The 130,204-nt window shown below is 54.2% G+C and overlaps 41 protein-coding genes and 1 non-coding gene across 42 annotated transcripts in view; 17 read left to right on the forward strand and 25 right to left on the reverse strand.

The window, feature by feature from the left end:
• Positions 1 to 106: 106 nt before the first annotated feature.
• On the forward strand, positions 107 to 494 carry N656DRAFT_801315 (uncharacterized protein; the record flags this gene model as incomplete). The annotated part of the gene is made up of 2 exons (XM_064818108.1): positions 107 to 236; positions 412 to 494. The coding sequence occupies 2 exons, from the start codon at positions 107 to 109 to the stop codon at positions 492 to 494; spliced, it is 213 nt and encodes a 70-aa protein (XP_064666447.1).
• Positions 495 to 1,651: 1,157 nt separating this feature from the next.
• Positions 1,652 to 2,932, reverse strand: N656DRAFT_814695 (Mur ligase). Its single transcript, XM_064818385.1, has 2 exons — positions 2,820 to 2,932; positions 1,652 to 2,745 (listed from the first exon to the last, which is right to left on the reverse strand). The coding sequence occupies exon 2, from the start codon at positions 2,489 to 2,491 to the stop codon at positions 1,835 to 1,837; it is 657 nt and encodes a 218-aa protein (XP_064666448.1). The 5' UTR covers positions 2,492 to 2,745; positions 2,820 to 2,932; the 3' UTR covers positions 1,652 to 1,834.
• On the reverse strand, positions 2,639 to 3,690 carry N656DRAFT_361881 (uncharacterized protein). The gene is made up of 2 exons (XM_064809386.1): positions 2,807 to 3,690; positions 2,639 to 2,750 (listed from the first exon to the last, which is right to left on the reverse strand). Exon 1 carries the CDS (start codon positions 3,355 to 3,357, stop codon positions 2,842 to 2,844), a length of 516 nt encoding a protein of 171 aa, XP_064666449.1. The 5' UTR covers positions 3,358 to 3,690; the 3' UTR covers positions 2,639 to 2,750; positions 2,807 to 2,841.
• Positions 3,691 to 3,702: 12 nt separating this feature from the next.
• On the reverse strand, positions 3,703 to 5,458 carry N656DRAFT_783517 (uncharacterized protein). Its single transcript, XM_064815973.1, has one exon. The coding sequence runs from the start codon at positions 5,384 to 5,386 to the stop codon at positions 4,025 to 4,027; it is 1,362 nt and encodes a 453-aa protein (XP_064666450.1). The 5' UTR covers positions 5,387 to 5,458; the 3' UTR covers positions 3,703 to 4,024.
• A 369-nt stretch (positions 5,459 to 5,827) lies between these two features.
• On the forward strand, positions 5,828 to 6,332 carry N656DRAFT_361897 (uncharacterized protein). Its single transcript, XM_064809387.1, has 2 exons — positions 5,828 to 5,869; positions 5,948 to 6,332. Exon 2 carries the CDS (start codon positions 5,972 to 5,974, stop codon positions 6,224 to 6,226), a length of 255 nt encoding a protein of 84 aa, XP_064666451.1. The 5' UTR covers positions 5,828 to 5,869; positions 5,948 to 5,971; the 3' UTR covers positions 6,227 to 6,332.
• An 85-nt stretch (positions 6,333 to 6,417) lies between these two features.
• N656DRAFT_792137 (uncharacterized protein) lies at positions 6,418 to 9,730 on the reverse strand (the record flags this gene model as incomplete). Its single annotated transcript, XM_064817044.1, has 8 exons — positions 6,418 to 7,049; positions 7,398 to 7,819; positions 7,877 to 8,307; positions 8,423 to 8,465; positions 8,523 to 8,616; positions 8,716 to 8,968; positions 9,275 to 9,336; positions 9,463 to 9,730. 8 exons carry the CDS (start codon positions 9,728 to 9,730, stop codon positions 6,418 to 6,420), a joined length of 2,205 nt encoding a protein of 734 aa, XP_064666452.1.
• N656DRAFT_361908 (uncharacterized protein) lies at positions 9,562 to 10,883 on the reverse strand. Its single transcript, XM_064809388.1, has 2 exons — positions 10,324 to 10,883; positions 9,562 to 10,245 (listed from the first exon to the last, which is right to left on the reverse strand). Exons 1-2 carry the CDS (start codon positions 10,588 to 10,590, stop codon positions 9,865 to 9,867), a joined length of 648 nt encoding a protein of 215 aa, XP_064666453.1. The 5' UTR covers positions 10,591 to 10,883; the 3' UTR covers positions 9,562 to 9,864.
• Positions 10,884 to 11,955: 1,072 nt separating this feature from the next.
• Positions 11,956 to 14,542, forward strand: N656DRAFT_792138 (GMC oxidoreductase; the record flags this gene model as incomplete). Its single annotated transcript, XM_064817045.1, has 2 exons — positions 11,956 to 12,250; positions 12,774 to 14,542. The coding sequence occupies 2 exons, from the start codon at positions 11,956 to 11,958 to the stop codon at positions 14,540 to 14,542; spliced, it is 2,064 nt and encodes a 687-aa protein (XP_064666454.1).
• A 266-nt stretch (positions 14,543 to 14,808) lies between these two features.
• N656DRAFT_362006 (uncharacterized protein) lies at positions 14,809 to 17,186 on the forward strand. The gene is made up of 5 exons (XM_064809389.1): positions 14,809 to 14,967; positions 15,174 to 15,402; positions 15,500 to 15,850; positions 15,942 to 16,536; positions 16,620 to 17,186. The coding sequence occupies exons 1-5, from the start codon at positions 14,900 to 14,902 to the stop codon at positions 17,123 to 17,125; spliced, it is 1,749 nt and encodes a 582-aa protein (XP_064666455.1). The 5' UTR covers positions 14,809 to 14,899; the 3' UTR covers positions 17,126 to 17,186.
• Positions 17,187 to 20,758: 3,572 nt separating this feature from the next.
• On the forward strand, positions 20,759 to 23,354 carry N656DRAFT_716949 (amine oxidase catalytic domain-containing protein; the record flags this gene model as incomplete). The annotated part of the gene is made up of 3 exons (XM_064812173.1): positions 20,759 to 21,108; positions 21,177 to 22,039; positions 22,099 to 23,354. 3 exons carry the CDS (start codon positions 20,759 to 20,761, stop codon positions 23,352 to 23,354), a joined length of 2,469 nt encoding a protein of 822 aa, XP_064666456.1.
• A 1,642-nt stretch (positions 23,355 to 24,996) lies between these two features.
• N656DRAFT_783527 (amidase) lies at positions 24,997 to 27,516 on the forward strand. Its single transcript, XM_064815974.1, has 7 exons — positions 24,997 to 25,418; positions 25,477 to 26,240; positions 26,313 to 26,397; positions 26,459 to 26,506; positions 26,571 to 26,859; positions 26,932 to 27,069; positions 27,163 to 27,516. The coding sequence occupies exons 1-7, from the start codon at positions 25,140 to 25,142 to the stop codon at positions 27,309 to 27,311; spliced, it is 1,752 nt and encodes a 583-aa protein (XP_064666457.1). The 5' UTR covers positions 24,997 to 25,139; the 3' UTR covers positions 27,312 to 27,516.
• A 68-nt stretch (positions 27,517 to 27,584) lies between these two features.
• N656DRAFT_716888 (uncharacterized protein) lies at positions 27,585 to 28,037 on the reverse strand (the record flags this gene model as incomplete). The annotated part of the gene is made up of 1 exon (XM_064812166.1): positions 27,585 to 28,037. The coding sequence occupies one exon, from the start codon at positions 28,035 to 28,037 to the stop codon at positions 27,585 to 27,587; it is 453 nt and encodes a 150-aa protein (XP_064666458.1).
• A 2,406-nt stretch (positions 28,038 to 30,443) lies between these two features.
• Positions 30,444 to 35,596, reverse strand: N656DRAFT_738742 (ABC transporter). Its single transcript, XM_064812771.1, has 11 exons — positions 34,977 to 35,596; positions 34,717 to 34,904; positions 33,940 to 34,596; positions 33,599 to 33,878; positions 33,393 to 33,539; positions 32,564 to 33,332; positions 32,318 to 32,493; positions 31,720 to 32,249; positions 31,546 to 31,661; positions 31,303 to 31,490; positions 30,444 to 31,242 (listed from the first exon to the last, which is right to left on the reverse strand). The coding sequence occupies exons 1-11, from the start codon at positions 35,115 to 35,117 to the stop codon at positions 30,523 to 30,525; spliced, it is 3,912 nt and encodes a 1,303-aa protein (XP_064666459.1). The 5' UTR covers positions 35,118 to 35,596; the 3' UTR covers positions 30,444 to 30,522.
• A 156-nt stretch (positions 35,597 to 35,752) lies between these two features.
• Positions 35,753 to 38,638, forward strand: N656DRAFT_783532 (uncharacterized protein). The gene is made up of 8 exons (XM_064815975.1): positions 35,753 to 35,944; positions 36,008 to 36,031; positions 36,108 to 36,223; positions 36,287 to 36,735; positions 36,813 to 37,114; positions 37,178 to 37,615; positions 37,680 to 37,930; positions 37,985 to 38,638. Exons 1-8 carry the CDS (start codon positions 35,867 to 35,869, stop codon positions 38,535 to 38,537), a joined length of 2,211 nt encoding a protein of 736 aa, XP_064666460.1. The 5' UTR covers positions 35,753 to 35,866; the 3' UTR covers positions 38,538 to 38,638.
• An 810-nt stretch (positions 38,639 to 39,448) lies between these two features.
• N656DRAFT_801326 (bifunctional catalase/peroxidase) lies at positions 39,449 to 41,719 on the reverse strand (the record flags this gene model as incomplete). The annotated part of the gene is made up of 1 exon (XM_064818109.1): positions 39,449 to 41,719. One exon carries the CDS (start codon positions 41,717 to 41,719, stop codon positions 39,449 to 39,451), a length of 2,271 nt encoding a protein of 756 aa, XP_064666461.1.
• A 1,564-nt stretch (positions 41,720 to 43,283) lies between these two features.
• N656DRAFT_792146 (ketoacyl-synt-domain-containing protein) lies at positions 43,284 to 52,365 on the reverse strand (the record flags this gene model as incomplete). The annotated part of the gene is made up of 11 exons (XM_064817046.1): positions 43,284 to 43,800; positions 43,861 to 44,132; positions 44,334 to 44,440; positions 44,510 to 45,726; positions 45,805 to 48,221; positions 48,397 to 48,663; positions 48,760 to 49,064; positions 49,188 to 49,563; positions 49,638 to 50,255; positions 50,307 to 51,367; positions 52,347 to 52,365. The coding sequence occupies 11 exons, from the start codon at positions 52,363 to 52,365 to the stop codon at positions 43,284 to 43,286; spliced, it is 7,176 nt and encodes a 2,391-aa protein (XP_064666462.1).
• Positions 52,366 to 54,843: 2,478 nt separating this feature from the next.
• Positions 54,844 to 55,920, reverse strand: N656DRAFT_783536 (lytic polysaccharide monooxygenase). Its single transcript, XM_064815976.1, has one exon. The coding sequence runs from the start codon at positions 55,734 to 55,736 to the stop codon at positions 55,191 to 55,193; it is 546 nt and encodes a 181-aa protein (XP_064666463.1). The 5' UTR covers positions 55,737 to 55,920; the 3' UTR covers positions 54,844 to 55,190.
• A 1,989-nt stretch (positions 55,921 to 57,909) lies between these two features.
• Positions 57,910 to 60,056, reverse strand: N656DRAFT_760347 (Metallo-dependent phosphatase). Its single transcript, XM_064813214.1, has 2 exons — positions 58,664 to 60,056; positions 57,910 to 58,604 (listed from the first exon to the last, which is right to left on the reverse strand). Exons 1-2 carry the CDS (start codon positions 59,782 to 59,784, stop codon positions 58,010 to 58,012), a joined length of 1,716 nt encoding a protein of 571 aa, XP_064666464.1. The 5' UTR covers positions 59,785 to 60,056; the 3' UTR covers positions 57,910 to 58,009.
• Positions 60,057 to 60,408: 352 nt separating this feature from the next.
• Positions 60,409 to 61,953, reverse strand: N656DRAFT_771368 (Zn-dependent exopeptidase; the record flags this gene model as incomplete). The annotated part of the gene is made up of 4 exons (XM_064813854.1): positions 60,409 to 60,588; positions 60,650 to 61,128; positions 61,193 to 61,244; positions 61,297 to 61,953. 4 exons carry the CDS (start codon positions 61,951 to 61,953, stop codon positions 60,409 to 60,411), a joined length of 1,368 nt encoding a protein of 455 aa, XP_064666465.1.
• Positions 61,954 to 62,981: 1,028 nt separating this feature from the next.
• On the reverse strand, positions 62,982 to 64,391 carry N656DRAFT_760353 (uncharacterized protein; the record flags this gene model as incomplete). Its single annotated transcript, XM_064813215.1, has 4 exons — positions 62,982 to 63,347; positions 63,446 to 63,544; positions 63,639 to 64,123; positions 64,206 to 64,391. 4 exons carry the CDS (start codon positions 64,389 to 64,391, stop codon positions 62,993 to 62,995), a joined length of 1,125 nt encoding a protein of 374 aa, XP_064666466.1. The 3' UTR covers positions 62,982 to 62,992.
• A 2,078-nt stretch (positions 64,392 to 66,469) lies between these two features.
• On the forward strand, positions 66,470 to 69,087 carry N656DRAFT_362473 (phosphate-repressible phosphate permease). Its single transcript, XM_064809390.1, has 6 exons — positions 66,470 to 66,912; positions 67,026 to 67,402; positions 67,551 to 68,377; positions 68,440 to 68,529; positions 68,584 to 68,738; positions 68,810 to 69,087. Exons 1-6 carry the CDS (start codon positions 66,840 to 66,842, stop codon positions 69,007 to 69,009), a joined length of 1,722 nt encoding a protein of 573 aa, XP_064666467.1. The 5' UTR covers positions 66,470 to 66,839; the 3' UTR covers positions 69,010 to 69,087.
• A 629-nt stretch (positions 69,088 to 69,716) lies between these two features.
• On the forward strand, positions 69,717 to 70,491 carry N656DRAFT_792152 (Ctr copper transporter; the record flags this gene model as incomplete). Its single annotated transcript, XM_064817047.1, has 4 exons — positions 69,717 to 69,776; positions 69,884 to 70,242; positions 70,300 to 70,392; positions 70,443 to 70,491. The coding sequence occupies 4 exons, from the start codon at positions 69,717 to 69,719 to the stop codon at positions 70,489 to 70,491; spliced, it is 561 nt and encodes a 186-aa protein (XP_064666468.1).
• Positions 70,492 to 70,763: 272 nt separating this feature from the next.
• On the reverse strand, positions 70,764 to 73,524 carry N656DRAFT_839412 (uncharacterized protein; the record flags this gene model as incomplete). The annotated part of the gene is made up of 6 exons (XM_064818899.1): positions 73,262 to 73,524; positions 72,469 to 73,185; positions 72,075 to 72,412; positions 71,647 to 71,994; positions 70,941 to 71,567; positions 70,764 to 70,782 (listed from the first exon to the last, which is right to left on the reverse strand). The coding sequence occupies exons 1-6, from the start codon at positions 73,469 to 73,471 to the stop codon at positions 70,764 to 70,766; spliced, it is 2,259 nt and encodes a 752-aa protein (XP_064666469.1). The 5' UTR covers positions 73,472 to 73,524.
• A 702-nt stretch (positions 73,525 to 74,226) lies between these two features.
• Positions 74,227 to 75,185, reverse strand: N656DRAFT_716938 (survival protein sure-likephosphatase/nucleotidase-like protein; the record flags this gene model as incomplete). The annotated part of the gene is made up of 2 exons (XM_064812172.1): positions 74,227 to 74,945; positions 75,008 to 75,185. 2 exons carry the CDS (start codon positions 75,183 to 75,185, stop codon positions 74,227 to 74,229), a joined length of 897 nt encoding a protein of 298 aa, XP_064666470.1.
• A 1,519-nt stretch (positions 75,186 to 76,704) lies between these two features.
• On the reverse strand, positions 76,705 to 77,691 carry N656DRAFT_771374 (uncharacterized protein; the record flags this gene model as incomplete). Its single annotated transcript, XM_064813855.1, has 1 exon — positions 76,705 to 77,691. The coding sequence occupies one exon, from the start codon at positions 77,689 to 77,691 to the stop codon at positions 76,705 to 76,707; it is 987 nt and encodes a 328-aa protein (XP_064666471.1).
• Positions 77,692 to 83,247: 5,556 nt separating this feature from the next.
• N656DRAFT_783545 (uncharacterized protein) lies at positions 83,248 to 84,630 on the forward strand. Its single transcript, XM_064815977.1, has 2 exons — positions 83,248 to 84,168; positions 84,238 to 84,630. Exons 1-2 carry the CDS (start codon positions 83,463 to 83,465, stop codon positions 84,519 to 84,521), a joined length of 990 nt encoding a protein of 329 aa, XP_064666472.1. The 5' UTR covers positions 83,248 to 83,462; the 3' UTR covers positions 84,522 to 84,630.
• Positions 84,629 to 86,348, reverse strand: N656DRAFT_801338 (MFS general substrate transporter; the record flags this gene model as incomplete). The annotated part of the gene is made up of 3 exons (XM_064818110.1): positions 84,629 to 85,208; positions 85,265 to 86,094; positions 86,172 to 86,348. The coding sequence occupies 3 exons, from the start codon at positions 86,346 to 86,348 to the stop codon at positions 84,629 to 84,631; spliced, it is 1,587 nt and encodes a 528-aa protein (XP_064666473.1).
• Positions 86,349 to 87,008: 660 nt separating this feature from the next.
• Positions 87,009 to 88,613, forward strand: N656DRAFT_716973 (uncharacterized protein; the record flags this gene model as incomplete). The annotated part of the gene is made up of 2 exons (XM_064812174.1): positions 87,009 to 87,378; positions 87,454 to 88,613. 2 exons carry the CDS (start codon positions 87,009 to 87,011, stop codon positions 88,611 to 88,613), a joined length of 1,530 nt encoding a protein of 509 aa, XP_064666474.1.
• Positions 88,614 to 89,703: 1,090 nt separating this feature from the next.
• Positions 89,704 to 90,694, forward strand: N656DRAFT_362775 (uncharacterized protein). The gene is made up of 2 exons (XM_064809391.1): positions 89,704 to 89,923; positions 90,167 to 90,694. The coding sequence occupies exons 1-2, from the start codon at positions 89,879 to 89,881 to the stop codon at positions 90,539 to 90,541; spliced, it is 420 nt and encodes a 139-aa protein (XP_064666475.1). The 5' UTR covers positions 89,704 to 89,878; the 3' UTR covers positions 90,542 to 90,694.
• N656DRAFT_801341 (uncharacterized protein) lies at positions 90,611 to 92,453 on the reverse strand (the record flags this gene model as incomplete). The annotated part of the gene is made up of 2 exons (XM_064818111.1): positions 90,611 to 90,658; positions 91,644 to 92,453. The coding sequence occupies 2 exons, from the start codon at positions 92,451 to 92,453 to the stop codon at positions 90,611 to 90,613; spliced, it is 858 nt and encodes a 285-aa protein (XP_064666476.1).
• Positions 91,067 to 91,151, reverse strand: N656DRAFT_t126. Its single transcript has one exon. It is a non-coding gene; the product is annotated as a tRNA-Thr (tRNA).
• A 536-nt stretch (positions 92,454 to 92,989) lies between the features above and the next one.
• On the reverse strand, positions 92,990 to 93,385 carry N656DRAFT_801342 (uncharacterized protein; the record flags this gene model as incomplete). The annotated part of the gene is made up of 2 exons (XM_064818112.1): positions 92,990 to 93,032; positions 93,093 to 93,385. 2 exons carry the CDS (start codon positions 93,383 to 93,385, stop codon positions 92,990 to 92,992), a joined length of 336 nt encoding a protein of 111 aa, XP_064666477.1.
• A 552-nt stretch (positions 93,386 to 93,937) lies between these two features.
• N656DRAFT_716857 (thioredoxin-like protein) lies at positions 93,938 to 94,333 on the reverse strand (the record flags this gene model as incomplete). The annotated part of the gene is made up of 1 exon (XM_064812162.1): positions 93,938 to 94,333. One exon carries the CDS (start codon positions 94,331 to 94,333, stop codon positions 93,938 to 93,940), a length of 396 nt encoding a protein of 131 aa, XP_064666478.1.
• Positions 94,334 to 95,625: 1,292 nt separating this feature from the next.
• On the forward strand, positions 95,626 to 97,223 carry N656DRAFT_362869 (uncharacterized protein). Its single transcript, XM_064809392.1, has 3 exons — positions 95,626 to 95,763; positions 95,837 to 96,178; positions 96,248 to 97,223. Exons 2-3 carry the CDS (start codon positions 96,001 to 96,003, stop codon positions 96,853 to 96,855), a joined length of 786 nt encoding a protein of 261 aa, XP_064666479.1. The 5' UTR covers positions 95,626 to 95,763; positions 95,837 to 96,000; the 3' UTR covers positions 96,856 to 97,223.
• A 2,596-nt stretch (positions 97,224 to 99,819) lies between these two features.
• On the reverse strand, positions 99,820 to 102,678 carry N656DRAFT_792161 (uncharacterized protein; the record flags this gene model as incomplete). Its single annotated transcript, XM_064817048.1, has 6 exons — positions 99,820 to 100,760; positions 100,803 to 101,006; positions 101,043 to 101,118; positions 101,149 to 101,702; positions 101,736 to 102,001; positions 102,032 to 102,678. 6 exons carry the CDS (start codon positions 102,676 to 102,678, stop codon positions 99,820 to 99,822), a joined length of 2,688 nt encoding a protein of 895 aa, XP_064666480.1.
• Positions 102,679 to 116,945: 14,267 nt separating this feature from the next.
• Positions 116,946 to 118,814, forward strand: N656DRAFT_674154 (uncharacterized protein; the record flags this gene model as incomplete). The annotated part of the gene is made up of 1 exon (XM_064810467.1): positions 116,946 to 118,814. A coding segment is annotated over one exon (1,869 nt), but the record flags the coding sequence as incomplete, so codon positions are not given.
• A 248-nt stretch (positions 118,815 to 119,062) lies between these two features.
• N656DRAFT_363090 (uncharacterized protein) lies at positions 119,063 to 119,932 on the reverse strand. The gene has a single exon (XM_064809393.1). It carries the CDS (start codon positions 119,626 to 119,628, stop codon positions 119,176 to 119,178), a length of 453 nt encoding a protein of 150 aa, XP_064666482.1. The 5' UTR covers positions 119,629 to 119,932; the 3' UTR covers positions 119,063 to 119,175.
• Positions 119,933 to 120,739: 807 nt separating this feature from the next.
• N656DRAFT_716875 (uncharacterized protein) lies at positions 120,740 to 123,907 on the reverse strand (the record flags this gene model as incomplete). Its single annotated transcript, XM_064812165.1, has 2 exons — positions 120,740 to 121,777; positions 121,841 to 123,907. The coding sequence occupies 2 exons, from the start codon at positions 123,905 to 123,907 to the stop codon at positions 120,740 to 120,742; spliced, it is 3,105 nt and encodes a 1,034-aa protein (XP_064666483.1).
• Positions 123,773 to 124,341, reverse strand: N656DRAFT_783560 (uncharacterized protein). The gene has a single exon (XM_064815978.1). The coding sequence runs from the start codon at positions 124,245 to 124,247 to the stop codon at positions 123,948 to 123,950; it is 300 nt and encodes a 99-aa protein (XP_064666484.1). The 5' UTR covers positions 124,248 to 124,341; the 3' UTR covers positions 123,773 to 123,947.
• A 1,308-nt stretch (positions 124,342 to 125,649) lies between these two features.
• Positions 125,650 to 127,413, forward strand: N656DRAFT_783561 (uncharacterized protein). Its single transcript, XM_064815979.1, has one exon. It carries the CDS (start codon positions 125,908 to 125,910, stop codon positions 126,970 to 126,972), a length of 1,065 nt encoding a protein of 354 aa, XP_064666485.1. The 5' UTR covers positions 125,650 to 125,907; the 3' UTR covers positions 126,973 to 127,413.
• A 1,008-nt stretch (positions 127,414 to 128,421) lies between these two features.
• Positions 128,422 to 129,762, forward strand: N656DRAFT_792165 (Aldo/keto reductase; the record flags this gene model as incomplete). Its single annotated transcript, XM_064817049.1, has 5 exons — positions 128,422 to 128,494; positions 128,554 to 128,708; positions 128,788 to 128,927; positions 129,025 to 129,087; positions 129,174 to 129,762. The coding sequence occupies 5 exons, from the start codon at positions 128,422 to 128,424 to the stop codon at positions 129,760 to 129,762; spliced, it is 1,020 nt and encodes a 339-aa protein (XP_064666486.1).
• Positions 129,763 to 130,117: 355 nt separating this feature from the next.
• N656DRAFT_801351 (uncharacterized protein) overlaps positions 130,118 to 130,204 on the forward strand; it is a gene marked incomplete at both ends in the record, with an annotated part of 2,782 nt that continues 2,695 nt past the window's right edge. Inside the window, one exon of the mRNA XM_064818113.1 lies at positions 130,118 to 130,204. This exon is cut by the window's right edge and continues 128 nt beyond it. Within this exon, the coding sequence (XP_064666487.1) occupies positions 130,118 to 130,204 (87 nt within the window).

Here is a 130,204-nt window from a genome sequence, read left to right on the forward strand (position 1 = left end):
TAACCCTAACCCTAACCCTAACCCTAACCCTAACCCTAACCCTAACCCTAACCCTAACCCTAACCCTATTATCCTCGGGTGCCTGTACCACGTTGTGAACGGTTATATGCGGGATGGCACGGGCACGCCGGCGACGCTGATTGTGTTCGAGCGGATGCTGCGGACGGGTGGCGTGGGGAAGCGCTTCCGCAAGGTTGACATTGACATCTCCTTCCAGGCGCACGGGCTGCGCCGCGGTATGCGACGCGGCGACGACGTTTCTGGGCAGCTCACTGCTGTCCGCTCCAATCTATGTTCTATGTGATTACCGTGAGACGTGGCTGTTGCTCAATACATACCTTGGTCAATCGTCAATGCAAATGAATCTGGGTGTAGCGAGGGATTGACCAGGACTATCTTTACTTTCCGCAGAGGGAAGCCCAGCCATGTCTTGCGCATACGCAATGCAGAGCGACCTACCGAGAGCGTGCGACGACGAGCCGGTGGACAGCTAAGCTGAATGGCAGCAAACATCACGTGACATTTGTTTACTTACCCCTGAGCTCAACCTCCGACTCGAAAGGGCTCAAGGGAATCATACGCCTTGTGCAGGAAATTCGACGAGAAGCTGGCGGGGTCAATCGGTAGCTTCCCTGAAGATTGTTGACAGCCTGCAATGTGGAAGGAGCTTGGCCACTTAGGTAGCAGAGAGACAACGCACCTTGACTTGGCCCGCCTCCTCGTACATTGCAATCTGGGTGTCCGCAGCTTCATCACTTTTACCATCGTAATTCCGCACGCGCATTTACCGAAGCCACCAACTCTTCGCAGAGGCACACCGAATCCTGTCAGCCACGAATCCACGGTATCACATTAATTTAGGCGTTTCGACAGATGGGTGGCCGAAGTGGTATTAACCTCTGGGCCGAGATATTCCTCCACCGGGTCACAAACCGCACAAACCAGGGTGTGTACCAGGGTTGATAACACCATATGGAGGTAGCATGCTATAGAAATTGCAAGAACGGTGACCTTCCCTCAGCCGCCAGCCTGCATCCTGCACGGCTCTGTTCGCAACTTCGCCACCGCTCCAGTCAGTGGCAGTCACATTGTTACAGAACATGTTCTGTGACCTGATCAGGCAACCCAGTTCGGGCGGTTGAGCAGCAGGGTTATCGTCATTCTCGCCACCATCCCTATCAGCGATGCAGCGCGTACGATCCGGCCGTCTGCCAGTCTTCGGAGAAGCGCATGTCCATGCATCTCTCGGCAGCACTACTGTGTTTTCTAACCGAGGTTGATGAATCGAAAGACCAATTAAGTCTGCGAAATTTGCTCACCCCCGATGGTATGAGAGAGGTGCTCCGTCCGAGCTCGCAAATGTACTGACTACTTACCTACCTACCTATCTATGTACAAACTTTTCACGGCCTGACCATCTAAGGCGATCTTCCTACCCCCTACCTTGCCTACCTGGCTACGTGTGCTGATCGTAGACGTGGACGACGACTCAATTGTGACGGTTGAGGGCGTGGGGAACTGCTCGCTCTCAATACAAGGGTGAGTCTCGTACGACGCGAGTAGCGAGTTTAGCACTCGCGCTGTTGAGTTCCAGGGGACTTCTGGACTCGCTTGCCCTCTTCTCTCATCTGTGCCTCTCTGTCCTTGCGTTGAAGACTGGTACGAACCCCTAGAAGAGCCCGGCTCTGGCCGCACGCTTTACCGGAGAGTATGCTATTCAATCCGGTAAAGCGTGCGAGCCTGGCGATCTGAGACTTGTCCCCAGCCATCTCTCCAACATCTCCAATGGAAAGCTTGGTTGATTGGCTGGATTCTCAGCACCCGTCAGCCATGATCAACTCCGTTCATACGCGCGCTGGGCCAGCCCTTGACAATAGCTGTCTCGATTCACGCCCTTGACAAGCCCTGCAGACGGAACTGCCAATGCGACAGGAAGGCTGAGATGATTGTGCGCCACATCTAAAGCCCAATGATGAGGTCCTTTCAGTATAGTTTGGAACCGTCCAGGCCAGTTACACCGACTCGTGCCGGTTATGATATCATCTAAACTAAGCTCGTCATTGTAACTGCCAAGATATGCATTGGCTAACCGGATAGCCAGTGATGCATTCCGCTTCTGCGCCGGCACGCGCAATCTGGGGTGGTCAGGTAAATGTGCGTATGTGTCCACAAACTCGAGTGGACAGTCCAGTTTGGCGGCCTCCTTCTCAAGCACTTCCTCTGCCACAGGTTTTTCTTGAATGACCGAATATGCCGGCTGCCCGCGCTTCATGATGCCGCTCTTGTGCCACGTTATACTTCGAATTGTATCCCCAAGGAGGTCGGCATGGTCCATACCAATTGTGGTGAGGCCGCATGCTACAGGTCGCTCGAAAATATTTGTGGCATCTCTCCGTCCACCAGCGTGAACTTCGTATATTGCCACGTCGACAGCTTCCTCCCTGAACGCATGCACAGACGTCAAAGCTAATAGTTGCAGGTACCCGGGCATGTCCCCGTCATCGCTGGCATTCTTGCGTAATGTGTTCCATACAACGAAGAAGTAGCGTGCGAACGTATCTTTCGAGAGCGGCTCAAAGTTGATCCTTATCCTCTCCCGCTCAGTGATAAGGTGTGGGCGAAGTGTATAGGCCGACTTTAATAGGACGGGACAGACGGTGGAAATGGGCACGTATGAGCGAGTCTGTAAAGGCAGCTGTACTGCCTTTGCCTTTCGTGCCGGTTATGTGTATGACATTGAGGCCGCTAGTCTGCTGAATAAGTTAGAAAGATCATCACTAAGCAGGGTCCGGGCGCATCATCGAACCTCCTAGCCTAACTCTGAAAGCCACTCTCGCATATTTAGATTGTTCGGTCGATTCTTGCGCGGTCGCCCTGGATCCTGCTTCGCAAGCCACAGCCTAGAGCGAGAACGAAGAAGTCCAACTGCGTCCTATCCGAAGTGTTAGACACGGGGAACATTAGAATACAAGGCACAATCAGAATGTCCATCATATCAAGGGGGCATTTGACCGTCCATTCCCGTGCCCCGAGTGCAACCGTTTGGGCAGAGGGAGGCACATGGTGGAAGGGGTTGAGCAATGGAGCAATCACGTGGAGCGGTGCCACGGCATCATGTTCACGCCATGCCTGCCAAACGAAAGCCGCCGGAAGCAGGGACCAGGCAGAAAGCTTGCGAAAACAAGATCTGCTCGTTGCCTGGTCTGTGAAAACATGTTCTATCCAGGCAGCAGCTTTTCGCGACATTTTAACAAGGAGCACAAGGATCTTTTTCAGGGATCTTTTGCATGCTTCGAGTGCCAGAGGCGAGACGGTAATGTGATCATGATCGAAAGTCGGGCAGCCTGGATGGACCATGTTGCGGAGGTTCACAAGTTCGATGGACAGACGATGGCCGAGCTCTCGGAGGAGCGAAAAGTGTTAGGCAAGAGGAAGAGGGGGAAAGATGTCGACTATCAACCTAATTGTTGACTTTCTGATAGGTAATGTGTTTGTTCAGTCCCATTCGCTAAGGAGCGATCCGAATTCTTGGTTCTCTTTTTTTATTTTTTATTTTTTTATTTTTTTTAACGTTATACTTAACTCCTATTTTACCTCAGAAGCACCTTATCTTAGCACTGGGACGTATATACAACATCTATAGGAGGAAAACTGAACACAACTGTTGAAACAGTCCTTGTTGATGATATCTTTTGGTTTCTCTTCTATTGAAGATACGGAGCACCCAACAGAGTCTGCAGTACCTCACTACTAAATCGTCTATCCATCGTGACTTATTCCGCTCTTCAGAGTTTAGCGACGACGCAACACGATTCGATCTCGGAAACCTCCGAGTCGCACCAGAGCGAGCTGTCTTCTCTGCTTATCTGACTGGGGAGGACGGCCAACGGAGGTTGTAGGTAAAACATTATGCCCTTCACAAAGGCAATAGTGCCGCTGGCAATAGTGCCGCTGGCAATAGTGCCGCTGGCAATAGTGCCGCTGGCAATAGACTCTGAAACTTTAAATAGTCAGACGATGCAATCTATCTTGTTTCTATCGCCTGGATTGCTGCCGTCCAGGCTTCGTGACTGCCCCCCACATCAAAACAATCTTCAAATTCCTCTCCATTTTCGTCTTCCATTCGGCACAATAGGGCAAGCCCCCCTGCAGTGCATCGTTGTATGGATAACCCGAGCCTTGGGAGATGATCACGCATTAGAGCGAACAAAGACCTCCAGTGGCCAATTCCATCCGAAACTCCTACTCGGACCAAAGTAACGCTTTGGAGTGTTGCTTTGTGCCTCATGATAAAACCTCCAAGATCCTGTATGCTACAATATGCCCTATAGAGCCCTAGGCCTTCTAGATTCGGTAGTTGAAGCTTTGGTACGAGCTGTTTCAACCGGTCAACCTGCGGGCCGTAGTCGACGGGCTTGATGACCAGATCCAGTTGTGTGACTTGTCGAAACACACCGATAAATGCTGATACGTCGTCCGCCCATCGGTCCCCGGCGCCCCTCCTTGCCTCGGCGGATACATTCAGTGTGAGCTCCGTGAGGCTTGGAGGGAGGCTCTTGTAGTATTGCAAATGCGACTCCGGGAGTCTGAGAATGTCGGGTACAATCGCCTCCCGAGGGAGGCCAGCTGTGATGGTAAGGCTGCTAAGAGCGGCACCACTCGTCGCGATAGCTGTAAGGGTGATGCGAAGGAGTCGGCCCAGAAAGGGAACCTCCTCGTAGTCGTCTACGGCGTTTGTTGGCGGTAGACCTGTTTGTCGGCCAAGCGCTAGCGCACCCCAGGGCCGGTGCCTGTTGCTAATGACGACCGCCTCGATGTTGGTAAGAGAAATCAGCGCCTGCGTGATGTAGGCCTGCGCAAGGCCAGACATGATCATGTGTTCCTGCTCTTCCCACAGTGACGTATAAGCCGCCTTATCCAAAGGCGCCTCATACGAGTCCTGAGACGCAAGACTCCCTTCATCGGCCCCCCCACCTTCCTCTCCAGGGCTTTGGTCCTCGTCGTCGCCGGATGAGTGTACATCATCTGTGCTGCCCACTACAACTGCGGGAGGATATGGACCTTCTTGTATAGCCAGTAACATGTCGCCTTCATGCCGTGCAATATGAAAGAATGAATCTGGGAACTCCACGAAATGATCCGTACAGAGCTCTAGTTTTCTCACAGCAGGGCCAAAGTCTGGATGTCGCGCAATCTCCGCAAGGTTTTCGAGGCCGGGCCTTGAGAGCATTACGTATCGGGTTCGGAAGTACCGGCTGGTGAAAGCTGGCAACGTAGCTAATTTTGCATATTTGGACGTCAACCGGAGGGCGGAGAAGCTTTGGGCGTCTAGCCCGTCAAATATGAAAGCCAGCACCTCGTTAGGAAGCTGAAAAAGTCCAACCATTGTATCTGAGAGAATCCTTAAAGTATGTTCGAGTAGAATGGAGCTTATTGTGGAAGGTTGAATGGTGCTTCGACTGTGCTTTGGGCGGGGTCAGGCAGTGTTGTCTGCCTAACCTTTCTACCGGCTTAACTTCGGATAAAGACGAGCCCAGTAGGGTTAGGGTTGGCTTCCAAATATTGTATAGCAAACCCACACAAGGTGCAGCACAGTTCCTCCAGGCTTCCTTTTGCGTGCCGCTTGCCGGCACGGTCACTCCTGTTAACCCTCAGTTGGTCCGTGCAGTTCTGCCGCAGAGGCTTCATTGTGCACGAGCCAACTGCGGATTGGAAAATTCCAACTCTCAGTTGGTCCGTGCCTTTCCACCCTGTGGGGCCAGACCTACTTAAGCTGGGTCCCTTGCAGAAGGCTTCGATTGGCCCGGAAGAGAGCAAGACAGGACGGGCTTTACTCGAGCTGCGTGAAGCGACAAGACAATACGACAAGGCAATACGACAAGACAATACGACAAGGCAATACGACAAGACAATACGACAAGACAATACGGCAAGACAATACAACAAGACAATATGACAAGACAATACGACAATGCGACCGGCCGTCTGGTTGCAGACTTGTCTGGTTGCAGACTTGTCTTGTCGCATTGTCTTGTCGCATTGTCTTGTCGTATTGCCTTGTCGTATTGCCTTGTCTGGTTGTGCCGCCTGGTATGGTCGTGCCACCTTGAGGGAAAATAGAAACAACTCGGATTCGGAGTGCCCGCCTAGTGTCGTCCGTCTGGTCGTGCCATCTGGTGCGCCACAGGTGCCACAGGTGCCACAAAGCGGCAGAGATATGGTATAGTGCGCACTGTAGGGCAGTCATCTGACTGTGGTATTTGGCTGTAGCAGGCTAATGCCCTCCTTACCGGTCAGCCAAAAAAGAATCGTTGCACCCTCCACCATCACGTTAAGGCATCCTGAGAAAGCCAAGTCGTTTGCACTCTCTAGAAATATAGAATAACTAGCCTTTATAATAGTGTTAACTAAATACACTCACGGCCGTAATGGAACGCCGTGGACCCTCTCTACATGGTTCTTAAAATGGTTCAAGTGCTTGAACTTCAGCGCGCACCCTACGCACTTAGGGTGGTTGCACGGGTTAAGGTCTTGTGCGTGCTTCCTATCGAAATGGTCGTACATCACCGCTGGCCGACAGTACTCGAATGTTCTTTCCTCATAGGACAGGGTTTTATCCCCAATGCACCGTGGACATTGCTTCTTGCTCATTAGGAGTGGAAAAGGGTCGGGCCCGGGAGACTCCTCCTTCACTGCACCATCGGCCCGCACCCTCCGCCGGATACGGTCCCTCTTTCTGGTTTCTCGCTTGTCGCACAACGCGACCATAAGCTCAGCAGCCTGGATACGGAGTTCGAGCAGCTCTGCGGAGCTTAAGTTGTCCGGCTGGTTGCAGAGGATTTCGGCGAGCTTGGCGCGCTTAGTTATCTGCAGCTCGACAGCCGGCTCAACATACTCCTCTTCGTCGCTCTTGTCGGCCTCGATGTCCCAGGTCGGACGGTTGTAGAAGTAATCTTCTCGGTAAGCTCGCCGGATTTTTTTCCTCCGCTGTGCCTCCATACTCGCGATCAACTTGGTAAGTTCTCGAATCCGGTCCTCGTTTTCCGTGCCTTTGATCCGGTACTAGCTGCCTTTGAGCTGTGCCCTCTCTGCCTTCAGTGCCTCAATCTCTGGATCGGGCGGCATCGTCTCCCAAACCGGATCGGGAACCATATCCTTCCTTGCGCGAGGGTCGCGTATGTGGCCGATATGCGAGAGCATCTTGAGCAAGCTGTCCTCGGTCGGCTCGTCCAGGAACGCGTTCTGGAGGTGGAACCCCACCTTTTTGTTGATATATATACTGTTGAACGTAGCCTACCTAGGGTTGTAGTGCATTATCTAATTATAGATAGCATTAGAGCTATTGCCTGGGCGCTATTAAATTAGACAAGGCTACTATAGGGATAGAAAGAACATACCATTCGCTACGTTAGCCGCTCCCCTACGCCAGGCCTTTGGTTCAATCGGGTTTTCTTCTCCAGCATCGAGCGACTGCCGCTTCATGTCATCTAACAGCTTCTGGTATGGTAGAAGTTGGTACTCTGAGCCGTCTGATTTGTCTGAGCTGTCCGATTCGTCCGATTCATCCGATTCGTCTTCGGAAATGGAGTTGTCCTTAGCGATAGAGTCGTCAAGTCGGCGGAAAACAGGCCGCTTGAGCCATTTCTTCTTCCATCGCAAAGGCGTACACTTGACCGGTCCCCGGTTCTTCGCCTGGAAAACTGCTCTGACGCTGCTGAACTTCGATGCGGCAAACGCACGGTCGTGGACTGCCAGGCTAACGATAATGCTTATAAAACAGAAGATCAACCTCCTGGTAGGGGTAAAGAAGAAGATAGTCCTAGAAGGCAGGTCGTGTTAGCTACAAGACGCTAAAGAGAAGTAGGCGATCACTTACGGCTGTGGCTTATTGTCTGCGCCTTTGTAGTGCGCCAGCTTGATGGACATAGCCAGGACGTCCTCGCCAGTTTCCGGGTGGCGTACGACCATCAGCAAAATGTCCTCATAACAGAGCGCCTTTGGGCGTCCACAGCCCTCGTACTCCTGCGAGATCATCCGTTCCAGCAGCCTAGAAAGCTCATCGGGCGCCTTGTCCTCGTCGCTAGGGGCACCCCCAGTAGCGTACTGCGGGAAGAGTTCCTCCAGACACCCGTCCTTGCCGCTACTTCGTTCGCCGTCCACAAACTCAGCCGGCCGAGCCCCCGTGAAGGCAAGGCCGAGGTAGCATCCCGGCAGATATATACGGTGTTTTTCCCAACTGAGGATAGCGGTATTGTACTTGATATTAGAGGTCAGTAGGCGCAGCAAGGCATCCGAGTTCGCGACGTCCTTTCCACGGGTATATGGCGCTCGCAGGCCGTATAGGGAGACCAATACGACATCGTGCCACTTGCAAGGCGAATTAGCTACTGCGTTGGGTGTATAAAAGCTTGGAAGGGTATACCTTTTCAACTTCGTTACTGTCATTTATATCCATATAGCGGCCTCTAACACGGGTATATAGCTGCTTGTACTAGCGGAAATACTCCTAGGACGAGCCCTACAACTCGATCGTATATATGTAACATAGATATTCAAGGAAATCCATCGCCGTCGCCCAGGTTGCTTTCCATAACACTTCTCGCCAGGTTCCCCATGCTTTGGTAAATTTATAGTATCTCCAGGTTCGTTTAGTGAAAAATGTAAATGCAGTAGGAGGGAGGTAACCTGTTTACCTCTTCCATTTTTGTAGTATACCGGCAATGTTGATCTTGGTCTTGTCGGTATAGTCGGGTTGAAGGAACTGGGTATCCTCAAGCTGCTTGCGGAGAGCTGCACGCTGCTCGGCTGTGAGAGCCTCTGGCCGTTTCGCATTCCACTGTTTGGCTTCTCGCCGCGTGAAGCGCAGGACGAAATTCGCATTGTAATCCCGATCCTCTACGAGGGGCCGCGGCGGGCGATGTGCCGGCATGGCGATGGCGTTGAGTGCCGAGGGGCAACGCCGCCGACTCTAACGACAACAGTCGACGAGACGGCGACGACGGGAAGCGCGAGAGGCGTCATTTTTATATCTGTCTGGCTGCGCCGGGGAGCCAAAAATGGATGCCAGGTAGAAGAAAACGGTTTCCTGGATCGCGGCGGGCAGACCGCGAGAGCGGCTGCTCTTCGCTCGAAACCAACTGCCCCAGGACCGGGACGCTCATTGGAGGATAGAGCAGGTGGGGTCGTGGATTTTGCAGCGGGAATTGATTGGAGGAGTGGTCAAGCCCTGTGCTTGAGGTACCAAGTACCTGGCTGGTGACCAAGCGCCCCTCACTGTCGAGACACCCGAAAATGGCGGCCCCGCCCTGCCAAATTCGGCAGCCACAACAGCAAGTTCTGCACTTGACCTGTAATCACAAACCGAATCCAACTGCCCTCGCACCTTTTGTCACTCGCTGTATGCCGCCCACCCCCGACTCACAGTGATGTCCTTGTTTGCGTTCATGTTCGGGTCGCTGGTACCTGAAGGAGGCCCAGAACGGATATCGATGAGTGTGACGTCGTCCTCAAGCCTCTCGAATTGTCGTGTGTACAGGCCTTTCGAGTTTTGCGATTTCCGGATATTTCTGCTGTCTGTTGAGGCGATGTTCCCGGTATTAGGGGCCCGGGTGCTTTGGTGCCCAAATATCTTGGAGACGGCCGGCTTGATGGTTGGCAAACAGGCGTTGACGACGCCGAGCGTGGGTTCCAAAACGGAGTAAATGGCGCCTGGAGTAACGGTGTAGGTCATGTCGGTCAGGTCCCAGCTGTTAAGCCAGATAACCCTCAGCATCGACAGGACGCAGATCCTTTTGTGATTTAAGCGCATACGTCAGCACATCAGGGGGAAATAGAAAAAGATGATGCAGTGACCAAAAATTGAACCTACAATCCTCCCAAGCTAAACATGCCTACCACGCCCAATCGCTTCCGCAGAGACATGCGAAGACCAAACAACATAGGCATGGGCATGACAACAACAAAGACGTCAATCACGAGATTTGTGATGCCCGCAACGAGATAAGCTGTGTTCTGCCCCTCGCAACTGCCAGCGATGGACTTGTCCCAGTTGAATTCAACCGGCTTACAGAGCAGGAAGGTCTCGAGTAGGACCGAGATGAAGTATGCCGCGGTGAACACCATGGTGGCGTAGCAGAGAAGGACGAATCGCCAGCTAGCCTCGAATAGGGAGGTGTACAGCGACAGGATCGAAATCTTGACACATGTGTTGGCGGCCGCCCAGAGGAGCTGCCCTGGTACGAATAACTGTTGATGCTGTTCTTAGCTCTTGTGAAGGAGAGAAACGAAAACTCAAAACGGACAATTGATTCAGCGTTGGCTTACCTTGAGAAAAAGTGCAAGAATAGCAGGGTCGGTCGCCATAATATAGTCGAGATGCAGTCCCAAGCCTGCAGCAAACCCTGCTGCGAGGTAGACGGACGCTGCGCCAGTCGTGAAGAGCATGGCGCCGCAAGCCATGTAGTCATGAAAGACCAGAGGACGGTGCAAGATGTGCTTTGACCATAACCGTAGCGCCAGGGCAGCCAGGGACAAAGAGATGGAAATGAACGAAACAACAGCCAGTTGGACTGCGCCCAGCGGCAGGGCCATTTTCTTCTTCTCTTGTTCTTATTCTCCGATTTTGCCCTCGTCGTCTTCTTTCCGTCGTTGTTTAGGTTTCTTGAAGGTTCCAAACATAGGAGAGGGCCGAATAACTTTCAACTCTTCGCTCGGGATGGCGCCGCTGCCGTCCTTAGATGCAAACTCGAACCGAGAGTTCACCAAGTCGAAACAACTTGTCAGGACAGCACCGTAATGGCCCCAGTATGATCAACGAGAGGTTTGCGGATGGCAACGAGATAGTCACAGATACCAAGGCGCTTGGGAAAATTGTAGGCCGCGAATCGAGGTTCAGTGCCATCCCGAGTTGTTACGGAGGCCGGGGTGTTCTTCGAGTTATGCGTCCCGGTTGCCTGATGAAGCCGTGGTACTTCAGTTGCCCTGCGGCGGCGGTCAAGTGAGCAGAAGGGAAGGATTTGATTAGGTATGCCAGATTATAGGATCGTGTGCGCTTATTAAGGGGGTGCTCTTGGGCGGTAACATGGATGAAGGGTACCTGCAGGTAATCACAAATCGGTTGATGTATCCGTAGTTGCTTGACTGATTATTTTGCGACGCGGAAAGTGACTGAGGCAGCCTATCTTGCCTTAAGTTCCAGGTTGCCAGTGGGATTGAACATAACGCCTTGATTCAACAGCGGCATTGATGAACTGTGGCGTTGGCTGTAAATGGCCGATTGCTTGACTCGTACGTACATTACTCTAGCCTTGGCAACCAATGAAGGTCGAACTACAGGAGCCCAGTGATGGTTGGTAGTTGGTAAGAGACCGTTGAGGTCTATGTATTGTAGTGTGTACATATGTCATATAAGTACAGTACCCCTAGCCCCAACCCCCTTTGCCATCCCACCTTCCCTTTCCCACTATAGGTAACATGTAGTGTCATGCTCTGTTGGGGGCCGTTTACAATACTATTATGCTCAAGCCGGAGCGTGGGGGATTTTCTGTCAAAATCCTACGCACATACCTACATAATCACCGCGAAATTGCCGACCTTGCATCCAACCATCAACTCCCTCGACCAAGTGACTAGCGGTACGCTTGGGCTCCGAGGAGTGGCAAAGCAGACAGGCTCAAAAGCCAGACAGGATACAGCTCCCATGTGAAAATATCCCCACGATGACTCCTATCGCAGATCAGACTCGCGATGAGATGCAAAGCCGCCACCCAGACCCCCACCGCGACCTTCCATGTTACAAAGCCAACACCCCAGCACCAACACGACACGGCAGACCAGAGGACGAAACGGGCAGCTGCCAGCAACCTTACGTTTGTATCATAAATCATAAGGGGCACCGTTCTGCGTCCAGCAACCTTGTCACCCGCGACGTCTCGAAAGTCTTTGGCTGCGGCCATAATGGCAGGCTACCGCGCAGCTTCGTCCTGTCCTGAAAGGACTGAACGGCCCATCACCAGCTCGAGTGGTCCGCCAAAGAAGCAGGCAAAGCCGACCCCATTTGAACAGGTTTTGATGAACGGGTTTGACGCCCCATCCAGTTCGTTGTACCACAGGCAGGAGACGGCCTCGAGTAGACAGGGCCCGAGACCGCCCGCCGTAAACGCGACCGTGAACAGCACTACGGGGTACATGCACAGCATAACTGCGGTTGTCTGCTGCCGGGTTATGCGCCCGGACGGCACAGGTCGCCAGGGTTTGTTCCGCGCATCCCCGGCGGCCGTTGCGGGGTGGCGCTGGTTGTGGAGGTTGAAGAAGGAGAAAGTGATTGCACCATGACCAGAGCACCATAAGGCCAAGGGGCGCTCTCGGCAGGATCCAACCCCATGATCGTAGTGGTTACACTAGTTAACCCGGCCACCCTCCTGCGTATAGTACTACTGTGTAATGCATGTTGGTTCATAGGTAGTATCGACGGGACGGGATCTAGACCCGGACGGCACAGCCCTCCACCCTTCAAGTACCCCTGAATTCCACACTGCAAGGAGCTCACCAACAATGTCCTAGAACGATAAACCTAACTCCCTGAACCCATTTCCTGCTCTTACGACGTGCACGACCCCCCCCCCCCCCCCCCCCCCCCCCCCCCCCCCCCCCCCCCCCCCCCCCCCCTCCCCCCCCCTGATTCCTTTCGTCGCTTACTTTTGCCATCAATCACCTCTTCAAGCCAACATCATGAATTCTACATCGTTTGACTACGTCATTCGGCGGCGGTACAGCCGGACTCGTGGTGGCAGCCCGCCTGTCGGAAAACCCACATGTTCGCGTCCTTGTACTCGAGGCGGGCGAAGACCACAGTGCCGACCCGCGTGTTCAGATTCCGGCCCTGTATAAGGCTCTGGAGCGTACGGACGCCGACTGGGGTTTCTCCACCGAGCCGCAGCCCCAACTCAATGGGCGAAAGGTTCCTGTCAACCAGGGCAAGGCTCTGGGCGGGTCGAGCAGCATCAACGCACATGTCTTTGTGCCGCCGGCCAAATGCCTGGTTGACGCATGGGATCAACTCGGTAACCCAGGCTGGAACTGGAACGCGCTACGGCCCTACTTCGCCAGAGCGTACACATCCCCGCAGGTTGACAAGAGCCTTGAGCGAGTCATGGGTATTAGCGAGTGGACGAGCCGTGATAATGAAACCGCCTCGGGTCCCATCCAGACCTCGTTTCCCGGGCCCGCTTCGCACCCCATTCGAGAAGCCTGGGCAGAGACTTTCAAGATCAGCGGCCTCGCTATGGCGCATGATCCGTTTTTTGAATCATCCGTAGGAGCTTTCAGCTGTCTGGCTAGCATCGACCCGGCCAAAAAGGAGAGGAGCTACGCAACCACAGCTTACTATCACCCAATCAAGAACCGCGACAACCTACAGGTACTCACTGGCGCTTGTGTGCTCAAGATCGACTTTGACAAGGCCTCTCCGTCCGTGCCAAAAATCCGCGCCACCTCGGTCCAGTACGTTAAGGATGGCGAGTTTAAAACGGTTGCGGCGGCGAAAGAAGTTGTCATTGCAGCAGGCGCCTTCCAGTCCCCCAAGGTGCTCGAACTGTCGGGCATAGGTGACGCACAGCTGCTCGCGAAGCACGGTATTGATGTCGTCCAGAACCTTCCCGGCGTAGGCGAGAACCTAAACGACCACCTCGTCACTAGCATCGGCTACCAGGCGCGAGACGACCTGGAGACTCTCGACGCACTCGCCCGGCAGGAGCCCGAAGCCATTGGTCAGGCTATGCAAGAGTACCAGTCAAGCCGCTCCGGGCCGCTCACCTCCGTCGGGGTATACACTTACGCCTACCTACCCCTGCCAGTGGAAGGCCAACATCGGCTGCGCGAGCTTCTCGACAGCAACCGTCCCGACGAGAGCCAGCCACTCGCACGAGCGTTGCACAACATCGCCGAGAGGATGCTGCTGGATTCCAAGGCGCCGTCGGGGGCGTACCTCAGCCTCATGGCGCAGACGGCCCCCCCTGTCGAGCCCGGCTCCGGGTCACCCACAGGACCGGTCCCAGGCAAGTTCGTCTCGATCGGCGCCATGCTGTCTCACCCACTCTCGCGTGGCAGCGTACACATCCAGTCGAGCAACCCGTTCGTCGACCCCGTGATCGACCCGCGCTATCTCTCCAACCCCATCGACGAGGAAGTCCTGGCCCACCACCTGCTGCACATCGAGACCATCGTTGCGTCGTCACCGCCGCTGGCACGTCTGCTACACCAGCCGCTGACCCGCCGGGACCCGGCTTCGCACCTGGTCGATTTGGACACGGCCAAGAAGTATTTGCGCACCACGGGCACGTCCATGTGGCACCCGGCAGGCAGCTGCGCTATGCTGCCGCGAGAGCTCGGCGGTGTAGTGGACGCTAAGCTGAGGGTGTACGGCGTCGAGAACGTGCGTGTTGTGGACTCGAGCGCTATCCCCATGGTCAGCACCGCGAATCTGCAGGCGACTGTGTATGCGTTTGCTGAGAGGGCAGCTGATCTTATCAAGGAGACGTGGTGAGAGAGTGCCTTTCGTTTCTTCTTTCCCGGTCGTGGGGAGAACGGGCTGGGGGATTCTTTCAGTTCCAGGAGAAATTCGTCAACTTGGCCTGTTCGAGGCCGCTAGTGTAGGTAGAGTCAAGGGGTGTTTGATATCGTTGTATAACAAACCAACGGTTATTATATGATCTAGTGCTATTGCTCAGGGCATAGGATAGACAACCCGAATTAACCAATTCTCTGCAATTAACATATCGATTTGTGATGAGTGCTTCAATCTCGCCCGAGCCAGCATCCTGCGTCAATGCAAGCCGCAAGGCAAAGGCACAGTTTTCATTGGCTAGATATACCATTTGGCGAAGGGGCTGAGAGCTGAGCTATGCATGATATCGGAGTCGAGAGGGCGATGCACATGTTACCCCTGAAATGTCGTGGTTTTCCCTGCCGGCAAGTTTTCTCCTACACCATTTCCGTCGCTGTTATGATCGTTGCAACGTGCTGAAAAGCGCCGAGCATGTCTTCCGAACCCGATTTGTTCCAACTATATCATCCGCCGAATGTCAGAACTGCAGATACTGTGTTGGAGTCTGTGTTATCGTCTCTCTGGTTTCTACATCTCCCACAGGGTTTGTGCGACTAACGTTCTTGTTTAGCATCATTGCGATTCACGGCCTGGGGGGCGATAAGTTTGGAAGCTGGACCAGTCCGTCAGGCAACGGTGCATTGTGGATTAGGGACTTCCTCAAGGACAGTTTCCCTCGAGCGCGAATATTCACGTACGGATATGATGCCGGGAAGGCGTGGCTCAGCAATTCGGTTGCGACCATTGAGGATGCCGCAAAGGATCTCCTCGCTCGTCTACAGATCGAACGTGATGGTCTTGTAAGTTCAAGTTTTTGTCCACGGAATATCCCTTAGTCCTGTGGTGATACCTTAATATCGTTTCGCATAAGTTCTGACATCCTTTGCTCAATCAAAGCCCTTGAACCGTCCGATAGTCTTCATCTGCCACAGCCTTGGGGGCATCGTTCTCAAGACGGCGCTCCTGGAGGCAAGCGACCGACGCCGCCACTTTGAGTTCCTCCTCGATGCCCCGAAGGGAGTAGTGTTCATGGGGACGCCGCACTTGGGTTCGCCTGTGGCCACAGCACTAAATCTCCTTGTCAGGGTTCCTGGAATCGCTAGGAACCTGAGGTTGAATGTCGCGCTGCTTGCGGACCACTCCCTTGAACTGGACAGACTCTGTGAACGGTTTGTGGAGCAGGCCGCAGACCTCAAGTTCATCCTGTCGTTCTATGAGACCCAACACCACCCAATCTTAAGGCAGCTGGTAACAATGAACCCATGTCACCTTTTCTCCTTCCTCCTCTACGAACCCACAAAAGGCTGCGGTCAATATCCCATCTGACTGTTCAATCCAGATTGTCAACAAGCGTTCCGCAACGATGCGTCTCTCTCACGAAGATCGGATACCGCTAGCAGCTGATCATCACCTGCTTTGCAAGTTCGAGTTATCGACCGACCCTAGATTCACGCTGGTTCTGGGGCAGTTGAAGATGAAGATCAACCGGATGCTCTTGGCCGCTGGGTCCGCTAGGCCCAGTATGGAGTCTGATGTGCCCATGGCATCGCCGAGTCGCTACGATGGAAGCCGCCCGACACCTTCCGATAGACCTTCTCCAGCGCTAGGCTCAGGCCCATCTCCCACACCATCTGCATCTTCAATGTCTAGACCGCCGGTTTCGCCAAATCCCAGTCTAGCTTTACAGTACCCTGTTACGCCCCCGGCTTCCAATACCCTTCCTCCGCCACAACCTCGAAACTTCACCTTTCTTGCTGCTCAACCCCAAACCGAGGCCCCAACTCTTTATCAGAACCCCCAGCTTTCCCGTTCTTCATCAAGCTTCGGATCATATCTCGCTTCACCCAGCGCCAACAATGCTGCGAGGTCATGGGATGGCCAAGTGCAAAGCACAAGTCAACCGGCACAGAGTCCAGGGCCAGGTCAAGGTCTATGTAAGTTGATGATGCCTTCGAAACACGTACACGTGTATAGGTGGATGACGTGGCCAAGCTAACCTCAAGCTGGCGATCAATAGCACACCAAATGGAACGAGCAGACAAGCATTTTCGGGATGGCAACTTCCGGGAGGCTATCGACTACTATCGCTGCGCTCGTACGTTGCTAGAACAACCGGGTGTTGCGAGCTGTCATCCTGGGCAGCTGTTTGTCGTGTATGACCAGTTAGCGCGATGCTGCTTGAATCTCTGCAATATGTCGGCAGCCTGTTCATCATGGGAAAAAGCGAGAACGTACCTCACGATAGCGCGGGACTACGCTGGGCAAAGTTTGGACCACGTTGGTAATCAACGGGTGGATTTCAAGTTCTGCAGGGCACGGATGACATACATTGCTTTGGACATCATGGAAACTGAGATGAAAAGCCCGAATTTTCGTTTAAGTAATGAATCTGTAGCGAGATTTGCCAACGAGATGAGCTTGCTGGAGGAGGAGTTGGCGAGTCTACGGGCGCAAGGATACGACGTTGAGGACCTCCTTGCTGGACTCAGAGATCTCAAGAGGGCAAAGTTGTCGTCATCTTAGTATTGTTTCTGTGCATTAGTCGCAGCAGCCATTTTAGGTGAAGTAGTCATTCAAGTTACAGGCAGTGAAATATAGGTATTTTCTAAGATGCATCCCAGATATCCCAAAGTATAAGCGGCGGTCAACGTGAAAAAAGCGGAGCTACTGGTTGAGCTGGCGGCGGCAAAGGAGACGGTATCATGTGAGACAGAGTTACCCTCGCCATTTTCTTGTCATGAGGCTGCCCGCTTCGCAGCCCTTCAGGCGAAAAGTTCTCAGTAGATGGTTCTGTGTGGACGGATGTCGACTGGGTAACGCTAGGTTGGTTTCGTACTTGGCTGATGTCCCCATGGATCGGACGCGCCTGGTCTGAAATGGGATCCCGACTTGTCCGGGCGGGAGATGCTTGTAGAACCAAGGCAGAAGTATTCTCATGGCCCGGTTCATTGGACGTCTTGCGGGAACAACCCCTGTTCCGCCTCCAGCACATCCACCAAGCGAAGCCACATATTGTAAGCAATACAACAACGCCGAGTATGGTTCCAATGATAACGTAGGTTGTTGAATTACTGTTCAGATCTCTGCCAGGTGGATCTAAGGACGGGAGTGGTGTGCCATCTACTGAGCGAGCTGGGAGGGACACCGATAGCCCACCAACATAGACGGAGGTCATGGCGTAGTGAATATTCCAAGATGGTGCACAACTCCATGATGTTGCCGAGCTCAGGTCCCAGATATACTCGACGCATTCCCCGGCGGTTACGTCAACGTTAAACGTCGTCCAGAAATAGGTAAACGTCGATTCGACGGAATCCTTGGTCGAGGTCCGCTTTGATGTTTCCACGGAGACCACGTCAGTACTGTCCAGTCTAGTTAGCGGGGAATCTTCAAAAGTACTGCCATCTGCAGGTCTTGGGAGACAACTAATGACACATACCAAGTCAGTGCACGAGGGTCCCTAGATGCCATTGCGTCGTGGACCGCGCTGGGATAACAAGTGGTGTAATGCGAGCATTTGCCATTACCGTCGCAACAACCAACAAATCTAGCATCAATAATGGCGCAAGTTGGAGAGTTGAATGGATCCCCGCATGTAATTGCTTTATCTGTGACTCTGTGAGAACGGACCCTAAGCCGAGCTGCCTGACCAGTGGCTCGAATCAATGCCAATGGAATGCTTCGAAAACATACCTATGTCTCCGAAGTCCCATCCACAGTAGTGAGGGCTTGCAAGTCCCCGAGCACGAAGAGGGGAGCCAGGAGGTGTTCGTCGGCGATCCGGCCCCGGAGTGATTGCAGGAGGTCGAGCATCCGCTGTCAGTCTGGCGCTGCCAGCGTCTCCTTGCACCTCAGTTTGCTTGGTGCCTTGCTGAACTGCGACTGAGCTCCCCGCTCTCGACAAAGATAAAAGCAGCAAGTACACAAGATAACCCGGCCGGGCGTCCCTCACCTCCATGAGGCTCCATGGCGCTTGCTGGAAAGTCATCTGCGGCAAAACAGAAACGACATGCGCAGGAGATTTTCGGGTCTGCGAGTGAAAGGAAACCAACCGGGCGTTTCCAGCAGGAGGAGGACGGGAGAAAACAGTTCAAGTGCCAAGTGTTTTCCCCTGAGGCTCAGCCGCGCGGTCTAGCGTCCGAACTGCGATGCCACTGGTTGGGTGCTGTTGGCACGCGACGCCATGGCTGAAACGCAGAGTCTCGGAGGTTGACCCTGACATCTCGGAACTTGCCAGGTACACAGCTATATGCTTGGTCGCTGAACGGGAAACTTTGGATACATTTTCTCCTGGACCTGCGGGCCCGGGTTATGATTACTCGGAAGCCAGGTGAGCGGCACTGCCTGATTCAAGAAGCTCTTGAGCCGGAAACAATGCATCTTAAACGAGTCTCAGTCAACGACCTCCCGCCTAGGCAGCCATCGGGTGGGATACCATCAAGTCAGAACTATACCTCTACGAGATCCCAGCTAACACGAACGGGAAGATGTCGACGCAAGTACTAATATCGGGACGAGATCCTAAGAAGGTTGTTGCTTCCTAGCTTGCACTGTGACGTAGAAATCACTATGTACATGTATGTTGCAGAGGAAGACGGCGACTCTGGACATGGTATGGGCAAGAAGAACACCGTCCGAGACTGCAAGCAACACCACGGTTTGAGATACTTCCTCAATACCCTCAATACCCTGAATCCCCAAACCTCTCTCCAATTGAGAATGCACGGAACGGGTGCCGTCAAGCGGTATTTACCTTAGCTAAGTTCCCGACAAACTGAAGGGGAGCTCCCGGCTCCGGAGCCTCGCAATCAAAGTGTAGGATGCGCTATCCCAAGAGTCGATTACCGGCTTGGTTAATTCAATGGTATTGTACAATTGTTAGTGGAACTCTTTGGGCCTTAGGCCTCCTTAGAGCTCCTTTGTTGTCTTCCTTGCCAGGGCGAACACCCTATGTCACCACCACACAGCCAGGCAAGCCTATATAAGGTAGGCTTGCCTTCCAGAGCCTCTCTGGCCATCTCTCTTCTTCCCTACCACCATCATCATCAGATCATCAGAGCAGTAGCAACAGAGCTTGTTTTCCCATAACAATGGATCAGGGTGTAGTTGAAGGAGAGGGTAAACTCTTACTCACCTTTCTATATACGTAGTACAAGATCGAACTGCTGTCTGTCCTGCAGGAACTGTCCACTAGCAATGTTCTTTAAGTGCCAGAGAGGCCACATACACATAAGCAACAGCTTCCCCGAGAGGGATCTCTGGTCGCACGGTGGATGCTTTTGGATTGTGTATTTGTTTTTGTTGACTCAAGGCCGAGAGCACACTGCCACGGATATGACAATAGGGCGTGAGATGTACACACCCTGGAGCAAGCTTGAGCACGATTGGTAAGCTTGTAGGTAAGTGTTTCTTGGGTTATTCGTGAGCGAGTAGTATCTCAAGCTGCAATTGCCGTTCCAGTTCCAGACCGAATAGTTGGTTATCGCGTTGCAGATAAGTATCCGTGTAAGCTCAAGGTTGCTAAAAGCAAAGGATCAAAACCCACTTGACCTATTTTGGCTAAGAAGTGCGGCCTTGTACAACCGTATCATCTGCTGTGGAAGCTTTCACTGCGTTGAAGGGCAACCCCGCCTCGGCTCTGAGATAACGAAAGTGATCATGTGTACATGTCTATCGGCATCGATATCAGTTATATCTGCCTAGCCCTGACTTCCCCTCAGCACTGCACCTATCCTTTGATCTTATCTTATCTTGACATCAATGGTTCATACATGCCCTGCTCTACAGACTACACGACGTAGTACGACCTTGGTTAGGTTCGCTCCTACAACGTATTCCGGCATGCAAGGATAGCAAGCGGGCCAATATTGACCGGGCTGACCGGGCTGACCTTGTTATGCTGGCCGATAGTGAAGCTCTGTACTCCAAAGTGAAATCCGGACAAGGCATGACAGCTATGGAATTCTTCCCGAGCAATCCTGCAAGACAGGATCCCGGCAGGAAGGTAAGAATAAGAAGCCGACCCAACCCAAGGTTGACAGTGTTGGGGACAACCTCGGCAACTGAAAAGAGCAAGCCAGCCTCTGTTTGCCAGTCTTTCGTCGTGGAGTGAACGGTACAAATACCTTAGGCCTGAACGACAGCACCTGGTTAAGCATGGGAATATCTGATTGTCTTCGCCCAAGGGCGATTGTGCTTTCACTTTTGCTTCTTAGCTTACTCGCCCATGATGTGCTGGCCCGGCCGAGTCCCAAGGCGCCCTGGGTCCGTAAAGGGCCGGGGAGGAAAAAGATGGCGAACAACATCAAGCGCGCTATCGAGGGTCATCGACGGACAACAGAGGCGTCTTGCGCCGACACCTTGACCACCAGCATCACAGCCCCAAAAAAGAATGTATGGGGCGAGCTAACTGATGTGGAAACTGCTTCTGTCGTTCAGTGGCTTTTCGGACGGCAGGATCTGAACCTGACGGTCAGCGAGAATGCCACAGAATGGGACAACACCATGTCAGTGTGCTGCCGAAGAAATCGTGATCTAACCTGGGAGCAGAACTAACTTGTTCAACTATCTGCAGACAGCTGGTTGAGGCAATGTGGCCTAACAAGACTGACGCTCTTGCTTACCTGGACGGGGATGCGACGGAACCAGCCAGATACGCTCACGTCGTTCTCAACAACCGCGCAACCGAAGCTCCATACTATGCTGACATCCTCGTGGGACCGCTGCCCATTGACAATGTCACCACAACGTGGGAGCCGCTCGAATTTCCCTACACCAAGAAGAACGGCGGTCGCGTTCGCAATCTGGATGCCGACTCGGACACGCTATACACTGAGTGGCTTTACAAGCTTGGCGAGTCCGTCGCAGACATCACCCTGGACCTGTGGAATGGCACTGCCATGGGTTTGGACAATGACACGCTCGACATCTGGGGCATCGACCCCTTGTGGCAGGATGACGGGAAGATCATACGCTGGGACACCTTTTGGAACCGCCCAACAGACGACTTTGACGCCGAGACTCTGCTGCCTCTCGGCTTGTATGTCATGTCCGATGTGACTGGCAGAGATCCGAGCAAGTGGAAGCTGGAGGGTTGGCTCTACAACAACATCTTTTATGAGACTACTGAGGCCTTCCGGGAGGCCTATTGGAGCGAGGGATTTGAGAAGCAGGGTGCAAATGTGGAAGGGGACTGGGCACGAACCGACCAGCAAGGCCCTGTCCATCCGATGGATGCTGCATATCCCCCAACAGTAATTGCTCCAGCCGGCTCGCGGTTTGCCGTTGACCCCCAGCAAAAGTACGTCGAGTGGATGAACTACACCTTCTACATTGGCTTCACCCGAGATGCCGGTCTGGCTCTGTACGACATCCGCTACAAAGGAGAGAGGGTGTTGTACGAGTTGAGCTTGCAGGAAGCTCTGGCGCACTATGCAGGTAGGCGACCCCGTCGTTACTTACCGCCGGGCCGGATGGACAAGCTAACGAGTCTCAAGGCAATGATCCCATGAACTCGGGCGTGGCTTATCTTGACACATTTTACGGATTTGGCCCCTACTCCTTCGAGCTAGTCAAGGGCTACGATTGTCCTGCTTATGCAACATACCTCAACACATCATTCTACATTGCCGAGACGACACACACTCACATCGACAGTGTGTGTCTCTTCGAGTACGTAGCAGACTACCCCATCCAGAGGCACAGCACGAGCAGCTATATCTCGGTCACCAAGAACATCTACTTTGTGGTTCGCGCGGTCGCCACGGTGGGCAACTACGACTACACATTCAGCTATTCCTTCTTCCTCGATGGATCCATTGCCGTAGAAGTCCGGGCCTCGGGATACATCCAGTCCGCTTACTTCGCACACAACCAAGATTACGGCTTCCAGATCCACGACTTCCTGAGTGGGAGCATGCACGACCACGTCCTCAATTTCAAGGCAGACTTTGACATTCTCGGCACAAACAACTCGGTACAGCTGATGAAGATGGTGTCCACATCCAAGACCTACCCCTGGTCCAAAGGCAAGGTCCGAAACACCATGTCCCTGACACGCTCGTTCGTCGAGAGCGAGGACGAAGGACGGTTCAACTGGGGACCCAACTCCGACACGCAAGTCATCGTGGTCAACGAGAACGCCACCAACAAGCACGGCGAGTACCGCGGGTACCGGGTACTCCCTTACACAGGCGCAGCCCATCTGACCGTGCTCAACAGCACCAACCTGGCCAAGGCAGCACGCTGGGCCGGGCACGACGTGCAGATCACGCGGCGCAAGGACACGGAGCCCAAGGGGGCGCACCCGTACAACAGCCAGGACGTGCACGACCCGCCCATCGACTTTGACGCCTTCTTTGACGGCGAGAGCGTGCGTGACACCGACCTGGTGCTGTGGCTCAACCTGGGCATGCACCATGTTCCCCACTCGGGCGACCTGCCCAACACGGTCATGACGACGGCCCACTCGGGCATCCAATTTATGCCGAGCAACTATTTTGATATGGATGAGAGTCGTAGGACGGTCAACCAGGTGCGTATTGGGTATGAGGATGGGAAGACGACCGAGGTGGAGATGTTTGGGCAGTTTGGTGCTGCTGGTGTAGGGGGAGAGGGGACATGTGAGAAGAAGTGTACCCCGGACTTCGTGCCTGTTGATCCGGATCTGGAGGGGTATGTGGGTGATATTGTCGTGAGGAAGTTTCCGTTTGATCCGAATAACCCCTACTTTGAGGTCGAGTCGATTGTGTGACACGGGACATCATGATGGGAGAGAGTGCGGGCTGCTGAAGCTGGGAGAAGGACATCGAGGAGATGGATTCGATGGGTAAGGGCGTGGGGGATCGTCGCACTCATCGCTGGCTAGGTAAGGTAGTTATGGATTTATAGGAGTACGAATTAGATGTCCTTATGGCTACGATATTGCGGTTGTGCCTTCCAGATATGTATGCTACGACTGTACCTCCATGTTGGCCCAAAACCTGGGCCAGCACAGATGGCAGCATACCCCCAACGTTCATGAGCACAGGCCTACAACAAAGGCAGTGGCAAGTTTAACCTGTATCATATTGAGTAACGTAGAACTCCAAACTCACTAACTTGGTACAGCTGATTTTGGCTTCTTTTAGTTCTTTATACAATACCGACGGTACCATGGTTCCTGAGCCCTCACACTGAGACTGGATCGCATGAGGAAGTCCAAAGAATGCCCGGTTTATGCCCTGATTGCCGGCGCGTTGTATACCAACGGTAGTCGTACGTAAGGTAGGTTTTCACAGTTAGCTTCTGAGTGAGCCAGAAAGAGTTCACGATGCTTAGCTTTACTACTTTCAGTATCACAATAATCTGGAACAACTTACAATATACCTATGTTGCCTGGCTTGTATGAGTCCTTAATAGACCTTCAAAGGTAGTGGCAAGTTCACCCTGTATTAAAGGAGTAACTAACAACTCCCAACTAACTGACTTGGTACAGTAGGTGATTTTAGCTTCTTTGTTCCGAGATCAACTAGACCATAGTTCAGTAACCGCCGTTGCGTCTTGAACTGTTCGCATCTCTCTGTACATGTAGTATGAATGGCTATACAGTCCACCTGTTCAGCCTCAATACTAGTAGAAACAGCACCTAACGGCAGTCGACTGACTGCAAGAACAAAACATCGAGAAGAAGCATTGTAAATTGCTTCGCAATATACAAAGTCTCATTGCTACTAGTACGTTCCTGTAACTTTCGGCTCTTTGCTCTAGACTTACTAGCTTCAGCTACCATTCGAAGGACAGCTAAGGTACCAAGGATTCTGCGCTAGATCCTGAGCAATCCTAACGCATTACAGAACTCTACAGCAGTCGATCACTAGACAACGAGCTTTAGACGGATCTGGACAAACCCTCAGCCATGTGCACATGGATATATAACCGCCATTACTACATCCAGTGTAGGCACAAGATGGATCCATACGCCACAGGGGGGACTCAAAAGAAGTGCTCGGGTGCTAGAAACAATCTGGGATGCACCGACTATTTAGTGGCATATGAGGACATTGATATGGGGGGTAAATGTCCCGATTGCCGTAGGTACCATTGAGCTTGCAGCTCAGTGAGGTGGAGAAAGTTTGCGATGTCTCGACTTTCCTACTTTCAGTAGAACAATAGGTAAGTAAGGTAATTAGTAACTTTCAGTGATTATACTAGCGTGCAATACCCTATCTTCATCTCTTGGAGTACTACTAGATAGAGTTGTGCATTTGGAATCTCGTAGACTTTTGGCAACATGAGAATTGCATTACATACCACCGGTGGCTGTGCTATATAAGCGCTTCTGTTATGAGATCATGGTTCAACTTGGATAACTCGTGATCTCGGACTTCCTACGGAAATAGTAGCCTAAAACCCGGGTTTCTTATTAGACCGACCTCTCATTTCTTACCCGCCCCAATGCAAGTTGAATACCAATAACGCAACAGCTAGTGCCCGCACCATTCCCTCCTTCCGTCCCTTATTCTCCCCAGTCCCTATAAGCATCGTTGCTTGAGTGCGAATGGAACACACCTCTTGGGAGTCGGCTGCTGCTGCGAAGCGTGCCAGCGTACTTGGCAAGATTCCAGAGGCATGGAGACTGGATGAGGGGCAGCTGGCGCAAGCTAGGGCTCAGCGCGACCTAACTGACGGATTCATCCAACAGTTCCTCAACGAGGATGAGATATCTATCATATCAAGGGACAGCGTTGATATTGTGGATCAAATCAAGCAGGGCAACCTAACTGCCCTTGAGGTTACCTCCGCGTTCTGCAAAACCGCTGCCCTTGCCCACCAGATTGTGAGCATTCCGTCAGCAATGACCTCCAACTTTCTTTACTGACAGATATTCTCGATAGAACAACTGCCTCCATGAGATCTTCTTTGATGAGGCATTAGCTCGTGCAAGAGAGCTCGATGCCCATTATGCAGCAAAGGTGGAAACGATCGGCCCTCTTCATGGCCTCCCCATCAGCCTGAAGGATCAGTTTCACGTCAAGGGCGTTGATACAACAATGGGCTACGTTGGATGGATCGGTGGCAACTTGGGCGTCGACGATCCAAGCAAGGTACACAAGGTCGAAAGTCAAATCACGGCCGAGCTCCTCTCTCTTGGAGCTGTGCTCTTCTGCAAGACCAGTCTACCTCAAACTTTGATGTTCGGGGAGACAAAGAACAACATCATCGGTCAGACACTGAACCCTCACAACCAAAACCTGTCCTGCGGTGGTTCATCCGGCGGAGAGGGAGCCCTCCAAGCCCTGCGTGGCAGCACCCTCGGGCTTGGCACAGATATCGGTGGTTCGGTGCGCATTCCAGCGGCATTCAACGGCATCTTTGCACTCAAACCAACACCAGAGAGGTTGTCATATCGTGACGTTGCAAACACCAACCCTGGTCAAAACACCTGCAGGTCAACAGTCGGCTTCCTTAGCACTTCCCTCAGCGGTTTGGAATTGGGCTTGCGGGCCGTTCTGTCGACTTGCCCCTGGGAGAGGGACCCAGCTGTTGTCCCAATCCCGTTTCGTCAGAACGTCTACGACGAGTGCCGGAGCCGTGCCCGCAGTAATGGGCTTGCATACCCTTGGCCCAAAAACAAGCCCCTGAAATTGGGCATCTTACGGTATGTACATGATGTACACAGGGCTGTACAGTCCAGATTGCTGGCACGAGAGAGACTAACCGGCCTTTCTAGGAATGATGGCCATGTACGGCCGCACCCGCCCGTTGAGAGGGGGCTTGGTGAAGTCGTAAAAGCTCTGATAATCGCACAACATCAGGCATGGAGAACCTTTTGCTCGCGCTGACTGGCGGATTTCCACTAACTTGCTTCTCTACCAGATAATTCACTGGAAGCCACCGTCGCACGTCACGGCCAGGGATATCCATGTAAGTAGTATCAGCTAGCCATGCCGCAAGGAACATGATTTACGATGTCAACTGAATACCTTAGATGTCATTCTTGACGGCGGACGGTGGCGCCGACATACACAGTCACCTCCAGCGCTCCGGGGAGCCTCTGATTCCCGATCTGCAGGAATTCTTCCAGCTGAAGGAGCCGATGCCTCTCCTAGAGTACCAAGACCTCACCGTCAAAGCTCTGGAGTACGAGGCAGCATACTCAGATTACTGGAACAAGACCGCGGGTTGGGGCGGGCTGGTCACGGGGCAAGTTGTAGATGCAGTGATTATGCCTGTAGCGCCCCACGCAGCCGTCATCCCGGGAAAGTACTTCCACGTAGGTACGTTGGAGCATTGTCATACCCTGCTAGCTTCTACAGGTATTGAGTTGATTCCACTAAACACTTTGTTAGGCTACACGGAAGCAATCAACCTGCTAAACTACAGCGCCGTGGTTATACCCGTGACGAAGGCGGATAAGGACGTCGATATTGTCAGGAACCCCTCCTACCAGCCACTGAATGAAGTTGATCAGCGCAACTGGGATGCTTGTACGTCTACATAGTCATTGTGCCGACTTGATCGCCTCCTATACAGACAGCTTGAGAGTGACCGCTAACCGTTTTCTGGTTATAATATCTCAGATGACCCTGAAACCTACCATGGCGCACCTGTAGGAGTGCAGATTGTGACACGAAAGTTTGAGGAGGAAAAAGCTCTGGCTATCGCGGACATTGTCGTATCGGCTCTTCAGTCCTACAGGTCTGCCAGGGAGAGGGCCAAGGAGGAGTAAAGGTCTCGAAGCTGAGGGATTCGGGTTCCAACCACAGGCTGATGGGTTTTGAGATAGTGATGGCTACCTGCTTATCGAGGCATGCCCAAAATGAGTTGCAGGCAGCAGGATATCTGTTGGGCATCATGGAGCTACAATGAATACAAGCTGCCGGTGCATAGGTAGGTAATAAAGTGAGTAATATACAACTACGGTACCAATCAACTCGGGACTCCTATTCCTATCCTCTTATGTACAAAGCCGTATCAACCTGAAATGTCCCAATGTCAAACCTCAAGCCAGAGTCTGCGGCGCATAACTCTTGTCCGGGGTGACCGCAACACCATTAACCAGCTCCCGATCCGAGTACGCCGGCCAGACAATCAGCCGCTTGCTCCAGTCGACAACAGACCAGGTGGTGAATCCATTCTCGGGTCCAAACTGGCCGCTCCATGCCGAACTAATGGTGTATGGGCCGCACGTGATGCTGTTCGTAGACGCCCTGCTAGCCGGCGCGCCAGTAACGTTGTATGAGCAGTTGGTGACAGGCGCCGTTTGGGTGTCGATGCCGAATGAGACCGTGCAAGACGTGTCCGCGGCGTTGCAGGTTCGGGTGAATGACTTGATTGTCCATTGAGGGACGGCGGCCATGGCAGAGACCGCCTCGGATCGGGAGTTCAAGGTTGGGGCGCCGAGGGTGCAGCTTGCGCCAGCGATGAGGGTGATGATTGTGGTGGTGAGATGCATCTTGGCAGTTGAACTTGAAGTAGCCTGCCGACGGTATAGAACGAACTTGCGGGGAGTTGGATTGCCAGGTGGACGGATTGTGAGGCGTTGATAGGGATGGATTCGATGTGTCAATGAGTTGATGAGTGACCGAGAACCACTTCCAGATCACAATGGGCACATCTATTTAAGCACTACTTTGTAGTGTGTAACCATCTACTCATCTAGGGCATCGATTCCACTTCATGACGTGCCTGATAACCACATAGCCTGAGCATGTTGCTGGGGTGAATACGAGGTCGGGTTGTTGCTGCACAATTCAGGAATATTCAGGAATCAGCCTGAAGCCTGGAGGTTGCTTCTCAATACCACATCGAATGCACAGTGCTTCTTACTTTCCAATCAGGCGCCTCGGTAAGCTTTGCCAACATCCACTGGACCTCGTATTTATACGTACCCCAACGACGATCAGTGTCATCAGGTCAGTCTACCGTTCCCTTGATGTAAGCATTCCCCAAATCATGTGGAGCCTTAACTCCTCCCGTCCTTTCGAACTCAGCAAACCTCCGAGTCAGCTCGGCAACGTTGGCGTGGGATTGTAACTGAGAGAAAATACAATGGAGGTGGTGGCTTGAAGGCAAGATCAGAACCGTCGTTGCTAGTACGGTAAACTCTCGTACATATTAGTATTTGTTCCGTCTTCAACTACCGTGCTTGAACAACTTGAACTATATGTAGGTAAGGTATTTACTAGTAGTACAAAACCTGAACGTTATGAGCACCTACTCTGCTACGAGGGTATGTTTCTAGCAACATATAGCATAACCCTTAATACTTTAGGACGTAGGGACAGTCCGCACCATGCACGGGATACTTGACGTTAAGCCATGTCTCTCTATCTTGTTTCGCTTGCTAGCTTGCAACAACTGCTCGGCTTGCAGAGTGTCGGTGGTTGACTACTTGGCTGGCACTACAGGACCCTGGGGAGATGCGAGATCATGGCGTGGGACACATGCTCTTTAGGTTATCAGGTGCTTGATGCTTGATAAAAAAAAATCAGGGTGTCAAAAAGTACGGTCGTGCTCAACCCCACTTAGCCAATTCGCGTCCTTCGCGTTCAACGCGTTTCATACTACCCACCATTTACAACAACCACCACGCAGTCAATTCCTGGCCTAAATGCGTGAATTCGGTACGGTTCTGTCGCCAAACGTCCGCTCTATCCGGGGGTACCGTAAGGAGTTGACCCCAGTAGAGAGGGCTTCCATTATTACAGCCAGACAACTGGGGGTTACCCAGGCCGAGCTGGCGCGCCGGTTTGACTGCAATGTCCGGACCATACAACGTACGGTCAAGCGCTTCCAAGACCACACCACCCTCGAAAGCCTCCCTCGCAGTGGCCGGCCTAGGAAGCTGAACGACGCCCAGGTTTGGTATATGGCTCAGATGATTAAAAGGAACCCCCACATATCCTGGGTATGCTTGATCGCAAGTAGCCCTGTGGGCGTGACTAAGAACACCCTACGCAAGGTCTTGGGCCGGCATTGGAGGCGCAAATACCGTGCAATCAAGCGAATCAAGCTTACACCCGAAGGAGCGGCCAAGCGCCTTGCCTACGCGCGTGAAATGGGGCGTAGGGTTGACGATATGATGGCGGTATGCCCCCTGGCGCAAGTGGTGTTCTGACTGACCGTTTTGCAGGGTATATACTCTGACGAATCGTCAATCTAGACCGCCCTGGATACGAAGAATGGCTGGGTTTTTCGCACCCCACAGTATAAATTTGACAAAGACGTCGTCAACGTATAGGCTTACGTTAAGTCTAAGATCACTGTGATGGTATGGGGGGCCATCTGGAAGGGAGGGAGGTCCTCGCTGGTCATCATGACCAGGGACCCCGAAGCTGAGCGTAATGGGTACACTGCCAACAGTTATATATGGGCTCTGGAGGAGGGCCTGGCACCGTACTACGAGCCTGGCAGGTTCTTTTTGTAAGACAACGCCAGGATCTATACAGCTAGGAAGACGGAGGAGTGGCTCGAGGGGCATGGAATCTGGGTTCAGGAGCACCCTCCTCACAGCCCAGATCTCAACCCCATTGAGCATGTATGGAAGAAAATGAAGGAGATATTGCGTAGGGACTTCCCTGGCCTCCATCTCCTCAAAAAGAACGTAGAGAATATCGCGAAAGTGGAGGATGCCCTGATGGTTGCGTAGGAGAGGGTCCCCCAGGACCTTATTGACAGGCTGATTGATTCCATGCCCAGGCGAATGGCTGCAGTGCGCAAGGCGAAGGGATGGTATACCAAGTATTGAAAGCCTGTCAAATAGCTTCAATTTGAGCGTATTTCTGAGCAAATTGGCCTCGAATTGACGAAGATATGGCTGTGTAAGTCGGGGTGGTCAAAATGGGGGGGTGTGGCGGGTGGGGCGACCCGACCGTACTTTTTGCTTATTACTTTAGGTAACAGACTAAATGTCCTACATGTAGTAGTAGCCATCTGCATTAACTCAACGCCTGCGCCTCGCACATCTTGCGATACATCCCTCCCTGCGCAATCAACTCCTCATGCGTCCCCTTTTCCACAATCCTACCACGATGGAACACGCAGATCAAATCCGCGTCCTTGATAGTCGACAGACGATGCGCCACAGCCACCGTAATCCGATTCCCCGTCTTCGCCGCCTCGGCAAGTGCACCTTGCACAATCTTCTCACTCTCCGTATCCAACGCACTAGTCGCCTCATCAAGCAACAGAATACTCGGATTACGGATCAAGGCCCTGGCAATAGCAATTCGCTGCCGCTGGCCACCTGAGAGCTGCGTCCCGTTGGGCCCAGCTGCGGTAGACAAACCCTCGGGAAGTGAAGACACAAAGTCCCAGGCGTTGGCTGCACGGAGGGCAGCCTCAATCTCAGAGTCTGGCACTGCCGGGGTGTGTCCTACCCCTACCCCCGCGGCTGCCATGTCGGCTTCGGCAGTTGCGGATGGGTCGTCGACTCCAAGAGCGATGTTCTCCCGGATGGAGCCCTGGAAAAGGGTGGGCTCCTGCTGGACGAGGCCTACGATGCGCCGGTATAGCCGGGGGTTGATCTCGCGTAGAATGCCGTCGTCGATGCGGATGGTCCCGCTGGATGGATCGTAGAAGCGCTCGAGCAAGGCGATGACGGTGGATTTGCCGCATCCGGATGCACCGACTACGGCGATAAATTGACCCTTTTTGACCTATTTCACCGGTTGGTTAGGTAGGGGATCTCAAGACCTGGTACTTATGGGCAGTTATACCTCTAGGTCAATTCCTCTTAAAACCACAGCATCCGGGCGTAAGGGGTACGAGAAACGGATGCTATCTAGCTGGATAGGGCCTCCAGATCCAGGGCCACGGTCGCGATTGTCGCTCGTTGTTCTCACTGTTGGCTGCAGCTCGGACAGCCAGAAGATATAGTTGGCCGAGACCTTTCCTTTTGTTATGCCTTGGCGAGGTCAGCTGGCCGTGCCCGACATCATTACACCGGTTTGTTCACTTACTGGTTGAGAACTGGAAGAGCTGGGCGGTTGCTTGGCCAGAAAAGAAGACACCCATGAACGTCACAAAGAAATTGTACATGGACGTCTCGCCGAAGGCGACTAGGCGGCAGCCGTACCTTGCAACTGTTAGTCGGAAACCTGATCCAATGACACTGACCTAGCAAAGAGACATACCAGAATCCCAAAGCCATGAACCAATACTCAATAGACTGCGTCAATGCGAAACAAACCATGACGCCTGCCAGTGGCTTGACAGTCCAGTTGACTGCATGGTCAAGCTCGGCCGTGTACAGCTCAAGAACACGCTCCTCAATGGCCAATGACGAAACCGTGCGGATGGCGGTCATGGCTTCCGAGGCAATTGACGCGCTGGCCGCGTACCGCTTCGAGGTCATGTTGTCCAGTCTCATATCCAGTCTGATCTTGAGCCATCCAGCACCCAGAAGCGGGGGCAGGCCGCCGAAGATGACGACCAAGCCTAGCTTCCAACTGTGGGCAATACCCAGGATGACGCAGCCCACAATGTTTAGGATGGCAATAAGTATGAGACCGACATTGAACCCCATGAGCTCGAAGACGGACTGCGGGTTGGAGTCGACGCGGCTGGCCAGGGCACCCGTGCTGTTCTCTGGCCGGTCGAAGAATTGGAGGTCTTGTCGTAGCATGTCGTGGAAGATTTGCCGTCGTAGTTTGTGGGATAGGGTCTAGAAGAGGAATGAGAGTGTAAGGATCTCTTTATCCCAAACATTATGGCAGATAGGGGGTTGCATACCTGCGCAACGACATTGACTGCCCAACCCATAGCAAAATAGAACACGAGGCACCCGCCTGCGAGAACGACAAACATGGCGGCAAAAAAGTCACCGCGCTGAGTCATGGCATCTCCTGTCAAGGTGAAAACGTCCATCATCCGGGACAACAGAATGGCCTGCCCAGGGAGCACCACAGCTGGAACGGTGAAGCTGGTGGTTAGATAAGATGCCGCGGGAAGTCAGAAATGGCTCGGGAATGCACTCACCACCTCCTATACAAGCAACCAGCACCGCGAGATACCACCATTTCAGTTCGAGACTCCACAACACCAACCGGCGAATAACCTGAAGCAAGCCGAGCTGTTTATGGTGATCAAAATTATCCCGCTCCCTTTGCGCCTCCATTCGGGCTTGGTCAGCTGTGGGATACCTCGTCACGGTATTAGCCAACTCAGCATTCCCCCGATCCTGGTCCTGCTGGGACGCGGTCTCCTCCTGGTCCGAATCGGCACCCTCGCCACCACGACGAGCAGCAACCGCCAAGTCCTGGATCCTAACCAAGCCAGCATAGACCCCATTCCTTGCCACGAGACTGTCATGCGTTCCCTGCTCGACAATCCGCCCTTTGGACAGCACGACAATGTTATCCGCCTTTCGAATCGTGGCTAGCTTATGGGCAATGACTATGGTCGTGCGCCCCTCAGACGCCTTGTCTAGAGCTTGTTGAACAACTCCTTCGGCGTGGGGATCAAGAGCGCTGGTGGCTTCGTCGAGGAGAAGGACCTTGGGATGCGACACGATGCTGCGTGCAATCGCGATCCGCTGTTTCTGCCCGCCAGAAAGGAGACTCCCGCGCTGGCCAATTTCGGTGTCATAGCCGTTGGGGAGTTCGGAGATGAAGTCGTGGGCGAAGGCTGTTTTGGCTGCTTCTTGGACTCGGGCCATTTGTTCTTCCCTGGGGCTATTCTCCCACGGGGTGCCGACTAGACCGTACGCGATGTTGTCGAAGACTGAACCACGAAACAGAACAGGCTCCTAGCTCGGGGAGACGAATTAGTAACGCGGAAGGCGAAGCCTTGTGGATTCCATGCTTACCTGCTGGACGAGCCGGATGTTTTTACGCAGCCAGCTGAGATTGAGAGAGTCGATAGGCCGCCCATCCAGCTTAATGACCCCTGACCGGGGGTTATACCATCTTTCGATAAGGCCAACAATGGTGCTTTTGCCCGACCCGCTTGGACCCTTCGACAGTCAGCACGGAACAGGGAGGAGGCAACTTATAGATTGAGCAATAGACTCACCACCAAGGCTGTAACTTTGCCCGCGGGCACCGTGAGGGAAAACCCATCTAGAACCGTGACAGTTGGCCGAGTGGGATATGCAAAAGTAACGTCCTCAAACTCTACCAGGCCGCTGGGTGGTGGCGGCTGCTCTCCGGAAGCATCAAAAGGATTGATAGCAGACTCGCGGTCGATGAGCTTGAACAGCTGGGCGGCGGACGATGCTGCGCGCGTGAAGTCGATGGAGTACGGTGCTAGCATGGTGATGTTCATGGCGGCGATGGCAACGGATAAAAGCACCCTGGACGAGATAATCCATCAGCGAGTGCCGAGGATGTTTAAGGGGCATGTCCCACACTTACGTGAAGATCTGGCCAGACGAGGTAATCTCGCCCCTGGCCAGCATGTGTACGCCCTGCCAAAAGGTGAGGGCAAAGCCCAAATAGATGATGGTGTACTCCGCCGAAAACATGGCGCCGAACAGAGGCGAGATCTTGTCCCCCCAGCGATGAGCCTCGACGAGATATTCGTCGAACCTGGCGACCAGTCTGGCTCTCATTTCGAAAGCATGCACGGTGCGGGCGCTTGCGAGGACGCCTTCAGCAAAGGAATTGGCCTGGGCGTAGGCCTCGAGAATCTTGGTTTCGTAGCCGGTTTGCACAAAGGCGACCACAGCCATTACGAAGATTGTGGTGGGAGCCATGAAGAGCGCGATAAGCGTGAGCTTCCACTGAGTGACGAATGCGATGATGAAGGACGCGACGAAGGCTGACAGGCCCTGGAAGGTCAGCCCGAGCTTCTCCGAGATGCCGCCTTGAATCAGCCGGCCGTTGGAGGTTGCCTGTGTGGCGATGGAACCGCCGGTGCCGAGGTCAAAGTAGGCAATCTCTTGGCTGAGAGCAGCTTTCAGGTAGGCACGTCGAATGTTCCGCACGATCCGGTGACCGGCGAAGGTTAGGAGAAAGTTGTACGAGTAGGACAAGACAAACCGGCCGATGCCGAGATATACAAGATAGAGACTAGATGCAGTGAGAGTGCCGGTTAGCTGCATGAATACTGCTACCTGGTCCCCGACTCGTTCCAAGCTCTTCTGGGATAAGGACTCGGAATGATGCAGGGCAGCACTGGGCATATCTTACGCGAGACTGGCAACATCGTCGAGAAAGACATCTCTAGTGGACGACTCGGAAACGTAGTCGGTGATGACTGTCACGAACTGGCCGAAGATAAGGTTCTGAAGGGCTATGCCTGCGCCAGAGGCGATGGCTGCAACAACAGCGATCCCCTGGAAGACAAGCTCGAAGGTCCCAGCATAGCGGAAAACTCGCTCGAGTGCAGCGTTAGGACATGCAGATCGCTCTCAAGGACCAGGGAAGCAACAGAGTACCTAAACACATACCCAATAAGCACTCCAGGCATCTTCACTTCCTTCCTCTTCTTTTTGCTGAGCCTCTTGCACGACCGGAACTGGCGAGGCAGAACCCCCTTTTTCTGGAAAGGGCGGACCGCTGGAATCGTCGTCTTTCGTAGCCACTGCCATATTATTTGACCGGCCACTGGTGAGAAATCACCTGAAAACCTGAGTAGGGAGTGGATGTGAAAGCCCCGGGTGGGCGGCAGCAGCGAAGGTGTTGAAGTCCAACTAGAACCCGGGTGCTATTCACAAAAGAGGAAAAGATGCATGTATAAGTAGCAAAGAACGAGGATGACGCGCCAAGAGTAAGATGGGGCAAAGTTCAATACGCTTCCCGCTTGGCACTCAACGCGAAATCACGTTGTTCGTGGGCGATGTGGCCGCCCAGCCTCGCTTGCGTCACAGCTGAGCCTTCAGCCTTCAGTGTGGCCTGGGACTCGGGGGTCCGAACGCCCAATGAGAACTAATACGCGGAAGCCGGGGATTGGTAGGGACGGACTCCGTCTGCATCTGCGTCTTTGAAAAGAGTCACTCGCCGAAGGAAACGTCATGTTTGAACGGCAAGAGCTTGGCCTCCTTGTCAACTTAAAGATATCGAAGATATTGGAAATTTGAAATTGCTTAATCATCAAAAGAAATCGACATGGCCCGAGCGGGTCCCCCGTAACATTACGTTACCGGTAGGATTTTGGTGCGTCCTTTGCGGACCCCGCGCGTCCCGCGGATTCCGCTTCCGGATCCTCGACAACTGAACACCCTCCGGAGTAGAGACTTGCACGACAATCTCCTTTCTTGCGCTTCTCTTCCGAACGTGTGGAATCCGCGCTCACCGTCAACCGAAGTTCCACCATTGATTACAACGGACAGTCTGCAGAATGCCAGAGAGTGCCGAGTCCCCACCAACAGGTCACCGTGTGCCAGGGAAAAGCACCTCGGTTCATGTTCCCCGTGCTGCAAGTGTTCCCGCTCTTTGTTGATTACCTAAGTGACTAACACGCATTTCCATATCGCCAAAGTGTGATGCATGTCGAGCACGCAAGGTTTGTTGTTGTTCCCCTGAAATTTGAATCCCCTAAACTCCCCAATGTTTAACTAATCCCCTTTTGACCTCGATAGATCCGCTGCAACCGGGAGTTGCCATGCGCTCACTGTCTAGACGCAAAGATTGAATGCACACACTCCGGCAGCAGGCCGAAAGAGAAGCGAACCCGAATCTTGCTGACCCATGAGTAGTAAGGACTCTCGTAGAACACCCCAGCCCTCAGTCGATTTGATCTTTGCTTATCCTGCTCTAGCGAGAGGAAGATTGACCACATTGATCGTCGCCTTGACGGCATTGTCGAGCTACTCGAGGAGCTCAGGGAGCGTCTACCGGCCTCGCCGAAACCGCCAGCAGAATCATCAGTCCCCGCCACCCTCACTCCAAACCCATCGTCTGTTGCAAGCCCAGCGAGTAATGTTGGCCACACATCAACTACGGGGACTGTGGTCGAGGGCGCCTCCTCGCTGACGGCACATTCCATCTTTGCTAATGACCTTCTCCGGAAAGTGGTGAGCAGCGAATCCAGGCCCGAGATGCGCGAGAGGGTAGATGCCCTCCATCGAGTCGTGGAGGCGATGAAGAAACAGCCCGCTTCACATGAAATGACTTACCCACACGCAAAACCATTTAGGCCTGTTCCGGTCCCGGGCTGTGACTTGCCCCCTATCGAGAGAACCCTTGAGATCCTGAGAATTGCTCAAAGTGTGTAGTAGCCCCATGAAATCCGCATGCGTATGACCATGGAGCCTAACTATGCTTATGTTTGCTCTCCTCTCTAGCACATAGACACTTCTGTATAGCGTGGGTTTTTGAGTTTTTCAACACATGCACGGGTCGATTCCCGGAAAGCTGCCTGTCTGTTTACTTGGCCAGCAACCAGAACTACGACGTGGCTACGTTCATCACTGCCAATGCCGGCCTGCATTACCTCTTTTCGGCCTACGCTCCGCTCTTCCCGGACAAAAAGGAGGAGTATCTGGCTGATTCTCGTCTCTGTGGAGCAAACCTGGAAACTGCACTGTGCAGTTTGCCATTGCATCTTCCCGCCAACATAGAGGTTGTTGTGGCACTCTTGCTAGGCGTAAGGCCACGACCAGTCCATCACCAAGCTCGCAACTCCATCCGACTGACAATCTCACTATAGGCTTTCCACACAATCGAAATCGCAAAGCCCTCACTAGCCTGGGTCCTCTCCTCCAAAGCATCCGAGCTCTGCCAGACTCTGGGATACCACAGAATCGCATCCTACACCCACGATTCACCTCATGATAGCCAACAAAAGCAATTTCTGTTCTGGGCCGCCTATGTCCTCGATAAAAGCCTGTCTCTTCGCCTCGGGCGACCGTCAACCATTCCAGACTACGATATCACCATCCCTTACCCTTCTTGCGATGACCCAGACCGTGAGGCCATTATGGCCTTTTGCCATCTATGGGTGGCGGCCTCCAAGATTCAGGGCCAGATTTACGAGTTGTTGTACTGCCCCGAAGCCATCGCTCAGCCTGTTTCTGTACGACAATCCCGTGTGCAGCTCCTTGTATCTCGGCTTGATGACCTCGACATCTTGACGCGTGAAATTTGTGTGAGAGATGCCAACCCTGTTGTGCACTATCTGGCGTGTTACTCAGGTTGTTAACGTGCCACAGTCAAAATACGAGCACTACATGCGGGAGCTTGCCAACGACGACATGAGTGAATTCTTCATGATATCTGATCATGTCCTCCGCCTGTCAACCCTGACCCTCATCCACCGAGCAGTCCCGAATCCCGTCGGATCACCGACCACTTTTACAGCCGAGTGCATCCATGCCGCACGCGAAACGCTCGTGCGTCATCAGGAGTGTATGACCGTGATTGAGCGAAGCGAGTCGGGATTGTTCTCGATCTACATGAACTGGTGAGCCACTCAGAGTACCTACGTTGCAGCACGGTGGTACTGATCAGCGGCCAGGACGATCCTATTCGCCCCCTTCGTCCCCTTCATCGTCCTCTTCTGCAACATCATCGAAACCAAAGACAAAGAAGACCTCTCCCGACTCCGGGTATTCGTCGCCTCCCTGCATGTAGACCGTGACACCACTCCCGTCTCGGAGGGGGTTGACAAACTGCGCCGTCTCTTTCAAGTCCTATACAACGTCGCGTCGCAGTATGCTGAATCCCAAACCGAGACCTACGCGAGCGAGACCCAGCGCCAGCAGAACTTCGGCGTCGATACGTACCTTGCAGCGCTGGGCTTCTCTTTCCCAGGTTCCTCACAGCCCACCTCGTCACAACCGCAGCAGCAGCAGTCTGACTCAGAGACTTTGCTGCCGACAGCGACGGGCAGTATGGGAGATGCAAATCATCATGAGTTCCAGCGGGGTGTCAATCCGGTGATCTGGATGGGGAATGGGGCACAGCTTGAAGATTGGTTCTATAGCAATCAGCAGATGATGGAGTTCTTGGAGGAAAATTCTGCCGAGTCTTATCTTACTGCTGCTGGTGCTGGATGGGGTCCTACCTAATGCAGACCGTGCTCTCGCTCGGCGCTTGATGGCGGGAAGTCGTGTACAATACTAAGGTATATAATTAGGTCCGGTGGATACCTGATACCTTGTTGCGCTCGCTTTCAGGCTGCCAGCATGCTGCGCACTCAGCGTCCTGCCTTCCTGTGGTAATGTGTTCTTACAATCTTGTACACATTCCAATGCTGATATAGTGCTGTAGGTTGAACCCGTTTTTGGACATTCTGTAGGTTGAAAGGCGGTTGGCAAGCTACCCAACGATGAGGCCGCAGACGCCAGGCAACTAGAACAGTACGGGCACTGGTATGGTGGTGTCAAACTCTCTTCTGTTACTGCTTTCCAAGGTAGATCCTAGGTATCATGAGGTTCATTCATCAGCCCCTAGATCTAGGTAGGTACTCAGTTTTTCCGCTGGTAAAACTGTTCCGAGTGTTGACAGCCCGATGTAGAGCGAGTGACATGGCCCGGGAGGCATCTGGGTCTTGGTCCATTTCTGTGAGGAATGCTCGGAACATGGTCCCCGTTGGAGGACACTATTATGGGGTACGAAATCCGGGCAGTTACTTTCACCCTTGAGTATCTGATGGTACCGCAAGGACCTGGGAGACAGCGTGAATAAGTAGATACAGTCAAGGTAATCCCTGCTCCTAGAGGCATTGTACCTCAATGCCCCGGTGAGGATGTGACAGTGATGGGTAGTGGTTTCTGCCCCTGAATCTTAACACTCGCTCAGTCACTCTGCACAGGAGGACAAGTTAAGGCTCGCACGCATACATTACTAACTTGATACCTTAATATCATCATAAGTCTCTTTATCACAGCAAGGTTCGGCTAACGATGTGGACAACTCCTTGCTACTGCTAATTACAAATCTGCCAAGTCGCTAAGCACACATCCTTCACGTTCCCGTCCTAGAGCTTAGCGGCAGCCTGACCTCCATTCTTCACATCAAACCGATCCAGGTTCATCACCTTATCCCACGCCGCCACAAAGTCCTTGACAAACTTCTCCTGCCCATCCGCACAGGCATACACCTCCGAGATGGCGCGCAGCTCAGCATGCGAGCCAAACACGAGGTCAGCCCTTGTGGCCGTCCACTTCCTCTGGCCCGTCTTGCGGTCGGTCCCCTCAAACACCTCGTTGCCGTCAATGGCCTTCCACGCGGTGCCCATATCCAGCAGGTTGACAAAGAAGTCATTGGTGAGCTTGCCCGGGCGCGACGTGAAGACGCCGTGCGACGCACCGTCATAGTTGCCCGCTCCCAGCACACGCAGGCCACCAATCAGAACCGCCATCTCAGGCGCCGTCAGGGTCAGAAGCTGTGCGCGGTCAACAAGGAACTGCTCCGTCGACACGCGCGACGTGCCCCTGCCGTAGTTGCGGAACCCATCGGCGTATGGCTCGAGGTGCTCAAACGACGGGACAAGAGTCTGCTCCTGGCTAGCGTCGGTGCGGCCCGGAGTGAAGGGGACAGGCACGCCGGAAGCCTGTTCCAGCGCTGCCACACCGGCCAGGACAATCAGGTCAGCCAGCGAGACTTTCTTGCCTCCGGCCGCTGAACCGTTAAACTTAGCCTGGACACGCTCCAGCGCCTGCAGCACCTCGGCCAGCTGAGCCGGGTTGTTGACCTTCCAGTCCTTTTGCGGGGCCAGACGGATGCGCGCCCCGTTGGCGCCGCCGCGCTTGTCGCTACCCCGGAAGGTCGAGGCAGACGCCCAGGCGACCGAGATAAACTTGGCTGGGGAGACGCCAGTGGCCAGAATCTCTCTCTTCAGCGCGGCAATGTCGTTCTCGTCGATCAGGGGGTGATCGACGGGAGGAACGGGGTCTTCCCAGTCAAGAATCTCGGACGGGACCTCAGGGCCGAGCCAGCGCGAGCGGGGACCCATGTCACGGTGCAGCAGCTTGAACCAGGCACGGGCAAACGCGTCGGCGAATTGGTCTGGGTGCTCGAGGAAACGCCGCGAGATCTTCTCGTACTCAGGGTCGAAGCGTAGCGCAAGGTCGGTCGTGAGCATGCGCGGGACATGCTTCTTGGAGGGGTCGTAGGGGTCGGGAATGAAGGCTTCGGCGTTCTTGGCCACCCACTGGTTGGCGCCCGCGGGGCTCTTGGTGAGCTCCCACTCAAACTTGAAGAGGTATTCGAAGAAGTTGTTGTTCCACTTCGTGGGCTCCTTGGTCCAAATGACCTCGAGGCCGCTCGTAATGGTATGCGGGCCCTTGCCCGACCCGTACTTGTTGCTCCACCCCAAGCCTTGTTGCTCAATGGCAGCTGCCTCGGGCTCCTTGCCGACATTGTCAGAGGGAGCGGCACCGTGTGCCTTGCCGAAGGTGTGACCGCCAGCAATGAGAGCAACCGTCTCCTCGTCGTTCATAGCCATGCGGCCAAAGGTGGTGCGGATGTCGCGGGCGGCCGCGATGGGATCGGGAATTCCGTCAGGGCCCTCTGGGTTGACGTAGATAAGGCCCATGTGGGCGGCAGCGAGAGGCGACTCGAGATCGCGCGTGTGAATGTCCGTGTGGCCCTTCTTAGTCGATTCGTCGGTGTTGAGGATGCCGTCGCCCCGAAGCCCTTCCTGGCCTTGCGAGTAGCGGACGTCGTTGCCGAGCCAGGTCGTCTCGCCGCCCCAGTAAACCGAGTCGTCGGCTTCCCAGGTATCTGGGCGGCCGCCGGCAAACCCGAATGTCTTGAAGCCCATGGACTCGAGGGCGACATTGCCCGTGAGAAGCAAGAGGTCGGCCCACGAGATCTTGTTGCCGTACTTTTGCTTGATGGGCCACAGCAAGCGGCGAGCCTTGTCCAGGCTGACATTGTCGGGCCAGCTGTTGAGAGGAGCGAAGCGCTGCTGGCCCTGGCCGCCGCCTCCGCGGCCGTCAAAGACACGGTAGGTGCCGGCGCTGTGCCATGCCATGCGGATGAAGAGACCGCCGTAGTGGCCAAAGTCGGCCGGCCACCACTCCTGCGAGTCGGTCATGAGGGCGTGCAGGTCCTTCTTCAGGCCCTCATAATCGAGCGTCTTGAAGGCGGCAGCATAGTCGAATTCGTCCTTGAAGGTCTTGAAGGGGTCGGATGCCGGCTGGTGCTGGCGAAGAATGTTGAGGCGTAGCTGATTCGGCCACCAGTCGAGGTTCTTGGTGCCGCCGCCAGCGACATTGGCGTGCTTCATAGGACACTCACCCATGGTGATGTTTTGCAAAGGTTAAGTTGCTGGAGTGTCTTTTGAAACTGGATTGTAGATGGTATGCTCCCAGACGAAGCACAACAAGTTTTGTGAGTTGGAAGAAGGAGAAATGAGGACAGTTGCACAAAGAAGGGACGACAGAGGAAGTCGAGGGGTCCAATGGGGTTTTTCGGAGGCGAGGACGACCCTTACAGATCGCCCCTTCACCCTTCACCGGCCATACCCCGCTCCGGGGGGCAAGTACCGCTCGTCCCGTTTGAACCCCGCATTCATGAGGGGCAGGACCGCAACATCCCATCTGCTTACAGGAACGTGCAAACACTTGCCGTCGTTCGACCAGATGACGCGGTTTGTCCCGCACCTTCCGTCAACCCTCGATTAGTAACCCCAACGGCTTTGCAGAAACCAACCGTTGCCAGATCGATTATTGAGATGGCATGATCGCCTGTTCACGCAATCATCTTTATGAGGCCGACATCTTCACATGGCAGGCAACAGGTAGCGGTTCTGGTTCCGGGCATCTTCGTCCGAGGGGCTGTGTCATCAAGGTTACGGCCGGCCCCGCTGGGTCTGTCGCACACTGCAAGTGTCTGTAATCTGATCGGCGTGATTGGCCGGGAACGCTATCATGCCGTCCGTACCCGGAGGACCACTGTCGTTTTTGGGAACTTCACGTTTCGAGATGCTTCTGCGCATCAAGGTGCTGGAAGGCAAGTGGCGCCCAGGTTCCAGCGCAACCACGTGTTCCAACGGTAGTTGGAGGTGGGGAAGCCGTTGTTGGCCGATGCGGAGTTCGCCGCCCAGCTTAGTAAGCGAAGTGCAGGGATCTCCGGGTTTCCGTGGAGACGGCAGTGGTTATGAACCGCAATACTCGTCAGGGGTTCGATCTATGTAACGCATCCAGCTTATTCATTTACTTCCAATTTCAACAACGGCGAGAAGCTAGCAGCACCAGAAACATCCTCTACATTTTGCTGCTCAATAAGCAAACAGAGGGCCAGTTTTCGAAGTGATGTGCTTTGTCGATGTGGACCTCGATGACGCGGCCAGGGCCAACTTAAGACATCCGAGGCAAATACTAACTCCGTAGCCAAGCCATCATGGATATCTTCAAGTTCTTTTGTCTCCAATGCCAAGGTCAGAATTTTCTTGTCTCTTGCCTCAGCATCCACCGTCGAACATCTGCGGTGACGCCGGCACCGGACCTTCATCAAAGTTGCTGTCCGTCAGTTTCCCGTATCGGCCTTCATCGGCGTTTCCATCGAGGGCACCGACAACGGCGGAGAGTCATGACTAATTACGAGTCACCAGGACATCGATGAGCTCAGCAAAGTTGAAGTGTAGGGATCGCCTGTGAGAACCTTATGACTGTACTGGCTTGTGTCATCTGCTCCGGGGTTTGCCAACCTGCCAAGCGGCGTATCTGAAATAGGAACTACACTTCTAACGGGCTACATCATTGACATCAGGTGGATAGTAAGGGCCAATCTGAGAACCTGAAATCTCTTTACTTCTTGTGCTCTAGATGCTTCGAGCATGCAAACACCCACCAGGACGGCCTGCCTCAACCACGAAACGGTAAGCCAGCATACCGACACAAGAACGCATACCCATCCTCCACCGCCCTCTTGGCCTCTTCATTCCGCTCCCAACCCTTCACCATGTCAAAAAGATGCGGCACCCCCTCCAGGATCCTCAGTTCCGTGTCCAACCCCATGTTACGCATCTCACGCCAGGTCCGATCAGCCTGCTCCCACGGGATCAAGTCATCCTCCCGCGGATGAATGATGAACGTCGGCGTGCCATACCCACCGCTGAGAACGCGGGCAAGGGGGCTGATGGAAGCCACGACTTCCGGCGAAGGCTCTGCCGGCAGGAGCTTCTTCTCCTTGTCCAGCCCACCCAGCAAGACGTGCAACGTGCGGCCATGCCAGTTCATGTACAGCGCCAGACGGCTCCGCGCGTCGTCGTGCGCCATCCACCCCCCTAGAGCGCGCTTATGCGGCGGGACGTTGTACCGTGTGATAGGTCGGTCGAAAACGCCATCCCATATCTGGTGGTCTAGCTCGTTTGGAGACATACTATTAGTAGTAGAACTGCCGGGTGGCACTTGTACCAGGCCCATGGCCGTTGGGTCGGACCCGTTCGGGATGTTGGCCCGCTTCCAGAAGGGATCTTCATAGTCCGTCGGTCCGTAAAAGCAGAGGATGGCCTCGGGCGGGCGGGCGCCTGCCTCGAAACTTGTCCAGGCGAGGGACATGGCCAGGTGGCCTCCGGTGGACCAGCCGACTGCTACGACACGCTCGGCGTCGACACGGATATCTGGGCGTTTCAGACGCATGCTTGGGAGGACGTTGCGGATCCATGCCAGGGCATCGGCGACGTCGGCCATGGGGCCGGAGAGGAGAGTTGTCTCCGGGCAAAGGCGGTAGTCAATGCTGATGGGGAGGAAGCCGTTGCGGAGGAGGAGGTCGGTCTGTTCGGGGCGAATGTCTTGGCGGGAGAGCATGATGTGCCCGCCGCCGTGGATCAATAGGGCTGGGTGGTGGTGTTGCCGGTTAGCTGACTAGGAGTTGCTGGATGGAGATGGAAAAGGAGGGATCGTCTTACCTACGGGAAGGCTTTTCCCTGTGACCAGGTCTTGCTCCGGAGGATAGTATATTTCCGCAAGCAGATCCAACCCATCCACACTCTTGAAGGTCACCGTTTCCCGTTGGATACCTCCTTCACCCTCTATCATCCCTGGGGGAACTCCCTCGGCACCCACCGTTATCCCTCGCGGCGGCTGACCAGGATCCAACTTGCAAGGCGACGCGGTAATCACTCTCAAAATATCCGACTCCTCTGTCTCACCCCCCGTCCAATCCACCCACTCAAACCCCGCCTTTCTCAAATCCCGCTCCCACCTCTCCTCATCAGCAAGGGCATGCTCCCTCCCATCCGTAAACCGCCACCACCCCTCCAACAACCCAAACACCAGATCAAACCAGTACAGATTCCTTGTCAGCTCCACAAGACACAAAACTCCGTCCTGCCGGAGCATCTTGCGAATATTTGTCGTCGACTGGATCAGGTCCTGTGTTGCATGGATGCAGTTTGTCGAGAGAATAATGTCAAACGCCCCAAGGAGGTGCGGCGGGGGCTCTTTCTCAACGTCCAGTGTCGTGTATGACATGAACGAAGACCATTGCGAAAACTTGCGCTTTGCGGCGGCTACCAGTGACGCGGAGAGGTCGGTGAAGGTGTAGTGAAATTTGAAGGGGAGATCCAGGGAGGAGAGGGTTGAGACGATGTGTTTGGTGGTCCCACCGGTGCCGGCTCCGAGTTCTAAGATCTGGATGGGACGGTTCAGGTTGCTGTTGCTGCCAGTGGTACAAGTAGCAAGGCGGGTGAGTACAGAGGAGAGGTACTCTGATAGAACAAGTGTGCCGGTCTTGAACATGGGCGCGTTGGTGTACACGTCTTCAAGCAGAGAGCGGGCGTCTGCGTCGCGGAAGATTAGAGCTATGGGGTCTTCCCTGCCGGATAGGCAGTCTGCGAGCTTGTCGGCTGTGGTGTGGAGCAGCTTGGTCTCGGAGGCATGCTGGGGGAATTGGTCGAGCATTCTCTGGTGCAAGGCTGGTGCAGACTCGGAGGGAATGGGTACCGCCGTGCGACAAAACTCGAACCCGGCATCACGCTTGGATATCAGGCCTGCATCTTGAAGGACTCGGTACAGCTGGGGGATGAGCTTGCTGTGCCTGGCGTCGAACCCGAAGGAAGGGAGCTCGTCCCCAACGCTTAGAGTCCCAAGGTCACAGCCCAACGACGCAAAGGCAGTCACAACGTATTGCACGACCAGTTGCGACTGCAGCGGATGCACTGCCGTACAAAAGCCGGAGAAGAGGGTTGAATCCGCATACTTGTCGAAGGACTGTTTCGTTTGCATAAAGGTGTCTCGACACAAGCTGGCCAGATTCATGTCCTGCTTTGGCGGTGCGTCGAAGTCAGAACTTTCGGAGCTCGCGCTGCATTCATCGTCTGGCGAGAGACCTTCTACCCCTGAGTCATAGCCACCAACAAGCTTGCTTTGCAGGGGTTCCAACTGCACTGTGCCAGATTCTAGCTGTACCCCAGAATCAGCAGGCTGGATCATGGAAGCCAGACGGAACACATCCGGGCACTGCTGAAGTTGTGCCTGCGAAATCCTCACGTCAAACCGCATCTGGATCTCATTCAGCACTTCAGTCGCCAGCAGCGAGTCAACCCCTAGCTCATCCAGAGTTGATGTTGGCTGAATCTCATCAATCGGGATTTCAAGGATGCTGCTGAACATCTCGCACAAACGCTTGACAACGCCGGAGTCTTCAGGTTTGGAAGGAGAGGGCTTCTTTGGCTTGTCGAATGGTGCTACTGTCCCAGTTGGTTCAGGTTGAACCGGGAAAGGAAGCCCCGTCTTCTTTTCCAGTTCGACGCTCGGGCAAGGAGACGCCGCAAGCGTGTCGTATCCGGAATCACGCGAGGGAGGCTCGCTGGAAGAACTGCAGCTATTCCACCGGGTTGGCGCAGGGCGTGTGTTGAGGTCTGTTGCTGTCGCTACACAGTTGAGTCTTGTGAGGCTTCTCTCGAGAGATTTCAGGGGCACGGCTTTGAAGACGGCTCCCAAAATAACCACAACCGGAGTTTTCGACTTGGTGTCATACACACAGATATTGTTCTCCATCTCCACGCTCGACGTCATCTCATATCGTGTATAGACAGTCCACGCTGCCGGAGACCCTGAACCCTCCCGCCGGTCGCGCAGATTCAGAAAGGCCGGCGTGAATATGACCTCGTCCACGGCGGTGCACATAAACACTTGCCCGTTTTTTCGGGGAGAGAGACAGTTGACGTGAATACCCGCAACCTGAAGGAAGTTGTCCAAGGCAACCGGGTCGCAGATACCCGCGTCCAGCCCAAGGGGAACCTCTGCGGAAGGTGTGACTAGGCCAGCCGCCTCATTTTGGTGTGCAGACAAGCTGCTGACTCCACGGTAATACTCTGCATAGTCCACGACTTCCGAAAAGAGTTTGTAAACCATCGGACCGTGCACCCCGCTTGCGGCCGGAAGACTCATGATGTGCTCGGCACGGGAGTACCGGAAGAACTTTGTGAGCAGACTCAGCCTGTTCTCGGCGACAAGGTCTCCGGCAGGAACCAATGTGATGAGGCCTTTCGCGTGCTGGGTTGAAGTGTCCTTGGCAAGGCCGGTACCGGCGGATGATGGTTGGCTTAGAATAGTGAATTCCCAGCCGGGTTTGACGTCCAAGATCCTGCGCAAGCAGAGGAAAACGATGGATTCGCTGGACAGCCCTAACGGTGCAGACATGGTCAAGCTCTCGATGTGAGGGACTGTCTGCCCGCTTTTATCGCTGATCAGAGTTGCACACCGCGCCGCTATCTCGAGGTACATGGATGCTGGACAGAGGGCCTGGCGGGCAACGGCGTGGCCGCGCGCAGCGAGCTGGAAGAGTAGAGTGGATGTGTTGACCACGAAAAGCGTTTCTGATGAGCTGAGTCTCCCATTCTCCACCAGTTTCACGAGCTCGGCTGTCTTTAACAGCCCATTCCTGTCTGACTTGGTATTCGCCTTCTGCGTTGACCGATGCTTATACTCGATCCAATGCCTTGTCTGATCAAACTGATACGGCGGTAGCGCAATATCCACGGAGTAGCTATGATGTGCCGGCCGGCAGAAGCTCCAGTACTGTGTCGCGCAACCAGCTCTCCACAACTGGCAGGCTGCATGGGCAAGATTTGCCCCTGAATCGAGACTGCTGAGGTCCACGGGAACGAAAATGTCCGGAGATTTTCCAGCTGGACGAGTACTGCTGACAACTCGGCGAGCCATGGCAATGACGGGCGAAGCAGAGCCTGCTTCAAGCCAGATAGCCGATGCCAGCCGCGAAGTAACACGCTGAACAGCATCCTTGAAGTAGACCGGTTGTCTCGTGTGCTGCACAAGCTGTTCCGCATCAAACTGTCGCCATGCCTCGCCTGCAGAGCACGTTTCGACAGGAATAGTCGGCGGCCGGATCGCGATCGACTGCGCTATACCCTTGAGATCGGGTAAGATGGCGTCAGCAATGTAAGAGTGGTACGCATGCGTGTTTTGCAGGCGAGTTGTCCTGAGGCCACGAGACCGGCAGATGTCCTCAACCTTGTCCACGGACGCCACGCTGCCGGCGAGAACAAAGCTGCGAGGGCCGTTCTCGCAGGCGAGCTCGATTCGTGAGTCGTCTGTTGCGTTTGTGAGATTCATGATCATCTCCATCTCGGAACGGTCGCATTCTAATGACACCATGGCTCCTTGCTCCGGACCCCATTTGTCCCGGATGAGACAGGCGCGGCCCGCGACGAAACGGAAGCCATCCTCAAGAGACATTGAGCCGGCTACAACCAGTGCTGAAAGCTGTCCAAAGCTGTGACCGAGCAAGGTGTCGATCTCGAGTCCGGAGTCTATCCATGACAGAGCGGAAGAGACCTGTAGCGATAGGAGCATGCAGTGAAGCGCTACAATATCCTGGATTGGCTCTCCCTTGAAGATGGTAGGGAGGATGGTTGGCAATCCGAGCGCTTGGCAAGTGGCATCACAGGCGTCCTGTTGCGGTTAGCGACTGATCATGAGTTAGGATGAGAATGAGGTGCTAAAGACTTACCAAATGCCGCCGAAAGATCTCACACTCATCGTAGAGCTCTCTCGAGACGGTAACGGTGCGGCCGGTTTGGCCTCCAAACACCAAGACAACTGGACTCCTGACGGCGGGTACAGGGGGTATGTGAGCACCGGAAAGTGCTAAGAGAAGATCGTGGGTATCGGCCGCGATGAAGGCGACTCGATACTTGAATGATAGATTCTGTCTCCTGGCGAGGTTGTATGCAACGTCCTGAAGTGATGCGTCGGTTGATGATAAATAAACCCTGAGCTTGTTGACGTATGCCTCCAGATGGCTTGCAGACTTTGCCGAGAGAAGGATTGGATAGGGCGTAGCAGGAACGGTAGTGGACGTCGCCCCAGGCACCATTTGCTGTGTCCGAGAGTGCTCGCGGAGAAGAATAGCCGCATTGCTCCCGGCTGCTCCATAGTTATTGACCAGGGCAATACGCTCAGCTACCCAAGGTTGCGTTGTCGTTGGTATGCTGATCCTGTCGTCAGGGGACGTCGTAATTCTTGGATTCAGGGTCACGAAGTTGGCCTGCTTTGGGATCATGCCGTGGTGCATCATCAAGAGAACCTTGATGACCCCGGCCACGCCAGAGGCGGCCTCACAGTGGCCGATATTATCCTTGACCGAGCCCAAAAACAGTTGGTCCGCCCGAGAAGGACCTGTCAGAGCCATTCTCACGCTCTCATACTCCTTAGGGTCGCCGACTTGGGTGCCTTTTCATGTTTAACCAACCTCATGTCAGCGCTAGATATCCAGCTTGAACCTTTCAGGGGTGAACTCACCGGTGCCATGTGCCTCCACATACGTCACCTCCCTCGCTTCGACACCCCCTATCAACAAGACCCGCTTGTACAGCGAGCTCTGAGAGACTGACTCTGGCACTGTGATTGAACTGCAGTTCAAGTTCTGGTTGACCGCCGAGCCGGCCACCACACCGAGGATCATGTCGCCATCCGCAACGGCCTTGGAAAGCGGTTTTAAAACCAGTATCCCAACCCCCTCACCTCGACAGTATCCCCCAGCTGAGGCGTCAAACGCCCTGGAGCGGCCGTTGGGATCCAGAAAGGACGCGGCTGCGAGGTTCTGGTGCAGTGTTGGGCTCGTAATGACGTTCACGCCACCGGCCAGGGCCATCGAGCACTCCCCGGATATCAGGGCCTATATTCAAGTATCTGTTAATATCGGTTCATGACTTCCATGAGGAGTGCCGCTCTTGACACAGGGTTACGTACCTTGCAAGCCGTGTGAATGGCCACAGCCGACGAAGAACAAGCGGTATCAAACGTAAGCGATGGACCCGTCCACCCAAAGAAATGGCTGATTCGACCGCTGATAAAAGCTCTCAGCATCCCCAAAGCCGAAAACGCGTTGGCATCCTCCCCGGCAAGGTTATCCTCATACTCAACAGCACCAACTCCCAAATAACACCCCACATCCGTTTCCTGCTTTGCAGACGGAAGGGCATGATACCCTGCAACCTCCAACGCCTCATACGCCACCTGAAGAGCAAGCCGCTGTTGAGGATCCATCGATTTTGCCTCGCGACCCGAGATGTTAAAGAAGCGATGGTCAAACGCATCAGGCCTGCGGAGAAAGTTACCCCAGAAATTGCCCTGGAGTTTCGGCTCCCGCGTGATATCCTCGGTGTGGAAGCGGTCGGCGGGAAGTTTGCCAAACGAAGTGCCACCGTTTTGCAGAAGCTGCCAGAACTCGTCTAAAGAGTCGGCCTGCGGGAATCGGCATGCCATGCCAATCACGGCAATCTCTTCGTGTTTGCTGGTTGCAGGGCTGGGATTATCCGCGGGCGGATTAGAACCTGAAGCGGTGGGCATGGCGGCAGGAACATGAGCCTTGCCATTGGACATGTTATGAACTTGGACTTGAAGTGACCGTGGAACAACGCCGGTATCCGGCCCGAGAGTGACAAAGTTGTACGTTGACTGGCCCTCTCCCTTTGGAGGAACAATCCGTTGAAGAGTCTGAAACCAGTGAGCCCGTTTACACAGGATCAAGTCCAGTGCAATCGCGTGCAGCGGGCCCGCGGTCTTGGTGATGACCTCCGTGTCGGCCGTGGATCTCAGGGGAAGACGGAGATTAGCCACGTCAGGAAGCTGCAGGCTTTCGTTCTGGTTACACAGTTGCTCGAGCAACCGAGCGGCCTGCGAGTGCTGTGGGTAGTGATAGCTTCCCCTGAGGCCGAGTTTGGTGCTTGCAATTCCGGCCTCGGTGAGGCGACTGGTAAGCCATGCTTGATCACCGGCTCGTAGTGTCACTGTGAGAAGTCTCTCATCGCATACGCATGAAATATAGGCCTGGTCCGCGTTAGCGTCCGAGTCAGGGGCTGACAGGTAGCTTGTCATATCATCGCCACCTACATCGCGTAGTTGATCTATCCATATGTCCAGATTTGCCCTGTCGGAGTGTGCTTTGTAGCGAACTCCAAGGGCCACAGCGCGGTCCTTATGAGATCGGCTGGCATCTTCTGCATCCACGACGATCCCAATGCAGGCAGCGAGTCGCAACGCAGCTGAAGCATTGCGTTCGAAGTTGGTCCAGCTGGATGATGACGCAAGAGTAGCCGCGGAGAGGAAGCCAATGCAGAACCCCTGGGCGGATTCCACGGAATCGAGGAATGTGTCATAGTCGGATCGAGAACTCAAGTCGAGAATCTGCAAAACGATGCTAAGTGGTGCGAGGTGGGTGTTTGTGAGATTTTCAGGGTCCAAAGTGTGTTTCCCTGTTGCAAAGTTGGATAGCGCCTTCAGTTTGTCCTCACCATGAGCCTCGCTTGCGCCTTCGATCTCTTTAAGCTGTGGCCATAGCGAGGGAAGTTGGGCAAGCGCGTCCGCGAGGAATTGGAGCTTGGGATTTGATAAGAGTGCCGATTGCAAGTCGAGAAGCTCCTTTGACGTCAGTGAAGTAACTTGGGGCCCGAATAGGGCGATCCGATGCCCAGGCATAGCTATTGGTGTTCGGTCAAAGGCAAGGTACTAAGATGCTAGTTTGTTGCCTGGGGTTCTCCTGAATTTGCGTCCTCTAGAAACTGATGCCCAGGTTGGTTCATATTGCCTGACAATAAAAAACTGAAGCGTGGGTTATGACATGGAAGAAGCGAACTCCCAACTTAAATACCACCTTTCATCCTTCAGCAAGATCGTCGACTACTGCCATGGTAGCAGGTACAAGTTGCTCAAGTACCTGCCTGCTTTGTTTAGCCGCGAAGAGTACCCGCAAACTAATGGCAAGCTCGGTATTCTTAGCACCTGCTACTAAGCAGCTCGACTTCTAATTCCGCTATTCCTACTTGGATCCGACGAAATCTCCATATGTATAACGACAGGGATGTTGTAGCGGGCTCCTTGGAGCAACCAACAGCATTCGTTTAGTGCGTGGAGCAGTTGAGCTTGCCGTCTCTTGGCAACCTGGAAGTTGGGGTATCTGGTTTATGGAGAAGTTGAGAACACCGAGATAGCATTAGGTAGTAGTCGAGCCCCTGTGGAATATGTGTTGTACAGCGATACTAACATGGCAAGTACCAAGGTGTATAAACTCAAGTGAGTCAAGTACCGTACATAGGAACTCCAGGAACGGGATAGTAGGACCCAGTAGTACTTCGTAGACGCGGCCTATCAAGTCGGGGTAGAGCATTGCCAGGCATATCATGCGCGGACTACGGTGAAGAAGACGTCACCATCATCCTTGGACCCAAGCAGCAATCGCTCCTAGAGTCGAGCCGATGCTGCAATGCAACTGCACGTCTCAGGGATGAAGAGATCCTGTCCCAAAGGCCTTTTCGGCATCCGTACTACAAACCATGAAAACCTACCCCAAGGCACTACCTTTTCCCAAATTGGGCTAGTCTTGACGTTGTGACTACCCGAAGAGTGGTCTTGAGAAGCCGTTGAGAGACTGGAGCACGAACTACCGGGATCATGAAGTACATGTAGTCAAAATTCCCATATCTGTGGTTCGCTTCATGTTAGTAGCCGTCCACGGGTGTCTCGATGCCCCTGTAATGACCCCCAAAGTATCACCTTCCTGTTGAACCGGATTGGCGGTAGCCTGTAGAGTTGATGAAATGAATCCCAACGTGTTTCTGCTTACGTCCTCCTCAACCCCCAATAGCGGTCCCAAAGGTTTGTTTTAGGTGAGTACTAGATAACCAGCCGTTGGGGTTCCTCAAACTACCTATCTGTGGTGTCACCCCAACGGAGCCAGTTTACCAACGGCGAAGCCGCATGCCGGCACGGGGTGGAGGCTAATGTGCACTTTGCTACTCGGGGCCTACATGTAAGTGAGACCGGAGCCGTTGTTGGTTGGTCGCCGTACACGTATCAAGTAAAGTGCTGGGCAGTGCCCCTGGCACCGGTATCACGGCATCAATACATCGTCACCTATTCAAGAGGGTGGCGTAGATGTAAACTCCCTGTATAGGCTATCAGGACTTTATGTCCCGGACCAGACGATTGGGATTGTGTAAGAGCTGAATCAGATTAGGGGAAATCCCATGGTCACTCACCGGTTGTAGTCACTCCTGGCCAAGGACATCTGGATGTCGGGTCGGCAATGTTCGATTCTCCGCTGTCGGATGCATCAGGGATTGCAGCTTCGTGGAGTTTAAAAACGGATTGCCGTTATATTGAGGGGAGACGGCCATACCCTCGGCTTCACCCAGCATTGCATGATTCCTTCGCCTGGTCACCCCGTCGATCGTTGTGATTGGCATTGCCTTGATGGGGTTCATTTTCAGAATGCAGGACAATTTACAATACCATTCATGACACTTAGCTGTATATGACTTTCCCTGACCTTAACCCTTCGTTCACAGCCCAGTGACTTTCCCGCTTGCCTGAACTTGTTGGCACTAAAGCATGCAAATCCCAAATGCAACTTCTCCAACCATGGAAGTAGAGAGTGGAAATGCCAACAATCCCCCACTCAACTCGGCTCAAGTAGGCCGAAGAGTGATCGTAATCGCGGCCTTGGGGTGCCCGTATGATAGCAGCTAGTGTGATGCAGTCTGGGTTCCGGATGCAGATGTCGACCTCCAACATAAAGCCAGAGAGGTCCTAATCGCAGTCTGGTAAGAATGAGGAGTTGCCATCAACATGAACTTGCCGTGGACCCAGCCGGCTGGGATGGCGTGGTGCGCAACCTCCACGCCACATCTTCCCATTGGTCCAATGTAACGGTTGGCCGTAACTCGGGCCCTAATCGAGGACCGCCTGCATTATCTCTTACACGTGGTCAACGAAGATTGAGCAATGCTGTGCGGTGAACAGGGGTTAGCAAAAAGAGACTCCCCCAGATTGCAGGCTCGCATCTTGCTCCCCGGCGAACGGTGCGGGGTGGGTGGGTGTACAGGTATATGTACTTGTAAGTACTCAAGCTCAGCGACTCGAGAACATTCCTGAATACCCAGCGGTTGGGCCTACCCAAAAAGTCCACTCGGGATTCTATGTATAATACAAGAAACTACTATACAGTCCCTTGCCAACCCGCTCCGGACTCTTGTTCTCAACGGTCCGGAAGGAAGACATTTCATGGTGACGAAGCAGTCCATGTCATCCCCTGGAAGTTTGGATCGAACTTATGCCCAACCTGAGGCTCCTGAGCGGCCTCTTGCCATACTTGGAGCCGTGCACGTTGGCGGACGGATGCTATTGGAGTGCCCGTCTCGGTGGCTGAGAGCCGGGCCGGCCCGTTCGCCGTTCGGTGTGTTGTGCCACACAAAGGCCGAACCTGCGGTTTCCCCCTGCCCCCAGTATTCTCAGGCTCTTCTCTCTTATCTTCTTCCTTCCCATCAAAGGAGCAGCAACTGTCTGATGCAGATATAGCATTGCATTCGAAGCTCCTTTGATAGCAAAGTCAGGAGACTTGTATAGCTTCATGGTACCTTTAATGTGCATAAAACTCCTGTTACTCATTATACATACATACATTCTGGGTACCCCAAGTGCACTTTGAAGAGGGGAAACGTGGGGGTACACATCAACCCAAGATTCAGATGTTGTAAACGACAGGGATGGACGTGTCACTCCTTGCAGACTGGAGATATCAGTCAGGACGAAGGAGATACCTCTTTAGAGGCTTAGACAACACCTAGTACAAAATACTCGACTCGATAGTGCTGAACGTAAGTTGCTTGCACAATCCAGATAACACAGGGAAGTATCTAGCAGATAAGCTCTGGTTGATTCCTCTTATCACTACTAACTACTAGTAGGAGATTGGTGATTTGGGCGAAATGGTATGCGGCCTGGAGAATCACACTGCATCGGGTCGGTATCCGAGTTCCTCGGGGTCAGGGATAGCACCGACAAGTGAACCATAGTATACATGAAGCTCCAGTCAAACGACGGAGAGGGCGTTGTCACTTACAGATTGCAGCTCGGCCGCATGGGGAGCAGCCAGCTTGAAATCTCGACTGAATATGAGGTGGAATGTTTTATATAATTCACCTTAACGAGCTGCGAGAACACTAAACGAGTGGTACTGTAGGATAGGGACCTAGCAAAGAGGTAGCTCTTTCAAGAATGCATACAACCAAACCCCACACTACTACCCCCTTTCTCAAACGCAGCCATGAAATAGGACTCGAGCCAATGAAATCGACCCACAACTCGCACCGCATCAGTTCCCATCCCAAACAGCCGGACCGGGCATCTTGTACGGCACCGGATTGCTCGTCCACTTGTTGTACGCAATGCCCGGGTCATTGGCCTTGTAGATACCCGGGATCTTGACCAACGGGCCCGGCGTGCCGCCCCCAGGACCATTGATCTTCAGCTGCGCACAAGTGATGTAAAACTGCGCCCTGTTCTGTGACCCTCATGAAGCCCAATATGCTCGATGCGAACAAGATACTCGCCAGGGGGAGTCTTAGGCGGAATAGTAAACTCAAGCCGATCCTTGCCATACGAGCACCAATTCCCATCGCTCGCCGCGTTGCCCCGGCAAAGGCCCGTCTCGTAGACCTTGAACCAGTCTCCCGACCCATCGTATGTCGCGACCCCGTTGGGGGCCCGAGACATGTAGATGAACCCCGGGCCAGGGTGCTCGATGACTTCGTTGTTGAAGACTTTGAAGCCGATCTTATCGCCGGCCTTGACCTCGTAGGTCTGGACGTTTCCGCCGGGCTTGGCGCCGACGTTGCAGCGCAGGTCGTTGCTGTTGACGATGTCGGGGAAGGCTGGGTTGTACGAGTTGCTGTTCCGCCGGACGTAGGTGTACTCGCCGCCAATGCGTTGGCCGTTGACGAAGAGGATGTTGAAGATGTAGTGAGCCTCGGCGGACGCGGCTAGAGCCGCTACAAGAAGGAGTGACTTCATGGTGGTGTTGGTGTCCCTTGCTTAGGATCTGAGGGAACTTGAATCGTTTACTCAAATTGAGGGTTCCAGTTTGTGGCTCGCCCAGGTTTAAATATTCGTCTCAGGGGCTTAGGCGCCCGGTATAAACTGTCAACTCGTCAAGCAAGACATCGGCAACCTTGCTGTCATACATTGCGGCTAATACTACCCCGGATTTCTGCAACTACGGAAGCAACCTCCACACTTCCAAGGAAACGGCTTCGCATCTACCGAGTGTGGGGTGCATCAGTTTCCGCCTGGTGAGGGAACACAAAACTTGGGCCCGAGCAAATCAGTGGCTTGCTTCTTCTATCCGCCCATACAGGCGCTATGGTGTATAGTAGTGCAGAGTATTCCCCGATTGGAGCGTAGAAGCGGTTAATTTACATTTATGTGATCTCGTTCGAGTGCTCTAGGTCCCATGATTTGACAGTCGCAGTATATCTAGATTCGACTAGTAGAGCCAACACAATACGGGATACGGACCAGGTCTAAGACGTTGTAGAATGGACCCCAAGATGTCTTGGCCACTATAGTCCGGGAAATTTATCCACCAGTATCCTTGAGCGTTGATTCACTTTTAATGAAGGGGCGTCCCTGCCCTAGAATTGACAGTAAGGGAAGATGTGGTAGTTTTGAGCGGGCCTCTTTCACCATTGCATGAGCTGCATCCTTCCAACCGAATTGAGATATGCCGGGAGTGGGAGACTATAGCTACGGAAAGGATTTCCGGAATTGGAAGATCGCTGAGAATCGTCGTCTTGCTTGTGTTATTCAACGTGGTATATGTCCTCGGAATGCTCAGGACAAGATCGGAAGTTGGGATTGAGACCGAGATGGCGCCTATTACTAGTACCGAAGTAAATCAATCATCGATGAGACTTGGTCAACATTGCAGGAGAAGGGCACATACCTGCCCGGATGTAGACAAGGGATTTGTTTACTTCGGATACCTAGTATGTCAGAGACACCAAGGGGGCGGCATCAGCCATCGAAACTGGATCATAAGATGTATATGGCCATGGCAACTGCACTGGTACTTATTTTACTTTTCGTATATGGATTTTGATGAGCTAGCTGGAAATCGGTGCCTGGTGATCATTATCGAATTGCCGGACATATGCGTGTACTACACGAGAGTGAGCACATGCAAATCAGTCCGAGCCAAACTGATGGCAATTCTCTAACCATGGAGTAACCCTCATTCGGCCTTCAATACGCATGAACAGTGACATGATGCGGGGCAAGTACCTTATTCAGGAGGTTGTTACCTTGCCAGTATCGTATTTCTCTTTAGCGGGGATGGCTTCTCCAGAGCATGCCGATGTAGTATAGAAAGTTTCAAGCTTACACCGAGGCTATATGTCTTAACTAGGTAGGTAGACACCAATTTCCTACATAGCCGCTAAGGACACGCTCAAGATGTGTGCTATCTAAGTTGGGCTGGCATGTACGGGCGATATCAGGCAATGCAGTATGTTTCTGCCCCTGAGCTCCGACGTTGTCGTAGTATGGAGCCGGACTCCTCAGAGGCCTTCACTTCCCTCATCTATCCCAGGCTGACATCATATACGTTTCGTTTCCACTTCATCTTGTTTCCCTTGCTAGCACCACGGAACCCAGGGCACACGCGGGATCGCAGCGTGGGATACATGCCCTAGAGGTTATTAGGTACTTGGTGCTTGGTAGGTGCCCGGGCCAGACTAAAGGTACCATCATGAATTCGCCACAGCAGCCCAATCATGTTGTCAGTACAAGTTTGCTAGCACTGGACCTAGTTCGTACAACAACTTATAGGAGGGTTGAACCACCTAAAACCCGTGTCGGGGATTCACTTCGATATGTTTACATGTACTTTTTACCCCTGAAAGCTTTGCCCCTTTGTGCCGAGCCTTCCAACTCGACAATTGACGATGTGACGCAGTGTCAGCCGTAACAAACCTGACCAGTTCTTGCGTGATTGTCGGATTCAAATGGCCTTCATCACTTGTCCAGAAATCCTGGCTAACACTGTGTCGGTCCCGGGGAGGAGAGTTCTCAGCGCTACACGTAGCAAGACCTCCTCCATCGGGACAGCCACTTGCGACACCGAGCATCCGCCCTTACTCAAGTGCCTGCCCCCCGAGTTGCCTCAGATGGCTGCCTCCTCGTCACTCAAGCGGCTCATACTGATACATTATGTATAAGTAACTTATGCTAAACTACATGTATGCCCTCTATTCCCTCTGTTTACACGCTATTCCAACAGGTGTCGATCAAACTCCCTGCATACTCGCAGCCGCCGCCATCCTCTTCCTGGCCGCCCTCTCCTTACACCTCCTCACAACACTCAACCTCCCATCCAGGGCAATATCCACCGGCGACACAGCCCCGATATAATCAACCAACACCTCATCGACCGTATCCAGCACGACCAGATTCTCAAACTTGGGATCAAAGAAATTATCTCCTCCCCCCGCCAAAAAGTCAATCGTCACAATCTTGTACTCTTTCGCCCTATCCAACGGCTCCCCGCCAATCGTTACCTTCACCAGCTTACTGGTGGCATTGCCCGACGCAGCGGTGTACTCAATCTTGACTCCACGGCTGACCTGCAGAAAGCTCGTCACCGGCCGGCCGTTCTTGACATTCACGCGTGAAATGATGCCTTCGAGTGTAGACCAGAGGAAGTCCCCGGACATGGTCACTTCGACTACGGAGTTGCTGAAGGGGAAGGCAGTGAGCACCTCGCCGCGGGTGATGGGCCCTTGGTCGATGGTTGCGCGGATGCCGCCTGCGTTGACGATGGCAAAGGCTGGAGCGGTGGGGTCGGAGGGGGAGGTGCTGTTGAGGCGGTATTGCAGGATGGCGCTGGGCTCGTGTTAGTGGCTGTGAGAAGGGAGAGGGTTGGAAGGGAAAGGGGGACGAACTCAGCAACCAAATCACCCAACAAGCACTCCGTCTGCTGACACGTCGTCTGGTCCAGCACCACATTGCTATACCCCAGTTCCTGCTTAGCATACTCCTCAAACGGACCCCTCCACGCATCAATCTGCGCCTGCAGCTCCGGGTCCTGCTCAGTCGTATTCGTCAAATGGATCGGGGCACCATGATACGCCAGGATCTTCCCATCCGCATCATACGTCACGTCAATATACCCCAGGTACTCCCCCCAGCGGTACGCCGTGACGATAAACACCTCATCACCATCCTTGTTGTCCACAATAGTCGGGTACGGCCCTACCGCACCGGCGAAATCCCCCAGCGGGGTGTGGCTGTGGCCGCCCATGATCAGGTGCAGCCCGGAGGTTTCACGGGCAAGCCGTTGGTCTTCTTCATAACCGATATGTGTGATGGCCGCGATGCGGGTGATGTTTGTGGTGGAGCGGATCAGATCCACCGTGTTTTGCACGGCTTGTACAGGGTCGGTGAATGTGGTGCCTTTGCCGGGGGAGGAGATGCCGGGGGTGGTTTCGGTGGTTACGCCGATGACGGCCAGTTCGTATTGCGGGAAGATGTGAAATGGTTTGATGGTGCGGTTTAGCACGGGGTGGTCTGAGAAGATGTTTGCGCTGACGATGGGGAAGGTGAGGTTCTCGAGGAACTCGCCCAGGTGGTCGTCACCACGGTCGAATTCATGGTTTCCCAGAGTCATGGCATCGAAGCCGATCTGGTTCAGCGCTTCGGCGATCTTCTCGCCGCCGTAGAAGGAGAAGAACATGGTTCCCTGGAACTCGTCGCCTACGTTGAGGAGAAGGGAATCCGGGTGTGATGGCCGGGTTTCCTTGAGGACGGTCTTGACACGGGCATAGCCGCCGAAGCAGCCCCGCTCCGGACGCGTGCAGTCAGTTCCGGAGGATGAGAACTCGTCGAGATGGGCGTGGACGTCGTTGATGTGGTAGAAGGAAATGTTGTAGTTGCCATTCTCGTCGATGAAGCGCTTGGAGAGCTTGCGGCGGCTGACAAGATGGTCTTCTTGGGCAAATGCTGTCTCGGCGAGGGCCGCTACGAGACACGCCGCCGCCAGAAGCGGCTTCATGGCGAGATGCATCGTGGTGATGGCGATGACAGGGCCTGACGTTGACGCAGTTGAACTTTGACGATCTCAAGCTCTCAAGTTCTCAACTGAGGCCTGTTCCGGGAACCCTGCGCCTGGGTCCTTAAGGTGGTACCGTGCAACTTAAGGTACAGTACCCTACTTATATGACCTGCATGCAAATAACTCAGCCGCTTGTGTGCCTGGAGAGCTGAACGAGCGTACCAATAGTCTGGTGAATTCGACCTTACAAATGTGCAACTTCAAGGCACGTGCAATCAAGGAATTGGGTTCGCTATTTGCCCCTGAAAGATGACTTCTAAGGTACATTGCCAATAAGACGCGCCTCCCAGACACGTGGGAGAACTATCAATCAACCGCGCCTCCATTTTGCCTAGAAATGCATTCAAGTGGGATGGATACGACCTTCCTTGTTGGAGACCGGTTCCCGAGAGCCAAGAAATGTCGGGTGCCGGCCTTCCTCAACGGGGCAATATCGACCCGACGGGCGGTGGCGAACTGCAATCGATAGGAAATCGCCAATTCCCGTCTCGAACAGAGGGGCCATGAACGCGAGTCGCGACTTCCGATTACCGTTTGCTAACAACGGATCGCATGAGTCCATCGATGCGATCGCCGTCAAATATCATGACCGCATCCCAAATGTCGTTCGCCCAAGGCTTCCAGCTCCTCAATCCTGACGATATCAAGCGGGGCTTCACGCATGCGAATTCCGGCCAACATGGACGAATTCACGGGGGTCTTCGGGATGAGGTCCGTTCCTTTCATGGAGAGAATGCTCAACATATGAGCAGCCGCCTGGACCATATCCCATCGTTAGCAGTCTGTCGCCCTTCCAACCCGACCGAAGCGGACTTACCCTCGCATTAATCGTAATCGTCTTAGGATCCGGATTATTGATCGTATCACAGGCCTGATGATAGCACGGATCCTGCTCAACCCCCGTTCCCGTATGCAAAAACCCAAACGGCTTGTTCAGCACTTGCCAAAACGACGCGTAGTCACTTCCATTCGTGATGACCGCCGGCGTGGTGGTGGTGCCCTGGCTCTTGAAATAGTCAAGGTAAATACGCTCAATGACGTCTGACCCGGGCGGCGCGACGCTGCCGTGCGAGCTGCCATCGCCATCTCCCACGCCAATGTACCCCTTGGCAACCATGTCGAAGTTGAGGTAGGCCAGGATCTTGTCGGCCTCGGACGCCTCGAGGTTCGCGCAGTAGAATCGCGATCCTAGGAGGCCGTTCTCCTCGGCGCCCCACCACGCGAAGCGGATCTTGTTTTTGGTGCGGTACTTGCTTGCTCCGAGCAGGAGCTCGAGAATTAGGCTGGTGCCGGAGCCTGTAGGTGGGTGTAACCGTGTAAGTGAGCCGAAGCTGTTGAGCTGGGCTGGGAGCAAGCTTACCATCGTCATTGATACCCGGACCGGCTTGGACGCTGTCCAAATGCGCGCCGAGCTAGAGAGACCAGGTCAGCCAAACCTCACGTTAGAAGGGAGATCGAACATACGACGATAACATTATCCGGATCCCCCCAAGCCGTCTCAGCAAACACATTCTGCGTGGTCCTCGTCTCCACAATCTGCGTCTGCTGAAACCACGCCTCCAGCTTCTCCCCCTTCGCCAACCGTTCCTTAATCCTCAGCCCATCCGCCAGCGTAATGAAACCCCCCGGAACATGCTCCTCACTCGGCGCCGACAGACTTCCCGCCGTAACATTCGTCGTCAAATCATGATAAATAATCACCGCCGCAGCCCCAGCCCTCGCAGCCGGTAACAACCTCCCTGCCAGCGTGCCCCCCGTCGGACATCTAAACCTCTGCACCAACACAATCTTGCCAGCCACATCCAACCCCTCATAGGCAGAATCGTCACACCCAGCAGCGCCCTCGGGACCGGCCACAATCTCAGCAGTGATGCCCTCGGGCGGTGTTGAGGGGGAGTAGGTCAGGCCAAAGACATAAATGTCCTCGCCGCCGACTTTGAGGTCGATGGATTCGACAAAGCCGAACAGGGCGGGGAAGTCTTGCTTCCAGGTCTTGATGCCCGGGGTGTGGGAGATGCGGTTCCAGATGTAGGAGACGGAGGCGGCGTAGCCCGGCAGGCCGAAGGCGCGGTTGCCGCCGTGGGTGAGGGCGATGGAGTGGAGGGCGTGGAGGTGGGACATTAGTCTGTGAGTACCAGGTAAGGTAAGGGTCGGGTTAGCGAAGGGGGTTGATGATGATGCGGGATAGCCCGGGGGTGAGAGTGGGAGACGAACTTTTTCGTCGAGATGTCTGCCTGTAAGGTCTTAGAGTCGATCCATTTCTTGGGCCAGCCGTGATTGTGATCATGATGACCCTCTTTGTCGCTGTTGCTGTTCCTGTTGCTGGACTCGGAGGCTGCTGCGACCTCGCATGCGAGCAACGCCAACGCTGTGATGGTCCTTAAGAGTTTCATGATGCTGGTCGGTTATATACAGGATCTAAGTAAATAAGGAGGGCGCGGCCAGATCGAGGGCTGACCGGGAGTACGGAACAGCAACTACTAAGGTAAATAAACACGAAGTGGTGCAGCTCTTCGAGATCGGACCTTGTGCGGCAATCGAGTTTAAAACATCAAATTACAGCAGTCACACCGCATGATGGGAAATCTGCATTGTGCGGGCCGGCAGTTCACTGCATGTCATCATGATAGAGCTCTATCACGAGATTTGCGAGAACGGGCCTTTGCCAGAGAAGATCAACTCAAGGAAACAGTCAAATCCGGAAGGTCGGAGCATGTATCGATGCCATAGTAGGGAGGTCAAAAGTACTCCAACTGCCAGTACCGGGAAGAGGTGGCTCGTGAGGGAGTGCCGAGATTCTGGGCGCTGTGATGAGTGGGCGGCTACTACGCTACGCTGCGGTAAACGGTAAACCTCTGGAACTGCCAGGTAACAGCCAAGGCGAATCTTGGGGTAGGGTACTTGTATTGTACCTTATATTCATCCTCTCGAGTCCCGAAGGAATGGTCTAAATACAAAGGAACATGAAGTTACGCAGGTATGTAAAGTAGGTGGGCTTCATGAGATGAGGCATGAGATATTCACACATAACCTCTTCTTCGAATTGCCCTTGGGCCGCGAGCAGGGTATCGTTTCGAATATATATAAGTCAGGTACCTAGGTACTAAGCTTCGATCTAATCCCCCTTATCCAACCGCGCTTGGCAACCTCACCATCACAATCACCACCCGGGCTCACCAGTGTACGTCGATGCCCGCTCACGCTGGTGATAGACAACAGGCGCCAGTTTTTCCCCCCTCAGCTCACTGGTGCTGCAATTGATCGTCTCCAGCGTAATGTATTCGCCCTCATCATTGAGGAAATCCAGGTGCATCACCGTCCTCGGGTGCTTTGTCCTCCTGGGATACGACCCTATTGTCACCACCGTGTTGCTGTTGTTCCTGCCAGTCCTCCTTTGCCCCCGTCCTCCTTCATTTGGCGTGCTGTCACCGAGGGCCGAGGCGCCAAATATCTTCTTGACGAGGGGAAAGAGGGTCGGGATGCAGGCTCCGATGAGCACGCAGTTGCCTTCGATGCTGTGCAATGACAAAAGACGCGTTAGATGCTGCGTGTAGGTAAGGTGTGACTTGTGGGAGTGTGGACCTGCGGCCCGAAGACCGGGACTTGGACTTACCTAGTCCAGTACACGACGTCGTCGGTCCGGTATGTAAAATCCTCGGGTGATATAAGGCTCTTTAATAGGGAGCACTTGTAACAGCTGATGGCGCCGGCACTGATCGTAGTGTATTAGTAGCGGTTCGTTGCCTCATGGCTCAAGATTTGATGTCATGAACCCATCCAGTCCAAGGACATATACCGTGACTTACAAGTACCCAAAGCCCAGCGCCGAAGACAAGGCCAGCTTCTTTTTCCAGTTAAGCTGCAGCCTGGACAAGACGATAGTCGGGTAGACAGCGAGGTAGAAGTCGAAGACTGCCGAGTAAATGGCATGCGTTATGGCGATTTTTGCCGTGATCATGCGGTCCCAACATCTCCCCGGGGCGCCCCATTGAGCCGCCGGCGGCGAGCACTGCGCAAAGGTGATGGCGAGCAAGCCGACGGTAAGCAGCAGGAGCAGAGTTGACACGATCCACATGACCAGTGTGTGCCGCCGGCCGGGATTGAGGACTCTGGCGAGCAGGATGACGACGGCGAACTTTGGCAGAACAAACGACAGTATGCCCGGCACAAACGAGACCAGCATCCAAAACATTGCCCTGTTCGCCTTCTCACGATGCAGCGTCACCGCATGCCTGCCGGCGCCATACGATATGGCGACGCCAACGAGCGCAACGTAGGCCATGCCGATCATCTGGAGCCATCAAAATGGGAGCGGTTAGCAGCGGGAACTCTTCCAGGAGGGAACTTTCAATGAGATCAGGTACTCAGCGTACGGTGCACAGAACAACAATACAGTCGTCAATGGCAAACCTGCCCAGCGAAATTCGCCGGCTGTATAGGCGCGCCGCTGCAAACAAAGTCCCTACAGTGGTGAGGATCGTCATCACTATCAGGATCGTGGGCCCTTTGTTTTCCTGCGCCCAACCCGGGTAGGGCTCGTCGTAGGGGAGGGTCGACATGGCGGGGGCTACATTGTTGCCCGCCATGTAATGGCGCACTCGTGAGGCCGATGACTTCGGGGTTGGAACGGCATTTTAACAACCCGCGTCAGAGCGTCCAGCAGCTTGGAATTGGATGAGTATTGCTATCGCGGCGCTCCGGACGCGGCTCCGGTGAGCTTGAGTCCGTAGAACAGTATAGAACGCTAGAAGGTGGCAAGATCCTGACACATTCGACTGGGCTAACAGCATCTGGGCTGGTCGAAGACCTGTGACGCACGGTTGCTGGTATATCGCACATTCAATCTTCTACGCGGAGTACTAGGAGCATCCCGGTGTCCTGTTCTTGGCACTTCTAGATGAGGAGGATTATGCGCCCGAGCCCTCAGCTGGACTGGAGACGTGTGGTCGACTGAGAACAGATGGTTTTACTCAACATTGGACGGGGTCCTTTTAGGACCTATACATCCGGCCGGGCTTCAGACGCACGTGCGGTAGCTCTTCTGTCTCGTAATCCTACTAGTACCTAGGTACATCACTAAGCTTAAACTTTCAGGTACGCTGCGATGCTAAGTGCTCAGTGTCACTATGACGCCAGGCCTACACACTCCGTCTGGACTACAAGGGAGGCTAATCTAGGGTCCAACCGCTGGATGTAAGCAGTGGTCGAGATCTTACAGATTCGATCATTCGAGAAACCTTCGAGAATGTTCGTGTTCTCGACTTTGCACAGTACTAGTAGTAGCATTCATGTTGATACCTTCATTTTCTAAGGTACTAAAGACGAAACTGCACGGCCGGTCGGTATCCCAAGTCTCTCGACCGGGGGTAGTAAGAGTGAGTACCTATCTACTAACTCCCCTTCAGATCCGAGGTACCTACCTATTCTACCAAAAAGAACTTGCAAGACACAGAAATAGTGAACACGGATTGCTTGATATCTTAGCTGACTCCTGAGGTTAAGAGGGAGTTAGGGAGAACTCAATGCAGGGGAAAATGAAAGAGGGGAACGAAATGTCAATACATAGAAGTAGGTACCGTAAAGAGGTACCACCAACTGTTTGACGTGTCCCGGCATGTGAGACCCGGCGTCCAGTCCATTCCCATCGTCCCGTCGATACCCTACCCGGTTGAATGCCCCCTACTATGTTCTAACCGCTCACGTCCGCCCGCCAAGATAACATCCATCCACCTTGTGTGATGACTGGACGGCTTGCTTCTTGTCTCGACCTGCGCATTATACAGGCACGCGACCATTTGCCGTTTAGGGGTCGTCACTTGGAGTGTGTCATCCAATGGGATGCACTGCCCTGCGGCTTGGCTTCAGCCATTTCGAGGACAAGGGGTCATCTTGAAACTACACCGGTTTAGGTCCCGGCGATCTGCATGCGCCATGCTTCCAGATGCCGACCAGAATCTTTCGAGGTCCTAATTTCATTCTTTTGGTCAGATATGGCCCTGCTAGTTGTCTCCGCGCTAATCCAATATCGAGCAGAATGCCGGCACAAGGAAGTTGGAACATCACTGAGTGTTATCACTTTCGAGTTGAGGGAGTGTATGGCTACCGGCTCGCACACTGCATGTGTTCATCTCACTAGATTATCGACATGCAGCTTCTTGCGTGGATATGGGCAAGGCCTAGACACGACTCGATCTTCTACTATCCTATCAACGTTATCTTCACCGTTATTTCGAGACAGTCGTTCACCGTGGCATTCCTTCTCCTGACTCCTGAGCCACCACAACAGCGTCCTTCTCCCATCCCGTTCCAAGCCCTCGACGTGTCATAAAATACCTGGTACCCTTCCCGATTTCTCAAAAAATACTGGTCCAGCCTCAACCTCTCAGGTCGCAGGAAGCAGTGATCTCCTCCGCCAAGACTCAGGTGCTGTGACATATGAGCATCATGTCGAGACAGGACGGCTTCTTGGCAATGTCAGCGGTGGATCATGGCTTGTCCCGCCTCTTAATAAAGAAGATGAGCGGGTTGAGCCAGACTGAAGATCTTCGAAAGCCTGGAATCTGACATGGGTCGCCGGGTGCGACTCCGAGAGGGAATACCAAACCTTGATGCCCAAGCAGCCGTACAACTTGAGTCGAGTTCGGTCTGGGCCGAGAAAATTATCCGGGGTCTGAATCTGCCTCTTAAGCACGCACTGTTACCCTCACTCATATCATCAATGCTGACTGGACCACCTAGTACCTCGCTTCCTTTGGTTCTTTCTATTGTTCTTCGTTTCTCCTTCTTCGTTTCTTCCTTCCTCCGCAGCGCTGGGCGCAGCGAGCTTCTCAGTCCGAGGTTGTTACTCCTTTCCATTCGTGATATTCGACTATTCACCTCTCGAGGTTTTCGGATATCAGCCCTCAGATTGCCTTGCAAAGACACCCGAGCCGGACTCGGACTACAAGTTACCTACATAAACACCCTACAAGTGGAGATTGGGGAACGGAAACTCGACAGCATCCAGAATGCCGCTCACACAGTTCAACTACCTCTTCGTCATAGGCACCCTCTTTGCCTTTCTCGATGCATGGAACATCGGTTCGCCAACCCTGTCTTATCCCCTCCCAAAAGCCCCCAACATCTTTCAAGATAATGTCTACATTCCTATCATAAATCCAGGCATGCTACTAACACCCCCCTCCCCCCACCAGGAGCCAACGACGTAGCCAACGCCTGGGCTACCTCCGTCGCCTCCCGCTCAATAAAATACATCCCCGCCATGGCCATAGCAGCCGTCATGGAGTTCTCGGGCGCCGTAGGGGTGGGGGCTCGCGTGGCTGACACCATCCGCACCAAAATCGTCGACACGAGCCAGTTCGCCGAGAGCCCTGCCGTGCTGATGCTGGGCATGGTGTGTGCCGTCATTGCCTCGTCCGTGTACCTCACCTTTGCGACCAAGGTTGGGCTGCCCTTGTCGACTACACATTCGTTGATGGGCGGGGTGATTGGGTTTGGGGTTGCGGCTGTTGGGACGGGGGGGATTCAGTGGGTTGATCCCCAGGGGGGGATTAACAGTGGGGTGGTTCAGGTGAGTGTGTTGGTTCCTGGCTTGATGAGTTGGGAGTTGGGTCTTGGCCGGAGTTAGAAACGTCGTGAGCGTTTTGGAAGTCGTTTTCCTTCCGTCTACCTAGGCTCTCTTTGTAAGTCCCCGCTGATCAGGCTATTATCGCACACAGGTCTTCATGGCGTGGATTATCGCCCCCCTTCTCGCCGGCACCTTCGCCTCCGCCATCTTCCTCACCACCAAGTACGCCGTCCTCCTCAGGCAAAACCCGGTTCTCAAAGGTCTCCTCATGGTCCCCATCTACGCGGCTCTCACGTCCTCGCTCATAGTGATGCTCCTCGTCTGGAAGGGCGGTTCCTACGAAGTCAACCTCACCGATGCGCAGATCTACCTTGTGATTGTCATGACAGGGGTCGGGTTTGGCCTACTCGTGGCCACTTTTTTCGTCCCTTGGCTTTACCGAGTCATCATCAAGCAGGACTGGGAGCTGAAATGGTACCACATGTACCAAGGCCCTTTGCTGTTACGTCGTGGCCCTCCATCGCCCCCGCCGGGGAGTTATACCGGCCCCGTCAGGGACTATTACGAGGGGCATTCCACTCGCGACCAAGTCGACGCGCGACGGGCGGATCTGGAATCCCGCGATACCAGCATCAGTGCTGCTAGTGATCAACAAAACCGGGAGAAGAGCCAACATGAAGTTGCTGTGTCGCCTGAGGAGCCTCGCAGGAAGTCCTTAGTTGGACCAAAGCCCGACGGCCCCTGGTACTCTGGGGCGATGGTGTTTTGGTGTATCAAGTGGGCGCTGTTCCATGGGGTCGACCAAGACGTTGTCGGGCATCAGAGCAGTGATACGAGCGGCGGACTGGCAGCCAATCTCGACGATATGCATGCTCGTGCGGCCCGCTACGACAATCGGGCGGAATACTTGTTCAGCTTTTTGCAGATCATGACAGCAGCTACGTCTTCGTTTACTCACGGGGCTAATGACGTCTCAAAGTATGCCGCCGCCTTCTTATCCTCCGTTTACGTTGGTATCCGGGCTGTTGACACCGAGACAGTGCCATCGGGCCCTACGCCACGATCTTCCAGATCTGGAGGGACGGCAGACTCCCCATCAATGACGAAGCCGAAGTGCCAACGTGGATTCTGTAAGGTCACCCCGCTACTGTAGGGCTGTATCTGCGTGTCACTGACGGTGTCAGTATCTTCGGCGGTTCCGGCATCGTTATCGGCCTGTGGACTTACGGCTACAACATCATGCGCAACCTTGGCAACAAGATCACGCTGCATTCTCCTTCGCGTGGCTTTTCTATGGAGCTCGGGAGTACCATCACCATCATCATGGCGACGAGATTGTGTAAGTGTTGACCTTGACCGCGAAACCCCCCCTTTTGAGCCACACACGAAATGCTGACTGTGCATGTCTAGCACTGCCCGTCTCAACAACGCAGTGTATAACAGGAGCGACTGTCGGGGTGGGATTGTGCAATGGCGACTGGCGGACCATCAATTGGCGTATGGTTGCCTGGATCTACATGGGCTGGTTCATTACTCTCCCGTCGGCAGCCCTGATATCTGGATCGTTGATGGGTTTCATCCTCAACGCTCCGCGTTGGCTAAACATGTAGTTTGTCCAGGAGTCGGCGAGAGCTTCATGAGTCGGGTCTGAACGTGAGTTTGTGCGAAAATGGCCGCCCGGGATGGTCAGGGCAGCAGTAGTGTGATGTTGGATCCAGAACTGCAGGATCTGCCTTCCAATATAGTACGAGAATGGATTCCTGTCTTAGTATCGATGTTCCGTATGGATTGCCTCTGGAAGGCAGCTTGTGGTACCAAGCGAACAGTACCAGAGTTCAGGGGTCCTCGGGATCCAGTGAGCCAGAAGGAAGGAGGTGCCCAGTGGTCACCAGATGCTGTTGCATTCCAGGGTCTAGCGTTCCTGCGCCGTCCCAACCTGCTCAAATGCACGCAACTGGCTCTTGCTGAAATATCAAAACAACCTGGAACTGAATCGACGCAAAGGTCAGCATGGGCTGATGCTGATTGTCAGGAACCCCGCAGGCATCTCCATTGCGCCTTCCACATTGATATGGCAGGGCTCAAGTGAGGCAGCTGTTGTGGGACTCTGGGCGTCAACTACCAGGGCTCTCGAAATTTTTTAATATGCGGCCTGAATCCAACAGAAAACGACATTCCTGCAGCTTTTCCCTTCTCGCACCCCTCAGACTTTCCGCCCAGCATCAGGCCTAAACCTGTCTGCCTCGTCATTCGGCTTGGATATCTAATCGTACAAGGCAGCTGTTCGTCACCCCAAATGGACCACGATCACGGAAGCATGGACCACGGAGGCATGGATCACGGAGGCATGGGAGGCGGGAATGGTTGCCAGATTTCGGTAAGTCCATCCCATCCCCCCCCCCCCCCCCCCCCCCCACCCCCCCCCCCCCCCCCCCCCCCCCCCTCCCCTCTCAAAACACATCGGCGCATCTAATATTGAGTCAGATGCTCTGGAACTGGAACACCGTCGGCTCGTGTTTCCTAGCCTCGTCCTGGAAAATCACCTCAACATCTGTATTCGCCGGCTCCTGTATTGGGGTCATCCTTCTGGTCATCTCACTCGAAATGCTACGCCGTGCCGTCAAGGAATACGATCGGTTCCTGGCCAAGAAACATCTCAATTCCCAGATCACGCCCATGGCAACATTGACTGCGTCCAAGAACGTGGCTGACGAGGCCAGCCCAACCCCTGCCTGTTTCGTCTCGGTCCCAGGCGGGTATGGATATCGACCCACGATAGCAGAGCAGGCTGTCCGGGCATTGCTGCATATGCTGCAGTTTGCGGTTGCCTACTTTGTGATGCTGTAGGTGTCATCTCCGGGGAGACTGCCTGGCAGGAATGAAGTTGCTGACTTGGACAGACTTGCCATGTACTACAACGGATACATCATCATTTGCATCTTCATCGGTGCTTACATCGGGAGCTTCATATTCCACTGGGAGCCGATTGGAGGGTAGGTAGAACGCCGTCGAGTCACAGACCAGTTCTGACGCAGGACAACAGGGGAGTACAGACAAGCGCCGCCAAGGAGGCCACCGTGTGCTGCGGATAAAGCTACTACTACGACTGCTCATCGATTCGATGCTATCTGGAACACCTGAGACGGAGAGTTCGAAACGTCTACCCGCATACATAGCTGATGTCTTAGACCTGCAGGGGCGGAAGGGGATGCCATTGATAGCAGAACCCATGGGAGCCGGGTCATCCACCCTTTTCACAACTGACCTCAGCTCCCGGTCACAACACATGTCCAAACCTTCAAATGTGTGCAACAGCCAACAACAACATTCCCGTACATTGCCACTCTCACTGGTAACAGTACCATTAGGAGTAGTAGCGGCAGCTGGTTCATTGATACGCCAGTTCTAATTCCCTTCCCCTGTGCCGTCTACACACCCATCAACTTCCCCATCTCTACCTCTATGCCCATCCCCATCCCCACCCCCCTCCCTCCAAGTCTCCTCCTCCCCACCCCCGTGATCCCCCTCCAAATTAAGTAACTTCAAATCTCTCTCAATCAAATACTCCAACCGATTCACCTCCGGATCCTCCCCAAACCCAACCGCCAACGGCAACACCTTACTCCTCACCTTTCTCAACACCTCTTCCTCCCCGGGGTTATCCACATCCCACACGCCCCCATGCCCATGCCCACCCTCCTCCTCACGTGCACTCTCCCCAATCACCCTCCCCAACATCTCCCTTTCAACCCCGCCCATCTTCTGCTTGATCAGCCGCAGCACGGCATGGTTGATGAAATAGTTCCGGCCCTGGTCATAGATGCCTTTGGCAGCGAGGATTAGCGTGGCGCGGGTTGTTGCTAGATCTGGGTTGGATGGGAAGGAGGAGGAGGTGGTGGTGGTGGTGTTGAGGAGTTGACGGAGGGAGGTCAACGCCAGGAGGTTCAGGGGGTGGCCGAGGAAGCTGTCGCCGCGGACGAAGCCGTGGCGGAGGTAGTAGAGTCGGAGGACGGTTTCGAGGTTTCGCATGGCGGTGGTTCGGATTTCCCATGGCGAGTCCTTGGAGGGGTTGTTGGTTTGACTTTGAGGGAGATGGGTTTCAAGTTGGGGCGATTCTGCGGTGCAGAGGGATTCGTAGAGGTTGATGAGGATTGTTTGATAGTTTGCGCTGGGTTCAGTTGTCAGTACATCATGATGTACAATACTAGCTTGTGAGAAGGGATTGAGGGGAGCTGCTGTGAACGTACTGTAGTAGCATGTGCGATGGAAACACGAGGTTCTCGGGTCTTAGCGGTTCCGGCAGGTTGGTGTACCAATTCCTGAGCCGCGAGCAGAACTCATTGGCCTTCGAAAGATATTCTGCTGTCGAGTCGGCGCTGCCGAAGAGCTGGATACACATGTCGTTCATTATTATCCGCATCTCGGTTAGAGCCCGGAAGTAATGCGGAAAATTCGTCGTGTAGAGCTTCCCGTCCAAGGGATACCTCAGCCAGGTTTGCCCGTACCATTCAGGATCGAGCGATGGGTCGGGGGGCAACGGGAGGTTTGGAAGCTCTGGGAGTAGAGGCAGCCCAAAGCTGACGTAGGCGCAAATACTGACGAGGCGTAGGTGGTTAGCCACGACGGCACGTAGTACTAGCTAGTACTGGCTCGAGCCATGAAAGATCAATCTTACCTCTGGTAGTTGAAAACCCCCCACGCCGAGAACTGTCTGGCCCTGGTGGTTTTCACATCCGCCTTCGCACTCATAGTATCACTGTCGGAATCGAACAACCTGATTTTCTTGGCCATCTCGACTGCCTGCTCCATGTAACTGTACGGGCGCTTGAGTGCCTCCATGGCGTGCATTCTGCGCACGAGATCTAGAAGGAGACCAGCTTGGATGGACGTGAGTTGCACCCGGCGGCTCGCCGTCTCCAGTTCCCACAGCCGCTCTGCTTCAGCAAAGAACTTGTAGCAGAGGTTCCAGGGGTTCCAGTATTCATAGCGGTTGGGAAGTTTATCGTGGCTCATCTGGACAAGGTCTGAGCGAAACTGCGATGCCAGAGGCAACGGGGGAGATAACTCACACTGGCAAGCGCAAGCACTGCATTAACGAGCAAGGGAGAGCAGAAGTTGTGCCGCCCAGTGGCCATATCTTGGAGAAAATGGTCCTTTTGGAATATAGGAAGCCACTGATACTCGCTCGAGAAGTACAAGGCCAGGAGCTCCCGCATCAGCCCGTCATCTGAGCTGACTCGTGTCCAGTCTGACGGTTTCGTCGAGCTGAGTACAGGGTCGACTAGCTCTGCAGCGTGGATCGGCTTAAGGTACGGACTTTGCGGTTCCAATGACCGTGTAGTATCGCCTGGTAGTAGTAACTGGGGACCCTGAGCAGCTGGGCTTGGGCCTCTGCTCACAGCCCACTCGTAGATCGGAGATTTGAGATAGGGGTTGTCAGGGCGGTTCAAGACTGCAGGCATCTCCTGAATAATAGGGAACACGTAACGGTATCTCGTCTCTGGAACCACGGCAAGTTGCAAAAGCAGGTCGGCCTCGGTTATATACCGCAAGATGGATTCCGGATCCGCCCCCGACCGAATCCGTTTCACAATCTCTCGCGATTCGGCCTCGGAACGGGACCGCAGGTGGTCAAAGATCTGCCGGTAGGTTGCCTCTCTGTTGTTGAGCTCCGAGAGCTTCCGCTTCAGAGCCTGAGCGTGCGTCTCTTTTGCAGAACCCGTATTATACACGCAACTAGTGCCAACCGAGACGCAGTAGCCACAAGCCGGCCGGGTAGCATCGCACTATACAGATGAGTTGACCTGTAAGCATGGATTCCTCTACCATATATGTACTCGCTGAAGGAGGCATGCTCTTAACCTTGGCTTTCCGCTTTCTGCACGTTTCGCACGCAGCAGTCGAGTACGACTTGGTCCGCGGCGGCAGCGTCCATGTGCTCCGAGTCAGACCCCGCGGACCCCCTGCCCCTGGAGAGTTGTTGTTATTATTTGTCGTAGCTTCATCCCGGGCGGCCGGGAGAAGAGGTCGCGGGGCCTTGGGTGTAGGGCCCGGCCCTTTCTGGCTCCGCATGTCTGGATGGACGGATCTATGTAAGGCAAGACTTGTCAAACCCGCAAGACCCGGGAAACCCGTCGTGTCATGATCAAACATTAAAACATGTTGTCAGACCGCACGCTCGGATGTGGGGTCCAAGCGCTGCCTGTGTTGACCGCCCCCATGATGATGGCCGCAGCCCATGAGCGAATCAGGACACGAGGAATTTGCTCCGAAGGCGCCGAGGGTCTTGGTTCTCTTGGAACGCCGAGAACTGCTTGGGCTGAGAAGGGAAACCCGAAGTTGTGCACAAGTTTTCGCTTGAAGATATGAGATGTTTGATTCCGCCTTTCCACCGCCTTATTTTCTCAAAGTTCCTCCTTCACCGCCAAACAACGAAATAAAGTATCTTGACCTAATTCTCCTGGATTCCAAATCAGTAGCTGCTTGAGGTAGCCGATAGTTGAATTAGAACATACCTTGTATTCTTCATTTCCTTCCTTTCTCATTATCGACGACGCCAGGCCCAGCACGTGCATCGACAAGAGCTTCGTCACCGGGAGTTCGGCCAGCAGCCGACACGGACTTGAGGTAGTATATCGGTTGCCTTGCTGCTTACATCGTTGCACATGTAACGCCCCAGTTTCATCATGCGGTTGAGAACGAGGTTTCTCAACCAGAACGGGACTGTACTGTGCAAGTGTTGCATCATCCGTCCTGTCTCGAACATATGTACTTGAATTAAATCCCTTCTACACAGAGCCCCAACCTAACCCCGCTACCTCCTGCACTCACGGCAAGCAAGTCAGCATTTTCTGCAGCTTCTTCAGCACCACAGCCTGCTTCTCCGCCGGCGCCGTCGTCTTATCATTCGCATCCCCGACACTGATCGAAATGTAGCACCCATCCGTGTCCACAACCGAGCTCTCCATCGGCAACCTGTCACTCCCACAATGCTCCACATCCTTCTCCGAGAAAAGGCCAATATTAATCCTGCTAAGCACCCACTTAAACTGGCTGGCCTGCGTGCACTTGCCCTCCACCTTTGGAAAATTCACATTCAGAAACACATCCTCCGGGAGATAGGGCTTGCCGCTCGCAATAACCGCATTGGTAAGCGTGTTGGCCAGCTGGGCATACACCAGACTGCGCTGCGGCACAGGGGAAGTATTCCACGCCAGAGTACCCTCCGAAGCGCCGGAGAATGCAATAGCCGGGATCTTCTCCTGCTTGGCAGCGTAGGCGGCCGCGCCGACCGTGCCCGAGAACTGCACGGCCAGAAACAGGTTGCTGCCGACATTGGGGCCCGAAACGGCCAGCTCTGGGCCCTGGCCGTTCCAGAACGGTGGCGCGATGGTGTCGATGCCGTACCGCATGGCCGTCACGGGGAACGAGTTGACCCAGTTCAGCCGCGGGGAGGTGGCGTTGCGGCCGATCGGCCCGCTGCCGGCGGAGCAGCTGTCGTATTGGCATGGGCTGGACCGGGCGCTGGGCTCAACGTCCAGGGAGCCTTGGACATGTGATGTTAGCTCTCGTACAATATGAATGAGGCTGGTTTCTTGGGGGTCTTACTTGTTCCCGACTTGTTCTCGGCGGGTGCGGACAGGACTACGTCATGGCCAGATGCAACCAGAGCATCGTGGAACGTCCGGACATACTGCTCAGCCCAGCCGTCGTCGTTGGATTGGATGATGCGGATGCCCTGGACGCCCAGCGCGGGCAGCACGGCAAGGAGAGGCTCGAAGCGCATCGTGGTGGTTTGGCCGTGTTCCTGTGGGCGCTTGATGAGGACAGCGGTTGGGTTGTGACTGTGAACCGTGGCTTCCTTCCATCGTCTTTCCCTCTTTTATGTATCCCTTTGTTGGTGTTCGACTGTGTAAAGAAGGAAGGCGTTTTGAGACTCGGCAATTACAGCCATTAGCCAATCACCTTCCGTCCTGCTGTTTGCTCGTAGCCCATTCCGACGGCCAGTCGCACTCGAGGGAGGCGACTGCCGTTCCTGATTTGCTCACAAAACTACACGTGCCAAAGAAGTTCACATGAAGTGGCTGCTAGAGTGGCTGCGTAACCTCTGTAATCCGGCGCCACCCCACAGTGCCGTTGCACTCGGTCGCGCAAAAGGATCAACGGCCGACGACATGGCAGTTTCTCAATCCACGTTTCTTGTTTGCCGTTGGTCAATCGTCGAATTCGCCTGTGCCAATCGCGGAGCTCAAGGGGGTTGCGCCGCGCTGCATGACATCGCCAAGCCAGAAATCCTGACAGCGTCTCTTCAGGGGCCAGAGTCCCCTGCACAGCGCACCATTCAGGCCTCAAGGTGCCGAGGGTGCCTGAGTTGTGGCGAACGCGCTGCCGAGGGTTCCCTGTAAAAGAGCCGGGTATATTTTTGCGGATGGCCCCTTTCCAAGCGATCGAAGTCTTGGTTTTGAAAGACTTCAAATTCGCTCAACGTTACACAGGTGTACTGCCACCCAACTTGTTTATGCGGTCGTTCTTGCCCGACGTTAACCTCACATAGAAGTAGAAATTTGACAAGTTCAAGAAAGAATTCCTCGTCTCATCAATTGGAGGCGGCAGGAACGCACGGATTTCGTTGAGCCAGAAGTGGGGACAGGCGTTGAGCGATCCCCAATAACGTTAGCTTACCGTAGCAAATGGTCTGTGGCTCAACCCTCAGGCAGCCACCTCCACTAAAAACTTCCGCGTGAGATCTTCCTTCAGGCGGGGGACGGAGCGGGCCGAGCATCGTCAGCGGGAAGCGCACAGACTTGGGTCTTACTTCTGCACGTACTCGACGTTACCTGTTCCAAAGCAATCTGGTTCCGCGTCCTTCATCTGCCGTGTTTCTGTCAGATCTCAAGATGGAGCGCAACTGGCCTAGATAAGAGCGACGACGCGCCGCCTGATTGGCGACATGCCCAAATCTCCGATGCCTTTCTGCCGTCCAGTGCATGAGAAGTTACCTGTCAAGTCGAGGGGAGGCTGAAGTATTGGCAACTTGGACGTCGGTCAGGTGGTGTATGGCTCGGGGTTACACAACAGCTGAGCGATCAAGTTCACGCGTCCACGGGTTTCATCACATTCGGCAAGGTACCGGTTGGTGTGGTGTGGTAGGTGAGGTATCTTGGCTAAAATTCACTACATGCCATGTGCTAACTACTAGAGTGTGGTATCAACAAAAGAAAGTCATTCGGGAGTCTATGGACGTGCTACAAAAGGGCACACGAATACCGTCCACCGGAAAGCCATCGCCTGCCATCGCCTGCCATCTAAAACCTCGACAGCGCAGGCAGCGCAAACAGGACAATGAGCCAGAAACACCAAGTCCTCCACGTCGCGTAATCCGCCTCCCGATTCCGCCTCAGCAGCCCGTTCAGCCCGATTCCGGCTCCGAGTACAACCGGTAGAGCAAAAGCCCACCACTTAAGCTGGAAGAACGAGGCGCACACAAAGGCCCAGAACAGGATAAACCCGGCAATGACGATGCGGCAAAGCCCGTCGCCGAGCAGGATGGGGACACTCTTCCGGCTGCGCAGCTTGTCGCCAACCTGATCCTTGAGATCCTGGATGTATCCCGTGGTCAGGATAACCAGCGCGATCATGACAACCCACATCTTGCCCTCCTTGGTCATGGCGCGGTCGTGGCCGCCGGCAAGCTTAAGCGAGCCCCCATTAAATCCCAACGAGCCCGCCGCAATCAGCGGGTCGCGCAGCATATGATCCCCTCCGCGAAGATCGTTGTACATCCAGATAAGCACCATGATCCAGATACCCTCATGCCACACCCCCAGGGCATAATTGCAGGCGAGGGCAAGCGGGATAAAGGCCAGGATCAGCTTGCGGGCATGGTCCATGGTGGCATACCCCATGGGGATGGGCCGCCAGGGCTTGTTGACGGCGTCCTCCTGCACCGAGTCGGCGCCGCGCTGGTTGGCGAGGTCAAAGATGAAGGTCATGTACCAGTTGTAGCCGATGACGATGGGGATGCGCCACATGATCTCCTCGACTGTGGGTGGAGGGCCCTCGAGCAGGCGCGAGCCGGCCAGGGCGCCAAAGATGCCAAAGGCTGAGTTGGGGATGATGAAGGTTGGGAAGTCATTCTCGGTGAATTGCCAGATCAAGAATGGCACGCCCGTCACCCACGACCGAGGGTCGGAGGTCAGGACGGGTTTGTGCGGTGGTGAGGGGAGTGTCTGGTTTTCAGGGTCTGTGTTGGCCCCGGCCCCGAGGGGCCGTTGCTTCTCCGAAAGCGCCATTGGCTATGCCAGTGCGGGAAGAAGAAGAAAGTGTGAAGATCGATGGGGTTTAAAAGACGGCCAAGTCTTGACCGGGCGGAAAGAGTGCATGGGGGAACCTAGTAATGGTCTCTGCGCTGAGGCTGAGAAGGGGTTTTATATATATCCCTGGGCCACCGGCCCGTGTCTTGACCTCCACTCGATCTGATGGGGGGAGGAGGGGTCTTCCGGTATGTTCAGAAGTGGCCAACTTTGAAGAAGTCTGTTATCGTGGGGACAGGGCAGGTGTCCCAGGGTACCTGGGATGTTGTGGGGGCATGGTTGCAACAGCATATCTGGATCTCCTCCCAACGGCGAGTCGACGAAACAGGTTCGGCAAAGCAGAGTTATAGGAGAGTATTCCACTGAGCAAATTGTCGCAATACAGAACGTTTTTCCCGCTCTAATGGGGGTGTTAGCCCCCAATAGGCTTGGCCTGGTGGACTCTGCTTCCCCTGCATGGGTTGGCCAATTTCGCAAATCAGGTCTCTGTTACAGACTGGAGCTAACAGCATCATGGCAATTTTGATCATGATGTGGTTGTAATATGACCCCAGTCTCTCCCCACGGTGATTCTCCCGTACGTTCTAGCCTGGTGTATCTTATTAGTGGACTGTAGTTCACTACATACTATCATGGTCTAGTATCAATGGCGAAATTTCACCACACGTGTAGCTAGCGGGTAGACTTCGGGAAGGATTGTGCCTGGGTTGCCGGAAAGGTCCCGTTGCAGCCACTCCACATTCAATCCGTAGGTAAATGTTCCCGCACGAGTCATTACGGAGTATGCTGTTGGCAATCAAGAGCCGCCTACCGGTAACATGACGGCCTACTTCAAACGCCGGCCGTCAATATGCGTAGCGACCAGAGTAGTATTGGTCAATGAAGATGGCAATGTATCATTTCAGTCAGTAGGTACCTTATGCTTCCTGCATTACCCCTATCTGCTTCCTGCTGTTGAAGCTCCCTTCAGATCTACATGTATCCTCCCCAAATACGGTAAAGAGTTGTCAACCTGCTAGAGGCCAAGTCAACTTACGCAAACAGCTTCGAGAATATATCACTCACCTTTCTGGTCAGAGGTGCATCCCCGGCAATAGTCTACTGCACCCTCTCTAGGGACTTTTCATAAGTGAAGGTTTAAGGTGCCAGGGGTCATGTATTATCTGTGGGGCTCAAGGCCGTTGGTTGCGTTGGTGCAAGCATCCATGTCTTTGATCCATCCCCGAGCCTGATCCATCCCGAACTAGTCTGTCGAACCCTGGTCCCCCCTCACCAGCCTCTTAGCATGGGCATGCGTGGCATGCGTGGCACCCTACGGCGGACGGTTCTCTTGCAACAACCCCGCTCCTCCTCTCCATGAGAAACCCGGCGGTTTGGATATCACGCCGACAACCCGCCGAGTTGCAGAATACACGACACTACCTTACCTTACCTTTGACAACAAGAGCAGGTGGCCGGCTTTGGAATTGATCTCGCTTCTTGGCATCTCTGTGCTTGCAGATGTTCACCGCCTCATTGTTCAGAGTGTGGTCCTCGCTCTCGGAACCGGTCATTGTCACCATATCCGGAGACCCAGCGACAATGGATATCAAGGTCAGAAACTGAACATCCCCTGGCAAACTTGCCCCCCTATTGAGGTCCACTGTGTGTTGCCACCCTGATAGTCTTCAACCGAGGTTGAACTGGTACTTATATACATTATACTCGGACTCCATAACATAACCTGAAGGACAGGAACACGCCATCTCGGCCGGCCGGAGATCGCCAGGCCGATCCTAGGCCGGGTCTGTCCACGTTGGCCCATTGATGCAGCAGTATGTATATAGTATATTTGTACTAAACAGTTGCACTGTTCCGCGCAATTCGCATGATGACTCTGAGTGGCTGAGCTTACTTCGTACATTAGGATGGATTGAGGAAAACCAGCCCATCGGGTCCCGTCAGACCAACCGTTCATCTCTCCTCACAAAGTACACCTATGTACGGATACGTAGGCACCCAAGAAAACCGAGTAGACCCCATGTCACCATGCTTTACACCTTTGGGCCTATGGGAGGTCTGGTGTAGCGCACTCGCATGCAATCGCATGCAGCCGCTCACATCCCCGGCCTTCAGTACGGAGTACTCCCGTGGTAACGTACGAAATATGTACATCTGATCCTTCAGACCCGGGGGCCCACTTCTGAGCGATGCCCTCCGCTGTATGGAGTATCTCTCGCGATAAGTGCCTGTATACGGTAGTGTATTGCTACAATCTGCAGCAGTGACTAACCGAGCCCGCAGTGGTTTCCCTCAGGACCAGACATGCATCGACTGGCCTACATGTAGGCGGGGCATGCCGGTTCGTACCTCCACATGTTGTGTACAGCATCCCCATCAACATGGCATTGGATTTTGGAATCGCAAAGGGTTGGGCGGATTAACAATACACGTGTAGGTATTGCGTTCGGGGACCAATTGTCATGGACATGATCCCTACCCGAAACCTGCATGTCTCGGGCCGCTTTCATGTTGTCAGAAGCTGGTCAAGAGCAGTCCTGCGGCGAACTACTACTAGTACCGTACTGCAGCAAGGCCTGCCATGTTGCCTCAAGGTGTACATCTGGCAAGCGAACCAGGTCACCTAGCGGGGAGATGGGACCAGGGTCCGCGGGGGGCATGAAGGTTATCAAAGCATTATGTAGTACATAGCAGAATTTGGACATGTTCTACTGGTATATGATACATGGTGACGGCCAAGGTCAAAGAGAAGCGTTAGGTAATATCACTGCTCTACTAAGCTCCATTATGTCTACAAGTGGAATTCCGAGGCCATTGTCTACGAGGCCCTCCTGGTCCAGCACCGCAGGACAAGTAATCGGGACAGTTAGACCCCGCTTCGTTCTTCCACGTACATGGATACCTACCAAGCCTCTGCCTCAGTATTCTTCTCGATAAACAAGAACCCCCCCACCAACTGCGACAATGTCAGTCTGTGTTGTTACTTCACATCCTCTGTTGAGTGACTTGGTACATTTTCACTTCTCTCTCAACATGCAACTTTAGTGACATAGATGATAGGGTTTACGTCCTACAGCGCCCTTCTTTCTGTCAGGGGCTAGGGGTGCCCCACGTTTACCATCCCCCCAACCTAAGAAGCTACGTCTTGTAACGTATCTCTTCCTCTCTAGTCCACACTACATAGACCCTAGCTCTCGGAAACGACTCGCAGCCCGGCCTCCAGCTGCCTCCCACTTTACGAAGACCCCTGCTTCACGTCATCGGCTGCCCCGCACCAAGGTGAAGACCGGGCAGTCGTTTCCTACCTAGTGTACTGTGTGTAAGTGCTGCGGTCGGATGTGGGCCTGCGAGGATTGGGCATATCACCGACGGTCGGGCCCACTGATACCAGACGCATGCTGTGATCGACATCTGCTACGGATAGAGACCCGTCTCCGGCATTCAACTGAATGTATGTATTAGATAACTACACTGACATCCGGGGAGCCGGAGTCCATACTCTATAGGAGCGCCGACTATAGCCACGCAGGACCCTCGCCGCCTCCAATGGCTCGTCCTCACAACGATGAGTCCATCCTACTTCCCCTGACCTGCACCTCTCGGTCCTGGTCAAGGTGTTTAAAATTGGCCTTGGTCGTGCAGCGTGTATCACACAGCACCTCCTTATTTTGATCTCCGCGATGGGAACGACATGGATGCTTTGATCCTCATCACATCAAGCTAAAAGATGCCGACTCGGAGTGGAGAACATGAACGACAGGAGGGGCTAGACTGAAAAGCATGCTGGCATGAAGAGCCATGTTCGAAAACCCTGCGTCATCCAGCTCTCGTTATGAACTGTCCTCTTTGACTGTTGGCCCAAGCAATAGGATTCTCTAGAGCTACCTACTGCATACATTGCATCAGCACAGCTGATATACTCCGGAGTGCTATATCAGGGTGTCTTGAAGAACCAATAGAGCACTCCGCTGGTAGCTGTGTACTTGGCAATGTATGACCGCCGGATGGATTGGAAATCTCTCTAGTCCTGCGAAGGTATGCTAGGTGGCTCGGGTTAAAGCATATGTAAAAGATACCGGCATCTGGCGAGTTGCTATCTCGTTGGAGCGGCAAGTAAGGGTACCTACCTAGTGAGTGAACTGTGAGGGCACCGCTTTCACCGAAACACCTAAAAGCCTGGTGTGGTATTGGTTTGAATTTGTTTATAGGGCCTCATATTGAGGTGAGGTTAGCAGAGGGGGGAAGTTCTCTATCATCACTAGCAGCATCACCATTCACATTGACATAGGTTTCGTAACAGCCCAGCTGGTCCATTGCTTCCTTCATTCCTGTTTCAACTTATATGCATAGTCTCGGGGGTACGCATGGGATGTCATAGATCGGTACAACAATTCCCACTAGTCAGCACCTTACAGGCTACCTATCAAAACTTAGAGGCGTTCTTGTAGACCTTTGGAGCGAGGCACAATGCACAGGCTACTCATACATGTACTGGGCTGTCAAGTGGATATGCTCTGGTTCAGGGGAAGATAGATTTGTCACATCACAAAAGAGTGTGTTTGCAACATGGTCATTTTCTTCAAGCGTTCATGATCGTGACTCTAGGTCATGTTAACACCCACATATCCAGGTCGACATGAAAGTTGCCGCTTATCAACGAAGAGGCACGAAGCTGAAGATCCGTGGAAACTGATGATGCTGGACCCAAGACAATGCTCTTCGTGACCTGAACTTGGTAATATTGAAGAGAACAACGACTTCTCCTGCCGTCCCATACAAGCTCCATGCACCCTGTAGCTTATCACTGGAGTACATCGCTGTGATACTTGGGGTCTTGAAAGGCTCTCGAATTAGAGGCCCGCAAGACGGGGAGGAATGGTATGATTTCCACTGTATTAGTAGGTATGTATGTTGGTCTAATAGCGCCGGGACTACATGTAGTTAAGGTTGATGTGAGTTGAGTCGTGAGCGCTAATATTCATGGTTTTCTGTAGCGCGAGTTGTATACAAGTAGCTGGGAGGGCCCCTTCATGATAGGAGTGTCTTTCTACAAAGAATCTCTTCTTCTCCATGCCATGGCAGTATTATGGATGTACTAGTAAGATGTAGATCATATTGAATTTGACACAGCTCTTCTGATCATTGTCAGCATGAGCCGAGTCAGACAACAAACTTAGAACTACGTCTATTGTTGTCACTTTCCTTCCATTACATATATTATGCCTTGCTTTTGCATTCACGACCTATTGACAACCTCTAACGATATTAAGCCTGCAATAATGGAAACTTCTCGAAGGATAACACACAGCTGGTGGTTGACCAGGTATGGACGATCAGCGCCCCAGACTCATATCCATGATCATTGCCTCGCAGACTGGACACGTGTTTTCAGCATAGCAATAAAGTATAGATTAGACAGAAAGAGGTCGGGCAAATGACAGCCTGACTGTCGTCCGGCAATTAGCCTGTATCAGCCATGTACCGAGATCTGGGGAAGGGGCGGAAATGCAACCGATGTAATAGCCGGGAGGACGCTCACATGCCCAACAACCACCGGAAACCTAAATATCCTGGGCCAGCCATCAAGGCCGGCCTCAGAACCTGCTCAAAGATATGCCATCAATAGCCGCCTGCGGCTTCACAGATTATGACGACCGTACGATCTCCCAGCCTCTGACTTGAGACAAAGCCATCCCATCCGCGCCCGCTGCATCGCCATTCACCCCTCCTCCAAGGTAAAAGTAAAAACCATGCGGAACCTCCATGTTCCCCTCCTCCTCACCTTAACCTTCACCCCCCTTACCCTCGCCGGAATAAACTGGGACGTCTTCGAGTACGGCGTGGTGCCCTCATTCAAATGGTCGCGCCCCTTCCCAGACGACGGGACCGACCCCGGCGGGTTCCACGTCAACTGTCGAGCAGAAGGCACCTTCCACGCCAAGCTCTATAAGCTCAAAGATCTCCCCCTGGACCCCCCGACCGGTCTATCCCCGTGGCACGACGCGATCGAGGTCTTTCTCAGCAAGCGGGATTTCATGGGCAGCTGGGACGGGGTGGACCACAAGGGGAACGACAGGGAGATCGTGGTCATGGAGTACGTGGATGTGCCCGGGCCGGTGAGGGAGTGGATTGAGGCACAGCAGCAGCAAACGGACGAGCGTGACAAGAATGGGAGTAGGTGGATGTTTGCCGTGTTTGAGAAGCCGAAGAAGGAAGGGGAGAAGGTATATACGACGGTGAGGCCTAAGGTGACGCCCCATCCAGCTCCGGCTGAGCCGACATCGAGTCAGCAGGAGCAGGGACACGGGCAGGCTGCTGGGCAGATGCAAGAGAGACCAGTCGAGGCGCAGGAGCATACCCCAGACATTCCGGATAAGGACAAGATTGTGGTGTTTCCGGCTGGTGCGGTGTATGAGATCCTGCCGCTGTGGGTGGCAAAGGGCAGCAAATGCGAGAGTAAGATTCATTCTCACCCCAAGGGCAGGTCCCATCGCAAACCGTAAATACTTATCAAGGTGTCAACAGGCGACCTCATGGATCTGTCAAAATACAAGCCCCAGGCGACAGACCACTCGGTTATGGCCTGGGTGGTCGACCACACAAAGCCAGAACGCGACCATGGACATCGGGCCATGACATTCAAGATCGAGGCCATGTCGGTGACAGAGACAGAGGACGGGAAGCGCGCTCGTCTGATGTGGGAGAAGATGCACCGGGCGATCAAGAGGAATGAACGCAGGATGAAGAAGGAAGAGCGGATGAAGGCCAAGAAGGAGATGGAGGAGGGTCGGGTGAGAGATGAGCTGTAGAGTATCATGATTCAGTGATGTCTAGACGTTGTATTATCCAAGACTCTAGCAGTGTTTAGTCTATTTTCTCTTCATCATTAGTTCAAGCCCTCAAGAGTAATCGAGTCTCAAACCTGCTGCGGCATGCTCTTCCGTTCCTGCTCCTCAACCTGCGCTCGCGCCATGCGCTCATCTATCGTCAGATCACTCTCTGCCTTTCCAATCTTTATCGTAGTAAAGATGACCGCCGTAATCGCCGCCATTGCCGTCCCAAGCCAAAAGGCGACTCTGTGTCCCTCGCTGGACCCCCTGTTCTCCTCTTCCGCTACAGCGAGATCTGCCAAACCGAGGAAGAAGCCAATGCCGAGGAACAGCAGGCTGTTGATCAGGGCGCCAGAGAGGCCCTGGCGGTGGCGGGCAATGTTGGTTGTGATGAAGATATTGCTCACGACAAAGGTGATGTCGACACCAATGGTGGCGCCAACCATGGCCGGGAAAATATAGGCCCAGTATATGGCATCTTTCGGTGCTAGGGCAAACAGGAGACAGCAAGCAGTACTCCCGAGCCCGGAGATGATGAGCAAGATCCTGCCAGGGAGCAGGTGCAGCGTGAAGCCGCCGACGGTGGAGAGGATGACGCCGCCGGCGGCCATGGGCGCGAACCAGACTGCCGTTTGGAGGGAGGAAGCCCCCATGTAGTCGCTGATGCTGCAAGAATGTGAGCCATTGCACTGTGGTGCAACGAGGGGAGGGAGGGGGCTTACTGAAAACTGGCATAAAACAGAAAAATGCCAAACACCCCGTACGCAAAGAACAGCGCAACCGTCAAACGCCCCATATACTTTGGCTTGAACAGATCAAACGGCAGCAGCGGCTGCTCGGCGACCCAGCCCTCAACATAGACGGCCGCCGCCAACAACAACACCCCCAGCACAAACGTAACGATAATATACGGCGTCCTCCACCCTTGAGGCGCGTGGGCACCATCCGTAATCGCAAACGTCGTCAAGATCAGTCCCGGCACGATTGTCACCACCCCCCACCAATCCATCCTCACATCCAAATGCTTACTCTCCTCCCTCGTCGTCTTCATATCCCTCGGCACCGTCACCAACGCACTCACACACAACCCAAACGTCACCACACACCCAATCCAAAAATACCACCTCCAACTCAAAAACTGCGTCGTCGCACCCCCGGTAATAATCCCCAGAAAAAACCCGACAGGGGCAAACGCACTGTACAGCCCAAAGACCAAATTCTTCCTCGGCCCGGGCCGGTACGTCTTCCCCAGTAACATAATACTCGTAGGCAAGTACGCCGCGGCGCCCAACCCGCCCAGGGCCCGCGTGGCGATGAGCATCTGGTAGTTTGTGCTGAACCCGGAGATGAGCGCCCACAGGGAGAACCAGATCAGGCCGGCGTTGAAAATGATGTAGGCGCCGTAGATGTCGGCTAGGCGGCCGAGCGGGAGCAGGAAGGCGCCGGTCACGAGGGAGAAGACGGAGGATGGCCAGGTTTGAGAGCCTTTGGGGATCGAAAGGGCGTGGGCTACATCCGGGAGGATGATGTTGAAGCCGGAGATGAAGTATTCCTGTTTGGTGTGAGGTGGAGGGGTTAGTTGGGGGGATAGGGAAAGGGTAGTAAGGGGGAGGGGCGGGGAGTTCTTACGGCCATCAGCATCGAGACGAGCAGCGAGCCGCAGAACATGACCTCGTAAAATGTGTTGGGGAAGACGTCTGGCCTTTGGCGGCCGAGGCGTTCCAGTTCATGAGCGTCGATGGTCTGCGGTGTCGAGCATTGCGGCGGGGCGCTCTCGTCTGTGTCTTCGACGTCGGGGCGACTCATGGCGGGAAGGGGGTCCAAAAGGGGGTGATGATGGCTGTGCCGGTGAATCCAGTCATGGCGGTCGTGGGAGTGTACCAGAAGGGTACGGAGTCAAAGCTGTATTTCTAAACTTTGAAGTCGACATAATTTTGGATGAGTTGCTCCGTAGGATGGAAACAATTAGTCACCACTACTGCTCCTTCCTGGCCCGTGAATAAGGTGAATGCACCAGGTGAAGATTTGGTGCCGGTTACGGATTAGCCTGCTCCGTCAAGGATCCACATCATGATGTACACGATACCCCCGGCAGTCAAATGCACATAGCGTACACCGCATCTTTGTGTCAAAGAAAGGTTCCTAGTTTCAATTGTTTTCAGAATATATGATTACTGATTATCAAGAAGGCATACAATCACCCTCTTGTTTCGACCGACTTCGGGAGCATTTGTCAACGGGGGGCTAATGCGCCTGATGCCATTTTGGTTCCGTTTTGGGTTTAAAGCCGTGCAGTGGGTCGGATCGAGCATTCCGCGGGGCGGATCGATCGAAATCTCGAAAAAGATTCCAGAAGTGGCGAAGAACAACGTCACTCTTCTCGGGAATCTTGAACTGTCGGAGCGCACTACATGTGGTCCAGTCCACTATGAAACACACAACGCTAACGACGAGTCGCAAGCCTAGATGACCCGGAACTCGATACCGGTGCCCGGTCCGAGTCCGCTCCGAGTCCCGGCAGGAACTTCCACTCCAAAAGCACAGTCCAAGGCATGCTACAATTGCCGCCGGCGCCGGCTCCGTTGCGACCGATCCGTTCCCTCATGTCGGAAATGTTCCACCTCGGGAGAGCAATGTCTCGGCTACGGCACGGTCCTGCGATGGGCCAATGCTCCCGCCGTCCGCGGCAAGCTTGCTGCACCGATGCACGTAGCTAGAGAGAGAAACTCGGCTTGCGTCCTTACCGAACACGGAACGCCTTCCTTCGTCAATCGCGCCCTCCTCGATCCCTTCTTGAACGGCCTCGGTCGAAGAGCAAGACACTATGTCCATCACTGTGTGTAGCCATACCTTAACCCCTCCATCATTCCCAACTCCCCCAAATTTTAGGTCGCCTTGCTAACACCCCCAGTCACAACCACCGTCTGCCGCGACCTCGTCTCCGTCGACCAGCCCAACCATAACCCCTTCCGCACCATCGTCCCGTTAGCCGGCAACTTCTCCTTCCTCTCCGCCATCGTCATCGCCACAGGCGCCATGCACCTCGCCGCGCTCAACTCCTATCAAAACCATCCCACCCGGCCCGAGTTAATCGACGCCCTCGCCGCCAAGGACAAAGCCATCCGCCTCCTCCGCTCCGCCCTTGCCGACCACCGTGACATAACCCCACCACAAACCCGCGCCGTATTACTCGCCGCGACCGTCTTCTTCATCAACATCGACCTGATCGATTCCGGCAAGGGCGGGTGGCAGGCTCACATGGAGGCCGCCATCGCGCTCATGTCCAACCTACACTCCGGGAGTTCAAACTTGAATGCACTGTCCCCGTCGCTTGTGTCTCTGGTCGACGCCATCGCGGCTGATTGTCTGACCTACTGCGTGCTGGGGTCAATCATCAGCGGGGTGGTCCCGGAAACCTGGGTGCAGCAGGACCTGGCTGCCCGGGGGTTGTTTTCCATCCTGCGCCGCGCCGAGCCCTACAGCTACCACTGCTGTCCGCCGGAGATTCTGCAGATTAATCTGGCGGCTAGTGGCTTGTACGGGATTGATGCTGTCGAGGCTAGGGCTGAAGCCGCTGCGGCACTGCTGCGGCAGGCGAGGGAGTTTGGTATCACGCAGTGGGTGCACGGCATCCGCGGGCTGGCGCCGGACGATGATCTGGATGTGCGCGTGAGTCTCGCCTCGGCGCATCGCGCGGCGGCGTGTCTTTATATTCTCCTCGCGGTGCCGGAGGTTACTATTAGTGATTTCTCGCCGGAGATGTTGGTGCAAGAGGTGATTGAACATCTGGCCATGGTGTCGATTGAGCATGTGCTCGTCAAGGGCACCGTGTGGCCGACCTTCATGGCCGGCGCGCAGACAGATGATCTGCAGCTGCGAAAGTGGTGTCTTGACCGGATGCAGGCGCTGGGGGCGAAGAACCCCTGGATGTGTCCGTGGGGATATATCCGCACGGCCATCCAGGTGCTGCAGCATCTCTGGGCCGCGAGGGATGCCGTGCCGGAAAGGGAGCCGAAGATCAGTTGGTTGCGTGAGATCAAGGCGATGCGGGATAAGTGCTTGATTGTGTGAAGGGAGCTGCTCTTGGTCCGTCCCCTGCAGCATCGCCAACGAGCTCAAGGGCGGCTGGATGTCTTGACTGGTAACTTGGCACCTGCGAGGTGCCTGGGAGTACCTTACTCCTTGGCTCCGGTTAACGATCACTGGCTCGGCTGCTGCGAGCCGTTGGTTTGCGGATAGCGGTGTCTCGATCCCTACATTTTCACACGGATTCATTGACACGTTAACGCTGCGCAACCCCTGGATCCCCCAGGCAACCAGACAGCCCATAGCTTATCCGGTCAGTCCAAGCCGGACTACTAGGGGTCATTGTGCGATTGGTAAAGTTGGGGCTTCGCGACTCAGGGGTGACCAGTCTCGCTTGGTACCTCCAAGTCGCCTAATGGGTGTCCTTAGCCGCCCTTGTGATTAGGGTATTGTGCAGATGGGTTGTCAAACCCAAAAGCCATCTACCTCTGGGCATTGAGACAAGTTGGCTCCTCCCGCCTTCCCGCCTGCAAGGTTTCGGAGCGGTCGCCGAGCCAATTGGTGCGAGCGCGCTGCGTCCTGGCTTTCAGTGCTCGGGTTTCGCATCCCTTAAGGCTTACAGTGCCCAAGTCAAGGAAGACACTTGTATGTCCTCCATGCCTGGCAGATTTCTTTCGTTAATCTCCTCAGGCTGTATCCGCAATCTCTCCATTGCCAGCATCCTGCCCTGCCGCACTCCACATATCCGTCACCCCATGGTTGGGCAGACGGAATCGCTCGGGTCGCAACCTCGAGGGCCGTATTGCCCAAGCAGTCATCCGGGAATAGAAAGCCGAATCAGGGCGGGCTTCAGTCCGTCCCCAGCGATGATTGGGAGAGGATTCTTCAAGTGGTCCAGCCCCGCCGGTTTCCGTTCAGGCATTGGTTCGATTCAGCCAGTGATAACGGCAGCCGGTTGATGTCGCTGCAGGACATTCATAGGAAACACGGCAGTGAGAAGTCCCGAGACCACGCTAAAGGTAGCAGCTGCTGCTTGTCTGCAGCCCTGCCTTCCGGCCTGGCAGCGAAGCATGCAGGCTCGAATTGGTCAACCATACATTTTCCATCGGCACACGCGAAATGTCGACGACGGTCTCTGCGTCTACTCGCCCTGCAATCATGATTGCAACCCCCTTTTTGGGTGAATCCGAGTCCATCCATAACGGTAGCAACCTCTAGATAATCTCGCCCAACCCTCCGAAAGAAGCTCGGTGAGTCCACTCTGATGGATTCCCCGTCACCATCGTCTTCCACCATCACTGGGAGGCTCCATGTGTTCCGATGACCACGCGCGTTGCTCCAAGTCCCCCACCCAGGCACGCTGCCCGAATTCCCGACCCGTGATTGTGACGGTTGCTAGAAGAGCAAAACCTGAACAACCGGACCCCTCAGCACTTGAGCAACAGCGCTTGGCGGCCTGAACGGCGCCTAATGTTCTAATGTTCATACCACGTCCCCCGTTCACCCCTGGCGCACAACCTGACTCAACCCCCGCGCCGCCGCCCAATTCCCATGCCACCCCAATCCCAATCCCAACACTGACACCTGGGCCCGGGCAGTCCCCACCCTCGACCAGGACCACCACCACCGTCAATACCCTTCAGGCTCTTCACGAAGATGGGCTCAGGGACATCACCCACCATCTGGTAGCCACCACAACCGCAACCGCAACCGCAACTCCCATAGTGCCATGGACTCCCCTCAGCCACAGGAAACGGTACACAATGCGCGACCAAAACATCACCATCGGTGTCACAGTCGGCATCCTCCTCGCCGCATTCCTGGCCGGCGTGTGCTACTTCCTCTACCGCTACGGCGAGTCGATCCGCATCTACCGCCGGCGCAGTCGGAGACGCCACAGTAAGGGGTCGCGGAGCTCGGGCGGGTCGGGGTCTTCGGCGGAGAGTGCGGCCGCTGCGCAGGCTCAGGCTTAAGCTGTGGGTGGTGGGTGATTGGAACAGGAAGGTTTGAGGTTACTGGCGAATACCGTGGCTGGTATTAGTTTACTCAGTAGATATGGCCGGGGGATTCTGGTCGTCCGTAAAGATGTTCTGCTGTGGTCTTCAGGTTCAGTTCCTGGATACTTCTCGTAAATTGTATACGGTATGCTAGGGGCGCAAGGCGTGGAATCGGCGTTTCGACGTGTACTACTTATTACATATGAATGAATGCCTTGTATTATCATACTCATGGTACTTGATCGATTCTGATCTGCTTCCGCTATACGAAGCAGTTATTCTCATCCTTTTAGCTGTGCTACGTTAGTGGTGTCACTCGAAACGAGTACCCTCCTCCATATTAATCCCTGGTGGTTCCCCTGTTCCACAAGCCCTAACAACCAGAACCGCAAAAAGAATGTTGGCATCTCCCCTGTAAGAACAAAACGTCCACAGCCAGATTCGAACCCACTCGCTTCCAGTGTGGACATGGGAAAAATAACATCAAAAAATATTTTCACTTGCCCACAGCCAGAATCGAACTGACGACCTCATCATGATCTAGTACCTCTACTAGTGATGCGCGCCACCACTGCGCCATGCGGGCTTCTTGGTTGAAAAGCGCTGTATTTATTTAACTTGATAAAGGGTTCTCCGCCTATCGTAGACACGCATCTCAGCGGAGTTGCATCGCCAGGGCAATTCCTTCAGCGGGTCACCACACGCGCTGCCACTGGGTCCATCGATCACGCTGTCCGGCGGCTGGCCTGGACAGATGATTGATTGGATTCCCGGCACGTACAGTAGGATGAAAGGCATCCTCTTTCTTAACCCCAGTCCGAACTGAGAGTGATTGACTAACAACGCCAAATCCGCAGCATCATTACCGATAGCCAGTCCGCACTGGCATCCCTCCAAATTGGACCCTGCTCGGGTGATGGCGACTTGGCCCGGGGCGGCTTTGCCAACTGTGACTTGAAGCTTGCCCACCCTCTCCATATCCTCTTCTCCCCGCCTCTTCTCCAGTCAGTCCGCCGGTCCCTCCCCGACCGTAACCGTAACGTCTTTGACCTTGACTCGGACGCTGTGCCACCCTCACCCTCACCCTCGCCCGCCGCCCGCCCGATCTCGCTCCCGCTCCGTCGAAACCCCGGCCTTGCCCCCGCCCCTGACTTTCACCCCGGCCCGTACCCGGCCTCGCCCGCAGCCCAGGATGTAAATTCCTCATATTATTCACCCCCGCCTGCACCTCCTCCAACACCCTCAGCAACCGATCCGCATCCGCAACCAGCGCCGCCCGCACCGCACAATTCCGATGGTGAAGCTCCCCCGGCCCCGAGGTACTAGTATGCGCCAGACGCCGGATCGAGTCGGCCGCGGCCTGCAGCTCGCGCGTGACACTGCCCAGAGCAACGGACAGCTCCGGGTCAACCTGCTCACCGGCTCCGCGCTGCCCTGAGTTCAAGTTCGAGTTGTCCACACGCGCGGAGGAGGACGAGGATGCCTGGGCTTGCTGCTGCTGCTGCTGCCGCCGGCGCCGGCGTCGCGCTTCACGCGTGCGATGCATGAGCTGGCGGAGGCCAAGGGAAAACAGGCCTGCCACGACCTGGCTTAGGACGTTGTGCAAATCGCTGTCGCCTCTCGCCGGCGGTGGTAGGGGCAGGTCGCAGGTGGTTTCGCTTTGGCGCGCAGAACCGGAGGCTGAAGTGAAAGCGTCTCGGTTCTGGCTGCGGCTTGATCTTCGGCGATCTCTGTGGCTGGGATCACTGTCGGGTGCGTCTTGATGGCTCATCCTTTGCACGCAGTATGCCAGTGCTGCACGGCCGACTTGGCGCAAGAGTTCTTGTCGTTGCTTCGAGTCGCGGTGCTGGGTGTCGGATGACCTGCGGTCGCGGGAGTGTGTGGGCATTACGGTGGACTTGTCCCCTTTTTCTGACTGGACTTTGGTGGCTTGCTCTGACAGTTTCCGACCGAGAAAATAGGTAAGTTGAGGAATACTCGACTGAGACTCTTTTCAAGAAAAAGGACTCAATCATTTATTTAAATATCTTGTGCTGCTATGCGACCGACCTCGGGACGCGCAGTGTGCGCACCCGTGAGACTCTTGCGTGATGCTTGTCCAGGTCAGTCAGGTGTCACACATGACCGGATGACCCGAACACCAGGCATAATCCTCCTAAGAGTATGACACTCCAGCTAGTTCGACGCCTTTGACAGCTAATAAAGTAAGAAATAAAACAAAATAAAATAGCAATGAGAAATGCAAAAACTAGGTGAGGTCATAAGCATTCCAAAAGATATTGTGCCAGACACCTGAACGCCGTAACATCAAGTCATCCACAACTGCAGGAACTTCTTCCGTCTGATGCACTTGCCCCGCGACCCAACTTCAACTTGACTTGCCCACTCCATGCCGTAGACTCAGGTGAGCATTGCAGTGTTAGTTCAACCATGCTGACCGCCCTGCTGGTTGTACTGGTCGCTGTCCCTGACCATCACGTTAGCCGCTTTATCTCGTCACCGAATTCCAAGGCAGATCATCACTTACAGAATGCTCAAAGTAATGTCCCCTTCTATCTTCGCCTTGAGCTGCACATCCACATCAAGATCCATATCCAGTCTCAAGGCAGGGGCGCCTTTGCGGCCTGCCTGGCTCTGGGCCCGAGCCGCAGGCTGGTCTTGACGTCTCGCGAGATGGTCACCTTGATTATCCGTATGTCGCCGCACCAGCTGCCCACTGGGCTCGGTGGTCTGAGCCGTGTCCTGTCGGTCTCTCCCTCTGGCTGCTGTGCGGCCTCTTCCTGTCGAGTCGCTCGTCCGTTCTGTCTGCGTGTCAGACATTGTGCATCGTCCTCAAGCTCCCAGCCACCAGGCACGTCCCAAGTGTGTATCGCCCAGTAACTTTTGGAGGTGAGAAAAGAAAGCGAATGGGTAACACGGTGCGCGAGTCGATTGATGTAAATACGCAAAGCAAAACGTCTTCGGAAAAAACTGCTGTCGAGGGGGTGAAGGGTCTTTGAGGGGAAGGGTAGCAGCCGTCGGGAGGTGATGCTGATGGCTATGACATCACAGCTGTCCAACCCGGCCGACAGCTCTTGATCCAGCTGCTTTCTAGAAGGCACTTGCAGCAAGCCACCTAAGCCATCTTCAAATCGACTATTCTGGTTTGCACTGATGGCACATCATATGGCTCGCGCTGGCACGTATAAGGTACGGTGGCCAAGAATCCTTGTATTCCATCCCGTCGCCATTTCGCCACAGACAGACAAGGCCATGCTTCATGCTCGAAGTCGAAGTTCTCGAGTCCACGAAAAACAACATTATCGCGGCCGAGTAGTAGAAATGTATGTTCCGCTCAAGGGCTAATGGGTATCTCTCGTCTCCTCACATCCTCTACGCGCTCTCCGCAGCAGCGGCGTCAGCCTTCTCCTTGGCCAGCCTGCTCATCTTTTCAACAGCCAACTTCAAGCTGGGTAAGTTCGCGCCCTGTATCATAGCGGCGCCATTCACGCCGACCTGCTTTCCATCCTTGAAGAAGAGAAATGTGGGCATGGCAGCGACCCCGTATTTTTGTGCGACCGTGGGGGCCTTGTCGACGTTGATCTTTGCGAAAGCGAGGAAGCCGTCGATTGACGAGGCGGCGGCGAACTGCTGGAAATGGGGCGCGATTGCCTTGCATGGACCACACCAGTCGGCGTAGAAATCGGCAACTACATAGCGCGTCGACGAGAGGAGCGAGTTGAACTCGTCGAGCGATGCGATGTGTCTGATGCGGTCGGACGAGGACATGACCGGCGACACGGAGGGTTTCGTTGCGCGGTCGGCAGGTGACGTGCGGACTCGTGGGGTGAAGGACACAGATGGCCCAGGGCAGCGTCGTAGCCGCGTATGGCGATGGCTGCCAGAGAACAGGCACAGAGGCAGAAGCCGGACAGGTGAGATGCCTCAAGTCCTCAACATGCAGTGGGCACTTGGCACAAGAAATCCCAAGTGGGGTGTCTCAACCCACGGGCCACCTCAGCCCGGCGGGTTCTTAACAGCGCCACAAGCAGCCACTGCAGAGCCTGAGCGCAAAGGCGGTCGCGCATTGCGCACAGGCCACACAACGGAGCAGGTCCGAAAACGGAGTACCGAATCTTTGGTAGAGCCCTAACCCGCTGCTTCCAAGATCCAAACTTTTACCAAACTTCCAGGCAGCTGCTTCCAGGTTCTTGCCGTTGATAAAAAGGACGGATGCCATGATTAAAGGATCATAAATCGTGGGGGCTAACGGACGTTGGCCTTACTCATTTTCCATGATGTTGCGTACAATCTGAGGTGAGCCTTGGATGTATTGTGGATTCCGATCCTTGCACTCGACTCCAACAAGAGTTCAACCGCATTGACGCCACAGACATGAGCGGTCTGATGTCAATCAATCAAGACTTCAAGAGCGAAGATTGAACGACTCTATGAACCTGAAGGGTATTTCCCAATAGTCACCAGCCTCCCCTCTGTTCTCCCACGTTTCTTACACGCCAATCCCTACCTACTCAATATGGCGGGGCCGTGACACAACAGCACGAACGGTGTCGAGATCGAAAGAATGGACCAGCTCCTGGCAGCTCAGCACCATTCAACAAGTTAGCTATGCCTGTAGTGTGTGCCTACAGGACTAGCGTCAGTTACACCACCACGCTGCTGCATGGTCCTGGCTCGGCTTGCATGTGTTCAACTGTCAACGCAGCCCAATGGCATGGCGGGCTCACTCACCGTATCCCGTCTTCGCTCCCGAGTTTGGGGTCTCTGTCAGCCAACTCGTTATATCTCCAATCCAGTAACCACTGTAAATCTGTGCTAAGGACCTCTAGACCGTCTTCACGTCCAGAGAAAGGACAATCGCGGCGCATTCCGAGCATCCCCGGGCGCCACGCGGACCAGTCTCGCCGGCTGTGAAACAGACTGCCGCCATGTTTGCTCACCCCTCCCGTCCATGTACCTTGCCTATAAACAGTAATTACCATGCGGGCCTTTGCTTGACCCCTGGGCTTCTCACTCCGGCTTTCAGACCGGCGGTGACGTGAAAAAGTGCCTGTGGGTGAAGATGGGTCACGGATTCAGGGATTCAGGGGTCGACTCGCCCAAGGAGTCTTCGATGTTTAATTCGCTTTCATCCCACCTCGGCCGGGTTTGCTGACCGTCACCAGTCCTTCACTGCACAAGAATCCCCTTGTGTCCTGGTAAGTGAACCTTCACCGTCTCGGTCACTATTTCATCTGAACCCTGAGAGAACGCGTGGTAACCAAGAAACAGGTCAACGAATCTCGAAGATTGGGCATATATAAAGGCCCTCAGTAGCCGCCTTGCCTTCTGCCAGAACCTCCCGACAACATCATTTCAGCTACCTGATCTTAGGTCGGAAAACATTCACTACACCTTCACTCACTTCACTCACGACTCACAACCCGGTTGTTACCATGACTTCACCGCTCGACCCGCACACCAAGTGCTATTCGCACATCAACGACGGCACTCAGGCTTTGCTCGACCGCTTCGCCGTGTCGGAGCTTTGCAAGGGATGGCCCGTCTATCGCGATGCATCCGAGTGGAAGAACTTTCGTTCCCTGTTTACCGACGATGCCACTGTTTGGACGAGTAAGATACTTCATCTCTTCCCAGAATCTAACATGAGTAAGAACTCCATCTAACCCCCATTCCCTCCAGCCTGGAGCGGCCCCCGCTCCATCGACGATTTCATCGCCATCTCCAAAGCGGGCAAAGAAAACGGCGCCTTCATCATGCACCGCGAGTGCGGCACCCTCGTCGAGCTCAGCTCCGACCGCAACCGCGCCATCGGCAAAATGAAAGCCACCATCACCCAGCGCTTCCGCTGGGCTCGCGGTGGCCACTGCAGGGACGAGACGAACGGCACCACTTCCAACGGCACCAATGGCACCGAGACCAAAGTTCCAGTTCCAACTGAGTTCGACGTTGACTGCGACTGCCGCTTCATCTTCTTCTGCGAGAAAAATCCCACCACCGGCGAGTGGAAGACCAAGTACGTCAAGCTGTTCTACGAAAAGGACAAGGTCGTGCCCGTCAACGCTTGTCCCATGCGCCACTCGCCGAAATTCTCTCCCGAGGAACTCGCAAAGTACCCCGTCGGCTACCGCTACCTTGGTGCCGCACAGGCCAGGCTCGGGTATAAGATTGACTGCGTGCTTCCGACAGCCAGCGGGGAGCTGTGGGACAGGATGTATGCCGAGATGGAGAAGTGGTTGGATGGGAAGGAAGTGGATCTGTTTTGGGAGCATGGCTCGGAGCAGAAGTGACGGGCTATTCATGGATTCGATTCGGTAACGGAGACGGTGGGCGCAGCAATCGGTCACGGTGATACCCCGGAACTGGTCACAAGGCGTTTTACAGACAGACGTGGGATGATGGGTCAGGCGCCGTCTAGATAGGTTGCTTTACCTTAGCTGAGGGATATGTAGATGAAACGGCCGAGGGATGAACGAATCCGGAGGGTGCAGGACCAGCACCCTTCGCCAGGCAGCGGGCTTGGAGGATTTGTTACCTCGATGAGTACCTTATGATCTCTTCTTGTGTTGCCTGCCAGTGAGCTGACGTTTGCGTTTTCTCTGTACATGTACTCAGCTCAGCTTGATGTTACTGTCAGTTTGTGCACCTGTGATGTTGTTAGAATCGGGAGAAGACGGCGGTCGAGGTCAACCCCGCCGCATCACCGTGGTCGAGACTGACGCTCACCATAATTACTGCAGTGATTGCCCGCGGAGCTTCATGATACATCAGTCATATCAGCATGAAGTTCATCTTTACTCAGCGCTTTACTCATCAATACCACTCGCCAACCAGCCGCCCACCATGAATTTCACCTAAGGGAGGAAATTCTCACATCCACGTGTCTTGCATGTCATGTCATGTCCTGCAAGGTGAGAGTGAGGCGGAACGGTGCAACGGCGCAACACAATGTATGTAACACAACATCCGCCCATCTGAGTTTCCCGTCCAGTCCCAATCCCAGGCCAGGCAACACCCACTATCTCATCCGTAGACCGCCAGTCGGGACTTGGGTTTGGAACAGGGGGTCCCGGCAGGGCCCAATCTATCAATCTCTATCTAATTCCTGCCGGTCTCGGAGTCAATACCAGGGGACCTGGCACCAAAATAAAAGACAAAAACTCACCGAGGTGCATGACGTGCAGGATAACCTGGATAAGCATGCCTACATCAAGTTAGCGGCAGGGTTGCACTTGCAGACCGCCACGAGTCTTGACGTTGACGGAGATGATCTGAACACTGCCGGCCAGCCCGGACTACCAAAACTTCGAGGTTTACTTCATGTTGCCAGCCTTCAATTCATTGGCACAGGTTAAGGCAAATTCATTCGGGCACTATACCTACCTTAGCTTGGGTATGATGCAGTGAATGTTTAGATAGGTTCAAAACTTTTAAGCCGGGCATACAGCCTAACTGAGTGCCGCCGTCTTCGAAACCCTCCATGCCGGTGTCATTGCCGATATGTACTCATATATCTGCCTCATACAAGTTTTAGCTTCAAGTTGTAGCTCATATTAGGGGATGAGCTACTCACATGCTCCATCGAGTCAATCTTTCAGATACGGCCACTTATCGAGTGAAACACTCCGTTTGAGCAGAGCCCAGATCATGAATCAGCACCTGCTGCTATGGCAATACAGACTTACGAGGCATGCTGCTTCTCATGCTCACAGAGTCAGAGCATAAGGTACAGCAATCGAGAAACATAAAAGTGGACGTCTTATGAACCTTTAAGTTGAAACTCACACAAGGGAATGAGCTACTGGGAGTCAAATGTTCCATCCATCCTTCAAGTCCGGCCACTTGAGTAAACTTCTGACCAGGGTCCGGAGCAGTGGAAATGCCCGCTTCTATGCCGATAAGTACAAGCAAGCAGACTTACAGCTTCACCTCCTCCTTCCAAGGCATGCTGCATCTCTTACTCACATTGGGTACAGAGCATAAGGTAAGGTACGGTAACCAGGAAACATATGGATGAAAGTAAACATCTTGCCATTCAACAGCGTAAGGTAGGTAGGTACCCTTCGTTTCTTCTTCGACTGCTACATACATGTACCAATTTGAGACGGATTACATTCACTCGACATTACCAACCCCCTTCCCATCACCATCACCAACCACGACGGCCTGGCTCTATTCCTCCCCTTGCCGTCTGTGCACAATCTTATAATGCCCAGCGGCATATGCCCCTTCACCTATGTCCCACATGATCCATCCCCATCATCATCATGTGCTTCGTGCATATCATGACTCGTCAACATGAACATAAACTCATCAAGCCAAGTCACCACAACGCTGAAATGCACCGTGACCTTAACAAAGTAACAAAGTCTATAACATGCACCAAAACAACTCTGAACATGACAAAAGAAACCAAATACTAATCGTTACATGACTGTGTGTTACATGACCCGAGCCCAGGATATCCCATTCCATCCTCAGCCAGCTTAAAACATCAAACCTTTGCAATCCTCTCGCAATGCACCAAAGCCAGAACTTTTGTGTAAACCAAACCACATCAACCAGAGCCTGGAGCAAAACAAGGCTGCATATCAAAACACGGGATTTGCGGGCTCCTATCCAGCGCCAATGTGCTTCGGGGACAGGGACAGGATAAAACCAGACCAGGAAAAGAGACATCTATGATGTAAGGAAACAGGGGGTAGAACTGCACAGGAAAGACTGGAGACATCATGGATGTGAGGGAACAGAGCAAAAAAAAAAAAAAATATTGCTTCGGGCACATGGTAAATCACACCAGAAAAAGAGACATGTGGGGGAACAGAGCAAGGAAAAAGTAGAACAGAACAACAGCGCCCACCCGAAGCACAAGATCCGCCAGACTTTTCTTTTCCTTTTGACACCCTCCCGTCTCATAGAGAAGAGTCCCAGTACTCCCGCCTTCCACCCAGTGTCACCCAGCCCATGCGCTGGGGGTGAGCAATCGCTTCTTCCAAGTTCGCGGCGGCCAGTGTGGAGGTTCCATGACCTAAAAAGCATCGAACCGTACGCCAGCACGTCAAATAATCCGCGAGAGTCAACCGTCACGGTCCGATTCCGACTGCGAGGCACTGGCACTGGCAATACTAGCAACGGAGGACGTCGAGGTGCGCGTGCTCGGGCTGCGCTTCAGGTCGCGTTTCCTCACGAATTGCCTGTAAGGTATGCAAGCCCCGTTAGTCACCTACTACCAGGGGGGCTTGACAAGTGCAAGTTCAGATGGAGGCAGCGATTTGGAGCATGACTGACAGGGCCCCTCTGTCGGCCGGGTTCCGCACCACCACCAACTGCTTGTCCTTCTTGCCGCCGCCCTCCCGCTCCTTCTTCTGCGGAGAAGACGTGCGAGACCGGCTGGCCCTTCGCGACGCCGACGCGAGCTGCTCGACGCGCTGCTGGAGCTCGATGACTTGGCCCGTGTAGGATTGCGTCGTCTCGTCAAGGGATTGTTGAGTCGTGTCGAGTTGCTGCTTGGTTGCGCCTAGCTGCGCTGACAGCGCCGTGTTACGCTCCGTCAACACAGTAATCTCCTCCATACGCCGTGCGATTTCCTGGCCCTTCGCCTCCAGCTCAGCCCTCAGGGCAGCCGTGGCCGAGTCTGGATCCTTCTCGAGCTCGAGTTGCAGCAAAGCAATCTTGCCCTGCAGCTCAGATACCTTGCCTTCGAGTTCTGCTTTGGCTTCCTCAAGCGCAGGCAGTTTGCCCGCTTCAGCTCGTGCCTCGGCAAGGTCTGCTTCGAGACCGGCAGCCTTGCCATCAAGGTCAGCGATCTTCGCTTCGAGCTCCGCAATCTTGCTATCAGCAGCTTCCTTCTCTCCAGCAAGGCCGGGAATCTTGTCCGCCTCGCCTTGGAGCTCGGCAAGCTTGCCTTCGAGGTCGGATGTCTTCCCTTGGAGCTCCGCAATCTTCGCCGCAAGCTCGGCCTTGGCGCTTTCTAGGCCGGCAACCTTGTCCGCCTCAGCCTGTAGGGCAGCCTTTTCATTGAGGAGGGTCTCGATCTCAGCCTTGGCCGCGTCAAGGGATCCCTGGATGCCTGCCATATCACCTGCCAGATCAAGTTTCTGGCTTGCAAGCGATACATTGGCGGCTTTTGCGCCCTCTAGATCGGTGTTGAGGGTGTACACCTGTGCTTCCAAGTCGGCTTTCTCGGCGGTGAGATCTTCAACTTGTTTCTGCAGTCCGGCCTTGTCAGATTCGAGACATTCGACTTGGGCTTTGAGGTCGTCCGCCTCCGCCTTGGCTGCAGACAGCATCTCCTCCAAACTTGTTATCCTGGCGTTAAGGTCCGATGCAGTGGATGTCAAGTCCGCAATCTGGGAACTAAGCTTGGCAATGTTCTCATCGGCAGTTGCGAGCTTTGCGTCGGTTTCGGCCTTCTCTTGCCCGATGGCCTCCTTGGCTTTCTCTAACTCGGCCTTTTCCTGCTCAAGTTCCGCCACACGGTTCTTGGATGCCTGAAGGCTCTCCTCGCCCTCATTCCGGATCTGTGCCTTCTCCTCCTCGGCCATATCCTTCAGCTTGCACATTTCATCGTCAAACGCGGCTACCCGAGCTGTTAGGGCCGCCAACTCGGAGTTTAGCCGCTCGCGATCCGCAAGTATCTCCGCAATTTCCTTATCCTTGTTGTCGCGCTGGTCTTTGAGGGCATCCCTGCCAATCTCCAGTGCCGCAATCTGCTGTGCGAGCAGATCCTCATGCTCTTTGCGGTCCTCCTGAAGCTTCTGAAAGTCCTTCTCGAGTTGAGCGAACTGATCCTCCAGCTTGTCTCTAGACAGCTTGATCTCGTCACGCTCCTTCTCAGCCTCTAGGATCATGGTCTTTTGCAAGTCAGAGGTGGACCTGAACTCGTCTAGAACCTGCCGGGTGTTGTCGAGCTTCGTCTGTAGCTCCGCTTTGCTGGAACGTTCCGCATCCCGCTCCTTTTCTAAGTCGTCGAGCATAACCTTTTGCAGTTCAAAGTTGCTTCGGAACTCGTCGAAGACGGCCTTTTGTTCCTCAAGCATGCCGAGAACCTTCTCCTTACTGCGGCGCTCAAGGTCGCGTTCTTTTTCGAGAGCTGCCTTCTCTTGGCCGAGAGACGTGAGGCGTGATGAGCTTTCCGCTAGCTCACGGTTCAGCTTGGCCTGGCTCTCACGCAGCTCCTGCCTCTCGTGCTCGAGTTGCTCAATCGTGTGCAGCAGTCGACGCTCCATGTCTTGCTGTGCCTTCTCAAGCTCCGAGTACCTTGGTTCGGGTGTGTTGGCGCTGGGGGGAAGAAGTTTGACTGGAGCTGTCCGACCGCCAGTTTTGGCAACAGTCCGGTCCGCGTCAGAAGGTGGCCTTGCCCGGGTGCCCAACCGCGGCTTGACTTTTCGGCTAGGAGGAACTGAACTGGCAACACTGGAGCCAGAGCCGATAACGCTTGGTGTGAAGCGGACAGACGGGGCTGACTTGGTCACGGTGTTGGTCTCGGTTGGTGTCATGTCGGTTGCAGTTGAATCTGATGTTGCCGAGATGACGGTGGTGGCTTGAGTGGAGGATGAGAGCTCCGATGATTCTGAAACCGACTCGGTCTCATCGCGGTAGTCGTTTCTGTCGTGACGGTCCCGGCGGTCATAAGGCTCATGACGGTCCATGGGCCCGTTATCAACCAGGTATTGGGGCGCAAGAACGGTGCGCACTGGAGGTACATGATAGCTGGATGGAATGCTGGAGGAGGAGGACCGAGAAGGCCGTAGGTTGACAACTCCTTGCCGTTCCGCAGGAATCCCCGGGAACTTTGCTTTGAGGACCTTTCTAGGCAGTGTCCCTGCCGAGGCGGAGGGAAGGGGAACAGGTGCTCGTGGTTCCGAGTCGCTCCCTATGGCAGGCATGTTGGATGAAGTGACGGAGGTGTCCGAGTTCCGCCGCGGCCGTGTCGAAAGCAGCCTTGCGGGCTTGCGCATTATCGACTTGAGGGGCTGCTCATGCTGGGAATCGTCACGCTCCTGGCCCGGCTCCCACTGGGGCCACTCGGCGGGACGGCCCGCCCGGGCTTCGGCGCCGGGCGTCACAGTGCCCCCTGCCCTCGGGCGGATATACTGTCGTTCCCGCTCCATGTTGTGTTTTCTGTGCTCCGTTTGCTGTGGCCGCTGTATGATGTTTATTAGAGTCTGCCGGTGAAGTGTTCCGGGATGCTGCTTGGTTTCCCGTATCCTGTCGTCAAATTGCTCAGGTCGTCATGGGATCGTCGTAGTGGTTTGGCTTGAAGGTTGCTGTATCAGGGACGGGCATTGCGTGTGGAATTCTCAACCCTGGGGACGAGAATTGTGCTTGTTGAGCGTGGACGACAGACAGCGGAGCTTGTGATGCGGTTCAGGGGGAAGCAAGCGGGAAAGACGAAGTGGGCTTAGGACGTGCAGCACAAGTTGGTTATGAGCGACGGCAGATGGCAGCCCCCACCGCCGAGCTGCGGCTTTGCATCTCGTTTGCTCGATCGTTGTACAAGTATTGTACAACCCGGTCGACCCGGCCTGGGTGCCATGAATATCGTGACTCACCCTGAATGTGGCTAGTCAGCCTCGCGAAGTGCTGAATGCGGTAAGCAGACGAGGTGCGTGAGGAAAATTGGATGGCTGGCATTGGGCATGGACACGGTGACTACGTCGAATCGGGTCGGGCAGAGAGAGTTGTTTGGAGGGCGGACCGGAACCGAGATGGGGAACCACAACAGGGGCAAGATGTGCGATGATGGGCTGTAGGAAAACGAGTCGGGCAGACACTGCAGTGACTGCACCACCTACGCTCCTTGCCGAGGCGCGCACCAGGGGCAGTCATTTGCTAAGCAGGAAACAGCGGCTGTGAGCTGCAATGTCGATTGCCACCCCATTGCCAAATCACCAGTGGCAGGGCCGATGAAGCCCAGCAAACGGCAAATCGTGTTCGTTGATCTCCTGTGCCGGCCCGAGACGATTGACAGGGGCAGTGAACCAAGGAATCGCCAAACAGAACAAAGTCAACAAACCTGGAATCCTGGAATTCAGGGCGGTTCTGGAATGGAAGTGCGTGGAAAACGTCAACGCGCCATTTTACACCTCAGAATTTCAGGTCAGGGCAAGAACCTTCCGCTGAAGTTGCCCTTCAAGTGGATGGGTGCACCTGCCCTGGGTCTGGACGACGACATGGCGGCAGGATCGTTGGGAATTGGCCTTGGTATCCCTGGTCATCCGGCGGAAGTCACGAGCAGTGTCATGCGTTCCGTGCTGGTGCGGGGCATTGGCGCGTGGGACAGCCAATCAGAGGACAGAGACATAAAAAAGGCGCCTGGCGTTGGGCATCAGTTGGGCCACAACATCACTACAGCCCAACGTGGTCCTGCTCGATTTGCGCGAGAATTTGCGGGATTCTGCTCTCCTGGAGGCTGCAACTTTCCATTCCCGCCTTCTCAAAGTCACGGCCCGCAGCAGCAACAAGAGGGGGTTTTTTTTTTTTTTCATTCACTGCAGTGGCACTGCAGCGTACTTACGCAGTGCGAGGTACTGTAGGGAAAACATGAACCCGACTCTGTCTACAACTTCTCCTGACATTCAGGGCATCGATAAACGATCCCCGTTCTAATACTGTAAGGTACAGTATGTATTGACTCTGTCTTGGACTCTTCAATTGGGCGTTCAGCTGCGGTGAACTTTGCAGCCAGGCCTCGACCAACCCAATCGTCAAATGCGCCTCAGTGGGCAGACAGCGGCACCTCTCGTCGCTCAACCAGAGGCGTGACAATCACCAGGGCAGGGTTCTGGCTTTCGCTGGCGACGCACTGTTTTCACTTCATTTCGTCATAAACGCACAGCTGGCTGGAGCTAAGCCCGCGCTGAGACATGGTGTGATGCCAGGTGAGCTGCCACTCATACTTGATGGATCACGGGCATGGATAGGATACGGCAACTCAACAGACACGCTGGCCGGGCAATGTGAGGAAAGAAAAAGCATGAAAAGAGAAAATTACCAGCATACGGCGGCTAGACAGGCACCCATACGTTCGCTTGTGCGACTCATCACCAGAACCCACTGTTCAGGATCATAATGCAGTTGCGGCCCGAGGCACTGCCCCTGAGCATCAGCGCGGAAAGGTCGGGCCAGCTGGACTTTCGGGCAGACAGCATGGAGCATGTTGCCTTGATGTGTCGCCTAAGCCCAGCAGGTGAGATATTTTCTACCCAGCCAGAGGTTTCCCACGCGGGCTTTCGCCTGAAGCGCCTAGGACGGTCGTTGCTTGACTCGATTCGCTGCTGGGTAAACGCTACCCCGGACACTGTTCACCCCACTCGATCTAGATCTCAACGTGACCTCCCTCGAACAAGTACACTAGTGTATAGACCGGTGATTCCTTGCCTAGACTCGCGTACTTAGTATGCATCCCGGCTGTAGGAGCTCAAGACGCGTAAGAGATCAACGAATATCCTGCTTCTCGGGTTTACACTAGTATCTGCCGGTAAACCCCGGTCAACGCGTACAGCACCTATAATAGTACCTCTGCTTCTCGACTCGCCATTACCTGAGTAGATCTATAGGTTGGCAGTTCAAAGTCTGCCTGCGCCCCGCTGCTCCTGCTCCTGCGCCTGCGGCTCTCATTCTCTAATCCAACTGGGACACCTGCCTCAACACTGACCCAAAGAACAAATAGAGAGGCAACTCTGACTTGCCTCAGAGCCGCATCGAACGAACGAGAGGCCAGACGACGAGCTACGTGGACGATCAACAGGCAAGGGGCTGGGACTTTCGAGTGGCAATATCACGTCAGCTCTACTAGACACCAGAGGTGCGGCTCAGGGCAATGTGACATGTGCTCCATGGAGATACGCCTTGCGACTAAGAGGGTCCAACAAACAGTGGCCTCGCCCCAACCTCCAGGCAATCCGAGACGTAGGACGGACGCAGACCGTTGGAGCAGAGGCTCGACTCAGTCAGGGCCCGAGATCGATCTCACACTCCGGTCTCGCGTCATATGCGAGATGAGCCCTTGGACGATTCCCGCATGGCATGCCAGCACACGCGTACGCCCAGCCATCCATGATGGTTTTCCAGATTCTTAATTGGAGATGAGAGGAGGGAGCCGACAATAAGACCGGCGACGACGGGTGGCTGGCTCTCCAGCTGTTCGGTAATAGGGACGTAACGGCAATCCTTTCCATGTCGGGATCGGAACGGATCATTCGCATGGCCTACCTACCTACGGGGGGCTCATCACAGGAGTTTGACATGGAAACTAAAGGATTGGATCTTGAACAGGGTGTGTCTATAGAGACCCTGGCCCAATGAGTTTCCTTTCATGCTGCTCAGCTAGCATACATGATACATGTAGTATTCGTGTCCAGTGACTCCAGCCTGCCACTTGACCAGTCGGGCTCACTCGTCGGTCAACCTCTACCAATGATATCCAACGAAGCAAATGATTTGATATACACCGTACACGTATCCCTCCGTCGGGAGTCGGTCATTATCCCAGACCTTACAGCATGAAATTGTTCTCGATCGGCTGCCTCCCACCAGCTCCAGTCAAATAACGTTGTGAAGACAGGCCTGCTTCATGCCATGGTATCAGCCCAAGGCGGATATCCGCGTCCTGATCTGACCCTCTGAGGTGTACGAGCCAAGGCACAAAGAACGAACCTCGCACAGGTCTCGTTATGGTTCACTGCTGAAGTTGCGGTCTGCCTTGGCCTGGCAATGACTGCCTGCGTAACTCGACGGAGGATTCGAGTCCTTGGGTTACGAGACCTGACAGCTGAGGCCTTCCTGTCATATATCAACAGCTTGTTAATATTCCATACTAGTAGGGTTTGAAGCAGCACACTGGCAGCCTCAATACCAGCAATGAGCAGATTACAACTGCTTGTCTTAGGTAGGTACACAAAGCTCTCTCCCCATTTCGGCGGCTGGGCCCGCCGTTTCTGCCCCCTGGGCAAGGCTCAGTTGACGTGGATTCGTCTGTCTGTGTGAGTAAACCCTGTGATATCTTTGATGGGAACTCAGTTGTATTCCACAGGGTCACAATAGAAATCTAGAGACAGTTAACTCCCTACCAGTAAGTTGGGTTTCCTTTCTGTAAGTAGGTCCTAGTAAGGTAGTGACTCTGGACCAGAGTCTTTAGTATCAACCCACTCTAGATGAGGACCCATGAATTGCGTGGAAAATTCATGATGCTTACACGAGAATGGCGGACTGGAAGAAGTGGTGCTAACCACATCTACTAGTCGAGCTCATGATCGCCGTCAACCTCAAATTGTCCCCTTTGCCTTCGCCCGCAGCAAGGACTGGACCTAATCAAGCCTGTAGATACCTCATACTCATTCTCATCTGTGAGTCCAGTTCACCATGTCCCTTGAATATCTAGCAACTTGAATGCCCTTCACTTTCATGGGTTTGGCCGGGACCATGAGCAGACTTGCACCGATAAAGCGACGAGCGCTGTTTCTAGCTTGAGTTCGATGAATTATCTCCCTATGAATCATCTCCTTCAAAAAATTCCAAGTCCGTGGACTGATCGTTATTCTGAGAAACTCTGGGTCGACTCCCCAGGAACATCAAGGTACCTTAGTCAAACCAGATGTCAAATTCAATGTTGATTACTACCCTCTATCTAAGCCAGCACTTACACCACAGCTTCTACGAAATAGTGCTTAGCCCGGCGTGGCCGTGCCTCTAGATACGGTAGCATTGGGATATGCCAACTCCGATGAACACCCCTGGGCCCCTGGCTGTTCCCCTGGGCTGTTCCCCTGACCCGATTCTTAGCCTAGGTACTTGGATAGTTTGGCCGAAACCGCCGACACCTGTTCATAAATGTTATGGTTTGGCGTTTCCTGGTCTGCTGGTCGATGCCCTCCATGGACTACTTAACCCCTTGACTACGATCATGGCATGCTGGTGTTCTTTAGTTTCAGTTAGGAAAGGCTGAGACCCTGATGTCGAGCAACAAGTGAGGGGGATTGCTTGAGTTCGAGTCAGCTCTAGTTGACACTTTAGATACATGTATCTGATCTCCTCGCATGAAGGTTCCTGACATCATGAATTGTTAGCCCGGGCATATTACTCAGCGGATCTCTTCCTTTCTGGTATACGGTATTTCTTGACCCCTACTCCGGAGTCCAACACTGGCTCTACTAGTAACGTCTGAAGTCTTGTCAACGAATTCAGACATGAGCGTTGAGCCTTTCCAAAGCCTGTACTAGTAGTAATAGCTACCTAGGTACTGATTGGCCGATGGATTCAAGAAATGATGGAAAAGGGGACAGACTGCCAGTGACTGCAGTCTCACTGCAGGCAACATCAAGACCAACAACTTTACATATGTAGAGCCAAGGGCGTGTTGTTGATCTACGTCTGTACAAAGTATGTACGAAGCACCTTACTTATGTATCGGTAGGTACGGATTCACCAGAACAACCTAACACTGTGCACACAGAATTCCGGCATTGAGTGACGGACGGTCAACGACAGAGGTCTGGGTACCAGGCCAGCACATCACAGCACATCGCACTTGCGGTGGAACACCGTGACCAAGCCATGACCATTCCCGTCGGGAGGACATAAACCGTCGTTACATCAGAACGTTTAACTGGAACGAATGCATCGTCCAAACTGGAAGTGTCTGACGCTTCAGAAATGGATATCATCTTGAGTTTAAGCTGGTATACTCCGTAGTACTCTATGTATTGCACAATACCATCTACTCCCCCCTGATATATTGTTATAGCCGTTCAATCATTGGGACCAGGCCTCAAATGCTGCGTGTGCCCGTGAGACATTGTCGGAGAAGACGGTTGTCAGCCGCGAAGCGTTAGGAATGATTTTCATGACAATTAAAACACAACAAAGTACGGAGTGCTTCGCAAGGCAGCCACAGGTATGTGCACTATCAATAAGAAGCAAGAGTCTAATATCGAAGCTGCACTATGGCGGCAAACACACCTCACTGCAGGCAATTACAGAGTACTTTCCTGTGGATGGCTTATCCAGGCCCACACGAATCAACAGTAGCTACCGGTCCATATTACTTCATAATCGGCGATATTGTCGGCCCGGCGAACTGTGACTTGCTGCAGAATATGCTTATGTAACGTCGGGGCGGGTAACGTTTGGAAGAAGCATGTACAACTGTACAATACGGACTACTTCGTACATACTGAGGATGGACTCACAGGTCGGGAGGGGTTACCGAGCAGACCGAATTTGTGGCTTCCGGTGTTTTCCTCAGCGTCCTTCTCCCTTTGTTTCCTCTGCGGCACGATGGCCGCTCGGATCCGGCTCCGTGACACCCCACTGACTGGGGTGCGAATGGAGTGAGTGAATCCAGTTGTGCCGTCCCGCGGCAGATGTGTAGTGTACTGGACTGGACAGTACAATGCCCCCCTAGTTTGTTCGGTAGCGCCTGACTTGAAGGCAAGGGTCAACCCAAAAATTCGAATTTCAACACCAAAGCAGCCACTTCTTTCCTGGAAGTAGAACTGGAATAAAATGGCCGTTCAAAGTTTTACTAAATGCTCTATTTTCTTGCGTTGATTTATCTTTTTGCAGTGTTGAGAGAGATCTTTTTGAATTTGGGACTAGGACCCTGTCGCGAGTTCTGCGCTAACGAACGAACCAGCAATGAATTGTACAGTGTTCCGTACGGCAGCACATAACGCTATAGGTCTCTAACACAAGCCCCATGAGACAGTTTCAAATCCAAATGCAGGTCAGACAGCGTGGGTGCAGGCAGGGCAGGCAGCGCAACCCGGGCATTTCAATACGCAGACGGGATTCGATAACGGTAGGGGCAGGGATGACAAAGCAGCGGCAACTCGACAGTCAACGACACAGGGCAACTCGTGTCTAACCTAGGCTAGACACTCGGCATTGCACCTTGGATCATTCCGGGCGGCTCGGAGCTGATAGAGTGGCGGATTTTGATGGCGAAGAAGCACAAAGCGTCGCAGCCCATGGTTACCAGCCGAGATACCGGTACAATACACGCTTGCCGATGCCTTGTCCAGCGAATCGGACGCGACAAGAGTGATGAGAAGTGATTCGTGTGCAGGGCGGTAGGCATCAATGCATCACGGATTAACGTTACTAGTTGGATAGGGTGCGCTGCGCAGATAGCCGAGGGAACCTGCCTCAAAAAGATGTCCACACCGTGATTCGGTATCCTTTCTCCTCCGTGATTTTGAAGATTCTCAGGGCTCCGCACTATTGCGTGTAGCGTGAGCAAAGCGTGAGCAAAAGTGTTGGTGCATGGGGACGACCCAAGTTAGAATTAGGGGCTTCCAGGTTCAAACTCACTCGTATGCGGTGCAAAGTACTTTTGTCCCTCGATAAGCCGAAGTGGCTGGTGTTTCTGCACTGTGCCGTGCTGGAAACGGAATGTGCAGCCGGAGAGTGCTCCGTTTTCCAAAGGTTGTCCCTAATAAACCCCTCTTTTGGTGGCCAAAAGTAAGCCTTGCAGAAGCAGATTACCCCCTTTATTAGTGGACCGCCGTGCGCCGCTGGCCGATCCCCTATCAAGGGGAGAGGGGCATGCAGGAATGCGAGGTGGGGAGCTGAAGCCATGCGAGCCATGGCAATTGCGGATGGCGGACGCTGGCGCCGGTGTACTAACGGAGAAGAAAATCCACCTGCCCGTCGCCGGCCGGACGGCCGGTGTTCACTGTTGGGTGGTAGTGCGAGGGTGGTGGGGACTCGCAATCGAAGCCTTCCAGGTTCGTGTTCGACTGTTCGTCGGCTTCAAGGTGAAAAAGCCTCATCAAAATCTCGACCGTTCGAAGTTGACAGCCTCGGTACAGTAACTTTCCTATGAGGAAAAGCAGTCGGTCGGATTTGCGGGTTGCACTAACGTTAGCTCCAGGTACGATTATCACTTCCCTCTCTAGCCTGTTCCCCGTGCCCTGTCTCGGTGTCAAATCTCCCATCTACACTAACTGTAGAAATGAAACCTTGATGAGTTGGTGAGGCTGGAAGATGGATTATCTCAAGACATATCGCAGCGTGGGTGGAATTGCGCAGGGCTGTACGAAAGAACGTTAACCGGAATTATTTCATTGTGCGACCCTATAATTACATATATGACCGATTCGCGCCTTGCCGGGATGACATTATAATTGATGGTAAGGTAATTATCACTAAAATCAGCCCCTGAGTTAATACAGGTTCGGTACGGTAAGTAACGAATTTCACGCAATTCTCCATGGGATGTAGCGGGGAGATGACCCCCCAATGGCAGGTGCGGGTCATCAACGGCTCACACCGGATCCCAATCTGTTGAATGTCGCTGTTGAATGCCCTGCGGTGTTCCTCTGTCTTCTCTGCAACCCTGATAATATGTTAATAATGCTCTCAGATTACTCGGCTACAGGCTCGCACAACCGTACGAAGCGGTCCCCGGAGCTGCCAAGGTCAAAGACGGACTTTGCGACTGTTCGGCATGCTCCAGAGCAGGAGCACATTGACTGCCTGCCCGATCAGTCGGTTGCAGCGGTTGCAGGGCAAAAATAGCAGCGGCGTTCCTACACGGATGATGTTGCATGTTCTAGGCTGCTTCCACCTCAGTCTCAGTTTGCCCGGCTCTTTGCAGTCCCTGCCATACAATTGTCGGTTTGGTTGGCCTTTGTCCAAGTATACCTTACTTTCATCAGATTGCGGGTATACTGTCGTTGGCCCGCGGAGTGACTACAAAACAGCAGGGTACGTCTCGCAGACTGCAGCGTTCACCGTCTTGGCCGCTTCCACTTGCCCAACGGCCGAAAACGAACCAGACGCCGGATATGCAGTCCAGCAGTGGACTCATCAGGTGCTGGATGGGCCGCGGACTCGCTGACCGTTGGACGACTTGGCTCGCGTCCATCTGGCGCACTTGACCATCCTTGCACCAGAAGCGCAAAGAGGCAGCGACTGCCACAATGTCGGCAGAGTTGAGAGTGCGTGTTGGGAACTGGATTGGGCCATTAAAGTGGTGTGCTTCGATGCGCCGTCTCGCCCACAGAGGTTTGGTGCCATCCGTCCGTCTGTTTTACTGCAAGCCGATTGCTGTGCTGTATGTACCGCCTACGCACGCGCCCCTTTTAGAGTTGCCGTTGGACAGCCCCGCGCCTGAGTTGACTCGTTCGAGATGTTCAATAACCAGCCACAGCCTTGCTTGGTCTGCTCTATAGGCGTGGTCACACGAGTCGTTGCTTCGTTATTCAACTGCGGCAGGAGCAAAACATTCGCCACATGCCATCTGCTTCGTGTTTGCCCAGAAATCATGGGAACGTTGGTGATGGCATTCCGTGAACCTCATCCTTGCTGGCTGGCGTCACTTCAAGTTGGCTTGCTCTCCCAGGCAGGGGAAAAGGCGAAACCCAAGAATACTGGCTTGACTGGATATGCGTAATGTTCAGCGGGTGGATCAGAAAAGGAGAATCATGGCGGTTCTCGGGCGTCGTGTCCAGTTTGTATCGGCAAAACGACCTCGTACAGACGGCTTCAATGGTTGGTCAAGCCATTCTGGGCATGATGCTTTTCCGACGGCTACCTAGGGATGAGCTCATGGATCGGTTCGCACTGTGTCGCTGTCTCACCGTTTCACGCAAGTTCTGGGCTGCCGGGGCATCACCGCAAACCTTGAAGATGATCCAAATGGGTTCTTGCGTTTGGCCAGCCGAGCTGCACATCTTTCATTCCAAACTTGCTCCGAAAATCCGGCGTCACACTCAGTGAACCCCCAACCAAAGAGGGCCAGGAGGAGCTCCTTCCTTCTTGTTCTCGAAGCAGGGTTCATCTCGCAAAGCAGTTGAGAATGGATGCTTGAGAGGTTTTCAGGTCTTTCCGGCGCTTCCGTTTGGGGCTGACGGTTCCAGTCACTAACGTCAAGATTATACAACCCTGTAAGGCAGAGGGTGGACAGGCAAATTCTTGTGGTGTAGGATTCTCATATCGGCTGCATGTGTGGCCTGGGCTTGTCCATGCTCACGCCCATGTCAGCGTCTACCCGTTTGTGGACACATTGTCAGGTCTCAGAGTGGGGTTGGTATGGGAGAAGTTGGTTAACTCCTTATGTGGGATCAGCTCACAAGTTCATAACTTTCCGAGCACATGGATGGGTGAAGCAACATTGTGGCTTGACACCTCCTCTCAGGCGATGAAGGATTGGGCCACAGCAGAACAGGGGTGAATCGACCTCAGCCTAACCCTCGATGACCGTCATCCTGGGAAGCTTCCATTTGTCGTTCAATTACTTCGTACTCGAGGTACAAGTACACGTACATAGTACATAAATGATAGATGTGAACCGGGCACATATGGAACTGCTTTACGGAACCTGCCAGAGAGTACGAATACAACTGCCTATCAGCGGCGAAGATGCCTCCGCTTTCAAGCTGCCATCCAGGATACGCAAGGAGGTGACGACAACATGGACAGTCCGGCCAAGCATAAGATGGGTTTCAGGTGACTTTCCGCTGCGAATGTCTTGCTCACCCGGCCGTGTGGTATCCAATGTAATGTATCGAGCATCACCTAGAAGTACATACCTGGGGGTAGTGCTGCAGCCTAGGGGGCCACTGTACCAAATCACGAGTCAGGGACACCACAGTTACATCGGCCTGTACTGGTTCATTTGCTAGTACGAAAATCATGACAAGGCCCGTCAAGATCGAAGACTTAGAGACGCCCCTTAACGTCCACGCAGGAAACACAGCATCGAATATCATTTTAAAGGCTTGTATTTCAGAGCTCATTCTTCAGGAAAGGGGTGTCTGTTTAACTTTATTATGTCTTCAAAGTCAGTGGAAATTGTTTCCGTCTCTACACCAGGCCAGTATCCATATGTATTGTACTGTACAGTACAATACAGTACATACCGTAACTAATGTAAGTACCAACTACGGATACGGAGTAGTGTAGTTAACCTTGGTGTTATCCACTTTGGGCGAGTCTCCTTAAGCAACTGGGTGCCATATTAAAACGACGGAGTAAATCCTCACGCACATTATTTCCACCAGGGCTCGAGTACCCCCGCACCTAGACTTGAATACACTAACATTACTTATACAGACAACAATTGAACAGACATACCCCTAGGTATACCCATCCAAGCCGAGGCCAGTCAGAACATGATCAAATACAACGTTAAAAACGAATACTGCTTGCTTAATGCGCTGTTTGCCCTCTGCAACGGCTGCCATTTCCTTAGGGACGTCGCCTTTCGCTTGCCCAAGCTGTGTGGGGCACCTTGGCAGGCTCTGTAATTCAAGTGGTTCAAAACAGAGGTATAGTGACCGTGTAGATGTACACACTCCGTCGTTTAATACGACGCTCCGTCGTTTTAATACGACGCTCCGTCGTCTTAAGAGGGTCGACTTTGGCACTCGATTGCCCCCTGCCTTGATATTATCGAGTGCAAGTCGAAAGTTGTTGAGAGGAGGAGGCTGCTGACTTCAGCGGTTGCAAGGGGGAGCCCCCAGCCATCTTACCTCCTTGCCTGTCTGCAACTGACAGGAGACATCGTGCGGGCTTTGCAGGGCTGTTGATGAGGCATGCAGCAAAACTATGCGAGTGTAGAGGGGCTTTGCGTTTGATGAGGCGTGACATGAACGGGGATTGCCATGCTGAGTCCGTCGTAAACCTATCGTTAGTTCCATGGAGTCCATCACGGCGCCGCCTACAAGTGCGGCATGATGCCACTCCGAGTGTCAAAACGGATCCGGCATCCTTCGCAGAGTGGCCCTTGAGCCAATAGTCCTTCGGCGTAACGTCAAGGCCCTATCGTAACTGATTGTGCGTCGTGTAAGCCAGCAGCAAGCCCCCAAAGACAATGCGAACCAACCAAGCCAAACCCAAGCATATGTATCTTTCTCCCCCGCCTGTACAAACCCCTGTGGTAGCAAATACATTACACTACCTAGTTAATTTAGGTGGAGCTAATAAGGAAACGGGCAGTATATTTCACTTTAGACAAACGCTATATTGAGAGTTTCTGCCCTCATGCATAGGAGAAAGATTGATGAATCGACTTATCACTGCGTACTGTCCAATGCCGGATCAACAGAGAGCGGAGAGCTACCTAGTACCCATAATTAACTCGTTGACGCGGCATCGTGGTCTCGGAGGCAAAGAGGAGAAAAGGCGGGAAGACAGAAGATCAAGATGATACGGTGGATGACGGAAGGGAAGCGAAAGAGAAAGAAAATTGGCCCCAAAGTAACGAACCGCCTTAGACTTTACGAACGTCAATATTGATACGCATGGATCATAAAATCCATCTGGATCCGGGTTCTCCGTTTTTGAGCAACCAAAGTCTAGTGTAATGGTGGCTTGGGCTTCATGGGCCCTGCCAATCAATTCATCAGTCTCTGAGTGGCTCCAAGTCTGGTCCCGCGGATTGTTGGCATCTCGGCGTCACAGCCGAGCATGGAACAAAAGGGGGTTTTTCTGTGTTTTACTCAACGAGGAGGTACAGCCGGGCCTTGTGTGGAGACAAGGAAGAAACAACTGAGATTCAGACCCTTAACGTGTGATGCGGCCGCCACATTGGCTAACCCTACACTATTAATGAACGTATGGGCGACTCACTTTTCTTGTTGTTCAAGTTTGGCGGGTAACAAATGCTGTACTGTCGTTAACGCAAGTTACGCCGAAATGAAGCAGCTCACTGTGGCTGGAAACAGTCAGGAGGAAACCACCTCAGACAGCGGGCGTCCTGACTCCAGTGCCCATCAGCAGGCAGCCTGATCCGTGCCAAAGCTCCTAGCTTACGCCAATCCCGAGGAAGGAAAATTGCCAAACTTACTGTACAATGGGGCGGGGACCTGGCGTTAGCGTGCCGGAAAGACCAATGTTTAGAAAACAGGCCGCTAAACCGCAAACAAAAATCAGCGCCGGTGCAGGAAATGGGAATTGCCTGGCTTCAAGCGAGGAATCACCGGACCGGATTGGCTGGAGTCGGTCTGGGTACGTACCGATAGCTTTGTGGGCATGCGGATGTACCTAGGTACCTTGGTGCAAGCGGCGGCGGCACAGCTCCCCTTGCACCGCACCAGACAACGACGCCGACCAGGGACAAAGTAAATTAGCAGCATCTGCGGCGACCAGGACTACACTAAGACGCAGCAACGCACCTACGCAACCACCACACATGTGGCATGGATGGGCAACGGTATGGATGCTTTCACTGTATGGGGATCTTCTTCCCCGATCGTGACTCTTCCTCCTCCTTCTCTCCTCCCTTATTCCACATCTCCTTCAACATCCCCCCTTAGTCGTCCGATCTCGCTGCCGCCAGCCCTCTGTCGTCATCGTCGCCCTCGAGGTCGACCCGGTTGCATGTCGTGACCGTAGAGCGGAGACCACCTTGACACGACCCGGCAGCTCTACGCTACTTCCAAGATTTGGTGGAGACGGCCTTTGGGGCTTCACAGGACTAGTCCGGACAGAACTCCCAGCATTGACGTCGCGGCCGAGACAAACGAGGAAACCCGTACACAAAGGACGCTTCTTGACTGTGGCAAAACACGACACCAAAAGGCTCCCCTGCTCTCAGCCTGCCCGAGTCGACATAATCAGTTCGACATCGAATTGCTGGCCGCTCGATCACCGTGCTAGGCGTCACTCTTTCCGACTAGAGAGGCGTCTTGCGATCGAGAGGCAGTCTGGAATTCTTCGAGGTTGACAGTTCGGTAAGTCATAGCATGCTTCAGTGGAAGCGAATTGTGCCATGCTAAGACTGCTAGCACACGGCGGAATAGGGAGTCGATTTCAGGAGACGATTCGCCCTCAACAGTGCCTGACACGAAGCAGTTAAAACCGCGAACACCGCAGGGTCGTGGACTTCCAAACGGGGTGCAAATGGGACAGAAACAGAGACCAGGAGTTGGAGTTTGAACAGAGATAGGCATTGGGAAGGCACGCCCAGCCTCGCTCGTTTCCCGACTGCACCTTCCGGCTCTGAGAACACAATCCAGCTGCGTCAGGTGGACGGCAGGAGGACAGGGTCCCGTACTCAAAATTCGTTGCCTGAATCTGCTCGAATTTTGCGGGTGGTAGGCGCCTGCCTGCCTGGCAGATTGGCTTGTTCGGCGATTTTTCTTCGAGGATTGCTCTTCTTCTTCCTTCCAGGCCCTGCGCATCCCGCTTGCAACCTTACCCAATGTATCCGACAGGCATCCGTGCCAGCCCGATCTCGATTCCGACCCCGGCGCTCACCCTCTTCCCGTCGCCCCCGTCGCCGGTAACCGCATCGCGGCGCTGGTGTAGTCGCCCGAGTGGTCTTTGTACGCCGCCTACCGACGAAAACATGGGCACAAAGTATGAGGTGCCGCACATGGCCTCGTGCGAGAATTACCACGTCTGCCAATCTTCTGCATGTGTACCTGGCATGCCGCAGTCAGATCGGTGGCGGCCAGCTCTGAACGAACGACCAACCCCGAACGAGCAAACCTTCAATCTGACCTCGCGATACCCCACAGCAGCAGCGAACCATACGAACCATACCCAGGCCATGCCGGCTGCAGGCACTCGATCCGCTGCCCCGCCCAGCGAATTGCCCGTCGCCCAGTTGCGGCAGCAGGTGTCGCGACAAACCGTGCAGTCTTGGACCCCGACCTCGGCGAGCGCCGCAGCTGACGAGGAGCAGGGTGAAGATGCAAAGATGACGCTACACAGCCTGAACATTCCAGAGCGCATCAGCCCGAATGGGGGGAATCTGGCCGATCTCCTGGCCCAAGTTACTGCACTGCTCTGGTTCCAAACCACAAAAGTTCTTGACAAGGCGGGGAAAATGCAAACGCTTCCCTTAAACACTGCGGTTCAACCCCTACCGCCAGGCGCCTCTGCCAGCCAGCATTTCAAAAAGTGGGTTCTAAATATGCTCACGACCACTCAAGTCACGCAGAATGTCGCGGTACTCGCCCTGCTCTACATCTACCGGCTCAAAATGACGAATCCGAATGTCAAGGGGCGGCCGGGCAGTGAATTCCGGTTACTCACAGTGGCCCTCATGCTTGGCAACAAATTCCTGGATGATAACACCTATACGAACAAGACTTGGGCCGATGTGTCTGGCATCCCGGTCACCGAGATCCACGTCATGGAGGTTGAGTTCCTCAGTAATATGCGGTATAGCCTCTTGGTTACCGAGGCCGAGTGGGAACAATGGCTCGACAAGTTAGCAGGTTTCTGGCGATACCTTGAGCTGGCCCGACAAGCTGTGTCATCTTCGCCGTCTCCGCTCCTCATCCCATCCCCCACCACTGGTCGATTTGTTTCCCCATTGCCCTCTCCGACGGGTCCCGCTACCAGCAAGCTCTCACCCAGCCCAGGCCCGGTCTCCAACGGAAGTCCTGCACACGGTTGGCCCCCACCGTACGCGGGAAGCAATGCGGTTTCCCCACTGGCCCTGAAGCCGGAGCCACACTTTTCGCTCAGAAAGCGTAGTTCCCCGGATCACGGAGACTCTGCCGAACATCCCGCTAAGAGAGTAAGCCGGGCACCCCCCTCTGAACAAGTGAAGTCATCCGGGCAGCAATCCCAGGCCCTTCGCCAACACCTGGCAACTGCTTCACAGGCCCAGCTTGCTTCCCAGCATCCGGCCAAGTATGATCCGGGCCAGCAGCGTGCTGTGCCCGCCGCGGCCCTGGAACAAGGGCGGTTATCGGTGCCGAGCTTGACGCTAAACACGGCTCAAGCTACCGCCGCTGCCGTCCCCGTCAGCCAGCCTCAGCCGTACGGACCACCTGGGTATGCACCAGCGCAGCCCTCGCTGTCATTGCCACCCATTGGCCCGGGTATCCGAGCAATGTCGACTGTCTTCCCCACGACGACCTACACACCTCCGCAGTCAACCCCGGCAACGTGTGGGACCGTTACGCCGACTACGAGTTTCCCCCCTGTTAGCTACGGTACTCCGACAAAACGCCTGTCGCCTCAGAACGCCTTCTCGTCGAACGTATCCTATGCCAATTCTTCTCCGCTGATCGACCCCTTCCTCCACCACATGGCCACCCCTATTGGGAACGCAGGCGGCGCGAGCGGCTTACACACGCCCATCTCGCACTCTCCCTCTGTCTATCTGCAGCAGCGAAACAGCCCGTACAGGCCTGTCCGGCACGTCAGCACGCTGCTCTATCCGCCCCCATCAGCATTTCTCGAGCAGTACCATTTGCCGAACACGGTGCTGCCCAACCAGATGCACTACCAGCCGCTGGGCAAGAGGAACGAGTACCGCACGGGAATTCTTCCCGAGTTCGCCATGACCGTCACGGATCGAAGTCGGCCAGCTCCAGGCGGTCAACATGCTGCAGCACCGTACCCGCAAGCACGGCAGCCATACCCTCCCCGCCACACAGGCCTCCCTGCCATGTCTTATTCGAGTCGCCATTGATTGGGGTTCTATTGCGGCAGGGCATTCAGGCTTGAGGCACATGTATAAGTAGTTAATTATGTGAATTGTGCGATTGCATATGCATTGGTTTGGCGTTTGGGGATTATCGGATGTCCACACAAATGGTGCGTACTATTGCCCAATCGGACAAGGGCAGGCCCGTGGTTTGGCCCTAATTGACAGGAACATTCACGCGTTGCATTCTGATCGGCGCAGTGGTCTCGTCTTAGACGGATGGGCTTTTATTTTTTGTTTCGGGCACCGGTTTACAGAGTTTGTGGCTGGGGGAACTGGTAAGCGGATCGGTTATGGGATGCTGGGAGGGTTTTATTTTCCTCTTCTTCCCAGACAAGATGGGGGTTAGACGGACGGAACCTAGGAGGTTTGAGTTGCGTTGGCGAACGATTGCTGTGGGCGATGGGAAGGCGGTTAATCCGAGGATGTTCAAGTTGCGTCCTTGTTTGAGCTCGAGTCTAGCAGTTGAGTTGACCATGATATGTCGGGCTGGAGCAGACGTGATGGGATGACACAATCGCAACTTGAATGGAACGTTGAGATTTGCCGCAGCAGCAGGGTGGGTGGGTGTCATGAAGAGGTTGTTACCCTGTTTAACTGCCTGAGTCTGGAAACGCTCACACTTGGCGGACGGGGTCACTCCTCTGTGCCAGGCGGTCATCATCACAATCTCCCAAGGTGTCTACTACCTACGGCATGAGACCAGGCCGCTAGATAGCTAATGGAAAATAAAAACCGAAAAACATCTAGAAATTGTTGTATATACAATGTTGCCGGCCTGTCGCGGTACTGCTGCTTGGGTTTTGCAACTGGACGTTGGGTCCTTGCTCTTGCAAGTTGTGAACGAGAGCATCCGCCGCTCTTCGCAGCTTGGGTTTTTCAATATACCTACCCGGAGACTAGGCATATCTCAGGTAACATATTAGTAGCTTATTTGATGCCAATGGCAGTTGTGGACCTCAGAAGACCTGAGTCGCAGCGGGTAAGAGCCAACTCTGGGGTGCAACCATCGAGTCGTGATGCTGATGTTGATGTTGGATGGGTGGGGAGCACGTGCACGGTAACATGAAGGCAGGCATATCACCAGACACCCTCCTGATTAAATAGTTACGGCGAGTGTTTATGCTGAGTGGGACACTGAGTGGTGGAACAGTGTAGGTAGGTATAAGCAATGCTCCTTGACTCTATACACGCACTGGTGGCTCGTCGATGGTAAAGCCTAACTGCATGTACTCTGTAGTGTCCGTAGGGGTCTGTTCTCGTGCCCCCTTCCACACAGGTATGCGAACTCCCCAAACGCCGTGGTGTGCATCATCATCGCCCATCTCAATCTCATCCGCCATCAAACCTTCCTTGCCCCATGCCGCCGCGAACTCTGGGGTACCAATCCGATTCCGGGGTATTATTGCATTGCATCACTCGTGTCCATTGTCCTGTCCATTGTCCATTCCATGATCCCATATCCCATCCGGTATCCCATGTGTAGCAGGCCTTGCCTTGCCTTGCCTGCCTGTCATTCATTCAGTCATCACCAACATCAACCGGCACCAACAACCAACACCATCAGGGCTCTGAGTCAGTGTCCATGCCATGCCCCACAGTACTATCCCATCACAACCATTCCATCAGAGCGATAACCCCTGCCAACCACCTCTTATCAATAAACCCCCATCTAACGTGTCACAGTCGGGGTCGAGTCCTGGGCAGCCTGCCGTTGGGATAGTGGTAATGTTGCTGATATGCCATGGGGACTGCCTCCCGCCGTGAGACGTCTATTATCCCCTCTCATTGCCATTGCCACCCCACCTCCGTCTCAAGACCTCACTCATATCCAACCTGACAACCGGCCTCTCAATCTCCAAACTCCTGCTCGGCACCAGCCTGCCACCAGGAGTCCTCGGATTGGGCACGTTGACCCGTCCCCTGCGATGCGGGCGCTCATAATCGTCCTCATCAGCACTATCCGAGGAGTTATTATCATCAGGTAGAATTGTCTCTCCTCCTCCTCCTCCTCCTCCTCCAGCTGCCGCGCTGCTAAAGGGATCTCCCACCACCCCATCAACACCAACACCAACACCAACACCAACACCAATCGCCTCGCTAGAACCTGGCGCCATATCACCCTCACCTGGGTTCTCTCCAGACATGGCCATGGCAGACATGGCCATCGGCGAGCGTCTCTGTGCCGTTGCCATATTCTCATACGCCGCCAATCTCGCAAAATAATCCGCCAACCCATCCACACTCGGCGTGCCAATAACAGCATCATACTGCGGCGGGGGTGTCATGACCTCCGTTTGCAGCGGGGCCAGCGGGGGCGGTGGTTCATCCGCATCAAACGCGGGCGGGTTATGCGAAGGGTACCTAAGCAAATGAATCGGGCGGTCTCGTTCGTAGGGACTCAGCGATGATGATGATGATGCTTGACCCCGCCTCTGGCTGGATGAATCGTTTTGCCCCGGCGGTTGAGAAGCCTGACTAGGCGCACGAGACGGGCCGGGGCGATCACTAAGCCGCAGCCGAGTACCGCCCGGCGTGATGACGTCCTCTTCAACCATGGCTATGTAAATCCCGGTTCCGGACGGGCCCTGATCCACCACCGGTTGCGCATCCGGACAGCCACACGACATTTGTGGCCGTTGCTGCTCAGAAGCAAGGGGGCCATCGTGGCCGTTGTACTGCGGGAGGAGAGTATTGGCCTGGGTAGCGCGGCAGTTTAGGACGGTAAACGGACTGTCGATGCTAATCTCAAAATGGCGGCGGCGTTTTCCGGCTGGGTCGTCCGGGTCTGCGCGGGAGATGCGCATGACGATCTAAGGACGGTCGTTAGTCAGTCTGAGCTAAACGCCAGTCAGAATGTGTGAGAAATAACAAACCTTGATCCAGTGAAAGACATTGACATTCTTCCAACTACAGTCCGGATGCAGCCGGAGTGTCTTATCTCTTGCCATAGCTTCACACGTAGGCAGCTGCACGTTCATCTCAATCTCGGTGCTCCCCCAGAAACTCTCCAGCCCAAGATCCAAATCCCCAAGTATATTGTCGCTGGGATCCGGTAACGGCGCCGGGGCACCGCGTGTCCTAACAGCCTCTCTCATCCTGCGCCTAGCTGCCGTCCGCCGCGCCGCCTCCCGCTGATCCGGCTCCAGTTCGCCACCGCACAGCACACGGATCTCGCTCGCCGCAAACTGCTTGTCCAGCGGCTTTCCCGCCGTCTTCTCAAGCAGGAGCAGCTTACGACCGGGGTCCTTGCGCGTCACGTGCCGATCATTGGTCCAATACTCGATGCTCTCCGTCACAAACACCTTGAGTTTGTGAATCTGCACCTTGGCGAGTGGTGTAAGTTTGAATGCGATAGGGATCTTCCCTCCAATGGGGAAACTCTTGCCCGAGATTACAATGTCGTAATGTAGTTGATCCTCCCAGTGCCGGCTGATCGAGATGGGCTCGGTAGTCTCCAGCGACATCTGGTCTGGAAGACGGACGAGCGAGATTTCCCTTGCCCCGTGGAGGTTGGGCTTGAAGGCGCCCGCCCGCTCGACCGTGGTCTGGAGCTCCCACCGGACGGATCCGTACTGGAGTTTTGCCGTTTCCAGCTGATTATGGTCAATGGGAAGCTCGAATGCGTATTCGTAGGTACCGGGAGGGAAAGTCTTGTATCCCTTCGCCTGGACCTGGTGGGCGAGTGGAGAGTCGCCCTTGCCGAAACTGCGGGAATTGACGGACTGTAAAGATAGCCGCTTGAGCTCCTTGGCGGTGAGAGTGCTAGCACGCCCCTTGCCGAGGACATGCAATGATGTGTTGGACTGGCTCGGGTACGGAGAGTTCATGAGGCCGGAGTGAGTGCTACCCCCCTTGAGGGTGAAAGTGCACTGGCTGCCATACTCTGTTTCCCACATGCCCTGGTGCATTGCATGAAAGAAGACGAGCGACTGGGCACGCAGGGTCTGCTCCTCACACGTTTCCGTTTTCAGGGGCGGTATCCCTTCGGGCCATTCCGTCCTTGCTTTGCCGACCAGCTTCAGTGTCACAGACTTGATCTTGACATTTTTGGACACATTCAGCTGCAGCTTCCCTCGGAGCAGGGCACTTGACGGTAGGCCCTCGCGGCGAGCGCGGCTGTCATGGTCGAAACCGTGTAGGAACACATTAGGCTCTGCTAGCAGGATAGAGCACGACACACCACTGCCGGATGCTACTGGCTTCTGGATCTCGGATACGGTTGAGCTCGCCGATGTCTTCCCTGATCGGATTGATATTATGCTATTCCTGTTAGATGCGGGCACTGCGCTCGGGGCTGTCGGGCGGGGGACGGGTTCAGCGGCCATGTTGGGCAGCTCGGAAACGGGGTTCACGACGGCGGGTCCGTCGACTACTGTCGGTTCGATTCGAGACAGCCTTCGAGCAAAGCTAATGAAACTCGATGGCCGAGACGGCGTCTGTGGAGCCGAATCCGTAAAAACGTGCGGGCGTGGTTTAGGGGTAATCGAGAAAGCAGCGAGGATCTTGTCGAGAACTCTCCCAAGTTTGTCACCGTTCCTACCAGGCTGATTGGAACGTAGGGATCGCCTCTTTTCCTTCTCTTTGTTCCGCTCCCTTTCTGCCCTTTTCCGTTCCTTCTCTTGCTTCCGGGACCTGTTCCTCTCCTGAGCCTCGCGATCCGCAAACCTCGATCTATGCGTTCTCTGCTGGGCGGGGCGCAGATCGGGAGGCACAAAGCCGGGCGGGTACGAGACAATGTGGATCGAGTGCGGGCGGCGTTGGCGGGGTTGGATCAGCGATGCTGGGAATGTTGAGGAATTGAGATTGGCCGCGTGTCTCGGGGAGTAATAGACGGAGCCGTGGCCGGATAAAAAATATGGTTGGGGGTGTAGTCGGTCGTGCTCCGGACCTGTAGAAGGCATGGCGTCCTGGTTAGAGAAGGCGCCCAAACAAGAGGACATGCGGGCGGAATGCTAAGATGGGGACAGGCAGCGCAGCGGACTACATCGAGGGAGGTAAGAAAAAGGCAGAGAAGTAGGTAGAATAGGATAAGATGGACATCAACACACAGCAGCCGGGCATGAAGGGAGAGGGGAGGCCTTGGATGTCGAACAGTTCGGGCCTGAGGAGGATGCTATAGGCGGATAGGGGCTGCAGCGTGTGGCCGGCTACTGCTCGGTGTTGGCAGGAAACGAATTGCAATGCGGCAGCAGCCGAAAGTGAAGATGACCGCCTGTGGATGGGTCGGTCTGGTGGGGATGAGTGACGGCGAGACTCGAAGGGCAGTTCCATGACGGACATGGCAGACAGGGCATGTTGGAAAGGTGCTCCCTGCGCGGGTCGGGTGCAGCAACGGAGAAGGGGCGAACTTTGGATGGGGACAAAGGGAGTTTTGAGGCAGGCGTCTCTAACCCCAAAACAGAAGACGGAGGGGAGAGAACGATGCGAGAGATGCAGAGAGACGACGGATGCGGAAGGGAGCACGTACCAGCGCCTGAATCATATCACCCCCATTATTATAATTGATCTTATGCCGCGTGGTGGTTGGACTTTCTCTCGAGAGCTTCGCAATTCGTACTCGGCGGAACTCTTGTTGGAGTGCGCACGTCTCGAGAGCACACGACAGGAGGACCTAGGAAGACAACAACGAACAGCCAGTCGGGCCTGAGTCTGATGATCGGTCTTCTTGGCCCAGTTGTTGCGTCTGAGCAGCGGCGTAGGCACGGTTTATTCGGGTTGCGACAGGAGCCAACACTCGTCGGTCTATTAGGCAACGTGACTGTCTCCAAGTGCAGCGGTCGAAAGCTTAGACGCAAAACGGCGCAAACGATGATCCGATAATTGGCAGTTCGCTATCGTGGTGAGAGGGTCTGGGAGGGAATTCGAGAATCGGAATCAATGCGACAACCCGGAAGGTATGTACAATACTCAAGGATTGAGTCCACACAAAAACTCAGTGGAAATAAGCCGAGTCGAGCAGGGAGTATACACTTTTGCAGTAAAATGTCCAATTCCCGATAATCGAAAGCGAGGGTTGTCCATGGGAGAGAGCAGAGATCGCAATTCAGAAGCCATGATCTGGAAAGGATGCGCAGGCATGATGATGTAGTGTTGACCACTGATCCCTGCCGTCCAATATCCGGTTCCCGACGACGTTAGTGGCGCCAAGGTGGGGTAACTGCCCGCTTGCACCTGGCAGCCAATCAGGTCTAAGATTGCCCGCTGTTGGCCCACGCGCTCCACCTTCCTTCTCAAGTTCTGAAGTCCCTTCTGTAGCGAACTTTCTTTGGGTCGCTGGAACTGCAGTTGGGCGGCCTTGAAACAGTTGGACGGCCCGCAGAATTAAACAACCGTCTTCTGGTCACGGAACCAAGAGGGCGGTTTCGTTCCTTCAATCCATGTCAGGTCAAGAAAGTGATTTGTACTTCGTATAAACAATACGAATACCTCCGTACAAGTCCCTGACATCTGGAACTGGTCTGTCCTTGACATCATGTAAGTTACCTAACGTTACTCAGGTACGGTACATAAATTATACTTACTCTTGACAGTTCGATATGCCAGCCTCACATAGTCCCGCAAGGAGCAGTATACTAGTACATACAAGCACTCGAACAACTGACATATCAAGTCCAGGTAACTTACGTAGAGCAATAGCCGACATATACCAATGTATTTGGCTCATATGAATTCTAGACACCTTGTATTCAGGCATAAACACACTGCTGGCTGTACTGTACAGCTGTCCGTGTGTTGATCACAGAGAAATACTGTACTGGATGCATGTTGGTTCACGCTCCCAGACCGCTGTTTACAGCAACGCGGGCTACCCCTATGTTGACATCCAACTCCCCTTATAGACCACCCACAGGTTCAAACTCGTGAATGTTTTGGTTTTCACCTGAGACAGTCCTACTAGACACCATCCCAACATCCCATTACAACCACTCTACAGTCCACGATGCCCCCAATATCCTCCGACAGAGACCTCCACAAGCTCCTCGACACCCCAAACAAGCAAGTCAAATGGGCCAAGAAGCTCATCCCGTCACATCTTAACACCAACGTCAAGCGCGTCGACAGACCCCCTATGCAAGGCATGTTCAGCCGGACCTTCTTCCTAACCCTAGCCGACGGCCGTGATGTAGTCCTGCAGTACCGCACCGAGCCACTCGACCTGGACGCGTTCAGGATCGCAAGACAAGCGCTAGGCCCTGTCGTGCCCGAGATCATGGCTTTGGAAGACGAAGAGCTTCTCAGCGCGCGTGTCTGGGCTTACTCCATGACGCGTTTACCTGGGAAGATGTGGGTGCATGGTGTTGCGGGCAAGGGTGGTGAAGGCAGGATTGCGATAAACAAGTCGCTTGGGAGGGTGTTTGCGAGGGGGTGGGTTAAGGAGACGAGTGATGAGGCGGTTGATGGGAAGATAAGGGGGCATATAGAGGCGATTGATGGGAAGATAAGGGGGCATATAGAGGCGATTGATGGGAAGATAAGGGGGCATATAGAGGCGATCTTGGCGTCGGGGTTGGAGGAGGTCCAGCCGTACCGGGGGCAGTTACTGGGTTTTCTAGGCAGGCTGGAGGAGTTGAAGAAACTCCCGCTTTGGGTTGCACATTACGATCTGAATGAAGTGAATGTGCTGATTGATGAGGAGTGCCAAGTTACTGGGTTGATCGACTGGGAGCTGTCTACTCCAATGCCGTTTGGAGTCGGGTTCGGGCGCATTCACACCATCGCAGGCGAATATACGGGAGGGGAGTTTTGGATGCCTGATGAATTCGAGGGTGCGGAACGGGCGTTTTGGAATGAGATGTTTGATGGCATGCCTGAGGAGACTCGTGAGTTGTTGAAGAGACAGATTCACCTGGTCCAGGACGCCGTCATCCTCGGGACTCTGTTGAGCTGCTTCTTCTTCGAGGACGGCAAGGTCGGCTCACACCAGGTTGGCCTGAAGGCTCTCCCCAAGTTTCTTACGTATCGGATCCCTTTTGTGAGAGGGGATGAAGCCCCGTACAAAGACTAGGGCTGGTTGCTTTAGCTTGGCTGGCGAGGCTGGTCATGCTACGTGAGGCAGGCGACGTTTTAAACAGATGCACTGGCTGGATCCGGGTGTACCTCGACCTAGACATAGAACACTTCAAGTTGCTCTGTGTTTTGCGACCTTTAAAAACAAGAGGACTCCAATGTCAAGGCTTCTCATACTTGGCTGTCTACGAGTTGAGATTCCCTCACCCACTGCAGACCTATCGTCAGGAAGGCCCGACTTTATTGCAAGACTTCATCAGTTGACGGGTAAGGTACGCAAGTAATGTACTGTGTAAGGAGAATATCACGATTCCCGTCTCCCACTGATCGGCAGAGAGTGCTCCTCCTGGGTTTCCTGTGCTGTGCGGTGGGATTGGAGTTGAAAAGGCACGTGGGCAGCACGGCTGGTTATGACTTACTGTAGTTCCATGTTGTCAAGGCTGTTTCTTCGATCATTGTCCCGTCATGAAGGGCTGCTTCCACAGCAGTACATAGCCAGTGGGCCCCACTCGACGTAAAATGGTTTGCTCGGCAATCGAACATCAAATGCCAAGCAGAACGAGTTGCACGCCACTGACATCATGTCAAAATGTCACACGGGGCTCGAAATCAGGCACCGCACTTGAAAAGTAAATTCATTGCCCACTCTGTTTCTCTCAGAGCAGGTGCTTGCAGTTAACCTTAATCATGGTACCGGTATCTATTGCAGGTACCATACATGTACACAGAATGAGTGCCGGTTGACTCCTAATTCCCTATCCTACGTGGTCACTTGATGCTCCCTTCAGAATCCGTCTCATCATGATGTTAACAATTGGCGGGGTTGACTCTGAGCCAGGACCCTTCACGGGAACCACGGCCACACCAGCTTCGGAGAGAGAGCCGCCGATGGCACTCATGTAACTTCTAGGGAACCCAGGTACCCATCAATGCCAGCCACATGTTATGTAGCAGTCTTCTTGCGCAATTGCTGCCAGGTGGTCAACTTGCGGCAATTCCAACAATCCCAAACCCCTAATGAGCGCCGTGTAAGCCGCTCCCCAGTTGCTGCCGAAAATCGGGCCCGACCTAAATTCCACGGGGCGCCGGCACTAGCACCGGCACTGCATTAGCACATCGCACCATCGGTACGAACTACGAAGTACTATCTCCAGTTACCTTTATGCGGGTGGGCCTCACCGCTGAATTGGTTCCAGAATTACTGTAGTGACGGATCTTCCGGCTCGGAAACAAGGAATCTCAACTCCGGCAACTCCGGATACCTCCGCATCACGGCTCTCAGCAGTGGTGAATCATGGCCGGCGGTGCGCCCGGTACAAAGATGAGGGCACTCAACATAATGAGGACACGCGTAGTCTAACTGGCACTGCTCCGGAATTTACAACCAGTTTCACATGGTCCGTATTGTATATTCTCCAATAATATGTCGCCCACAGTGACCCAGAACATGCCTACTCGCCAGCTAGGCCGAGATGGCCCAACCATCCCCATTCTAGGCCTTGGGCTCATGGGGTTGAGCAGTGAGTACTAGTAAATTCCCCAAACGGGCGGTGATGCATTGCTGACTTGTACTCTCAAGCCTTCTACGGCACCCTTCCGCCGGACGAGGAACGGTTCAAGTTCCTTGACCGGGCCCACGAGCTGGGCTGTGTGCATTGGGACTCGGCCAACATGTACGGAGACAGCGAGGAGCTTGTCGGGAGGTGGTTTGAGCGGACGGAGAAGCGCAGCGACGTACGTCCGTTCGTGTCGGCATGCCCAATGTTCAATGAGAGTGATTTGAATGCTGCTGACACTGGGATGGTTCCTGCAGATCTTCCTTGCTACGAAATTTGGTAGCTACGTAAGACCGGACGGCACGAGGGAGATTAGGAATGATCCTGAGTATATCCGGGACACGGTAAAAGAGAGCTTGCGACGGCTCAGGACTGATTACATCGACCTGTTGTACTGGTATGTTCATGTCGACATTTCAGACCGGAAAGGAGGCATAAGCCCTCATTGCCATTTCCATGTGGGCATTGGTGCTGACTGGGAGCGTCTCTAAAAGCCACCGCATCAGCGGCAAGACCCCAATCGAAGACATCGTCGAGACCATGAAGGAATTAGTGCTGTACGTCGTCCACCCCCTACCTGACCTTGCCTAAACTTCCACCCTCAATTCCCACCACTACTGACACACCACCCACAATTTGTCAGCTCCGGCCAAGTCCGGTACCTCGGCATCAGCGAATGCGGCGCCGACACGTTGCGCCGCGCATCCAAAATCTTCCCCATCCACGCCTACCAGATCGAGTACAGCCCCTTCTCCCTAGAAATCGAGCAACCCGCCATGGGTGACCTGGCCAGAACCTGCCGCGACCTGGGCATCGCCATCGTGGCCTACTCGCCTCTCGGCCGGGGCATGCTGACGGGCCAGTACAAGTCGCCCGACGACTTTGAAGAGGGCGATTACCGGCGTGCTGCGCCACGGTTTTCGGCCGAGAATTTCCCAAGGAATTTGAAGCTCGTGGAGAGGTTGAAGGGGATTGCGGAGAGGAAGGGGTGTACGCCGGCCCAGCTGACGCTTGCGTGGGTGATGAAGCAGGAGGGGGTTTTTGCTATTCCGGGCACGAAGAAGGTGAAGTATTTGGAGGAGAACTTGGGGGCGAATGAGGTTTATTTGGTGATGACGGAGGAGGAGGAGAGGGAGATTAGAGAGGTGGTTGAAGAGGCCGAGGTGCATGGGACGAGGTATCCCGAGGCGATGATGGGGTGGTTGATGAAGGACACCCCACCGAGGGGGTGATGGCCTGGGCCTCGAGTCCTTTGAGATACCTGGGTATTGTACATGTATGGAAATTACTAGAGTCCGATCATGTCCCAAGCCCCGGGGCCGTTATAGCAGCGGGCTCAATGACTGTGTTGATGTTGTTTTGGGGTTTACCTAGGAAGTATGTTCCAGTCTAAGTTGGTCCTGCATGTCAGCCGGCGCTCGGAGCTACCCCTCATGTCCGGTTTTATGCACAACGGCCGTATCTCGGGCGCCGCCGCAACGTCCTTTGGCCGGAGGACCGCAACACATCGAACCGTCTCAAAAGGACCACCAGGGTGGATCAAGTCAGCGCCGTATTTGCATGTAGGAGCAACCTGAGTCTCTCAACATGCCAGCCACAGACAGGCTCCACAGCTCATCGGCATCGTCAGACCGACGCAAGCCTAAACGAAGCCAGGTCAGCCGGGCCTGCGAT

The sequence above is a fragment of the Canariomyces notabilis genome (assembly GCF_033297395.1).
Source record: "Canariomyces notabilis strain CBS 508.74 unplaced genomic scaffold N656scaffold_28, whole genome shotgun sequence".
In the NCBI taxonomy this organism is placed as follows: domain Eukaryota; kingdom Fungi; phylum Ascomycota; class Sordariomycetes; order Sordariales; family Chaetomiaceae; genus Canariomyces; species Canariomyces notabilis.

What these genes read in the sequence shown, in the direction of transcription:
- N656DRAFT_814695 (XM_064818385.1), bottom strand. Translation starts at nt 2,491, where the DNA reads ATGCCCGGGTACCTGCAACTATTAGCTTTGACGTCTGTGCATGCGTTC.
- N656DRAFT_361881 (XM_064809386.1), bottom strand. Translation starts at nt 3,357, where the DNA reads ATGGTCCATCCAGGCTGCCCGACTTTCGATCATGATCACATTACCGTC.
- N656DRAFT_783517 (XM_064815973.1), bottom strand. Translation starts at nt 5,386, where the DNA reads ATGGTTGGACTTTTTCAGCTTCCTAACGAGGTGCTGGCTTTCATATTT.
- N656DRAFT_361897 (XM_064809387.1), top strand. Translation starts at nt 5,972, where the DNA reads ATGCGACCGGCCGTCTGGTTGCAGACTTGTCTGGTTGCAGACTTGTCT.
- N656DRAFT_361908 (XM_064809388.1), bottom strand. Translation starts at nt 10,590, where the DNA reads ATGGCCCTGCCGCTGGGCGCAGTCCAACTGGCTGTTGTTTCGTTCATT. An exon ending in TTCTTGCACTTTTTCTCAAG is followed by an intron (nt 10,246 to 10,323) that starts GTAAGCCAACGC and finishes CAGCATCAACAG; the next exon opens with TTATTCGTACCAGGGCAGCT.
- N656DRAFT_362006 (XM_064809389.1), top strand. Translation starts at nt 14,900, where the DNA reads ATGCATGATATCGGAGTCGAGAGGGCGATGCACATGTTACCCCTGAAA. An exon ending in AGATCGAACGTGATGGTCTT is followed by an intron (nt 15,403 to 15,499) that starts GTAAGTTCAAGT and finishes GCTCAATCAAAG; the next exon opens with CCCTTGAACCGTCCGATAGT. An exon ending in ACCCAATCTTAAGGCAGCTG is followed by an intron (nt 15,851 to 15,941) that starts GTAACAATGAAC and finishes TGTTCAATCCAG; the next exon opens with ATTGTCAACAAGCGTTCCGC.
- N656DRAFT_783527 (XM_064815974.1), top strand. Translation starts at nt 25,140, where the DNA reads ATGGAACACACCTCTTGGGAGTCGGCTGCTGCTGCGAAGCGTGCCAGC. An exon ending in TGATAATCGCACAACATCAG is followed by an intron (nt 26,398 to 26,458) that starts GCATGGAGAACC and finishes CTTCTCTACCAG; the next exon opens with ATAATTCACTGGAAGCCACC. An exon ending in GGGAAAGTACTTCCACGTAG is followed by an intron (nt 26,860 to 26,931) that starts GTACGTTGGAGC and finishes ACACTTTGTTAG; the next exon opens with GCTACACGGAAGCAATCAAC.
- N656DRAFT_738742 (XM_064812771.1), bottom strand. Translation starts at nt 35,117, where the DNA reads ATGGCAGTGGCTACGAAAGACGACGATTCCAGCGGTCCGCCCTTTCCA. An exon ending in TCGTCTGGCCAGATCTTCAC is followed by an intron (nt 33,879 to 33,939) that starts GTAAGTGTGGGA and finishes TATCTCGTCCAG; the next exon opens with GGTGCTTTTATCCGTTGCCA. An exon ending in ACATCCGGCTCGTCCAGCAG is followed by an intron (nt 33,333 to 33,392) that starts GTAAGCATGGAA and finishes TCCCCGAGCTAG; the next exon opens with GAGCCTGTTCTGTTTCGTGG.
- N656DRAFT_783532 (XM_064815975.1), top strand. Translation starts at nt 35,867, where the DNA reads ATGCCAGAGAGTGCCGAGTCCCCACCAACAGGTCACCGTGTGCCAGGG. An exon ending in ATGCATGTCGAGCACGCAAG is followed by an intron (nt 36,032 to 36,107) that starts GTTTGTTGTTGT and finishes TGACCTCGATAG; the next exon opens with ATCCGCTGCAACCGGGAGTT. An exon ending in GATCCTGAGAATTGCTCAAA is followed by an intron (nt 36,736 to 36,812) that starts GTGTGTAGTAGC and finishes TCTCCTCTCTAG; the next exon opens with CACATAGACACTTCTGTATA.
- N656DRAFT_783536 (XM_064815976.1), bottom strand. Translation starts at nt 55,736, where the DNA reads ATGAAGTCACTCCTTCTTGTAGCGGCTCTAGCCGCGTCCGCCGAGGCT.
- N656DRAFT_760347 (XM_064813214.1), bottom strand. Translation starts at nt 59,784, where the DNA reads ATGCATCTCGCCATGAAGCCGCTTCTGGCGGCGGCGTGTCTCGTAGCG. An exon ending in TTGGGTGATTTGGTTGCTGA is followed by an intron (nt 58,605 to 58,663) that starts GTTCGTCCCCCT and finishes ACACGAGCCCAG; the next exon opens with CGCCATCCTGCAATACCGCC.
- N656DRAFT_362473 (XM_064809390.1), top strand. Translation starts at nt 66,840, where the DNA reads ATGCCGCTCACACAGTTCAACTACCTCTTCGTCATAGGCACCCTCTTT. An exon ending in TTAACAGTGGGGTGGTTCAG is followed by an intron (nt 67,403 to 67,550) that starts GTGAGTGTGTTG and finishes TATCGCACACAG; the next exon opens with GTCTTCATGGCGTGGATTAT. An exon ending in GGGGCTAATGACGTCTCAAA is followed by an intron (nt 68,378 to 68,439) that starts GTATGCCGCCGC and finishes ACACCGAGACAG; the next exon opens with TGCCATCGGGCCCTACGCCA.
- N656DRAFT_783545 (XM_064815977.1), top strand. Translation starts at nt 83,463, where the DNA reads ATGCGGAACCTCCATGTTCCCCTCCTCCTCACCTTAACCTTCACCCCC. An exon ending in AAAGGGCAGCAAATGCGAGA is followed by an intron (nt 84,169 to 84,237) that starts GTAAGATTCATT and finishes AGGTGTCAACAG; the next exon opens with GCGACCTCATGGATCTGTCA.
- N656DRAFT_362775 (XM_064809391.1), top strand. Translation starts at nt 89,879, where the DNA reads ATGTGTTCCGATGACCACGCGCGTTGCTCCAAGTCCCCCACCCAG. An exon ending in GCTCCAAGTCCCCCACCCAG is followed by an intron (nt 89,924 to 90,166) that starts GCACGCTGCCCG and finishes GGGCCCGGGCAG; the next exon opens with TCCCCACCCTCGACCAGGAC.
- N656DRAFT_362869 (XM_064809392.1), top strand. Translation starts at nt 96,001, where the DNA reads ATGACTTCACCGCTCGACCCGCACACCAAGTGCTATTCGCACATCAAC. An exon ending in CGATGCCACTGTTTGGACGA is followed by an intron (nt 96,179 to 96,247) that starts GTAAGATACTTC and finishes CATTCCCTCCAG; the next exon opens with CCTGGAGCGGCCCCCGCTCC.
- N656DRAFT_363090 (XM_064809393.1), bottom strand. Translation starts at nt 119,628, where the DNA reads ATGATGACCGCCTGGCACAGAGGAGTGACCCCGTCCGCCAAGTGTGAG.
- N656DRAFT_783560 (XM_064815978.1), bottom strand. Translation starts at nt 124,247, where the DNA reads ATGTCCGTCATGGAACTGCCCTTCGAGTCTCGCCGTCACTCATCCCCA.
- N656DRAFT_783561 (XM_064815979.1), top strand. Translation starts at nt 125,908, where the DNA reads ATGCCCCCAATATCCTCCGACAGAGACCTCCACAAGCTCCTCGACACC.